The following is a 116683-nucleotide window of genomic DNA, read 5'->3' as shown; positions in this document are numbered from 1 at the left end:
TTTTAATGACTATTTTAAAACTTTTAACGCGAACGAACATGATTTAGATAGCGAACTAGACTATTCTTCCCTCAATGATCGATGCGACGATACATTTTGTAACTCATTGATCAATGACCCAGTTACATGTACAGCGGCCGAAATTCTCGAGGTTGTTAAAACTATTATAAATAACAAATTGCCGGGACCAGATACTGTTGTTAATTAATATATTAAGTCATCCATCAATATCATGATACCATTATATGTAAAACTGTTTCATTTAGTGTTTGATACTGGTATTATTCCGGAAGCCTGGCTGGTCGGGAACATAGAACCAATATATAAGAAAAAGGGTAGTTATGTTGACCCACAAAATTATCGTCCGATTACTCTTTTAAGCTGTCTTGGAAAGGGTTTTACTTCTGTATTGTGTAGAAGGTTCACTACTTTTGCTGATAATATTAATCTTATCAGGGAAAATCAGTGTGATTTTAGGGATAATTATTCTACAATTTACAATGTGTTTGTTCTTTACTCCCTGGTTGAACTGGCTTTACTTAAGAAAAAGAAACTCTTCTGTGCCTATTGATTTTAAAGCTGCATTTGATAAAGTGTGGAGAATAGGATTATGGGGAAAAAACCTTATCGAATTTCAAATTAAAGGGAAATGTTTTAGGGTTGTTGTCAATATCTATAATGGTTGTAGATCAAGAATATTTTATAAAGTTTTTTTCCGAATATAGCGAAGTACATAGAAGCGTTTAACAGGTCGGGTACACTACCTTATATGGATAGCATTATTTAACACGTGAGAGTATTTTCGTCAAACAGATTCTCCAATCCAATGAATGAGTTGCAATGCACGGCGGTTTACAACGTGTTGACAATTCAACAGACGCACGTGGTTTTTGTCTGTTTTAATCACAATATCTAATTGCTTGCCGGAATGTTTGTACATCTTGATTTTTACTTTAGAAGGTAAAAAAGGAAAGATTACGTACTCTTTACTTTGTTCCATGCTCACATTAAAAGATACTGTTGTTTTAGTTGATCAATTGTTGCTTCAAAAATGATCAGTATCAAATGACTGACAAACAGATTTTGATTAGAAAAAACTGCACAGTTGTGTATTGGTGACTTTATCATTTTGCACCAAAAATGAATACAGCTAACTGTACATTTTTAACACACGAGAAAAGCCACGGTAGTAGAAATGCACAAATACACAAACGCAGAGGCGCAAGCTATGCAGCATATAGTATTTTGTCCGTTAAGCATTCTGATGAATGTCCCTGAAGAAAATAGCAACGTGCATTCTACTAATGTTGTCCCAAATATAGGGTATCACGTGAAAAAACGATACTCACTGCTTCTAATTCAATAGGACGTTCCTCTCTTTTGAACATTGACAATGGGGTATTTAAATAGGTTGATATAAGTCCTCATATGCAACATTTTTAAATGTGAGCATAGAAATTGAAGTTCAGATATAATTTTCCATATTAATTTCATAAATTCTGAAATATCATTCAAAATGAGTTTCCAGAGGACAATTCAAAATGGTATATATATTCAATACGTTTTGTATACACTGAAACTTGTAGTAGCCCACAATGCCTTGCAACCCATTCACTTGATTGGTTTGTCGAGTAAACAGATGGCTAATTTAGTATGCAAATTTATGCCGACGTTACAAAATATAGTGGTCTCAACCTGTTTAATAGGGGTTAACGCCAGCAAAGTTTCTACGTTATGTTTTGACTGACCTTTGTCCTATCAGATCGTAGCTGGGCGGAGTTAAAAGACATTGCCGCTCGTGACTTGAATGAGAGAGAGAGAGAGAGAGAGAGAGAGAGAGAGAGAGAGAGTTTTGAGTAAATTATAAATGATGACGATGAAAAAATAATCATTAGTTATAAACTTGCAAACAAATTAATCAGGGTCTGTATATAAAAATTACATATATATCCTATATTGGTATAACTTTAAAGCGTTTTAAAGAACGATTGTGAAAATTTATTTGGCCGCGCGCCGTCGACAACATGTACATGTATTAGAATGACGTAGCTAACCAACTAAATTTCCTAGCATGGAGTCAGAGAATACGGGCATTAAATATTTTGAAATGCGAACAAACGATCACTTATGAATTTAGATGTAGTGAAAAGGAAAGGCAACACAGGCAGATGCTTAGTGGAAAAATAAAACAATGGCGGACAAATTCGTCCTAAGATAAAGAATGTTTCACACTGAGTAACCATGAAGAAAGTTTTATACAAAGTAAATTTACAACCTATGTTTAATTCCAGGAATATTCGGCAAACTTAGATTAGAATACTAACGGTAACACTTGTAATAAATACAGTTGCGTACAGTCTTCGATGTTTGGCATTACCTCATTCCATTATCTATTTATTGACATCGTTGAATTTCAAAACACTTCAAAGTTTTATAAATTTATAAGATATACTAGACCTTGATTTTTACTTTATAACTTTTGTTGATAGATATTTCGCTCATCTGTGTCATCTATAATTTACTCTATTAATCGGTTAACTCTCTGTCTCTTTTTCCCTCTTTCATATTAAGTCATGAGCGGCAAATGTCTCAACTCCGCCTTCTACGATCTGATTGGACAAAGGTCAGTCAGAACATTACGTAACAATGCTTCAATGTCCCTTGTCAGAATGGTGTTCGTCAGGGAGAAAACTGATCACCGTTTCCTTTTGCATCTTAACGATCTTGAAGATTTTTTATCACATGAAAATGGCACAGGACTTAAAAGCCTGTCTGAAGAAATTAAACAAAATTTAAATTGTTATCTACGCGGACGGCACTGTGCTGATGTCCGAAACTGAAGATGATCTACAATATCAGCTTCGTTGTTTTCAAATGTACTGTGAAAGATGGAAATTACAAGTGAATGTTGAGAAAACTAAAATTATTATTTTTGATAAAGTTAGACAAACTTCATATGTATCATTTCCATACAATGATAACGAAATAGAAATTGTCAAGGAATTTGAATATTTAGGAGTTATATTTTCAAGAACAGGCTCTTTCTACAGTACTAGGAAATATGTAGTAACGAGAACTACCAGAGCTATGTACACAATGATTAAAAAGTCATGAGAACTAAATCTATCGATTGTCAACTTGATATGGGAAAACGTAACTGATTAGACGGATGATTGTATCTTGACTCTTAACCTCTAACTATTGAACTCTGACTCCGACTCTCTTAGACTCTGACTCTAACAGATAATAATATTTCACAAGCGTGACCTGTTAAATAATTGACATGTATAAATCATCCAATCAGAGAATATTTTCGTTATTCCTAAACTGACCATCATCAAGGTAAACGCCCCTTTATTTACCTGCGTTAATCCGCTAATTGTTATGTAATTGCATTAACCCTATTGGTGTCAAACACACACATATGAGCTGAAACCACTGTCCTTTTATCTTGCCTTTCTATAATAGTAAGTATATGTCCTAAGACTACATTTGATTACTTTGATGTTTGATTTCTTTGTTACAGTTACGGCGTTTGTTAAACAATAATTAACATTCTATGACATCTCAGTCAGAAGGAATTTAACAATGATTAAGACAACCCAAAGTAACATCATAAATATAAATAAAATATTACAGTTCCATTGTTCTGTTTCTTCTTACAAAAATAAAAACAAGCCACGTTTTAAAACAAATATACGTTTCATCATACTATCAATTTAATTACTAAGACGTAAAATATTACTGTACTGTTTTACGTATTTGTTTACATTTGGTAGGGGGGCGGGTTCGTGTCACTGGACGAAAGCAATCATTTGTGTTTTGCCTCTTTTGATAAAACATTATTACTAGTATAAACTCTCAAAGAGGAAAAGTATTTTACAAAAGGTACATCATCATTCAAATGTTGTGATGAGTCAAAATCATTAATAAGCAGTTCTGATCTCAGACTTTGCAAGTATTTAAACTCGACATTTAGGAGAGAGAGAGAGAGAGAGAGAGAGAGAGAGAGAGAGAGAGAGAGAGAGAGAGAGCTTATGGGTCGCTAGTTTGTATCATACTAACTGTCATTTATTCAACAATTATATCTGGTTTGATTCTTGCCGAGAGCTTAAGCTTCAGATTGAAAATGCGGACATATTACAAGTGATATGACAACTTGAAAGCATACATGTTTCATTCTTACATTTTTTGACGATAGCATTAATATATTTTTACTTATTAGGTTTGTTATTGACTGTTTACAGAAACACAATGTCTTCATCTCATCAGAGGAATTTTAAAATAAATATAAACATTTGTGCATATGAAGAACTGAGGGCATTACCAGGTGTTTGTCAGGTGTTAGCTGACGGATTTGGAATTTCCGAAAAGAGAGCCATGTTTCTTTAAGAGACCTAGCCAATATTCCAAAGCTGAGAATTACCCCCATTTGTTAGATTGTTTTGAATACAACTCAACAGATCACTCTGACGATGAAGATGCTAAACAACTCCCTAGTGATGATAAGGATGACTATCTAGCCAAATATATGGGTGGTAGTTTACTAGACAACAGCTATGATGACTTGAATGAGAAGATTCCCAAGTCTATCCATAAAGAGACAGGGCACACATCTTTGGTTGAATGTTTCCCCAATACAGCTCAACCCCTGTCTGAGCCAAGGCGGCATCAAATTTTACTTTCCAAACACAATGATACAAATAATCAGATCAACCAAGAATATAAATATGAACCTGACCATACAGAACCTACATGTGAAAGTCATGGGCAACCAACAACAGGCTACAGATATACTCGTAGGCGAACCTTACCTTCACCTTGACTTTCGCCAACCTTCGAGCGACGTCAAAGACAAGTCATCGAAAACCAAGAGCGACATGTACTTGCCTTAGGGTTTGCAGTCTGATAAACCCACTAACTGGGAATCTCCCCTTGTGGAATTCAACAGATATGCGTCTCGATGGGCGACTACAGAGCGTAAAGACTAGTTATGTTGGTGTCTCCAGGAAAAGGAAAGTGAATTCTAACCACCATTATGAGCAGAGACTATGACATAGACTATTTTAAATTAATCCGCAAGTTGGAGAAAAGGTTCAACTTTGTTGACCTAGCAGAAACATTGCAATTCCAGTTTATGGGAGCTCATCAGAACACGACAGAAAAACTTGGAGAATGGGCTGATAGACTATTGTCACTAGGAGAATGGGCTGATAGACTATTGTCACTAGCCATGAAATATTACAGCATAAATGCCGAGATGTGTGTACTCCAAGCAGACAATGCCGATATTTTGTAAAGTAAATGCTAGTGATGGATATTAATATTATACCATTCAAAAAGGAACTGTTGTTGGAGAGGCAGTTGAAGCTATTCCAGTAGAATTTTTCAGTTAAGAAAAAACCTGTTACAAAATTGTCAAAGATCCCAGACTATCTATATTCTTTGTTACAGAAGTCAGTCACATGTGAAAATCAACAAAATCAGTTTAAAAATCTTGCGGCAGAATACCGGGTACCAAGATGTGTTTGCTGAAAACGATTTTGATCTCGGAAACATTATAGAGATTGAACATACAATGGATACCGCAGTCAGGTTAAGGCCTCCTATATATTTCAGTTCCTGAATATCACGTGACCTTTCATGACGTTAGCTCCGCCCATGTCATGTTTTCATCTTTTTTTTAATTTTGATTTAGTAAAGCGATCACTGTTGAAATTTATCGATTGATTGCTTTGAATAATCATTTTAAGTTTTATTTTAAACAATATTGAATCGAAAATCTATGATAAAATGCGTTTATTTCTTAAAACTGCATTGTCGTTTGCTTACCCTCCGCGTCAACATAGCGCTTTTACTCGCCTTGTTTTGGTTGCGAACAGCTGACAGCGGTGTGTCAACATTTTCATAAGATGCATGGCCTGCAAGACGTGGAAGATGCAGCTCAACTATCATTTAAGAGATTATAAAGGTATGTTTCAATACAGGATATGTCGTGTTGACCTGTTCTTTTCAAAACATTTACTCTTTTCAGGCCAGTGTTATGATTGTATCTACACGTGTTTGTTTTGTACATCACCGCACTTTTGAATTCTTAATTACTTCTCACTAGGCTATACATGTATTTCATTTTGTGTATTAAACTACACACCAGACACTGTAAACAGTGGGTTTGAAAGAGGTGGGGTTCACAGGGTACACAATTATAGAATGCTTTAATCAAAGTGCATGCATGTTTGCATGATGATTACACGTGAAACATATTATGTTTTGCTTATCAGTGAATTGTTGGAGCCAAGATCATTCATTCATTTTGCCGGTAATGTGCTTACAGTAGATAACTAAAACACTGTTTTGAATTTCGTTTTGTTATTTTCTATACATGTACATGTATGTCTTATTATGTTTTGAACTTTTTTATACACACCATTATTGCATAAACTGTAAACATTGCATTTCAAAGGTGTGGGGTCCCATGGTACACAAGTGTAGAATGATGTAATTAAAGTGCATATTTGCATCATGATTTCTTTGCCTTATTTTCATAAAACAATTTTGTTCAATATTGCCTTTCACAGCTTTATTTTTAAATTTAAGAATTCAGAAAGATTTGTACATTTTTGTAATATATTTGATGTGTTAAATATTATGCTGCTAGGCTTTATAATAATAAACATCAACCAGTAAAATGTAACATATGTGGTGGTCAGACTCAGTCGCTTGAGACCAGATAGCATAGTGGCGAGATAATATTCTGGGGCACAAGCTTGAAACTGACCTGGTTTGTTATTGTTATTCACTTCCTGATCCACATGTACATGCATACAATATCACATACATTTTCTCAATAGCAGATTATTTTTTCTCTCTGTGTGATGTGTGTTTCTACTTAAGATACTATGACCTGATATGCAAATTTGGTTTTTGTACTGCCATCTTGTTATACTTATTACACTGCATGGGCAGTGTATTTTTTTCAACAAATATTCATGTATTTGCTATGCGTATGTTCACACAGCTAATTGATTTTTTTAATCTTTAATTTGAGCCCAACATGGACTTCTGCTACCACCAGGCGACATGGGTTTTGCGGGTCGATTCTTGTGGTTTCAAGTCTTGAGGTTACCCTGTCACCCCTACCCACATATTCTTTGTGTTTCACACACTATGTAATGAAATATTAATTTGATAATGCATAAAAATGATGGATAAAAAATCATCATGCATTCGTATATTTTGAATGTGTGAAGACATTATTAAAACAAAATTAAAGCTGTTTAAATAAATTAACAATTGTGAATTATGTGAATTATGAAATTTTGTTTTTCAATAAAAATATTTTTTGTTTCCTTTATTTTGTGTTCATTTTAAATCATATGCACTAAAATGACAATTTTATTCAGTCATATATAAAAATCTAGACAAATATGAGATTCAGTGTATCTTTAAAAGATATACTGAAGAATTGTGTATCTTGATACCATCGTGCAGTTTTCGACAGAGTTACATGTATACCCCTTGGACTCCAATTATTTGCAGTTTTCAATCATTTTCTTCGCATAGGATGCACAAATTGAAATGAAATTTGATATACAGGTTTATCTTAATATCTAGATCAAGTTTAATTTTGGGTACAGTCAAGCAATTTTTGACAGAGTTATGTGCCTTGGACTTAAAGAAATTTCAGCTATTGTAGTTTCTGTTCATTTTCTTCGCAAATGAAACGACGGTAAAATACCTATTTGAAAACATTGTTGAATCTTCCAACACCTATTGTATATGTCAAACATCGGATGATAGAAGTCTCATGATACAATACGATTCTTGTGATACTTGGTATCAGGGAGCCTATGTCGCGATAACTCAAGAGGTAGCAAATACTTTAAAAACCTATATATGCCCACGGTGTCAAGTAGCGTAAATTCTTATTGCTTTTTGTAATATATGTTCTGTTTTTAATGTTTTATTCAGATAAGATGGATCGAGATACAGACAACTCGTCCGAACAGTTGGACAGAAAAAACGAATCGTCTGACTTAGAAATAGACACAACCTTTGATGATAATGACTGGTGACCTGTTACAAAACGTAAACGGTGATCTGATTCGGTACCTGAAACTACCTTTGAGTGTGCAAAATCCCAGTAATCTTCGGAACATACTGGTGATCTGGACACTTGTCCAAAACCTCAATCTTCAGGGTAAAGAATATCGACATGTCGACTTGAGGGTTGTGAAGGGAAGTCTAAACATCTCAAGCATCATGCTTGGGAGTACAATATTCCCCGCATATTTTGGGATCACCCATGGAAAGGTCTCAACAACTCGCCGGATTACCACAGGTTGAGAGCATCGTGTTTGGAGACCCTAGCCAAGTATATTTTTGGTACAGGAACTGCCGAGGATCTGGTTAACTATGTTAACGACAAAGTCCAAATCCCTTGCAAGTATCCTATTATCCCAAGGACGCAACAGTAGATGGGTCTTCTGACCCGTACTATGTGGTATCCGAGAGTTGACGTTATGAAATGATACCAGTAAATTCACCGGCTGTCCTCATACACTGGAGGATTCTTTTGGCACTTGTTGAAACCATGACCGCTAAGAATAGGATCGACTTCAAGTCATTGGACAGGGAGAAATATTACAGCTCGAGGACCAGTTAAGGGTACACTATGTACCAGTTCCTGTAGTCATTGAACATGAGTGAACATGTACAGTGATAGATGAGTTGGGGGGGGGGGGAGGAAAACTATGAAGTCATCATCATTCATGAAGGTCATTCTGTCCCACACCAAGGCAAGGTTAAGATGGGAAGCAGTATTACTCTCATTAAGGGCCCGCTGAACATCATAGTGGATACAGTTAACCCTACAGGCCGAGCCCACATTATCGAGGCGCTCGAGATGAATAATGTCTCAGTGCACGATATCGAGTGCTGCATTACCATCAATAGTCATATTGATCATATGAGAAATCTTACCCTGTTTCCCAATGTCTATCATATCGCAGCTTTTGGCATGTGAATAGACAACTTGCATCATATTCACAACTTACAACAAATCTAGTCAACCACCATTGAGCATAATTTCTTTTGTTAAACACTGTTGTTTATGTACATTGTCTTAGATATGTAAGGTATTAATGTACAGAAGTATCCTCTTTTTTTCAAAGGGGAGGGGAGTGTAGTGTGGCTGAATGTTAACACGAACAAGTTAGCTTGATATCGGGTGAGTGTGCGCATGCGTGAGTAGTTGGTTGTGTACATGGCGTATGGTAAGCTGCGATGTGTGTGTGCTAGGTTTCAATTTCTCTGTGAGTGCAGAGCAATTACTTGTCGTATATCTCATATGTAAGTTTTATGTGCGGACTAATTAAGGAAGGAGTCTTCTTGTTATCAAACATTCTTCTTATAATAAGAAATTTCATGATATTTTGACATAGTATAACAGAACATATGACCAAATGATTCTATCTGTTTAATCACATTTGACCTTCTCGTTTTCGCATAAAGGTTAGGTCAAGGGCACTATCTTTTTAGCTCACCTAAGCTGAAAGCTCTAGTGAGCTTTTCAGATCAAAATTTGTCCGTTGTCTGTCGTCGCCGTTGGCTTTGGCGGCGTTGTCGTTGTAATCTTTTCACATTTTCTTCTTTTTCTCCAGAACCATAGGGCAGATTTCAACCAAATTTGTCACAAAGAATCACTAGTTAATGGGGACTCAAGTTTGTTCAAATAAAGGGTCACTCCCTCTTTAAAGGGGAGATAATTGAGAATTATTGAAAATTTGTTGGTATTTTTCAAAAATCTTCTTCTCAAAAACTATTCGGTCAGAAACCTTAACTTGTGTGGAGGCATCCTCAGGTAGTGTAAATTCAAGTTTGTTCAAATCATGGTCCCCGGGGGAAGGGTGGGGCCACAATAGGGGTATCAAGTTTTACAACGAATATATAGAGAAAATCTTCAAAAATCTTCTTCTTAAAAACTATCAGGCCAGAAAAGCTCCAATTAAAATGGAAGCATCCTCAGGTAGTGTAGATTCAATTTTTTTTTTTAAATCATGGTCCCCGGGGGTATGGTAAGGCCACAATAGGGGGATCAAGTTTTTGCCTAGGAATATATAGAGAAAATCTTTAAAAATCTTCTTCCCTAAAACTAACGGGCAGGAAAGCGAAAACGCGTCATAACACGAGATTTAACGAGAATTCAGACGTTGGAGATAAACAAATACACGTGGTTTTGTAAATGGCATTTTCGATTCTATATTGGCTGAACTATGTGTCCGGCACAAAAAAATTTCCACAAAAATCAGAGGTGGCGGTCAAAGCAGATCATGTTTTGAAGTTTTGTTTTGACCCCGAACTAAATCACGTCCAGGGAAGAGTCCAGGCGAGTATGAGAGATCGGAGTTACCATGTAAATGTAAGTTTACGACTATCTGAATCAATCCTACTCAAATAAAATCAGTAGTAATATTGTAGTAAGATGTTGACTGAAAGTATTTAAAATTAATCAATGTAGATCACGCTGGGAGAAAATGTGTGAACGGCCAAGATAAGTGCCTACACAAGGTGTCTATTCTTTTATATGGGTATAGTGTTTAAATTTGTTAAAGAAAATATAAATGGACATCTTGTCTAGTTCATCTTTTCAGTTGAATAATATATGTAATAATCTTGATTATATTTTACTTAGATATAAAAATGTTAGCAAAACAGACGTGAGAGCTTCTTGGATTCAGCATCCAAAGCGAGCTCCACCAAAACAGACGACTACAATGGAAGAACTATTTCCACCCCCACCAAATATAGCCAATTACAGGTATGTATCAAGTTATGTTAAATTTAATATAAATGAATTAGCAGGAATAATTTGTTTACACAAAATTTATTTCACATGGCATTACAGTTGTATACTGTGTACAGAACATGAAGCCATTGATAAATCTGGTTATTGTATCCTCAAATCCTCAAATGTCCAGCGGTAAATAATATCTTTATTACAGATAATAACTAGTCATAAAAATTAATTTTTCTTATCTTATCCTTGATTAAACTTTGTGTTCAGGAGATATATTATTCTAACTAATCTTATTCTGCTAGGGCAACAACAAGACCTGTAGATGAGATAGATGTACCTTTCCTGTGCAATAAGTTTAATGCTCTTGGTCGATATTCAGGTTAAATGTTATGCTAAAAATTGAGGGTTTTTTTTAAATTTTTGAGTGATTTTCTTCAAATTTTATTAATGTTTGTGCTAGTAAAATATTTGAATATTTGTGCACGACGCACGCAGTGCATGATTTTCAGCTCCAAGACTGTGACACTAGTGTTCAGATGAATTTTTATGTGCTGCTTAAAACTCATGAAACTTTTGGCTTTTAGTGCAGCTTTGGGTACATTTTCTTATTGTTGTTATTTTAAGGAAAAAAACCGTTTTACTTAAAAGTTTCTTTGTTCTGAAGTTAGTTTTCTTTTTAGATTTTCATGCACTAATACATATATAGAAACAAAATTAGATATATGAAAACATACTACATGCAGTAACGTACATGTACATCTGGCATGTTTTGGAAATATCTTTCCTAGCATAGTAAAGTGTAGTAATGTTGTATCTAATTATTATAATTTATTTGATTTTACACATTTTAGCTATGCTATGGATTGTATCTTAAGAGCCTCCATCTCCAAGACTGGATGTTCCAACTGTAGAAGATTTGCTACTTGGGGAAGGCTCCACAGGAGCAACGGACGAGATTGAGTGGCTTAAGACGAATCTTGCAATATCCAAAGAAAAAATAGAGCAGGGTGATTTTACTTTGTTTATGACATAGCGTGAGGTTTTGAAGTTGATTTGATCAAAATTAATACATATAATGTGTATATTAATATCTTATTAAGTGGAAAAGTTCATAAAATTATGATCAATTTTAGGTTGCACAAATGACCGCAGGACAGAAGAATAACCACCTTTAGGCATTGGTTAGAAAAAACCGTTTAACTGCATCCAACTTTGGAAAAGTGCTAGCTGCCATCAGACGAAACAGGTTAAAAATTATGTATTAAATGTTTTTTTTTCTCTCAGCATACTCAAATGTTTAATGTTGATCATCCTGTGTATTGATGTGTATGTAATACATATGACTTTACTTTAGTAAATTTTGTACATGTAATGAATCATTCTTACAGGTTTCCACCCTCATTGTTTAAACAAATTCTTGCCTCGTATGACCTATCTACAAAAGATGCTATTGTATGGGGAGTAAGCAATGAGTCAGTGGCCAAAGCAAAGTATTGCTCTTATGGAGATGCAGTTGTTGAAGAAACAGGTAATATGCTACACCGGTATCATTTTCATATGATGATTTTGTTTCGGTAATTTTTATACAAGTACTGCATAAATCACTAAATACACTAGCTGTTGGTATACATGTACTTTCAATAAAATAAAGCACTGTGTTTAACTCTTTTACACTTAGGTGTATGGTTGCATGAGAATGGTGTTTTAGGCGCAAGTCCTGATGGCCTCATTCGGCGGGCAGCAACCCACAACTATAACCACCAAGAAGCAGAGATGACTGATGTGCTAGAGGCAATGCAAGTGAGGCCTGAAATTTTGGAAGTGAAGTGCACCTTCACTGATAGAAATATGACAATCCCTGAAGCCATTAACTCCATCAAAGAGTTTTGTTTAGGTATTTTTATTTTTATATTACCTGCATTTGATTTCATTTTACAAAAAAAAAAACAATGTAAAAATGTTGAAATTTTGATTAGATATATATTTTTTGAATTGCTAGAGTACTAAGTTCATGATGGCAGACGGATGTACAAGCTTAAAGAAGATCATATCTACTACGACCAAGTACAGGGGCAGCTATACATCCTAAACAAATCAGCCTGTGATTTCGTTGTGTGGACGACTCGAGACATTGCCATTGTTAGGGTTCTCCAGGACGGCTTGTGGGGCCAGAACATTGAGAAACTTACCAGCTTCTATTTTGCTCATTTGATCTCTGTTATTCAAAAATGACTGTAACAATAACTGAGTTCCTTTCTTAAAACTGATAAATAAGCTTGTATCAGTTCAGCCAACTTTTTTCTTAAAATAAACATACCTGGTACTCCTGACTTGACCCAATCAGTGTGTTGTTTTCAATGATAGTGTTATTTATCATAGAAGATAAAAAAGCAAAGGTTTGTATTGTAAAGTTAAATCAACAAATGACAAAGAGAAAAAAAGTGCTGTTACATTTCTTAATTTAATAAATTTTAAAATAACATTACAAAAAACGTAAAAAAAAAAAAAAACCCAATATATTATGGTTTGAATCAGACTTGTTAAATAAAGAAAATTCATTAAGATTGATGGGGGTATTTATAAACATTTAATAACATATAAATTCACTGATCAAAACTGTAATTATTTGCAATTTCTACAATCATGGGATTTTGAAAGTTTACAAGCATAGCACATACTTAAAAAAACTTAGTACTAATGTGGCGGAATTACTGAGGAATGTGTGACAGAATTTCAAAGATTTTTATCCGCTCATTCACTCTCTCAATATGGATTCTTGACCGAGCTATCTTCCTGCAGACTTGGACTTCTGCTGGGATGTACTGGCCTTTATCTTTAAGGAAGGGAGGGATGTTCAGATGAATACCCTGAGGGAGAAGAGAATGGATCGTAAACCCTTTGTCTGCCAAAATCATGTCTCCTGGGGATAACTTGGCAAGCATGTTGCTATGCTTTACTATAGCAACATCTGAGGTGCTACCTCAGATTTAGTTTGTTTACGTACACAACGGCTCCATTAGGAGCAACACCAGTAACAGACTTCACAGTATGTCTATTTTTGTATGAACTGTAGGTCTGTGACTGGGCTGTCGTGTCCTGACCGGGAACATCCTGCGTTACCTCAGTGGCGTCAATCACAAGACGACACAGTTAAAATCTCCAAAGCTTGCTGGCATTGAAGCCTTGCACTTAAGAAGAGAAGGAATGTTATTTTTCATCATACCTTAAAAACAACTTCATGCAGAGCAAAGACATGGGTAATGATAATATTATGAATAGTTGCTCTGCTGGTACAAAAGTGTTCTGCAAGGTCAAGGAAGGGACAGTTCAGCTTAAGTTTCATTAATATCATGAAAAGTTGGTCCGTCCTTGAAAATGCACTTGGAGTAACTATCCACGTATACCAAAGGAAATCGCTGTAAGGTTGAGTCGATGATCCTAAATATCTGCGGTTTCAATGAGGTGTGCATCAACATCTACAAATTTATAATAGGTCAGTTTGATAATTGAAGCTGTTAAATGTTCTTGTAGAGAGTAAATTTAACTCTAGATTTAAAATCTATAATGTATTTTGGTACAAATATCAGAGAAATTTTAAACTCGCAAGAATTTTATTATCAAATCAGTCATTTCCTTCGGATTAGACACTCAGTTTTAATTTAGTAAAAAAAAAAAAAGAAGGTTGAATTTTGCTTGACCAATGATTGACATGTTCCAATTGCAATAGGTCACCCGAAGTAAATCAAGTAATCTAAATATTTTCTTTAAAATATGTAATTTATTTGATGTCTAATACCTTCTGCTCATTGTCGATGACATTTGCAACTGTTAAAGGGTGCTTCTGTGACTGAAGATTTGCTATTTCTGTCTGCAAATATGCTATCTGCTTCTCCAGTTCCTACAATACAAACCATAATTGATGATTAAAATGATGACTACATGCTTAATTTTTTTTTTACATTTTTTTATACAATGTACCATTCATTATTTTGCTAGCACTGAATTTAAAATCCAATCTGTTTCTAAAGAATTTGTAATCGATGTACATATGCCAATCCAACATCAATCAATATTAATTAATATAAATGTATATTGTTAGATACATGAAGAAAAAAATCCTTCTGATACATTTGATTTTTATCCCCTTGATTTCTAATACTAGGGATGAATAAGACTGCATGTAATCATTCTCCTCATCAGCAACCTCATTTGCAACCACAGGCTCTGTGTCTGTAAGTATACTTTCATTTCTCTCGGGTTCTGCAGATTCACCAATCTCAGCTTGCCTGCACTGTCTAGAATACATAAAAATAGGATTAAACTTTAACAGTTAACAATTTCTTAAAGACAATATCGTCTAATCTACACAATAGTTTTGTCATTTAGTATTTTTTCTATCAGTTTTGAATGCACATTACATGAAAAAGTATTGAAGAATACATTTTCACATTTTGACAAACAGCATTTATTTTTGTACTTGCAAATAAATGTATACCCTTGCATATATGTATGACAACTTGGTATGTGTAAAATCAAATGTACCAGCTCCCATATTGTAACTTACTATGCTTAATTAACAGTAAAATATTTATATATATTCATCCATAATTTGTTATAATCATAATGTTTTATTGTTTTAATGCATATGACCCCCGAGGGCCATTGATTGGTGAATAACTAAACACAATATAAATAAAAAAAAAAGTATATCAAAAGAGTAACTGTTTTTGTTTAACTCTTCAAACATTTAGCAGTATAATGAACAGTAAGCACTGTGGAAATGTTCCATATTTCACATAAATACATTAGTTACCGTGAAATTTAACTGGATTTGGAAAGTCAAAATAAGTGCCCTTGATCTAAGGAAACAATGTAGGGCCGTTTTCCTTCTTGCCGTTACAAAGTGACACCTACAAATTCTGTGTGAAGAGTTGACTCTTCTGTCTTTCCTTCTATGCATAAAATGGTTATTAGAATTGAACAATCAGTACAATTTTACTAACATGCAATTGCATATACTTCAAATCAATGATTACATCATTTATCAAATCTGTTAATCAGGTTTACATGCACAAATGTTATAGATACTGTCATACAACTAAGTAAATAACAACCTTTGGGATTTACAAACATGATAAGCTTTATGTATTTTATGTATGTTTTTTTTACTATGATCTATTGATAAAACTGTGTGTATTGTTAACTCCTGATCAACTGAATACAACAAAGTAGTTATAACATTACAAAATTAATACATTACAAAAATTTCACAAAATTTGCATATAAATACTAACGAGGATAGAATATTATTTTCATAATATTTGTATATAATGATAAAATATGACAAGTCAAGTTTTTATGCAAGTGCTATGTATATGTGTATGGATTGCATGAGAGAAAATTCGAGCTGTAAGCGTTTTACGTTTACCTTAAACATGTCAAAGGAATTTTACCAAATCAGCTGTATTACTTTTCTTTTAGACTGGTTTACTGTGTAATGCTATTGTACATAATATTATGTTAAACCCCACTGTAACAAACTAAAATTCGTTGTTTAAAATTATAATTCTCCTTTGTTCACCCTTCCGGTTTATCCTTTGGAGAGTCCCTTGTTTTCATACTTCGACCCTTGGTTACCGTGGTAACATATCAATCCTGTGGGGAGCCCCTCGTTGATACCTTGAATAGTTGGTAAAAGTATGCACGGGTTGTACTCAGGAACATCAGCCGATAGACGTGGTCGTCATCCCGTCTAGTGCTCAGGCAGGCACGTAGCATCGTTTTTGAAAGTGGGGGGGCCAGACTCATCCAAAAAATCTTGACAAGCCAAAAAAAAAAAAAAAAAAAAAAAAAGGAAAAATTTAAGTTTTTCAAAATCCTAATCCGGGGGGGGGGGGGGGGCTGGCGTACTTTATAGCTTCAATTTCACTACACATTTCCTTATTCTCAAATCAATTTTTTACATACTCCAAAAAAGTGGGGGACAAACTCAATGATAATTCCATTTTTCATATGTAAATTTTAACAAATTTGTTGCTGCGAGAAAAAGTGGGGGGGGGGGGGGGGCAGGCCCCCCCTGGCCCCCCCTGATGCTACGTGCCTGTCAGGGGCCTGTTTTAGAAAAACATCAGGGTCTTTTTTTTGCCTTGTTTTGCTGTAAAATTCCCCGTCCCTACAGAACGTCAATACCTGTCAGGGAAGGAGGTTTCTTGGGTGCTGAAATATTTCCGGCTACTGTATTTATGAGTAGCCGTTTCCATTTTCATGGGATAATTTATAGAGACCGCTGTTCTATAGTGAGTGAGTGAACTACGGCGGCCCTTTCGACACATCTCTAAAACTACTTATGAATTTATACCTGAGGGTGATCCTCGAAGTTTTACCCATTTATTATCGTCAATGCAGATACGTGCTTTAACTTAACATTGTGAAAGTTTGATATTTATATAATTTGTGTCATTTGAAAACTTATATTCTGCATATTGAGTTTATTGAAAGAAACCTCCAATCAGCGTGGACGAGGCCATGGGTCATTTACATTACCAAAGAAAACGTTCGTCTAATGCAGCCTCGATAGACCCGCATGTGAACTTTCTACTTCAACTTAGTTCTGGTGGGTGCCGATATACCTATACCTGAATGTTCCGCTGAGAATCTTCAATACCGCGTGCGCCGGAACCGGGCTGACCAAATAGACTTTTTTCTTCATTTCATTATTTAATTTGTATATTTCTGTTTGTTTTGGTTTTTTTTCCTGTTGAATTTTCTGTTTAACTTTTATTTTGTTATTAAATATAGAATGATAAAAATGTCATACTTGTTCACTTGTTCTGTTGATTTCTGTAAGTTCATCAGGATGCATCAACACACATCCTCACAAATGGTGGCAGCGGTGGGATGCATCTGAGCTTGCATAAATCAAAAGATTTTCTTGTGCTTGCATGTTAGAAATTTTGACTTTGATATTTCTTATTTTTGTATGCTTCAGTGAATAAATTTTCACAATGTCACATATGCCGAAATGGATGACCGAGCTTATCGCGAAAGGGTCAAGCGTCAAGGACTGTTTAGAGGTGTGGCGTCAGGAGCAGAAGGCAATGAGAGCCGAGAGAGAGTTTCCTAGGGCTGAAAGAGAGGCAGTGAGGGCAGAGAAAGAAGCTGAGCGAGAACTTGAGAAAGTAAGGTTAGCTCATGAAAGAGAGGAGTGTCAAGCTAAGAGAGACAGAGATGAGTTGGAGGCTGAGAAAGAGATTAAGCTCAGAGTGTCCAAACTCCTAGTGCCCACATTTGAAGTCCAGACCCTGATGCTTCTCTAAATTCATTTGAGAAAATAGGCTTACAAAAGTGGGATAAATCTCAATGAGAGGTTCGTTTAGTCCCCATGCTATCGGGTAAAGCCCTTGAAGCCTATTCTAGATTGTCAGATGAGGAGAGTGATAATTACGATGCAATTAAAACTGCTATTCTGAAAAGGTATGAATTGACTACAGAGGCTTATCGGGATAAATTTAGGAAATGCAGACAGTTCAGTGATGAGTCATTTAAAGATTTTGTTGTTTGTGCAGAAAGATTCTTTAACCATTGGTGTGATAGGGAGGATATTGGGTCAGACTATGAATTGTTGTATGATTTGATTTTGAGAGAACAGGTGATAGGAAGATGTTCAAATGATTTGCAATTGTGGGTTCGTGAGCATACTCCAAAGTCTATCAAAGATGTTTCACTTTGTTGGAGTCATTTCAGGTTGCACATAAAGGCAGTAATGCAGGTGGTGGACGAGGTAACGTAGGGGAAATGCCGGGTCCTAGACCAAAAAGGTTTGGTTCAGGTCAGTCCCGAAGGGGTAAGCATGTCTCGCCATGTTCCACTGTGTTTGTTAATAGTAAGTTGGTTTCAGATGATGAAAAAACGGGGAGAACAAAATTAATTACTTTGGCCGATGGTACAAGGAGAATTTGCAGTGAGGCGATAGTAAGTGTGAAAACGCCATACATTTCTGGAAAGGTGCACGCGCTATGTCTTGACTCACCTTTTGATGATGTAATTATTGGCAACAATGTAAGCATTGTAGAACCGAAAGAGGCAGCACCTTTGTCCATGATTGAGACTGCAGAAACAGTGGATGAAGAAGAATGTGGAGTTGTTAAAACTAGATCAGAGACAAGGAAACAGGAGGATGCAAAGAAACCAAAGCTGGATGATTCGAAAGAGGTGGACACAGAACATGAAGGTATGTGGTGTAATAGAGAGAAATTGATCGAGCATCAGAAAACTGACGACAGCTTGAAATCAGTGTTAGAGATGGCCCAAAATGATCCACATTAAGGAAAGTCTTATTTCATCCTGAAAAATGATTTACTGTATAGAGTTTGTAACTCAGACTCTGGCGAAAAGGTATTCCAGATTATTCCTCCCAAGAAACTGTGCACTAGTATTATGTCATTAGCTCACGACACGCCACTGTCTGGACATCTTGGAAACCAGAAAACAAGAGAATGAATTAAGAGAAACTTCTTTTGGCAAGGTATGTATATAGATATGTCTCGGTATTGTAAGTCATGCTCTATTTGTCAAAAGGGGACGCAAAAAGGGAGAACGCCAAAAGCGAAACTGGTGCCAATTCCAAAGATCGACGTTCCATTTTCCAGAGTAGCGGTTGATTTTGTGGGCCCATTACCGATGACAGAAAAGAAAAACAGGTATATTCTGGTATGTATGGATTAAGCCACTCGATTTCCAGAGGCTTTTCCGATGAAAAATCAAGACGCAGAAAGTGTGGCAAATGCGCTGATAGAAATGTTCTCATGGGTAGGTTTTCCTAAAGAAATTTTATCAGATCAGGGGACAAATTTTGTGTCATCTCTCATATCAGAACTGTGCAAAATGCTCAAGGTCCGTAAGCTGTCAACTTCCCCTTATCATCCCCAAGCAAACGGGCTAGTAGAACGATTTAATGGGACTCTTAAACAGATGTTGAAAGCAAATGCAGTTGTAGAGCCATTAAAATGGGATGTTCATTTACCATATGTACTTTTTGCCTATAGAAAGGTCCCGAACGAAACAACAGGTTTTACTCCATTTGAACTTCTTTTTGCCAGACATGTCAGAGGCCCCCTGGACATCTTAAAGGAGCGGTGGGAAGAACCAACCGAGGAACAAACGTCAGTTTTAAGTTAATTGATGGAAACTCGAGAACGGATGGAGACAGTACGTAAAATGGTTACAGATATGGAATCTCTAGCAAAGAAGAATCAGAAAATATACTATGATAAAAACACCAGAAACAGAAATTTTGAAGTAGGTCAAAGAGTCTTAGTTTTGTTGCCTACAAGTACTTCGAAACTATTGGCGCAGTGGAAAGGTCCGTATGAGGTGACACAAAAAGTAAGTCCTGTTGATTTCAAAGTGAGGTTGTCCAAAAGCAAAGAGACTGTTTACCATGTGAATTTGCTGTAGGAATGGTTCGAGAGAGAGCCGGAGGAAAACAGTAAGTCTGAAATTATGGTATGTTTGAATGTTTTTTCTAGTTTAGCCAATGACGACGTTCAGATAGCAGACGACGTGGTGTCAGATAGAGTTCCGACCCTACAACAGACAAAATCAGCAACTGACGTACAGTATTCAACAAACCTGACTGAACAAATGGATCAGATTCAGAGGTTAGTTGAAGAAATTGGTGATATTTTTACAGATGTCCCCAAGAGAATGCATTTGATGAAACATTCATTGAAAACTTCTACAGAGGTGCCAATTCAGATGAAACCATATCCGATTCCCTATGCATTACAAGACAAAGTGAAGCGTGAGTTACAGCAAATGATGGACCTTGGTATCATTGAGGAAATGGACAGTCTGTATTCAGCACCAGTCGTCCTCATAAAGAAGAAAGACAACTCGCTGAGATTCTGCGTTAACTTCCGGGATTTGAATAAGATTACGGTATTTGATCCTAGACCAATGCCTAGAATAGGCAAAAGCTATTTTGAATAAGATCAGCAAAGCTAAATTCATCAGCAAATTAGACCTGACAAAAGGATTTTGGCAAGTACCATTAGACGATGACGCTAAGCGTAAAAGTGCATTTGTAACTCCATTTGGACATTTCAGTTTTACAGTTATGCCATTCGGGATGGTGAACGCACCGGCTACTTTTGTTAGACTAGTAAGCAAAGTTCTTACAGGGCTGGAGGATTTCACGGAGGCATTCATTGATGATATTGGTATCTATAGCAACACGTGGGAAGAACATCTTGAACATCTGAGATCAGTGTTTGAAGCCTTGAGAAAAGCAAACTTAGCAGCTCGACTGGAAAATATGTGAGTTTGGCTTTAATGAACTTTGTTTTCTTGGTCATACCATAGGGAGTGGGAAAATAAAACCGAGGATGTCGAAAGTAAAAGCCATTCAAAACTGTCCGATTCCAACTACAAAGAAAAAAGTAAAGTCTTTTCTAGGTATGATTGGGTTCTACTGGAAATTTATTCCAAACTTTGCCACAGTAGCAATTCCGCTTACAGACCTGACGAGAAAGAGAACACCCAACAAGATCAAATGGACAGACGACCTTGATCACTCCTTCAAAGAGTTGAAAGGTAAGTTACTATCAGAACCAGTTCTTCGAAGTCCAGACTTTAGCAGATCATTTATTTTGCGCACAGACGCAAGCCCACCCGGTGCAGGCGCAGTACTAGAGCAAGAGTTTGAGGATGGTAAGCATCCACTTTGTTTTTTTTTAAGCAAAACGTTCAGTCCTGCTGAGAGAAATTATGCTGTGGTAAAAAAAAGAGTGCCTAGCTATTGTGTGTGTGGTTCAGAGTCTCAGGGTGTATTTAGAGGGTAATTTATTTGAAATTGAGACTGATCATGCACCATTGCAGTGGTTACAGAGGTCAAAGCTATCTAATCAAAGATTGTTACGATGGAGTCTTCTTTTGCAGGAGTTTGTGTTCTCGATTAGGTATATTCGTGGTACACAGAATTCAGTTGCAGACTCTTTGTCAAGAATGTGTTCGGATGATGCGATTGACTAATTATATGCTATAGCTTTGTGTCTGAATAATTATGAATTTATATAATGCATTTGTATATAGTTTGCGTTTGTTTATTTTCAATTTTAGTTTTTAGGTTTGGGTGGACAAAATGTTGTTTAGTCTTATAAGAGGGAGGTATGTAACAAACTAAAATTCGTTGTTTAAAATTATAATTCCCCTTGGTTCACCCTTCCGGTTTATCCTTTGGAGAGCCCCTTGTTTTTATACTTTGACCCTTGGTTACCGTGGTAACATATCAATCCTGTGGGGAGCCCCTAAGTACCCGGGAACATCAGCCGATAGACGTGGTTGTCATCCCGTCTAGTGCTCAGGGGCCTGTTTTAGAAAAACATCACGGTCTTTTTTTGCCTTGTTTTGCTTTAAATGTCCCCGTCCCTACAGAACGTCAATACCTGTCAGGGAAGGAGGTTTCTTGGGTGCTGAAATATTTCCGGCTCCTGTATTTATGAGTAGCCGTTTCCATTTTCATGGAATAATTTATAGAGACCGCTGTTCTACAGTGAGTGAGTGAACTACGGCGGCCCTTTCAACACATCTCTAAAACTACTTATGAATTTATACCTGAGGGTGATCCTCGCAGTTTCACCCATTTATTATCGTCAATGCAGATACGTGCTTTAACTTAACATTGTGAAAGTTTGATATTTATATAATTTGTGTCATTTGAAAACTTATATTCTGCATATTGAGTTTATTGAAAGAAACCTCCAATCAGCGTGGACGAGGCCATGGGTCATTTACATTACCAAAGAAAACTTTCGTCTAATGCAGCCTCGATATACACGTGCAGCATGTAAACTTTCTACTTCAACTTAGTTCTGGTGGGTGCCGATATACCTATACCTGACTGTAACCACGTGTTCCCCTGAGGGTTCTTCAATACTGCGTGCGCCGGAACCGGGCTGACCAAATAGACTTTTTTCTTCATTTCATTATTTAATTTGTATATTTCTGTTTGTTTGGTTTTTTTCTTATTGAATTTTCTGTTTAACTTTTATTTTATTTTGTTATTAAATATATTATGATAAAAAATTATTAAACATTGGTCCTAGGGGTATGGTGGGACCACAATAGGGGAATATATTTTTTACATAGGAATATATAAAATCTTCTTCTCAAAAACTATTAGTATAACACTACCACGCGTATCTTTCGTAAGTAGTGCACACGTTAAGTAAAAGTCTTAAGTGATCGTATAGTGGTTTTATTCGGCAAAAAGCAAACTAGATACACAGTCCCAATTCGGGGAAGTCAGAGAGAGATGTTAAGAGTTCGAAAGAGCGTCGGAATTAACCTAACTTGCGAGAAGTTGGTAGTTTTATACTATTTGGGGAAAACAACTATCAAAGTAATACAAGTGTTCATTGGGTGTTGAAAAGCCCATTAAGAGGGCGCCACCACCTTGTTACTATGATGCTCCAAGATGGCATCAAGCTGGTCAGTCAAGAACCCGCCCCTAATCAGTGTACTCAGGGTCAACCAAGGTCGCGACAGATATTTACTAGGGGGTGGGTCACTGTATCGTGACCAATTACTGTCATCTACATGAACCGATCAAACGACTAATTGACTTCAATTAGCAGATTGATGTATGTAATTGTTTGGTTTACATCAAACTTTACCCCCTCAGGATATTTGTGTACTAATCGGGAACATAATGTCCAAATTGGAGACATACTGACCAGCAAGGATTTAATTACGGTCATTAAAGGATCCTCACCTCAAAACAATATACCCCATAAATATGTAAACATGGTAGCTATTGGCTCTCTCTCTGACCTTCCTTTAAAGCAATATAGTCTTTGATGGACACATACTATTCGTGATTCAATTAACATGGAATATACATTAAATAAAGGTATTTACTTAACGAAAGCATTCTATACTGATTCTGAAATTAAATGATAAAGTCAAATCAAAATAGTTCAACTAATAGTATGTAACGTCCAATCAGTATAGTCAAAGTTATAGGATACGTAAAATATAAAGTCCAATCACCAGTGTTCGATTATAAAATAATAGGTAAATATAAAGTCCAATCACCAGTGTTCGATTATATAATTACATGTAACAAGGGCTATTTTGTTACACACCTCCACCACATCGGGAAAAAGTTGCTCAATACACTGCAACTTTTTAAGCACAGTCTCGATACACAAAAGAGTCTCTTTACACAAAAAAGTCTCTATACACAAAAGAGTCTCTTTACACAAAACAGTCTCTTTACACAGAAAAGTCTGTATATAGTTCAGCGTCCGGTATTATCGGAGAATTCATCGAATAGCGTATGACACTTCCGGAATCATCGGAAACGAAACACAGGTCTGGTGTAGGTTCGTCGTAGTCGGTGTCATCGGTAACATCGTCGAAGTGATACTAGAAAGTGGATACTTCTAGAATCATCGGTATTTCCTCGGCTCTGGTTGTGATTATACACAATATACACAAAAAGTAGAAGGTAATTCATCCTTCCGTCATCATCGGAATGTTTAACATATTCCATTGCCCTCATCTGCTTCACTATACATGATTGTAGTTTGCTGTAACAAGTATTTAAAAGTTATTGGTTATGGGTAAGGTAGCACATACCCACGGAAAGTTCTTTAGTAAAATCCAAGTCGTTGATACAAGTCCAGATCAGGTCAAATAAAAATAAGGCCGTTGATTTACATGAAACGTGCCCAATACATCCCATGTCCGGTAAACCGGAGATGTCCTAATTTGCCTTAGTCAGTAATAGATGTCGGAGCTGACCCAATTAAAGATGAGGCCCGGCTTGTAATCAGTTCAAATCTTGGTAGGTTTGGATAGATAGGCCCATGTTCAGCAGTCATCCTGAGCGTCTCTGGAGATTGTTGAAGTAGCAAGGTCGCAGTAGGTTCAGTCTCTGCAGGCGGTGCAGTGGATAGTGTATGAATGTCACCACCTTGGGTCTTGACCGCTGCATACGTCGGCAGTACAGACATCTTATATTCCCTACTATCCCCCTTTGCATTCCAGAGCCCAATTATTCTACTCTTGATTCGTTTACGACATTTAATACCAATTAACATACGACAATGAGTAAGATACCCAAAATCCCTATGAAAGGAAAAGACCAATGGGGTAAGTAAAACTATTCTTCAGGTGGAAAATACATGTACTTTAGCTCATTTTGCAAATCATCCATTTCAATGTGTTTAATTTTGTTTAATTTAAAAGGATAAGTAGAATAGGTAAAGTTGGGTAAGGTTCGGTGAAATTTCTCCCAAATATTTTTGGTGTTGAGGGTGTGTACAATTGTAATATTAAGGTGGTTTTCAGGGAATTTGACAGTCGTTTCTCGGCGAAAATATGGGGATAAGGTTATTTGACCGTGTACAGCTCGACATGACATCGGTAAACGCAACACGCCAACCGGAGGCTTTACAGAACGAATCGTGGTCTCTGTACCGCGTTCACTTGTCGGGCAGACTTGAGAAAATTTCAACTCTTGGACTGTCGACACAGCCCACTGACCATCGCTAATATACTGCGCCAGCGGCAAATTACTCAAATGAACTACTTTTACACAAAACGTTTTTATTGCATTCGCCTTTTCCATAAAGAGGGCTACTAAGCAGGTTTTACTCAAATGCACAGGATAAAGGGGACTCTTAATAGTACAAAAATCTTTAACAACATTGGTGCACTTATCTAATTCGTGTGAAGTTAATAGGACGTACTGGGTTCGGTCTGAATTGATTGCTAGCATTTCATTTTCAAGCGCGTATCTCGCAACAAAATTCTTATCATTGGAGTTAGGAGAAAGCGGTTGTTCCGCAGCGGGAACGGAAGAAGTGGTCACTATAGGAACAGTTTGAACTTAGAATACCCGTCTAAAAGAGGAGTGTGAATAATAAGAAATAACTGCTGGGCTTAAACGTTTTAAATTTAGAAAAAAAAAACAACAGCAAAAACAAAAACAAATATACTTTACTAACAATGCTTCAATCATGTATCTAGCTATTCCCACGCTTAAGTCAGTCATTATGACCCAAAGACGTAAATATCGTCCGGATTTTAAAAACCACGTGGTGATGGTATATACGAGTTTACCAAAATTGATACAGTGCTTTCAAGAGACCCTTAGCCTTTATGCTCCTTGATTTGGGTCTCTTGACCTTGACCTCCCCAATTGACATGTCTTCGTCCGAATTTGACCTTATATCATCCCTCCTGAGTTGCTCGTCTGTGAGTGGTTCAACGTCATTATGCATAGTCTCATCGGTCTCAATGTCGTCGGGGTCAAGTGTCAACTGATCACTAAGTTCGTTTGGCCTATCAGCTAAACGTTCTTCCCTATGTCTTATTCGTCTCTGTAGTTCGGCCAGTGGTATGTCATCCTCATCAGAGGAGTCCGTCTTTTCGTCTCGAAACTTGTCATTGAGAGCTTCTGGCCCTTCGTCTTCGATTGTGGAGTCCATATGATCCTTAGGACGAAAATAAGGACGAAAATTAGAAGAATCAAGGACTCCGATCTCGTACGTCTTGTCGCTTACATCCGGTCCCGTCTCTGTGCAAATATCAGAGTTATCAGTCAGTAGTGAGTGATCTATCCGAGAGAGGAGGTCAGCACAAGAGTTTTCTGTACCCGCAATAAATTCTACGGTACAGTCATACCCAGCCATACACATTGCCCACAGCTGGATTTTCTTGTTCTGCATGGGGGATTCCAAGACATACTTCAATGGTTTTATTTTAACTTTACCCGTGGTTCGTAGCAGGGGAGATATGCACAAATCATCATCCAATGGTACGATAGAATCATTAATTTTCAGTGAGGCCAGTCTGCAATTCGTACCTTTTTCTGCAGATGAGATATGCACATCCTCCTCCAGGGGCACATACGCATTCTTAATTCTTAAAGATTTTAGGTCAAAATACAACCTAACACCGTTACTAAGCAACCAATCAAGGCCAAGGATTACATTTCTGGTCATTGAGCGCGTTACATAAAAATCTTGTACAACACTATTTCCGCCAATAATAAAAGAAATTCTAGCCACTCCATCTATGTCTAGTGGGGAACCATCCACACCCATTAAATTTAACCGTTTTCTTTGTAATACTGGTTTGTATTTTAGTGAATCGTAAATTTTCCGTTTGATAAGACTCACCTCTGCTCCTGTATCCACTAAAGCCCTAAGTTTCTGGTTCTGAACTTTAATTAAACAAGAATTTGGACTACCAGCAAAATTAATGAAAGCTGATTTTAACTTCTTGGCAGGTGATTGATTACTTAGTTCTCCTACTCTTACCTTTCCTCCTCCTCCGCCGCCGGCCTCATTGCGACGGAGGGTGTCTAGTTTAAACGGTTTTTCGGGGTGGGACGTTTTCGAGCTTGGGGCTGTCTTGTTCTTTCGGGGCAATTTCGAGCTATGTGACCTTCCCTTTTACAATTAAAGCATGCATTCTCAAATTGTTCAGTTCTGGGCCTTCTTCTATACCGCATGTGACCTATTTCCATAGGCACAATAGTGCGAGGGGCAGGGAGGGGGTTTTGAGGAATTAAAGTAGGGGTAGGGTAAGGCGGATCAGGCGCGACAGGTCTGAGCCTGGGAAATACCACCTCTTCCGGATCTCGCGTCGGGACAAACTCTTTCCCTAACCGCATTTTAACCTCGGTATGAAAGTTCTGTATTGAAAGCGCGCTATCCGCGGCAGCCGTCAGCGTAGTCGGCTTTTGATGCATGATTTTGATTTTCATGTGATCGTCGGACATACCGTCAATGAATAATTGTACCAACTGGCGCTGTACCTCAGGAGGGTCAAGGCTGTCAAATGCATCGAGGGCCAGTCGAGAGAGTCGAGTGCTGTACACTTGGACATTTTCTTCAGGTTTTTGTTTAATTTTGAACAGGGATGCATATCGTGATGTTTGTCATTACATTCCCCAAATCTTAAAATTAATTGGTTTTTCAGGTGCCCCCATCCCCTTTCTACAGTTTGGTCATGAACGCGCTGTTCAATGAACAGGCCGATATAGTCACTTACATCCCCCCTACTATGTCTTAGAGCAAGACGGACTTTTTCATCATCTGTCAAATGGGGATTTAAGACCAAAGCTTTGTTTGTGGATTTATCCAAGCCCGGAATTCCGACGGCTTCCCCGAAAAGGGAGGTGTGTCAATTATGATTTCTTGCTTTTTAATGGCAATTTTAATTTGTTTGAGTTTCTCATTCACTGTCGTACTAAGTTCAGTAAACCCTTGCTGTATCGTACCAGCAACAATATTTGTGGCTTGTTCTAAACCTTCAGTCATGTTTACCAGACAATAAATACCCAAAAGAATAATAGAATAAATAAGAATAAATCAAGAGTAGATGAGACTCGGACTTACAAAACAGGACAGTAAAGAATAATAAAATTGTCTTACCGTGACTGGTTAGATAAATCCAAAAATCCAAAGTCTTTTAAAGAAGGTACAAATCCTGGTCGCTGGCGCCAATCAGCCCGTATAACACTACCACGCGTATCTTTCGTAAGTAGTGCACACGTTAAGTAAAAGTCTTAAGTGATCGTATAGTGGTTTTATTCGGCAAAAAGCAAACTAGATACACAGTCCCAATTCGGGGAAGTCAGAGAGAGATGTTAAGAGTTCGAAAGAGCGTCGGAATTAACCTAACTTGCGAGAAGTTGGTAGTTTTATACTATTTGGGGAAAACAACTATCAAAGTAATACAAGTGTTCATTGGGTGTTGAAAAGCCCATTAAGAGGGCGCCACCACCTTGTTACTATGATGCTCCAAGATGGCGTCAAGCTGGTCAGTCAAGAACCCGCCCCTAATCAGTGTACTCAGGGTCAACCAAGGTCGCGACAGATATTTACTAGGGGGTGGGTCACTGTATCGTGACCAATTACTGTCATCTACATGAACCGATCAAACGACTAATTGACTTCAATTAGCAGATTGATGTATGTAATTGTTTGGTTTACATCAAACTTTACCCCCTCAGGATATTTGTGTACTAATCGGGAACATAATGTCCAAATTGGAGACATACTGACCAGCAAGGATTTAATTACGGTCATTAAAGGATCCTCACCTCAAAACAATATACCCCATAAATATGTAAACATGGTAGCTATTGGCTCTCTCTCTGACCTTCCTTTAAAGCAATATAGTCTTTGATGGACACATACTATTCGTGATTCAATTAACATGGAATATACATTAAATAAAGGTGTTTACTTAACGAAAGCATTCTATACTGATTCTGAAATTAAATGATAAAGTCAAATCAAAATAGTTCAACTAATAGTATGTAACGTCCAATCAGTATAGTCAAAGTTATAGGATACGTAAAATATAAAGTCCAATCACCAGTGTTCGATTATAAAATAATAGGTAAATATAAAGTCCAATCACCAGTGTTCGATTATATAATTACATGTAACAAGGGCTATTTTGTTACATTAGGCCAGAAAAGCTCAAATTTGAGTGGAAGCATCCTCAGATTGTGTAGATTCAAGTTTGTTACAATCATGGTCCCTGGGGGTAGGGTGGGGCCACAATTAAGGGATAGATTTTTATACAGGAAAATATATAGAGAAAATCTTTTAAAAAATTCTTTTGAAAACTATTAGGCCAAGAAAGCTCAAATTGGCGTGTAACCATACTCAGATAATGTAGATTCAATTTTGTTCAAACCATGGTACCTGGGGGTAGGGCGGGGCCACAATGGGTGATAAAATGTTTTATGTAGAGAAAATCTTTGAAAATCTTCTTCTCAAAAACTATTATGCCAGGAAAGCCCAAACTTGAGTGGATGCATCCCTAGATCGTATAGATTCAAGTTTGTTTAAATAATAGTCCAGGGGTAGGGTGAAGCCACAATGGGGGATGGGTTTTACATAGGAATATATAGAGAAACTCTTTAAAATATTCTTTTTAAAGACTGTTTGGCCAGAAAAGTAGAGGCATCCTCAATTAGGTAAATTAATGTTTGCAAAATCACAGTCCCTAGCGGTAGGGCTGGGCCGCGATGGCAGTTTGGATTTTTACATAGGAATATATAGAGAAAAATATTCTGGAAAGGTTTAAGGTCCAAAACTCAGTACTTAGTGTAAAAGCACAGGTTATGCAGATTTAAGTTTGATGAAATCATGATACCCTAGAGAAAAGTGGGGCCACGAAATGGGGGGGGGGGTATAAAGGAATAAAGAAAAATCTTCTTACAGGTACAACAACAAAAGGGGCTTGGTATTTAGCAAGATCTACTGTACTTAGTTGTTTAGATATTTTGATACTGTAATGCTTATTTGATCAGATTTAAGGCAATTGTTGCTCAGGTTAGCGATGTGGCCCCTGGGCCTCTTGTTCCTCAGCTGAGAGGATGACAAGAATACATGTAGTTCTTTGCAGTTATAAAGACGTCTCTTTAAGATATGAAGATTCTATTCTTCGATGCAATAATGATTAATTAGAATTTATATCTGCTTTTAGTACTAAATTGGAAGAAATGTTGAAACTAAAATTAATATTTGTTAGCCCACATTTCCTCTAATTTTCTTAAATTTTGAAGATCTTTTGATTATTTTTTATGCTTCCAATATTATAATATTTCTGATTTTTACGTATTATAAAGATTTGATATAAAGGCATTTATTTACAGAAAAGCTAATATATTGACCATCTAATAAGAGAAAAATCTGATTTTAGTGATTTTTTCACACAAATTCATGTATAGAACGGGCGCTTAAAAAAGCTTATAAAAAGTAATTTGATACGCAAATTTTAGTTAAAAAACAAATTCTGAAAACCAAGTATCATATCATTAGTTTACATTAGTTAAAGATTCCAACAATAATGTTACTGTTTTGAAAATGCTAAAACAGACTCACTAATCTACAGCAATTCCGAATTGCGAACCATGTGATATTTTCCTACGCCAATATTCCGCCAAAAATATAGTCCTTATTAGATTCAAAAAACATTGATTACTATTTCTATGCCAAGTTGTATGATTGATAATAAATAAGAAAATATACTATTTTAATTTTCTTTTATCTTCATTTAATGTACAATTAATCAAATTTACGTTTGACAAGTCGAAAACCAGAAAAGATTCCTTCCTTAAACATCACAGTGATAATTACAACCGTTGTCAGTTGTGCATATGAGCATATAATACTTCAACGTCGAGACATTCCAGTCCGAGGCAAAACAAGGTAAGTATCAATGTTCAAAATTACATATTTACCACAAAGAGACGCTTTGTCGTTTCCAGCCCAAAGACATAAGCTGGCAACCAACCAAAAACTATGATGAGGTGTTTTCACCAATATATCTATGGTCTGTTATAGGTGTGTATCGAAATCATACTCCTGAGATTGCAATTGGTGATCTAATGAATTTATGTGGATTTATAAGTATTGACTATTCATTGCTATATCTTAAAATGCACTGAACATGGAAGGGTGCAGACGTTTACTGTTTTTCGCATGTATGTGTTTATTTATTTTTAAGCGGGAAACAAACGCCACCGGAGGGGATGAATGTTTTGACGACACGGACTGTGGGGAAAATGCAGTATGTGAAATTTCTCCTTCGACCAATAATGTATGTGTTTGTAAACCCGGTTTTTTTGACAACCCTCCCATCATTACCGCCTTATCGGACGGGTGCCCTGGTAGGTATTACTAACCAAACAGATGATTATATATTTCCCTAGTTTTCTGACGGTAATTAACACTGTTAACAGATGGTCCAAAATATTTCCATAGTTTTGGTTTTTTTGAAACACTACAGAATGATTGTTAGATTAAAATACATAATAGCTACTGGTTAATAAATCAGAAATATTAGGACAACTTTCAGCTGCATAAAACTTTCAAGAATAATCATTTGTAGGTAACAAAGTGTTCATAATATTTTCATATTATTCTGATCATATAATACCTGTGAAAACTCCATGTTTGGGAAACTGTTTACTAATTCGATGTACGTGTATTTTGTATGGCAACACGCTTTAAAAAAACGAAGCACTTTGAAAAACATTTCAGAATGCGTTAATTATTTGAACAAATCGATGCTTTTTTTATTTTTTAGCAAATTTTTGACATATAATTTTGACGTATAATTTTTTTTTCAGGCTGCATTAATATTTGACCATCTAAAGCACTTTAAAAAAAATATTAAAGGACATAAATTTGCTATAAAATTTAATGGACTTTAAAAAAAAAAGTTGTACAGTGTTCAGTTGAATTCTTGAAAACCTTCAAAAATATTATTTTTTAGTATTTTCTTTAAAAGTGCGTTGTAACCACGCTGCCACTTCTGTGTCCCATTCTGTGTACATATTTAAGACTTTTATAATGAAGCATGCGAAAAGATAATACATTAATTTTATTAGTTTCCTTTAAAAATACTGAGTACTTCCTGTTTAATTTATAAATGAAAAGTTGACCATAGGAGTTTCAATATTAAACTGAATTCAAGCGTGTCACGTTTTTCCTAACTATTTTCAAGGTAAAATTTCCATTTTAAGGCTAATATTAATAATCAAGGACTTAACACACAGACCAACAAGGATCTGGGAATATACTAATAATTCAAAAAGATAAAGTGATCTGGAGCGGTCAAAGCAAATAACAGTCCTTTAGCTGTTATTTTTTATTTTAATCAGATTTCTAAAATCTTTTCGGTTTATTAGTATAGTTCATAATAAAAATAAAGTTTAAAAATGATGGTCCGAAGCCTCACGTTTTGACCTCTTGTAGGGGTGGAAAGGGTTGTAATATGCTAACCTTTTTAGGTGAATGCAATGAGTTTGGAGAGACCAATCAGTGCGAGGGAAAGACACAGTGTACCGAAACACTGGAAGGATTTGGAGAATGTACTTGTCCAGAGAATACCTATGGACCACCAGAATGTCTAGGTAACAATTTCTGGCTATTTTATCTTGTTAATATGTAAGTGGTCAAATTCATGTTCACTCTTTTACAATAAGCTTATTTCTGATCCGTTGTAATATATTGTGACATTTAACAGGGGAATGCGATGAGTTTGGAGAGACCGATCAGTGCGAGGGAAACACCCTATGTACTCAAACACAGCAAGGATATGGAGTATGTACTTGTCCAGAGAATACCTACGGACCACCAGAATGTCTTGGTAATAATTTCTGGCTATTTTATCTTTTTAATATGTAAGTGGTCAAATTCATGCTCACTATTTTACAATAAACTCATTTCTAATCCGTTGTAAATATATTGTGACATTTAAAAGGGGAATGCGATGAGTTTGGAGAGACCGATCAGTGCGAGGGGAACACCCTTTGTACGCAAACCCCGCAAGGACACGGAGAATGTACTTGTCCAGAGAATACCTACGGACCACCAGAATGTCTAGGTAACATTTTCTGGCCATTTATCTTGTTAATATGTAAGTGGTCAAATTCATGTTCACTATTTTACAAAAAATCATTTCTAATCCGTTGTAAATATATTGTGACATTTAACAGGGGAATGCGATGAGTTTGGAGAGACCGATCAGTGCGAGGGAAACACCCTGTGTACGCAAACACAGCAAGGATACGGAGAATGTACTTGTCCAGAGAATACCTACGGACCACCAGAATGTCTAGGTAACAATTTCTGGCTATTTTATCTTGTTAATATGTAAGTGGTCAAATTCATGTTCACTCTTTTACAATAAGCTTATTTCTGATCCGTTGTAATATATTGTGACATTTAACAGGGGAATGCGATGAGTTTGGAGAGACCGATCAGTGCGAGGGAAACACCCTATGTACTCAAACACAGCAAGGATATGGAGTATGTACTTGTCCAGAGAATACCTACGGACCACCAGAATGTCTTGGTAATAATTTCTGGCTATTTTATCTTTTTAATATGTAAGTGGTCAAATTCATGCCCACTATTTTACAATAAACTCATTTCTAATCCGTTGTAAATATATTGTGACATTTAAAAGGGGAATGCGATGAGTTTGGAGAGACCGATCAGTGCGAGGGAAACACCCTTTGTACGCAAACCCCGCAAGGACACGGAGAATGTACTTGTCCAGAGAATACCTACGGACCACCAGAATGTCTAGGTAACATTTTCTGGCCATTTATCTTGTTAATATGTAAGTGGTCAAATTCATGTTCACTATTTTACAAAAAACTCATTTCTAATCCGTTGTAAATACATTGTGACATTTAACAGGGGAATGCGATGAGTTTGGAGAGACCGATCAGTGCGAGGGAAGCACCCTGTGTACGCAAACACAGCAAGGATACGGAGAATGTACTTGTCCAGAGAATACCTACGGACCACCAGAATGTCTAGGTAACATTTTCTGGCCATTTATCTTGTTAATATGTAAGTGGTCAAATTCATGTTCACTATTTTACAAAAAACTCATTTCTAATCCGTTGTAAATATATTGTGACATTTAACAGGGGAATGCGATGAGTTTGGAGAGACCGATCAATGCGAGGGAAACACCCTTTGTACGCAAACCCCGCAAGGATATGGAGAATGTACTTGTCCAGAGAATACCTACGGGCCACCTGAATGTCTAGGTAACAAATAATGTATGGCTATTTCATCTTGTGAATATGTAAGTTATCAAATTCGTGTTTACTGTTAACAATAAGCATGATCCATTATAATATATTGTGACATTTAACAGGGGAATGCGATGAGTTTGGAGAGACCAATCAGTGCGAGGGAAACACCCTGTGTACTCAAACACAGCAAGGATATGGAGTATGTAATTGTCCAGAGAATACTTACGGACCACCAAAATGTCTTGGTAACAATTTCTGGCTATTTAATCTTGTTAATATGTAAGTGGTCCAATTCATGTTCACTTTTTTATAAAAAGCTCATTTCTGATCCGTTGTAATATATTGTGACATTAAACAGGGGAATGCGATGAGTTTGGAGAAACCGATCAGTGTGAGGGAAACACCCTATGTACTCAAACACAGCAAGGATATGGAGTATGTAATTGTCCAGAGAATACCTACGGACCACCAGAATGTCTTGGTAACAATTTCTGGCCATTTATCTTGTTAATATGTAAGTGGTCAAATTCATGTTCACTATTTTACAATAAGCTCATTTCTGATCCGTTGTAAATATATTGTGACATTTAACAGGGGAATGCGATGAGTTTGGAGAGACCGATCAATGCGAGGGAAACACCCTTTGTACGCAAACCCCGCAAGGATATGGAGTATGTACTTGTCCAGAGAATACCTACCGACCACCAGAATGTCTTGGTAACAATTTCTGACTATTCAATCTTGTTAATATGTAAGTGGTCAAATTCATGTTCACTATTTTACAATAAGCTCATTTCTAATCCGTTGTAAAATTTTTTTACATTTAACAGGGGAATGCGATGAGTTTGGAGAGACCGATCAGTGCGAGGGAAACACCCTATGTACTCAAACACAGCAAGGATATGGAGTATGTACTTGTCCAGAGAATACCTACGAACCACCAGAATGTCTTGGTACACATCACAATCAGTTTTGGGCTTTATTGGGTTTTTTTTATCAGCCACTATCATACAATGCAATATTTGACGGGTAATTGTGATGAGTTTGCAGATATATATATATATATATCATGTACTTGATTGTAAATGTTTGCAAATGTAATGTTTAACTGTTTCCATGGGTATTGTGCAATTGGGAAACATGCGAGCCTTTTTGAATTTTTAAGATCAAAAAAAGTCAACAACTGAGTGCTTAAATTGAATGTATGAAATGTACAATTTACATTGAGCAAGCTGAGGCATGTTTTATTTTGTAAATTTACTAAACTACTATTAAATACTTATATCCATAGTTGAAGGTTCCACCACAACAGAGAAATCCCGTAGAAACCTGATTCTGGTTTATGGAGCCCTGACCATTCCTCTGCTTTTTCTTGTCCCTGCTGCTCTTGCCAGCGGTCTGAGTCTAGGCTGATTATGTTAACTACTATGTCAAAACAGGGAATTAAATAAATGAATGAGCGTGTCTAACGGAAGTTGGGTGGTCAAACATTTAATCGTCAGGTGTATTTTTAAAATTTATATATATATATATATATATATATATATATATATATATATATATATATATATATATATATATATATATATATATATATGTAAAGCCTTGGTACAGCAAAACATACTTAAATAAATAAAACAGGATGCGACAAATTGTTTACTGAATAAAATCAACAACACTAGACATCTTTAAAATGTCGGATCTAATATATAGATTCCAAGCCAGTAAACTGAATATATAAAGCACTAAAATGGCTAATAACACGAACAATAAATATTGTCAAATTTCGGGACAACCAGTACCTTCTTCAGGACCAAAAAATATAATTACTCATGTAATTTTTTTTGCTCCTGAAGAAAGGACCGGTTGTCCCGAAAATTTTGATTATATGTCAATCCTTTATTTTTGCATGATTGTTCTAAATCATATTAAAGTGCACAATTGCACATGGCGATTCATGTAAAATCTGGATAGGATATTTTATGAAACATTATTTTGGTAACAATTTTGATGATATCAAGTCAAAACGTCAAGCGATATAGTATAGTATAAATATTAAATGTTATTAGTTTAAAGGTTATAAAACTCCTTTTTCGGGTATTTTGATAATTTGGCATAATGTATATCATGGATTGGCCATTTTATAATTTGTGAACTGTTTATGAATTGTTTGTTTTATGTAATTATTTGTAAGACGGCTTGTTTTCTTTTTAAAGCCTCTTACCCTCATGACAGAGGAGGCCAACAAACTTCTTTAACAAAGAATTGTTGAAGCTTGTTTGTGCACAGTAAGAGGTCTGGATAAATCAACACAGCATAGCTGATTGCGAAAACACAGAACAGAGACTTTTGAGACCAAAAGAGTAAGAACGCTTACCGCTCCTACACAGGAAAAATACGAAAGAAGAGTGATTAAATTCACGACAGATCTTGGGAGCATCAAGAACGACTTAGATTCTGGTGCCGCTCACGTAGATGAAGTAAAGAATGATCCGGATTCCTTGAAATCAGTCAGGGAGCTTATTCAGAGTTGCGAGACCGCATATAGAGAACTTTCTGGAAAGTTTGTAGATTTCTTAAGAGCCACCAGGAATATGACAGTGAAAATGAAGAGGCGTCACATAATGTTATATTCAGAACTGTTCTTTGTAAAGTTGATCTGAATATGCGAAGAATTGATACGTTTATTGAATCCGCCCAAAGCATTAAATGGCCATCACTCTGCAAGACACTCGGTAAAGTCTAACGCAAGTTACCTAGAGATGAAAGAAGCAGAATTACGAGCCACTGTCGTGAAAAAGAAGTTCGTAGAACAAGTAGCTAAGATCATCCACCAACGGGCAGAACTTGAAATAAAGCTGAAGGCAATCAAGATGGAAGAAGAGATAGAGACGAAACAGGCAGAAGTAAGTGCATTAAGAGAGAAAGATCTAGACCTGAACCTCCCAGCCGAGGATATCGTCTCACGGACACAGTTATACATCGAGAGCTTGCCAAGGGGACAACCGACACAACATCATGGGTCATATCTCGCTCCCTTTCCACAAACTATACAAGAACTTCATCAAGGCTCCCCACCAATGCAGGTACAACCTACCAGACTGTTTCATGAACCACCACAGCAACCAAATGCCCATATTTCAGACTCTCTACCAGATCTACCTGAATTCTCCTCATCGCCGTTACTTGTGATGTTACCAGAAACTAATCAACACGTTGGGAACAATGACCCATAGCCTCGTACTCCCATGGAGACACAAATGATAAACTCTCCTATGAATCAAGCTAATGCAGTTACATGTATGGACATGACAAAGTTTCTTCTGAAAAAGGATCTTATCGTATCCAGGATTACCAAATATGATGATAATCCCAGTTTGTTTCTTACTTGGAAACTCACCTTCAAGAACATAATGCAGGAGATGAGTGCGACACCTTCAGAGGAACTGGACGTTCTTGTAAGTCATCTCGGCATTGACTCGTCAGGACAGGCAGCGACCATTAGAAAATACAATGCTGACAACCTAAAATTGGTGTGGGAGAGACTTGAAGAGCGATATGGGGCACCAGAGCTTAATGAAAGCTCTCTAAGACGTCAGATATCTTCCTTCACAAAGATAGGTAACCACGATTTAAAGAGACTGTACAATCTAGTAGATTTAGTGGAAGAAATAGCCTCTGTGAAATGTCAATCTCAGTATGCATCACTGTTTTGGCACTTTGATTCACCAACTGGGATAAACCCTATCGTTGCAAAATTGCCTACGTTTCTACAAGATAAATGGACCGTAGAGGCTACGAAGTACAAGAATCGGGAATCGGCTGTATTTCAACCAATTACATTCTTTATTGACTCTTTAAAAGGACATTACTAGGATGAAGAATGATCCCAGTTTTAAACACTCGTACTCTGATGGTGAAAATCCCTTTGTAAACCACCCAAGGAATGTCCGTTACACTGTAGTTGCTGCTAGGAAAACAGAAACGCTGAGCTCACCTAAGAATATCTCCATTGAAAACACTGAAGTACATGTCCTCTTCACAACTCTAATCATTCGTTGAATGAATGTAAAGCTTTTCGGTCAAAACCAATGCCCGAGAGGAAGACGTTTATCATGAGTCACGGTCTAAGTATCCGATGTTGTGGCCCTAAGAAACACCGAACAAAGGAGTGTACGAACAATGTAAGATGTGATGTTTGCAATGGATCTCATCCTGCCGCTCTTCTTGAAGACAATCGTCGCCATGAGGGGGAGAAAGGCAAACGTACTACTATACATGAAAATGAGGCACGTGTGGAGATGGTATTGTCTATTGTTTGTGGAGCAATTCAAGGAACAAGTAAATCCTGTGAAAAAAATCCTGCTAGGATCTATCATGACAGTTTGAAACAGCACTCAAGAACTGTATATGTGTTCATTGATGACCAGAGCAGTCATTCACTGGCCTCACCCTCATGTTTCGATGCATTTAACCAGGACTACCCCAACCATCAGTACACGCTCATATCGTGCTCTGGATCCTTTACAGCATCTGGACGAAGAGGTACAGGTTTCGTCATAGAGTCTCTGGATGGCAAGTGTTCCTTCAAGCTTCCTATGCTCATTGAATGTGCAGAACTGCCGAACAATCGAGAAGAGATACCACACCCCCGTGTTGCTAAAGGCTATTCTCTCCTTGAGGACATTTCAGACAAGATACCTGACCTGTTGGAAAATGTGGAAATCGAACTTCTTATTGGAAGGGACCTCATCGACGCCCATATAGTGCAGGATCAAAGAAAGGGATCGCGTGGAATGCCATTCGCCCAAAAACTTCCCCTTAACTAGGTGATTATCGGTCCTGTGTGTCTTGATTCCCTTCATATTCCAGAGAAGATAAATGTCAACAAGACTCATATATTACAAAATGGTAGGCTTTCACTACTTCACTCACGTGAAAATAGAATACAGATAAAGGACCACATTTTCATTAAGACTGAACATGACGAAAAGATGAGAAGTTTGTGGAACTGATGGACAAGGGTTTCAAAAAGAATGCGGATGGACAATGGGAGGCACCGCTTCCATTCCGAACTCAAAGACCGCCCTCGCCCAACAATAAACTACAAGCCATAAATCGAGCGTCAGCACTTGTCCGTAGTCTAAGGCGTAACCCAACAAAGAAAGAGCATGTGTCTACGTTCATGGACAAGATATTTGAGAAAGCACATGCAGAGGAAGCTCCACCTTTACCTGACAACACGGAACGATGGTAAATTCTTATGGTTGGTGTATTCCACCCACAGAAAAAAGACTCAATTAGAACGGTGTTCGACTCCTCTGCAAAGTTCAACAACGTCTCGCTCAATGATGTTCTACTTAAAGGACCTGATATCACTAACAACCTGGTATCTTGTTACGTTTTCGTCGCGAGGACATTGCAGTTATTGGAGATGTAGAACAGATGTTTCACAACTTTAAGGTGAAAATTGATCATCGAAACTACCTGCGCTTCCTTTGGCATCCAGAGAACGACTTAGATCTGCCTTTAAAGCAGTACAGAATGACCGTTCATGTTTTTGGAAACCGTCCGTCCCCAGCTGTTGCTACATACGGAATACGTCGCTGCGTCGCCCACTCGGACCCTGATGTGATCGACTTTGTATCCAACAGAATCTATGTTAATGATGGACTCCTCAGCTGCCCCAGTGAGGAAGTCGCTGCCGACCTGATGAAGAGAACTCAGCAGGCTTTGAAAGAAGGGGGACGACTAAAACTTTACAAGATTTCTTCGAATTCGAAATCGGTGCTAAAGAAGTTTCCAGCTGATGATCTCTCCAAAGACCTTAAAGATTTAGACATTGGGAAGGATGACTTACCTGTTCAGAGAAGTCCCGGTTTATCATGGGATATCAACGCTGATGTCTTCACCTTCAAAATATCTTCAGATCAGAAGCAATTTACTCAGAGAGGAGTTTTGTCGACAATAAACAGCTTGTTTGATCCCCTTGGATTTGCATCGCCAGTGACTGTGCAAGGGAAGATGTTATTCCGCCAGATGCTATCAACTTCCAGTGAAGCTGACTGGGACAATCCCCTTGATGACTCCTTCCGATTGAAATGGTCAGCTTGGGTCAACTCTGTCCATCATCTTGAGGATGTCAGGATTCCAAGAATGTGTTGCAAATATTCTGTTTGTGAATTGCAACACAAGGAATTGCTTATTTTTACTGACGCCTCCAAGGATGCAATAGCTGCAGTAGCATTTCTGAAAGTATGGAAGGACGAGGAGAACAGTGACATTGGTTTCCTAATAAGCAAGGCCAAAGTGGCCCCAACACATGGCCACACAATTCCAAGGCTGGAATTGTGTGCAGCAGTTCTTGGGATAGAGATATCAGAAATCATCAGAGAACAGATGGATTTAGAGAAGAAGAATTTCAAGTTTTACAGTGACAGTCAGATTGCTCTTGGTTATATAACCAATGACGCCAGGCGATTTTACGTCTATGTTGCGAATAGAGTGAGTAGGATTAGATCGTTCAGTGAACCTGATCAATGGCAGCATGTTACTACTGACCAAAATCCGGCAGATTTGGGTACTCGATCGTTCGATGCTCAAGAACTCCCTCAAAGTATGTGGCTACGAGGACCAGCAATCCTTAGGGAAGACAACTTGTCCACTACCTTTGTGGGAGCACACGAGAACTTTGCTCTCATATTAGATGATGATAAGGACGTTAGACCTATTGTTGCAGTCAACAGAACGACTGTGAAGGAAGAAACATGTAACTCTTTCAAGACCCGCATAGAACGATACTCCAACTGCATCAGACTAGTTTGTAGTATAGCTATATTGAGGCATGTTCTGCTCACGAAGGACTCCTGTGAACATTCGCCCAGACGATGTCAATATTGTCCACAGTCCTTGAATTCAGGCACCCTGAAATCAGCTGAGATTCATATTTTGAAAGAGATACAAAGATCTGAATTCAGTGAAGAGGTGGAATGTCTCATCAAGAAGCTAGAAGCATCATTTCCTTGGCACCATTTCTGGACTCATCTTAAACTGTGCAATTACTCAGAAGGTAGGACACCTACCAGAATCATTACCAACCATTGAACCCAAAGAATTGTACAAGTCTCAGTGGCGGTACGTTCAAACTCTTGAGGATGAATTTTGGCGAAAATGGGAACGTGAGTGTTTATCCACCCTCCAAGTTCGACGAAAGTGGATGTCAGACGAACCCAGTTTAAAGGAAGGAGATGTTGTTTTGTTAGACGAGTTGGATAGCTCAAGGAATCATTGGCCAATTGCACGCGTAACTAGAACCTTTCCTTCTGCTGATGGACACGTACGTGAAGTTGAAGTTCGTGTAGTTAGGGGTGACACTGTATCTCATTATGTTAGACCGATTCACAGACTTGTGCCACTAGTCTTATCTTGATTGTAGTATATGAGTTTTGTTTTATACACTTCATCATTTTGTTAGGCTCATTTTCATAAGAGGCATGTATTTGATACCGTATATCAGGTTTTTTTCCGCGTGTATCCAATTTCCGCTTTGTTCGCGACGATTTCCGAATCGCGGAAAATAAATCAGCGTAAATTTGATACATAGTTTTGTTTTTGTAATAGAGTTCTCTCTTTCCTGATAAAGTAAACAGGTAAGTAAAAGAACGGTGAACTTTGTTCAATTGGTTTAGTTTGAGGTACAAATTGCGGGATCGGAGGACAAGCGCCAGATAATAGATTTGTAGGCCTCGTTGTTTATTAAATAATCAATTGACAAGCTAATTAAAACGGTCGCTTTCCTTGCGCAAACCGATGTCTAATTTTACCTGAGCTACTGATATATGTAACGGTACATGATCTATTTATCTATGACTGTTTGCTTCTCTGAAAATAATTATCGGTAATCATTTCACATAAAGGAAATCGTGTATATGGTTTCATTGTCCGAAAGAGCGACACATTTAGATACTTTTCCCCTCTTACCTCACAGGTTTAAACAATCGTAAATTATATTTTCGATGTGAATCTGAAATAGTGAAAATTTGATTCGCGTAAATTTTATATACCTTTCTATGCTCTGATTCGCTGAAAAAAACATGACGCGGAAAAACCTGATATACGGTAATTGTATTTCTTAATTAGTGATTTCTAATCAAAAATCAGAGGGGGAGTGTAATGATACGGAATTTTTCCGTCCGGGTTTTGCATTTTACGTTGTCCTTGTTCTGTTTGCTGTGTACATCCGGAAAGACCCCCGCTTTTGTTTATAGGCATAATTGCCATCTCTGTACTGTATACAGGCCCAAAGAGTAAGTTTTTTTTTCTTATGCAAAATGTCCATTGCTGTCTAAATATTGAATATGCAAAGTGTCATTCTTTGTCAATCCTTTATTTTTGCATTATTGTTCTTAATCAAATAAAAGTGCACAATCGCATATGCCGTTGACATCATGTAAAATCTGGATAGGATATTTTATGAAACATTATTTTGGTAACAATTTTAATTATATCAAGTCAAAACGTCAAGCGATATAATACGGTATGAATATTAAATGTAATTTGTTTAAAGGGCATAAAACTCCTTTTTCGTGTATTTTCATAATTTGGCATAATATATATCATGGATTGGCATTTTATAATTTGTGAACTGTTTATGAATTGTCTGTTTTATGTTAATATCTGTAGGACGGCTTATTTTCTTTTTGTAGCCTCTTACCCTCATGACAGAGGAGACAAAGAATTGTTGAAGCTTGTTTTTGAACATCTATTGTTCGTGTCATTAGCCATTTTTAGTGCTTCAGAAAACAATTTTCACATATTTTCTTTTTGGAGAATATACATGTATAAAGCTGACATGTTTTTGGATATTTCTTCAGAAGGTAAACAATTTCAAAAAGAAAAAAAAGTCATGATGTTTGGGGGGTTAAGAACATTATTCATAATGTACAGCAATTAAATTTTGCCATTATTTCTTGAAATAATACATTTCAAAGGTTTGTAGCCATGGTAACAGAGAATCATTCATCGAAAGAAAACAACAAGTGTATTTGTGAAAATTCGAAAATAAGAAAATGTTTACACAAATAAAACATTCTGAATATTTGTACAAAGTCTAGTATTTTCATAAGAAATATGCAAGTGTTTATTCTGAGAAAGTTGTAAATTTACAATCCAAATAGAAAAAAAAAAGATGATAAATGAATTTTTCACACATTGTTGACAACAACTTCAAAACAAATTTAACAACTGATATTTTATGGAAATCTTAGAGCATGGTATGTTTTAAATTAGTCGATGATCATTAAGGTCTTCCGTTTCAAACGGAAGACATTATTGTTATTCTTCGGATTCTTTTTTATACCCGCACTTTCTAATGAAGTTCGGGTATATTGTTGTTACCCTGTTCCGTCCGTCCGTCCGTCCGTCTGTCACGTTTTACTTTCTCACACTGCTCTTACATCTTATAAACCAGCAAACTCAACTCTTGGAGTTTGATTAGGGGTATCATGTTGTTTTGTAAAAAGGTTTAAAAAATTCTGTGTTAGTCCTTGGGGTCAAATAATTGGTAAAATATGACGTTTTATCACAAAAAACCTTCCTCCTCGAACTCCTCCTACATTTTCAACAGTAGACAAATCATCTCTTGGAATATGTTTTAGGGTATCCTATAGATGCGCAGTAAGGTTTCGTAATTTTCAATTTTGTCCTGGGGGCCATTTAATGGCTGAAAAATGGCGGTTTTTTTTTTTTTTTTTTACAAAAAAATGGTTTCAAAAACGTCATTTGTTTTGGCAGTAGCCAAATGATCTGCCAGAATATGATTGGGGGTTTCATATTGAAGTGTGATCAGGTTCCAGAATTTTTTTTTATTTAGGGGATCAGTGGGCAACAAAAAATGACGGTTTTTTTTTGCAAAAAAAAGTATGGTTCCCAGAACTCCTCTTACAAGTTTTGGAGTAGCTACGTCATCTCTTAGGATATAATTGGGGCTATCCTATAGATGTGCAATAAGGTTTTAAAAAGTTAAATTTCATCCAGGTAGTCAAATAGTAGCAGAAAATTGACGTTTATCACTAAAAAAAAATTGATCCAAGAGCTCCTCTTATGATTTAATGGATAGACACATCATATCTTGGAATATGATAGGGAATGTTCTATAGATGTGCAGTAAGGTTTTAAAAATTTTAATTTCATCCAGGGAGTCAAAAAGTAGCAGAAAATTGACGTTTATCACTTCAAAAAAACATAGATCCTAGAACTCATTTTAATGGATAGACACATCATATCTTGGGATATGATAGGAACTGTTCCATAGATGTGCATTACAGTTTTGAAAAATTAAATTTAACCCTGAGGCCCATTACCTACATACCTTTTGATGCCCTTTAAGGATCAAGAATATATATGGTTAAGGGGTGGGGATCTCAACCGTTTTCGAGATATTCGTGCACTTCCTGTTTGAGGGGGGTCATGACCACCCCCGGGGCCCATGACCTACATACCGTTTGATGCCCCTTGACACAAGAAACAAGAATATATATGGTTTAAGGGTGGGGATCTCAACTGTTTTGAAGATATTAAGGGACTTGCTGTTTGAGGAGGTCAGGACCAGCCACAGGGCCCATGACATACATGACATTTGATGCCCATTGACATCAGAAAAAAATGAATATATATGGTTTACGGGCCATGATTATAACAGATTCTTAGATATATGGTAATTTCAAATTCCTGGGGGGGGTGGGGATGACCCCAGGGGTCAGATCTAATAAACCCTATACATTGCCAGTAACAGTCAATATATGACTATGAAAACCCTATATTATTATCTTTGTCCGTTTTCAAGTTACCATTTACAATAGAGTCTACGATTCTTCCAACAAGGTTCAATGTTAGACCTAACAGCCTTTTGACCCCCCCCCCCCCCAAAAAAAAGTGGTTGTCTAACCCAAAATGAGAAAAATCAAACCAGGATGCAAAACTAGATATGCAGGCCTATCATATCCTAGAGTTTTGTACCATTCTGTTTAGCCATCTCTGAAAAACAACTTTAGAGCGGGAAAGAAGACGAAGAATAATAATACATGTATTAAGAACCGTACAAAAACAATAAGTCTCCAAATTTCATTCAGGAGACTTAATGATAAAGATTAAATAGAGATAGGATCATCAAACATCAATAATTTAAAGATAATTGACAATTTCTGATTCTAAGGGGGTCAGGATGAACCTTTAGGGTCATGACTTATAAATGCCATAATGATCTGATGCGACATGACCTAAGGAGGAATAATATCTTTGGATCAAGGTGGGGATCTCAATGGTTTTTATGATATTTGTTAATTTCAGGAAGAGCACTTAAGGTCAGACGACACGTTCCTCAATTTTAGATAACTTTTTCCAGGAATTTGTTAATGGTTTACTACTACTTTGACAAGCTTTCTTGCAAAAAATTAGGGTACCTTACCAGGCATTTCTGCAAAATCCTCGAGTATGCAATTTCCTATATAATCTTCTTGAAAATACACTTGAATTGCTGATATAAAAAATACATCTACAGCACAGCGAAATTCTTTATATTATAACTATATCTCCGCCGGAGCGGGGCTTTGAACTCACGACTTCTAGAATTTATACGCTTCTGACAGTGAGCGGCCACGGTTCTAACCACTCGACCATCTAGACGTACAACCAAATCCAAGTAAATTTTGATCATTTTTAAAGTAATTATAAATTTAATATTTTTTATTGGAACTCTTTATTACGAGGAGATACAAAAACGATTCTCGAGGAACGTGTCGTCTGACCTTAATTTTAATTGGAATCATGACCTATACATACCAACTGAAATGTCTTGAAAAAAGAAACAATAATATGTAATATGTACATTATATATGAATCAATTTAAGAACCCAGATATAGATCAATCATCTATGTTTTGTAATACTGTATTTGTTCTTCCTATGTATATATACATGTATTAGTTTGTGTTTTGTTCTATACTATTCATGTGCATGACTGTAGTATGGCTTAGTCTTATTTTAAATTACATTAAAAAATTGTTAAATATATGACTTGGAACCCCCACCCCCGAACAAACTCAAATATAAACTGTCCCCCCCCCCCCTTAATTGTCGAATAATCTTTTAAAATCAAAATATAATTTGGGTGTCTAAAAACTTTTATAAACTGGCAAAAATGTTATTCTTAAAAAGAAATACATTACACCTTGCATAATTGACAAATGATCTATTAAGTTATGAGCAGAGGTCATATTTCTACCTTGGGATCAATAACTAGTATTCATTGACAAGTTAAAATTAATAACAATAAATGATTCAAATTATAAATGTGTATACTCCACATTCACCCCCCCCCCCCCCAATCTAACCTGGTTCTAAAGATTCAGTCTTCTTTATATATTCTTACATGTGTACAGTAGCAAGTTTTAAATCATTTCTTGATTGCTTTTTCTCTCCTGATGCACATTAACATTTTGGAAATTGCTTAATTCAATTTTCAAAATTTATAAACAAAATGTTATATGCATGTGTATTCGCCTATTTGGGGCAATTGTTAAGTCTCCTAAACAAAGCCGTGTTGACCCATATGGATCAAACACTACATATGAATAAAATAAAATACTTTATTATTTCTAGTTCTAGAATGTCAGGGTGTCTCCAAGGGGGCATAATCTATATACAATTTTACGCGCAATGACACAAAGAGCAAGAATAAATTACATGGTTTCGGGATGAGGATCTCAGATCTCAGAAGTTAATAACAAAATATACAGTATAATCATCATTTCCTATTTCATAAAAGCGGGGGGGGGGGGATGTTTAAGACAACACCTGGGTGGAGGTCATTAATGTACTTTACACCATATGATGATGATCATAATGACCTTAGAACATATTTTGTATTTTCCTGTTTCGTGGGGTCAGAACAGTCCCATAAGGTCATGACCTACATTGTATTTGATGCATTATAATACATTAAGAAAGAAATACTCCTTCCTTCCTATTATAACTCATATAAAAATGATAAGTGTCTACACTTACTTACATGTAATACACAAATTAAATACGAAACTACTTATACAGGGTAAATATGGGGTCAACTCAGTAGTCCTAGTCTGACAAATGAAAAAAAAAACTTTTGCAATTAAAATGACAGAAACTTTACAAATGCGATACGATAGGTAACGATGATAAGCTTATTTGAATATTAAAAGATGATGATACTGTATGCTGTCAAAGGGAGATCACATTTAGAAAGTGAAAGTAGAACTTATGTATGCTGGCATCTCATTATATTGTGCTACTGCTACTACATGTATTATGCTTACCTATATTGGTCAACATCATAATGATAATCCAATTAAAACACAATAATGAATTCCTTTAGCTGATCTTAACTAATCCTTTTCTGCATATGGAAAACACATACATGTATGTATACACGTAAACCCATCTAATCGAAGAGCTGGGTAAAAGTAGTACCCGCAAATGAGACATGCAGACCTGTGTTGTGTACGTAACTTCAGACAAAGATCATTCATTTGTAACATGCATTTATTTTTATGACCTATTTTTCAAATCCACTTGCACTATTTTATTAGGTAAATAACAGCTTTAAGGTGGTGCAAGACACTTGCATATTGTGATGTATACTTCCTATTCAGATAGACAGTAAAGTATATTAAATATTAATTAAATATTTACACCCAAATAATGTTACCTAACATTGAAGCACAATGGGTTAGAGTGTTTACATGTCTGTAAGAGCATTGTGGTCCAAGGTGTATTTTAAGTAATTTTACTAATTGATGTAAATGAATTTTCATGGGGGGGGGGGGGGTTGGACCTCTCACTCCCACCCCTTCTCTAAATCTGTGCACACGATGATGTACATGTACGCACACAGAAGCAAATCTAAAACCGGCAACCGCCACGGAGAGGGGGCATAATTTAATTTTTAATTTTGTTTGTAATAATGATATAGACTATTATACTTTCTATGACATGAAATGTTAAGATTATTGATTAACTGAAAATTCACTGCAAACAGTTTAATCCCAAATTGCACATAAAGTGCTGCTCATATTATCATATGGAAAGGGATCTCATCCTTCAGTTAAGAAAATTATAATTTTTAAATGTATTACCGGAGCTTGCATGTGGCCTTCATTTTTAATTAAACTGGTACAAAACAGTGTTATTTAGGGGCAAACACTTGGTGCGGGTATTACTGTCTAATGGCAGCATCTATTCTTCTTCTTCTTTTTTTTTCTTAACACTTTTTGTGCACGGGATATCTCAGAAATGGCTCGACCGATTTGCACGAAATTTTCAGATCTTACTACCTATGTTCTGAACCTTATCGGAAATTGTTTTGGTTGATGACGTCATTTCTGTTCTTGAGATATTGGCATTTTAAGGATTTTTAGGGGGTTGGTTTGTCCAAGAGTGTTCTCATAAAGTACAAACGATATCGATTTCAAAATTTCAGGGATGATAGACAAAAGGTTGTTTGTATGCACAAAAGCAGTCATGTTTGCCTAGCACAAGAAATGCCGGTGCTCGATAGGGCTCGAAAATTGAGATAAAAAAAAGTGTTGCAATTTTGCTTGGTTTTCTAAGTTTGTCTCTTTTCTCGCAAATATTTTGTTCAGACATGTAAAAGAAAAAATATTTTAAGTTACAAGATCTTTTGTTTGACATCAAGAAAAAGGGGCATGCCCCTCAAATTAGGGACCTAGAACCCTTCGAAGTTTTCACTTTATAACTCAAAAGCGGTTAAGATTTCGATATGGCTGTCGCTGCAAAGGTTGTTCATTATGATCTTATCAATGTCGTAACAATAATATTTTGTTCGGGTATTGCGTAATATGAGTGTAAAAAGCTAGTCATGTTACTATACATTGTGTTTTATTTGGCAAATAAACAGGGTATTTGTACGTATAACTGACATAAAGTGTTTAAACATTTAGTTATTTTCTATTGAAACACATTATGGACAAAAGAACTGCTTCAATGCAATGCATTTGAGTCGCATTTAAAATCTAGCTGGATTCCGAGCTGTGTAAGTAAACAATTACGTATCCCATCCCTTTCCCGCGGCCGCATGACAATTTAAAAGAACAAAACTAGAGCAGTGTACATTTGTTCATAAATAGTTTTTAAGTTTACATATTTTATTTGTTATAATAGATCATATGAAAAGGACAGATGTCAAAGTTGTAATACACCCATACTAGCTACGACGTAAGCGTCAGTTTAAACACGAGGCGAAATAATTTTGTAAATATCTTGTCTAATCCGGTAATTCTAAAAACATTAGCCGGATTAGGCAACATCCGGTTTAGAGGACAATGTTGCAAGTTAATTGTAGTATTTAATGCAATAGATCTTGATCGTGTATTCTTGCAAAATTTTCAATTTTCTGATATATATTAGATGTAATCGATCTTATTTACAGGACCAATTTTCATTTTCGTTTTTGTTTTTTGGAAAACAATAAATTCATAATGGATCTTTTATAAATAGTTCTTTACTGAGAGATATTTTGTGAAAGGTCATAAAAGCACAAATGTTAATGATTTTATTATGTATTACGTTATAAACTAGAGGATTTTAAAGGTCAAATGTCCAACATTTTAATCACACATAGATCAGAAATAAAATATCTTTGGAAATGAAGTATAGAAGAAAAGATGCTCAAAATGATGTACTTAAAAATATTAAACCTTCAAAATGTCATTAAACGGCCCCTATAAGGAGATAAGGAATCGGCCCCTAAAACTTTCTTTCCCATATATTTTAGGAACGGTAATGAATTTCTAAACACTTGTTAACAAAATGTGTTTAAAATTAAAAGACCTTTCATTTGATATTAAGAAAAAAGGGGCTGACCCCTCAACTTGAGGGATCGGAGGGCTCTAAATACTTTTTTCTAGTCCTTTACAGAGAGACATTTTGTGAAATGTCATTAAAGCAGATACGTTATGTTACAGTTATGTATCCAAGCAATATAATGATTTTATCGTGCGTACCTATTTAGGTGTTCTAAGAGGTCATATGTCTGTAAAATTAATCACCTATATATCAGAAAGTAAAAATCTTTTGTAATGGATCAGCCCCTATAACATTTTTTCACATATATTTCATGAACAGTAAGGAATTTCCAAAGACTTTTTGAACAAAATATGTTTAAAATTTAAAGACCTTTAATTTGATATCAAGAAAAAGGGAGTGACTCCTCAAATTAGGGATAAAGATGATCCTTAAGTTTTTTATCTATATAGTCGTTTACCGAGAGATGTTTTGTAATAGGATATAAAAGCAAAATTAAGTATAATACGTTTATATATCCTGATTTTCTTATCCGTTACCTAACTATGGTTTTTAGAGGCCAGAGGTAAAAAAGTTTAATTTTTTCTATCTTAATTGGAAGAAATGGAAGTATTTAAAAAAGCAACGTAAGAGAACTTATAAAACGCATTACAGGAAAGCATTAGTACTCAACTCTTATTTCCAGATCATGTTCTGTTGTCGAAAGTTAAAGTCGATGACGTCATATCACCTTCTGAAAATCGGACGGAAGACCTCTGTGGTGTTCCCAATCCGGAAATTTACCCGTTCCGGGTTTTGATAATATGTGTTTTGTTTATATTTCCGCCCAAGCAGAACTACATGTGCTATTAGTTATCTCTTGTGTTTAACCCCCCCCCCCCCCCCAAAGGAGTAAGTAATTATCATTATATTTAGAATTTGATTGTATATTAAGTAAATAAGTACTTTAAACTGTTTTATACATTAGATAAAGCTAAAATTACATGTTTAAACATTCTGTTGCAAAATTATCGGTCTGCTCAGTTGAAGCTATTCCTGTCAGTGTCCATTACTATACTGTGTGTTTGGAAAGTCAGTGTAATGTGTCTTTTTGTTTTGTTGTAGTTTTTTTTTACCCTCTTCACGAAGAAGAATGTTTCGTTTCAATAAATCTTGAAAACATCACAGTAAAAAATCATGGCTACACGATCGTTTATGGCGCAAGGGCTCAGGAAACAGAGAATCATGACCAGTGCGGGTAAGAAACTCTTTGATAAATCCGTGTCTCGTCACACAACAGAAATAACTGCATTAAAGAGAATTATTGACTGTTTTGCATCGCAATGCATGGAACAAGGTGTAAATATCTCTGCAATCGAGAAAACAGAAGAACAGATAAGTGAACTTTTTAAAAGATTCGATAAGGATGTACAAACATACAGACAGTTTTTAGAAGAGCACAGAACTGCAGAGAGTGAGACTGAAATAAATTCATTATAAGAAATTTCATCATCTGTGGCAAAATCCGTAGCAGTGTTTACCTCGCACTTGAACTTGAATGTCGAAGAAAGTGTTTTCGGTGAATATGAAAGTCAACATGAAAATCAAGATCACCCAGATTTTACAGAGTGTTATGTGATGGAGGATGTGAAAATAGGCATCCCTCCAACTGATCCAGTGGTTAATGAATACATACCATCTGCAGCAATGGAAAACACACACAACAACCCTGAGTCTGAACCCCCTTGGAATTCATTGGACCCAGTTGTTCCTCCGGTTGTACAACAGACAGATATTAATCAGAACAATACCTTTGATCTCGCTAAAGCAGTTGTAAAAAACCAAATGATTCCACAAAGACTTCGGAAATTCAGTGGTGAACCTGGACGGTATATTACCTAGAAACACAGTTTTCTAAATGTAATGAATGACATCAATTCTACCACTTTGGAGCAACTTGATCTACTACTGAATAACCTTGGACAAGTGTGTAAAGTGCAGTGCGAAAATATCAGATCTACATATGCTCGCAATCCGGAAAGAGCCCTAACTCAAATTTTGGAGAGACTGGACCTGGAGTATGGAAGCCCAGAAGCTGTTGAACACTCCATGAAACAGCGGATAGCTAGTTTTACCTCACTAACTGAGAATGACAGAAAACGCTATTTTGATTTGTTTGACCTTGCAGCAGAAGTGGAATCACTGAAAGGCGACGATTCCCTTGGATCAGCCTTTGCATATTTTGACTCCTCTACTGGAATAAATGACTTTCACAGGGCGAAAAACCATCTTTAAGCAAGTCCTTAAAGGTGGCTTAAAGGTGACTTAAAGGAGCTTAAAGGCTATACAACCTTTAAGCCGCCTTTAAGTCACCTTTAAGCAAGTGCTTATAGGTCCTTAATGTCCAAACTTCTTTAAGCCACCTTTAAGCATCTTTAAGTGGCATTTACGCTCTCTTTACACTGCCTTTACACTGTCTTTAAGTGGCCTTTAAATCAATATTGATCAAGCTGAACAATAAAACATAATAATATATTAAATGCAAAAGCTCTTTTATAGGGATGGGAGGGGGTCATCCGAGTGATAATATAATTTCCAAGGAAGGGGGGGGGGGGGTGTTCCAAGCGGTTTTAATCGACACTCCATTAAACACAGATCGCTATCATCAGCACCGCTCCGATGGACACAGATTGCTGTCATAAAATTCTTTATAATTTGTTGGGGGTTTCAAAATTATTGTAGGGATGAGCGCAGTCTCTGTATCTTAATATGTGCATAAAACTAATTAAAGTATGTTTGTTTCCTATTATAAATTAACCGGTGAAAAATCTCTCTCTCTCTCTCTCTCTCTCTCTCTCTCTCTCTCTCTCTCAGTTCATCCGGTTATTAAACAAAATAAAGATAATGAACCAAAAATGCATGATTTAATTTGATAATCGGTTTAAAGTTTGTATTTTTTTTTCAATTTTCATTATTTCTAACTCTAGATCTGCTAGATACATGTTAAAGATGAAAAGACTCTCAACTGCCTTTGTTATATCGGGCAGGATAGTACTGCTTTGTTTGTCTAGACATAGTTTTGTTCGTTTGTGTATATCTAATTAGAGTCTATTGTTTGTGCAACTTAAGAAAGCCCCTGGAAATAACACAGAATATACAAGATATACACAACAGTTGTGTCGTGTGCCTTGGTGCATGTTTGTGTATATCTAATTAAAGTCTATTGTTTGTCCAACTTAAGAAAACCTCTGGAACTAACACAGAATAAACAAGATATACACAACAGGTGTGTCGTGTGCCCAGGTGCCCGTCAGGGTTTCTAAAGGCGTTGAATCTTAGTATGTACCAGAGGCGGATCCAGCAATTTGGAAAAGGGGGGGTTCCAATTAATGATAATCAATACGTGCAAAATTCATTATTTTTCAACAAACAAGGCCTTTTGAACGTTTTCCATGCGTAAATTTAATTAACAGTTATCTCGTCAATATCTACATGTATTTCATACCTATCTTAATATCAGAGTGCACTGCATTTATTAAGCGTTTTGGGTTAGGTAAGGACGATTTGCACAATTTCTAGCCTTAGAAAAAAAAACAAGTCTCCAGCAATGAGAACGTACGTTTATGCTTAATAGAAAGAAACACTAAAAACAAAAAAAAAATTGATTCAGACTTATTACGACAAGCTATTATAAATATAAATTTTTTGGTAATTTTTTTATGTCTTTGATGTTTAAATTCTAAACTATTTATCGATTTTGATTTCTATTGATTGCCTTCTTAAATAAAGGTCTAAATGATAGGATATGACAAAAAATGGGGATACTTAATGTGCTGAATAGATTGTACATGTGTAATACAATGGTACAAGCAATAGTCGTCCCAGGGAACTTGATGTGACCTCTGTAATGGGTGCGCAACATCACCCGGCACTAGTACAGATGCGATCATATTCAAGAAAGTTGTGAAAAGTTGTGCATTTACATAATGGTTTACATATAAACCCCTTACACGGTATTTTTGTAACGTAATTTCCGATTCATGGGGGGTTGGGGGGGTTGGGAAGGCTTCGTTTGTGATTCAGGTATTAAGGCAGCTAGCATTCCAGAAAAATAGCATAACCCGCATAAGAAATTCTTTAGATGAGCAATTTTAAAAGCATTTATTTGAAATAATTAAAGTATTTATGGTATAAATGGGAAAAATTGCCTTTAAATAGGCATTACAAGTTTTCAAAAAAAACATATGTCTCAGAGAAAGGGGGGGTTCCGACCCCCGGAACCCCCCCTCTGGATCCGCCAATGTGTACGAGTATACGATAAGTCTAGTGAATAAAAGTTAATTTACATTTGTAATTCATTTTCAAAGTATTATTTCCTAGTTCTGGGTTTCAAAGATGTTACGTCTACAAATTAACGATACATGTATGTAAGAGTAAAATCTTGAGGCTAATTAATTAATGTACCGGTGATCATAAATAGGGGTTGATTATTTAAATATATGTATAAGGGTAAATATGTCAAATATACCCGGCCTGGCACATCATACAATTGTATGTACAAGTCATTTGCAATTGCCACATGCAGTAAATACGTCACCGGTAATTGGTAATTTTGTTTGTTATAGAATTGATAGTTTAAAAATCATGTACATACAATTACATGTAAATATTTAAACATATTGGAACGGCGCCGCGATCATGAAAACCGGGAAATTGCGGGAAATTGAACAAATACCCTAGTAGTATCAATGCATTTAATAAAAGAAATGATTTCATTTTCTTTCTAACATTTTTATAGCTATAAATTAGATGAACGTATATCTACTCGGTTTAAATTTATTAACTAAGAAAGCCTACTATAGTGAACCTAACGGTTTCCATTTAGGTATAATATATTTTTGTTCACTGAAGACCAAGTTCCGTATTTCATTCTAAATACATGCATGCATGTAATTTATAAATTAGATATAATTGATTGTTACAAACTGAATGGTTTGTCAAAATCTTTTCAAGTAAACACATTCAATACAGTGATTCAATATCCACTGATATAAAAACGCTCAAAGATATGTAAGTTGCCGTGGCGCAGAGGAAGTGTGGTGATGCAAGTAAACTAAGGGTCCTGGGTTCAATTCTCGCCGTAGTCGGGTTTTTTGGTGTTTTTTTTTTCATTTTTCTTTCTAGAACAAAAACCGTTTAAATACCTTTTCTTTCATAAAGTTAATACATTTGTTGGAAATTAAGCACACTATTGAATTAAAATTTTTTTAATGGCTTAAAGGTGGCTTAAAGGTAGCTTAAAGGTGGCTTAAAGGACAGGTGACACAAAATCATTTTCTTCTAAAAACATTTTCTTTGATAAATATAAATCAGTTTATAACAATTTTTCCATTTGACTAGCATCAGATAAGAATACACAGCTTATTAAGTGTGCTAAAATCCCAGCTGCAGCAGATCTCCGAGTTTTGCCGATCTTTAATGAGATAAGAAACCCATGTGCGTTATTCGTCAAAGATGACATAGTCAGCTATCGGCTACATAGTAAACAGAGCAATGGACGATGATTTTTTTACACGTACAGGATAGTGTATTTGTGTTGCAAATGATGATTTTGAAATAAAGCACTATCAGATTAAAGTGAATTTATTAAAAGCATATTTTGTTGAAAAGTTTAGTGTATGAACCCTCTCCTGAAAACAAAGTAGTAAGATTATAGAATGTACAAGATTACATGTTGTATTATTGGTTAATGGAGTTTTTGAGAAATGTTGTGTACATAAATGGTGGTGATAGGAATTGAAAAAAAGTAATTAAATGAGAATGAATCTGAAGATTCTGTGATATTGCAGATTATCATCCTGTCAGCCAGACAGGCCACCACTTGTTCAGATTGTCAGTATTCAGTAAAGTTTGAAATATATTGTTTGAATATGCATATTAATCCAATCTTGCAGATCCAAAACATTTATTTGAATAGGTTGATATTAATCTAAATATTTTTTTCTTTAAAAAAACTGAACTCCTGGGAGCACGATGAGTTAGATTTTTATTATATCACATATAAATCCTTTTTGTGTACTATTTGTAACAATTGGTGTTGCTGTAAAAATAATAATTCATTGTCCATCTGAATCTAATGTCAGTATATAAGAAGTAATCAGTGTGCATAACAGCTCGTTTTTGGGCATTTTTTTTTAGGTTTGATCAATAGAGAATATATTATACACAACTCAGAAGAACTACCAAAAAATGATCTTCATAATCTATTAAAAGAAAAATCAAATTACATTTGGATAAAATTCAAGGAGTCTGAGATTAATACGTTTTTAAAACCTGAATACTATGTTAAAAAACTACTGTTTCAGTCTTTACTGATTATGAAAATTGGTATAAATATAGTTCTTTTAATTAAATTTCAATAAACAAACATGATCAAATACCATACTAAAAAATGAAATTAAAAGATGTTTCGGTTATTAGTATTGAGATTAAGGTAGACCCCTGATTTTGTGGAACTAAAGAAATTTACAAACATATTTGCTTACAGGTACCAGGATTTCTGGTAATACTTCTTAAATAAAAAAAATCCTTTATTAAGTCCAATTAACTTAATTAGGGTTTATTTAGGGTTTAAGATCCAGTGAAATTCCTGGTAACGAAAAGTCTCTATACATCATCACTTACTATGTGTTGACTAAACAAAATCGTTTCTTGGTTTTGATGATTTTAATCTTTTACAAATCCAACATCTGACATATTTTTTCCAGCATGAAGTATATAGATCAATGAAAAGTTAACAGTACAGGTCATAATTTTTACTCCTATTCATAATTGCTGAGGAAACAGAAACGGGGTTTCTAAGCTTAGAATAACTCTGTTTATGTACTGGGTTCTCAAACTTTTAATAGCAATGAGCAAAAGTTAATGTCTTCAGATTTTAGATAAGAGCAATTCAGAAATCCCTATGGTTGAAAGATACAGCGAATGGGCAGTGTGTCGGCTATTACGTCGCACCGAAGGTTTCCGATCTCAGAGGCTTCAGATATGCATATTGAGGTCACGCGTCTTATCAGCTCAGTAATTCAGCAATAGCTGTGAACCAGAGGGGAGTAGTAAGGAAAATTTTGCAGAAATTGTATCCCACTCACAATTCAACTGTTGGTCAATGTTTTTGTGATTGTGTCACCTGTCCTTTAAAGAAGTTTGGACATTAAGGACCTATAAGTTGTCCTTAAAGGTGGCTTAAAGGTGGCTTAAAGATAGTCTTTAAGCTGCCTTTAAGCCATCTTTACGCTTTCTTTAAGCCACCTTTAAGCAACACATATAGCTTAAAGGTGGCTTAAAGATCGTCTTTAAGCTACCTTTAAACACCTTTAAGCTATCTTTAAGGAGGACTTAAAGATGGTCATTCATCCTGTGTTTGGTAGAAAACTACCAAAGCGGTTTCGAGAGAAATGGGCAACAACATGTGACAAGTACAAAAACAACAACAAGGTGTCTCATGTGAATTTCTCAGTATTTGTGAATTTCTTGAAAGATCTCGCTCGACTTAGAAATGACCCAAGCTTGATAATGGACAACCTCCCTCAGAATCCTACAGCTCACCATCCACCACGAAGAAAGCCAGTTCAAAGGTCAGACATATCTGTTCACAAAACAACCCTTGCCCCGGATCAACGTGGATTTGAAGCTGACAGTAACATATCTTATATTCGTTGTCCCATTCATGGTGGAAATTCAAACCATGCTCTCCGAGATTGTCAAAAACTTCGGAAAAAACCTTACAGAGAGAGAACAGATTTTCTTTTCAAGAAAGGATATCGTCTGAAATGTTGTGGTCAGGGACGCCATTTGAAAAAGATCTGTCATGAGTCTGTAAAATGTGTAGTGTGTGACTCTACTGAACATGTAACCGTTCTCCATCCAGACTTCACACCTAGGAAAGTCCATGAGGGGGAGCAATCGGATGTGAATTCGTACTGCACAGATGTAACATGCCTCAGAACACTAGCAAATCATATTCAAAAATTGTGTTAGTGAATGTGTTTCCAGAGGGAGAACATTATCGAGAGCGAAAAGTTTACTGTCTGATAGACGACCAAAGCAACAGATCTTTGGCATCGTCCTCATTTTGGATGCTTTCAATACACATGGCCCAGAGATGGAATACGTGTTGTCAACATGTACCGGGAGATCTGTAGCGTCTGGACGGAGAGCATCAGGGTTTGTAGTACGCTCATTAGATGGATCATGCACGCTCACACTACCAAGTCAAAACAGCCTACTGAGTACGGTAGAACCAAACGGCGAAGGATCAGAACGACTCCTTGTCCTTCGCCTAAATACCACCACAGGTCCAATCACCCTTGTAAGTGTTTATGCACGAACACTGACGTCACCTCCAGAAACAAAAGACCTGTTCTACGAGAAGCTGTCATCAGTCATAAGGAACATCCCTGACAAAGAGCAGCTCATTCTTTTGGGCGACTTCAACGCCAGAGTCGGCGCAGACAATGACTCGTGGCCATCATGCCTTGGTAAGTTCGGTGTAGGCAAAATGAATGAAAACGGTCAACGCTTGCTTGAAGTATGCACTTACTACAACCTGTGCATAACTAACTCGTTCTTTATGACCAAATCTCAGCACAAAGTGTCTTGGAGACACCCCCGATCAAAACACTGGCACCAACTAGATCTCATCATAGTCCGACGCTCTTCTATAAAGTGTGTTCTACACATGCGTTCCTATCATAGCGCTGATTGCGATACTGACCACTCTTTAGTGTGCTGTAAAATCAGGATGCAACCAAAGAAATTCCACTGTTCACAGAAACAGGACATTCTGCGCATCAACGTCAGCAACATGTCGCAACCCAAGCTCACTCAGAAGTTTGCAGAAACCTTTGAGCAGGAACTGGAGTTCGTACAAAAAGGGACTTCAACCGAGGAAAGGTGGGGAACCTTGAGGGACATCATGCATAGCACTGCCCTGGAAGCCTTTGGTAAAAGAACAACAAAGACAACAGACTGGTTCGAGGCAAAGTCCTCTGTGATGATTCCTGCCATAGAATCCAAACGTATAGCTTTGGCGGATTACAAAAGAACACCAAGTCAGAAGAACCTTCTGACTCTAAGAGCTGTCAGAGCAAAAGTCCAGCGGATGTCTAGACTCTGCGCAAATGAATCCTGGCAAGAACTCAGTGAGACCATCCAGACAGCCGCTATATCTGGTAACGCAAGAGGCATGTACGATGGTATTAAGAGAGCCATAGGACCAACTCAGAGCAAAACAGCCCCCCTCAAGTCATCATCTGGCGTAGTACTCTCAGACAAAAACCAACAAATGGAGAGATGGGTTGAACACTACACAGACCTGTACTCTACTCAGAACACTGTGACTGTCTCAGCCCTGGACGCCATTGAGAGCCTGCCAACCATGGATGAACTTGATGTAGAACCAACATTAGAAGAACTAAGTAAGGCTATTGACAACCTGGCCTCAGGAGAAGCTCCGGGTAACGATGGAATCCCTCCAGACTTGCTTAAACAGTGCAAAAGCTCCCTGTTGTCACCCCATAAGGTTCTATGTGAGTGCTGGGAAGATGGAAGCGTGCCACAAGACATGAGGGATGCAAAGATCGTCACCCTCTACAAAAACAAGGGAGAAAGAAGTGACTGCAACAACTATAGAGGCATCTCCCTCTTAAGCAAAGTCGGCAAAGTGTTTGCTAGAGTGACTTTGATAAGATTGCAGAAGCTGGCTGATCGTGTATACCCAGAGTCACAGTGCGGCTTTCGCTCAAAGAGGTCTACGATCGACATGATCTTCTCTCTTAGGCAGCTTCAAGAAAAATGCAGAGAACAACAGATGCCGCTATACATCTCCTTCATTGACCTGACCAATACGTTCGACCTAGTCAGTAGAGATGGACTCTTCAAGATCCTCCCAAAAATTGGATGCCCTCCAAAACTACTGAGCCTAGTGACATCATTCCACGTGGATATGAAGGGGACAGTACAGTTCAACGGTAGTTCCTCGGAGCCATTCAGCATCAATAGCGGTGTCAAACAAGGCTGTGTCCTTGCCCCCACGCTGTTTTGTATCTTTTTTGCCATGCTCCTCAAACATGCATTTGGTGCATCGACTGAAGGAATCTACCTACGTACCAGGTCAGATGGTAATCTGTTCAACCTCTCTCGCTTTAAAGCAAAAACTAAAGTCCGCGACAGAGTCATTCGGGACATGTTATTTGCCGACGATGCAGCAATTGTCACCCACACCCAGGAAGTACTGCAAACGTTGATGAACCGCTTTTCAATGGCCTGTAAGGATTTTGGCTTGACTGTTAGCCTAAAGAAAACAAACGTTCTAAGCCAGGATACTTCCACAGCCCCAGCTATAGCAATCGACGACTACCAACTGGATGTCGTCCACCAGTTCACGTACCTGGGATCTACCATTTCTGACAACCTTTCCTTGGATGTTGAGCTAGATAAGAGGATCGGAAAGGCTACATCCACTCTCGCTCGACTTTCAAAAAGAGTTTGGACAAACTCCACACTGAAAACTTGTACCAAAATTGCAGTATACAACGCCTACATAATCAGCACCTTGCTATACGGTAGCGAGTCGTGGACAACGTGTTCCAGGCAGGAAAAAAGGATCAACACCTTTCATCTGCGATGTCTGCGCCGCATCCTGGGCATTTCGTGGCAGGACAAGGTGCCTAACACCGAAGTCCTGTCTCGGGCGAACCTTCCAAGCATGTTCACTATGCTTCGACAACGCAGGTTACGCTGGCTCGGGCATGTGCGTCGAATGGATGACGGACGTATTCCTAAGGACATCTTGTATGGAGAATTGAGATCTGGGAAACGAAGCATTGGGCGCCCACAACTTCGATTCAAGGATGTCGTAAAAAGAGACATGCAGGCCCTTGATATCGACGTGCGATCTTGGGAAGACCTAGCAGCAGATCGACCCAGATGGAGGTCCACGCTACTCAGACAGATCAAGTCAGGGGAAGAAAAGCTTGTGCACGCAGCAGAAAACAAACGCGCACAACGAAAGCAGCGCCGAAACCCCGAAGGATCAGAAACCATTCACAGATGTGACTTTTGCGGAAAAGAATGTCTCTCCCGTATAGGACTTTTCAGCCACAAACGTTGCTGTCATAGAAAGACAAAATAGGATACAATATCCCATGGTCGTCTGCGACCGATGGAGGCCTACTACTATATGGCACCAGAATAACAACTTTCATGAGCCCTTTGTAGATTATCAAATGCCTAGGCACGTCTTTGGTAATACGGTATCACCGGCAGTGGCAAACTATGGGTTCAGAAAAGTGGTGCAAACCGCTGACAAGGATGTAAAGAATCTCATCAGAGATAATTTTTATGTTGACGATGGGTTACTCTCTTGCAAAACCGTCGAGAAGACGATGTTCCATTGTCAGTGTAAACCAAGCATGCAATACGTACATTATTCTGACATTTTACAACGTCTCCGACATCTTTACAATATTGATTGAATGCGTCCCTTTGCCCAATTTGGTAGCCAAAACAATGACACAGTTAATTTTCGAGGAAGTGTTTTTTCCATAATGCATACCATTTACAGTACACTTCGATCAAGGACTTCAGAAGAATAGTACGCTCTTTGAAGAGATGTATAAGGCACTTAATATAAGAAAAACCCCAAACACAGATAACGCCCTATCCTATAAGTGATGGTATGGTGGAGCAATTCAGCTAGACGTTGGTAACAATGTTTAGCGCATATGTGGATAACCATCTTTTAGATTGGGTTTACATTTGCCATATGTAATGATGGCTTACGAACATCATTACAGGACACAACATGCTTCATTTCTAATCAACTAATTCTTGATAGAAAATTAAAAAAAAAATTACCCAATTTGCATTGTGTCTAGCATATCAATAGAAGCTCTTGTTATGTATAATAGTTTTTTGCCATACTGCAACATTGCACCACGTCCTATAGCTAACGGTGTATTTTAGCGACAGATTGAAAATGCGGACATATGTTTACAAGTGATATGACAACTTGAAAGCATACATGTTTCATTCTTACATTTTTTGACGATATCATTAATATGATATTTTTACTTATTAGGTTTGTTATTGACTGTTTACAGAAACACAATGTCTTCATCTCATCAGAAGAAATTTAAAATAAATATCTGAAGGCATTACTGGGTGTTGGTCAGTTGTTAGATGACGGATTTGGAATTTCCGAAAACAGGGTCATATCTCTTTAGGAGACCTAGCCAGTATTCCAAAGCTGAGAACTACCCCCAGTTGTTAGATTGTCTCGAATACAACTCAACAGATCACTCTGACGATGAAGATGCTAAACAACTCCCTAGTGATGGTATGGATGACTATCTAGCCAAATATATGGGTGGTAGTTTACTAGACTACAGCTATGATGACTTGAATGAGAAGATTCCTAAGTCTATCCATAAAGAGACAGGACACACACCTTTGGTTGAATGTTTCCCCAATACAGCTCAACCCCTGTCTGAGCCAAGGCGGCATCAAATGTTACCCTCCAAACACAATAATACAAATAATCAGATCAACCAAGAATATAAATATGAACCTGACCATACAGAACCTACATGTGAAAGTCATGGGCAACCAACAACAGGCTACAGATGTATGCAATTCGAGCAGACAATGCCGATACTTTGTTTAGTTAATGCTAGTGATAGATATTATGCCATTCAAAAAGGAACTTTTGTTGGAAAAGCAGTTGAAGCTGTTCCAGTAGAATTTTTCAGTTAAGAAAAAACCTGTTACAAAATTGTCAAAGATCTTTGTTACAGAAGTAAGTCACAAATTTGAGTGAAAGTCAACAAAATCAGCTTTTAAACCTTGCGCAGAATACCGGGTACCAAGATTTGTTTGCTGAAAACGATTTTGATCTCGGAAACATTATAGACATTGAACATACAGTTGATACCGCAGTTAGGTTAAGGCCTCCTATAGATTTCAGTTCCTGAATATCACGTGACCTTTCATGAGGTTAGCTCCGCCCATGTCATGTTTTCATATTTTTCCTTAATTTCGATTTAGTAAAGCGATCACTGTTGAAATTTATCGATTGATTGCTTTAAATAATCATTTTAAGTTTTATTTTAAACAATCTTGAATCGAAAATCTGTGATGAAAGGCGTTTATTTCTTAAAATTGCATTGTCGTTTGCTTACCATCCGCGTCAACATAGCGCTTTCACTCGCCTTGTTTTGGTTGCGAACAGCTTACAGCGGTGTGTCAACATTTTCATAAGATGCATGGCCTGCAAGACGTCCAGAGTGGAAGATGCAACTCAACTATCGTTTAAGAGATTATAAAGGTATGTTTCAATACAGGATATGTCGTGTTGACCTTTTCTTTTCAAAACATTTATCTTTTCAGTCAAGTGTTATGAGTGTATCTACACGTGTTTGTTTTGTACATCACCGCACTTTTGAATTCTTGATTACTTCTCACTAGGCTTTACATGTATTTCTTTTTGTGTATTGAACTACACACCAGACACTGTAAACAGTGCATTTGAAAGAGGTGGGGTTCACAGGGTACACAATTATAAAATGCTTTAATCAAAGTGCATGCATGTTTGCATGATGATTACACGTGAAACATATTATGTTTTGCTCATCAGTAAATTGTTGGAGCCAAGATGATTAATTCATTTTGCTGGCTCTGTGCTTACAGTAGATATCTAAAACACTGTTTTGAATTTCTTTTTGTTATTTTGCTATATATGTACTTGTATGTCTTATTATGTATTGAACTATTTTATACACACCATAATTGCATAAACTGTAAACATTGCATTTCAAAGGTGTGGGGTCCCATGGTACACAAGTGTAGAATGATGTAATTATCGTGCATGTTTGCATCATGATTTCTTTGCCTTTTTTTCATAAAACAATTTTGTATCATATTGCCTTTCACAGCTTTATTTTTAAATTTAAAAATTCATGAAGATTTGTACATGTTTGTAAAGAATTTGATGTGTTAAATATTGTGCAGCTAGGCTTTATAATAATAAACATCAACCAGTAAAATATAACATATGTGGTGGTCAGACTCAGTCGCTTGAGACCAGATAGCATGGTGGCTAGATAATATTCTGGGGCACAAGCTTGAAACTGACCTGGTTTGTTATTATTATTCACTACCTGATCCACGTGTACATGCATACAATAACATATACATTTATCAATAGCAGATTATTTTTTTCTCTCTCTGTGATGTGTGTTTCTACTTAAGATACTGTGACCTGATATGCAAATTTGGTTTTTGTACTGCCATCTTGTTATACTTATTACACTGCATGGGCAGTGTATTTTTTTCAACAAATATTCATGTATTTGCTATGCATATGTTCACACAGCTAATTGATTTTTTAATTTTTAATTAGAGCCCAACATGTACTTCTGCTACCACCTGGCGACATGGGTTTTGCGGGTCGATTCTTTTGGTTTCAAGTCTTGAGGTTACCCTGTCACCCCTTCCCACATATTCTCTGTGTTCTACAGACTATTAAACTAAAAATTAATTTGATAATGCATAAAAATGATGGATAAGAAAGTGCCCATCATCATGCATTCGTATATTTTGAATGTGTGAAGACATTATTAAAAACAAAATTAAAGCTGTTTAAATAAATTTACAATTGTGAATAATGAAATTTTGTTTTTCAATAAAAATATTTTTGTTTCCTGTATTTTGTGTTTATTTTAAACCATATGCACTTTATTAAATGACAATTTTATTCATTCATATATGAAAATCTAGACAAATATGAGGTTCAGTGTATCTTTAAAAGATTAACTGAAGAAATGTGTATTTTGATACCATCGTGCAATTTTCGACAGAGTTATGCCCCTTGGACTCCAATTATTTGCAGTTTCCATTCATTTTCTTCGCATAGGATGCACATATTGAAATGAAACTTGATATGCAGGTTAATCATAATACTATCTAGATCAAGTTTAATTTTGTGTACGGTCAAGCAATTTTTGACAGATTTATGTGCCTTGGACTTAGAAAAAATTCAATTATCAGTAAATTTATCTGAAGTTATATGGGAAAGACATTAAATTAATCGATTCTTGTGATAATTGGTATCAGGGAGCCTGTGTCGCGATAACTCAAGAGGTAGCAAATACTTTAAAAACCTATATTTGCCCAAGGTGTCAAGTAGCGCAAATTCTTATTGCTTTTTGTAATATGTGTTGTTTTTAATGGTTCATTCAAATAAGATGGATTGAGATACAGACAGCTCGTCCGAACAGTTGGACAGAAACAACGAATCAATAGACACAACCTTTGATGATAATGACTGCTGACCTGTTACAAAACGTAAACGGTGATCTGATTCGGTACCTGAAACTACCTTTGAGTGTGCAAAATCTCAATCATCCTCGGAACATACTGGTGATCCGGAAACTTGTCCAAAACCTCAATCTACTGGGGAAAGAAGATCGACATGTCGAATTGAGGGTTGTGGAGGGAAGTCTTAACATCTCAAGCATCATGCTTGGGAGTACAATATTCCCCGCATATTTGGGATCACCCATGGAAAGGTCTCAACAACTCGCCGGACTACCGCAGGTTGAGAGCATCGTGTTTGGAGACCCTAGCCAAGTACATTTTTGGTACAGGAACGGTCGAGGATCTGGTTAACTATGTTAACGACAAAGTCCAAACCCCTTGCAAGTATCCTATTATCCCAAGGACGCAACAGTAGATGGGTCTCCTGACCCGTACTATGTGGTATCCGAGAGTTGACGCCTATAAAATGATACCAGTAAATTCACCGGCTGTCCCCATACACTGGAGGATTCTTTTGGCACTTGTTGATACCATGACCCTAAGAATAGGATTGACTTCAAGTCATTGGACAGAGAGAAATTATTACAGCTCGAGGACCATGTAAGGGTACACTGTGTACCAGTTCCTGTAGTTATTGAAGATGAGTGGACAGTGATAGATGAGTTGGGGGGGAAGAGGAAAACTATGAAGTCATCTTCATTCAGGAAGGTTATTCTGTCCCACACCAAGGCAAGGCTAAGATGGGAAGCAGTATTACTCTAATTAAGGGCCCGCTGAACATCATAGTGGATACAGTTAACCCTACAGGCCGAGCCCACATCATCGAGGCGCTCGAGATTAATAATGTCTCGGTTCACGATATCAAGTGCTGCATTACCATCAATAGTCATATTGATCATATGAGAAATCTTACCCGTTTCCCAATGTCAAAATGGCTTTTGGCATATGTATAGACAACTTGCATCATATTCACAACTTACAACAAGTCTAGTCAACCACCATTGAGCATAATTACTTTTGTTAAACACTCTTGTTTATGTACATTGTCTTAGGTATGTTAGGTATTACGGTACAGGAGTATGCTCTTTTTTTCAAAGAAGAGGGGAGTGTAGTGTGGCTGAATGTTAATAGGAACGAGTGAGCTTGATATCGGGTGAGTGTTGTGTCTGGCTGTTGTGTACATGGCGTATGGTAAGCTGCGGTGTGTGTGCCAGGTTTTAATTTTTTGTGAGTGCAGAGCAATTACTTGCCGTATATCTCATATGTAAGTGTTATATACAGACTAATTGAGGAAGGAGTCTTCTCGTTATCAAACATTCTTCTTATAATAAGAAATTCATGATATTTTGACATAGTAAAACAGAACTTATAACCAAATGATTCTATGTTTAATCACATTTGACCTTCTCGTTTTCGCATAAAGGTTAGGAAAAGGTCATTCCCTTTTTAGCTCATCTGAGTTGAAAGCTCAAGTGAGCTTTTCAGATCAAAATTTGTCCGTTGTCTGTCGTCGTCGTTGGCGTTGGCGGCGTTGTCGTTGTAAACTTTTCACATTTTCTTCTTCTCCAGAACCACAGGGCAGATTTCAACCAAATTTGGCACAAAGCATCACTAGATGAAGGGGATCCAAATTTGTTCAAATGAAGGGCCACACCTCTTTAAAGGTGAGATAATTGAGAATTATTGAAAATTTGTTGGCATTTTTCAAAAATCTTCTTCTCAAAAACTATTCGGCCAGAAAAGCTTAAACTTGTGTGGAGGCATCCTCGGGTAGTGTAAATTCAAGTTTATTCAAATCATGGTCCCCGGGGGTAGGGTGGGGCCACAACAGGGGTATCAAGTTTTACAAGGAATATATAGAGAAAATCTTCCTCTCAAAAACTATCAGGTCAGAAAAGCTCAAATTAAAATGGAAGCATCCTCAGGTAGTGTAGATTCAAGTTTGTTCAAATCGTGGTCCCCGGGGGTAGGGTAAGACTACAATAGGGGGATCAAGTTTCTGCATAGGAATATATAGAGAAAATCTTAAAAAATCTTCTTCTCATTAACTTTTAGGCCAGAAAAGTTCAAATTAAAATGGAAGCATCCCTAGGTGGTGTGGATTCAATTTTATTCAAAACATAGTCCCTAGGGTATGATTGGGCCGCAATGGGGGAATAGATTTTTATATAGGAATATATGGCGAAAATCTTCTTCTCAAAAACTATAAGCCAGAAAAGCTCAAATTTGAGTGGAAGCATCCTCAGATAGTGAAGATTCAAGTTTGTTACAATCATGGTCCCCGGGGGTAGGGTGGGGCCACAATTGGGGGATAAATTTTTATACAGGAATATATAGAAAAAATCTTTAAAAAAATTCTTTTAAAAACTATTAGGCCAAGAAAGCTCAAATTAAATAGAGAAAATCCTCTTACAGGTACAATAACAAAAGGGGCTTAGTATTGACCACAAAAAAGGATGTGGATAAAAATTTCCAGATTTTCATTTTTTTTTAGCAAGATCTACTGTACTTAGTTGTCAAGTTATTTTGATACTGTAATGCTAATTTGATCAGAGATAAGGCAATAGTTGCTCAGGTTAGCGATGTGGCCCCTGGGCCTCTTGATCCTCAACTGAGAGGATGACAAGAATAAATGTAGTTCTTTGCAGTTATGTAGACGTCTGTTTAAGATATGAAGATTCTATTTTCCAATGCAATAATAATTAATTAGAATTTCTATCTGCCTATTCTACTAAATTGAAATAAATGATGAAACTAAAATTAATATTTGTTAGCCCACTGTTCCTTTAAATTTGTTAAATTTTGAAGATCTTTTGATTATTTTTTAATGCCTCCAATATTAAAATATTTCTGATTTTTACGTATTATAAAGATTTGATATAAAGTCATATATTTACAGAAAAACTAATATATTAACCATCTAATAAGTGAAAAAACTGATTTTAGTGATTTTTTCACACAAATTCATGTATAGAACGGGCGCTTAAAAAGCTGATAAAAAGTAAGTTGATACGCAAATATTATTTAAAAAACAAATTCTGAAAACTAATCATATCATTAGTTTACATTAGTTAAAGATTCCAACAAAGTTCTTATTGTTTTGAAAATGCTAAAATAGACTCACTAATCTACAGCAATTCTGAATTGCGAAACGTGATATTTCCCTACGCCAATATTCCGTCAAAAATATAGTCCTTATTAGATTCTTAACATTGATTACTATTTTTATGCCAAGTTGTATGATAATAAATAAGAAAATATACTATTTTAATTTTCTTTCATCTTCATTTATTGTACAATTAATCAATTAATTTACGTTTGACATGTCGAAAACCAGAAAAGACTCCTTCCTTAAACATCACAGTGATAATTACAACTGTTGTCAGTTGTGCATACGAGCATATAGTACTTCAACGTCGAGACATTCCAGTCCGAGGCAAAACAAGGAAGGTATCAATGTACTAAAATTACATATTTACCACAAAGAGACGCTTTGTCGTTTCCAGCCCAAAGACATAAGCTAGCAAACAACCAAAAACTATGATGAGATGTTTTCACCGATTATATCTATGGTCTGTTATAGGTGTGTATCGAAATCATACTCCTAAAATTGCAATTGGTGATCTTATGAATTTATGTGGATTTATTAGTATTGACTATTCATTGCTATATCTTAAAATGCACTGAACATGGAAGGGTGCAGACGTTTACTGTTTTTCGCATGTATGTGTTTATTTATTTTTAAGCGTGAAACCAACGCTAGCCCAAAGTCTGAATGTAATGCCAGTACGGATTGTGGGGAAAATGCAGTATGTGATACTTCTGATACCGATAATGTATGTGTTTGTAAACCCGGTTTTTTTGACAACCCTCCCATCATTACCGCCTTATCGGACGGGTGCCCTGGTAGGTATCACTAACCAAACAGATGATTATATATTTCCCTAGTTTTCTCACGGTAATTAACACTGTTAACATATGGTCCAAAATATTTCGATAGGTTTGGTTATTTTGAAACACTACTAGAATGATTGTTAGATTAAAATACATAATAGGTACTGGTTAATAAATCAGAAATACTCGGACAACTTTAAGCTGCATAAAACTTACAAGAATAATCATCTGTAGGTAACAAAGTGTTTATAATATTTTCATATTATTCTGATCGTAAAACATCCTGTGAAAACTCCATGTTTGGGAAACTGTTTACTAATTTCTGATCCGTTGTAATATATTGTGACATTTAACAGGGGAATGCGGTGAGTTTGGAGAGACCGATCAGTGCAAGGGAAACACCCTGTGTACCCAAACACCGCAAGGATATGGAGTATGTACTTGTCCAGCGAATACCTACGGACCACCAGAATGTCTTGGTACACATGACAATCAGTTTTGGGCTTTATTGTTTTTTTGTTCCACTATAATACAATGCAACATTTGACGGGTGAATGTGATGAGTTAGCAGATATATAGTTCATGTACTTGATAGTAAATGTTTGCAAATGTAATGTTTAACTGTTTCCATGGTTATTGTGGAGAAAAAAGTCAACAACTGAGTGCATAAATTGAATGTATGAAATGTACAATTTACATTGAGCAAGCTGAGGCTTGTTTTATTTTGTTAATTTACTAAACTACTATTAAATACTTATATCCAAAGCTGAAAGTTCCACCACAACAGAGAAATCCCGTAGAAACCTGATCCTGGTTTATGGAGCCCTGACCATTCCTCTGCTTTTCCTTGTCCCTGCTGCTCTTGCCAGCGGTCTGAGTCTAGGCTGATTATGTTAACTACTATGTCAAAACAGGGAATTAAATAAATGAATGAGCATGTGTAACGGAAGTTGGGTGGTCAAACATTTAACCGTCAGATGTGTATATAATATATATATATATATATATATATATATATATATATATATATATATATATATATATATATAAAGCACTGAATAAAGTCTACAACACCAGGCATCTTTAAAGTGTCGGATAATATATAGATACTAAGCCAGTAAACTGAATATAAAAAGCACTAAAAATGGCTAACGACACGAACAATAGATACTGTCAAATTTTCGGGACAACCAGTTCCTTAAATCCAAGAAAAACCTCAGTGGTCGGTGAAATATATATAAAACTTAAATAAATGAAAACACAAAGATCGAGTAAAACATAAGCGCTTTCATTTTCTTCAGAGGCGTGTTCAACAGAGCGAACACTCGTGATCGGATATGAATGCGAACGGAATTGGTTAACTGAAAGCACTGCAAGCGCTCGCTAAAATCCAAAATGGCTGACAATGCATAGGTTTTTGTTTTTGACATTTACAATTTTCGTTTTATAACACAGGTATATGATAATCCGGAATATTCGATCGTTTAGGGTTTCATTATATATGTATTGTGTACATTTACGACAACAGGGAAAGCTACATACGAAGTAGTAATGAAATTGTGGGAGAAAAACAGACTTTCGACAATCTGACCATTGTTTGTCTCTGCATTAACTGTGATTCAAAAAGTTATTCAGTGCTACAAACAAGGGGTTTCCTTGTCGTAAGTCACTATCGTCTGCTACCGCATCATGAATAAGATGGATAAGTATTGTAATGAAACTTTATATCAATGTGCTGTTTGTGAAGGTCTTTTCTTTACACTTTCTGACTGCAAGAATCACAGCTGCACTAGGCCTAGTTCTCAACATAAACATGCAATAAACATTATAGAAGAGTCCAGGTTTATAAGTTTTTTGTTTTTTAAAAAATGATTCTTAATTATAAACAATGATTGACATTCTACAATTATAATAGCATAGTAAATATGATAAAGTTTTTGTTGTTTTTGCAAATATGTAAGGGTTGAAAAATAATGAAATGACAATAAACCTACCTAACTCATTTCATATTTATTGTTAATTATCACAAACCATTGAAAAAAAATGACCAAAGAATATTTTTTATTTTAATAAAGCAAAGGCAGACATTCTGTCTGTTTTTTCAACAAGGTTACATTACTATATAATTATACAACGAATTATTCTATTTCACTTTGATTTTTTTTTCAAAGGTATGTTAAATTTTAATACTGTGTTGATATGTTTCATATACCCGTATAGAGATACATGTCCCAGTGAGTCAACTAAAACTTGTGAAGATCAAGGTAATGCTGAAACTATTAATGAATGCTAGGTAAAACATAACTGGTCTGGTAACTGAAAATGAAAAACAAAACAATGATTCCCCCTCTTTTTTTAAAGATACTTGCCAGTGAATACATTTATTTTAATGAAATAACTCTTATTTATCATCTTTTATTTATACTAGCTAATATGTTACTGTCATATTTTTTTTTATTATTAAGACATGTTACAGTCATTTGCTTTAAAGAGGCATACATGGTCATAATTTGAGCTACAAATTTTCTTAATTATTTTATGATTATAAACAAGTTTAAAATGCTTTGCAGAAAAATTCTGCATTGTATATCGCTTGTAGCTGAAAAAAATTTTTGTAGCCCATTGTCATTTTTTTAAGCTAAAAATGTGATCATCTCCCTTTGAAATATCAGATCATTTTTCAGAATCCTCTGTAAATGACCACAACCAAGATGAAGTGTTAGCTGAAAAGCAAGGAGGTATTTTTAAAAGAAAAAGTTAACTGCAAACAAATTTATGAATGTTAATTGGATTAAACGGGACTGTGATAGATTAGATAGTGGAAAATGATTGATATAAAGTAAACTTAAAATTTTGTTGTTATTAAAGATGTACATATTATACATGTATTTTTAGAAAGTTTTGATAATTATGATAATTATTTGAGGGTGATCCCTTTTTTAAAGTTGAATTATATTTTGTGTACCAGGTACATGTATTAAATGCATACCTGCATAACCAGCAATTCATTATATAATTATGTAATTGTCAAGTAATAATTGCATGGGGAGTGTGAGTAGCTCACTTTTTTTCATTTTCTTTAAACCAAATACACTATGACTAATGAGAATGAATTATAAACACTCTTTTCAACAGCACAGCCACCAGAAGGATCTGAGAATCCTGGAGGTTGTTCACTTTTTGTTCTATAATGCTTTCTTTTAAATAATAAAAATCTTTTGACTTTGATTTGTATTTAATTTTCTCTTTGTTTGAGTTGCAGTGATTGAAAAATATTAATATTTACATAAGTATTCTTTTGGATATTAGTCAATAAATAAATTTGTCGTTTAATTTTCACAAGTTATTATGTTTGGGAAAAAAATATTGAAAGATGATGGTATTTGTCAATAAATGAATGATAATAATATTGATTTAAGTATTAAGAATTATTTTAATCGAGTTTGAAAAGCAATATAATAAATTATTCCGAAAGATAAACAAGCTTACTTTTGAATTAATTGCAGACAATTCCTTTTTTAGATCCAAAATGGAGCCATGAGGCAGTGCATTTATTAATAAGTTTAAAGACCGAGTTTTCGGGTATGTTTTCGTCAAACATTATAACACAAAAACAAGCATGGAAGAGGATTTCGGAGGAAATTTGCAACAAAGGATATCATTTCAGTGGAGATGAATGCGACCGGAAATTCAGATCATTGAAAATGAGGTTTACAGTTGAATATATTGCAATGCACCTTGAAAAAAGTTTTAAGGCAGGGGAGCATATGATCATTGCTTTGTCCAGGCCATATCCTGTCCTTATGCTATCTAATCATTTAGGGTCTTGTTTCATTAAGTGTTAATTAGATTTATTTTTATAAATCATACATACAAAGACTCAAAGCCTATCATGGCTTTATGTCAAAAGTAAAAGCCAAGATCATTATTTATGGCTCAAATATTAGTCTGATATTTTCCCCATGAGCTATATAGGTGGTTTTACCCTACCTGTCAGTCTTAATTATGACATGCTGAATCCCAACATTTACAATTTACACACACACACACACATATACCGGTATATAATAAGTTACATGGATTGAAGTTGACCTAATATGGTTTATACATGGTAGGTTAATTTCATATGGAGCTTACTAGCTTCATTCTCACCCCATATGGAATTTATTGACCATGTACATGTATATATCATATTAAATTAACTACAAACCATGTAATGATTATATCTTCCTGACTACCTTACACAGTATATAAATGTTAGGTATAAATATATATTATTTTTAGGTATAAAATTATAAAAGAAAGAAATAATAAAACTGGAAACAGTCGCCAATCCTGGCAGTATTTTGACGAGATGGATAAAATGCTGCACGGCGATCCTGCTGTCCAACCGGTAACGGTACCATCGAGCTTGACTATGGCAGCTTCTACCTCCAGCACAACACCAATGCCCCAAAAACCAACTCCTAAGAAACGAAAAAATGACAAAGAGCCAGCCTGGATGGAAAATTACAGAGGTGAGTTGAAGAAAATGCACCAGGAGAGGATAGAGCTGGACAAAGAGAGATTAAATCTTGAGGAGAGAAGGATGCAAGCTCTAGAACGTCTTGCTGATGCATTTAATAAATAGGTAAAATAATAGGCACTCAATTGTACTTTAATTAACAAAAGATATTGTGTATATTCAAAGTCAGAATGATTACGAAATACCACTGTCTATTTGCTTTCATTAAGTTAATTATTTCATTACTTAATTCTCTCTCTCTCTATAAAGTTATAATTTATATCACTTACATAACAATAGGTACAATTAAAATGAATCAAGGAAATTCATTATGGTATTAAACTGTCCTACCTTTGTATTTTAGAATACAGTTGAAAATTCCCAGTATAAATTGTGCTTCCAAGATATGAACTATAATTAAACTGCATCTATAGTCTATTTTAAAATTCAGTTTCTCATATGTTAATTGTGATTTGACAGTTTGTTTCGATCATCATTCATTTTCTTTTATTTTAAGTACCTGAAATATTCAACTTGTACATTAAGAGCCTGTTTTACTTAATTCATTTATATTGTACAGAAAACTATATTTCTTATTTGTTTCATTGTAAAAGATGCAAAGTGTAATTGTATGTGAAAGATGATAGAAAGAGACTGAAAATTTGAACGCCGTTTATAAATCTGATGTATTTGATTCATATTCAATGTTTTAAATATCTTATATAATGTTAAATAAATATACTGTAATGCATACAGTTAAGAAATATATCAAGCAATTGACATATTAATAATCAGGATGCCTGTATGTACTGAAGTTAAACTATGATGATATTGATAGTCAATTTGTTTTAGATAAAATAATTAATTTATAATAAACAATCATAAAACTTGTTTGTATTTCACATATGATTAATAATACTGACAGACATACTTATCCAAATAATCGTCATGAACAAGTTGAAATATGCTAGATACTACATGTACATACCAGTAATTCTTGATGTAGTTCTTGTTATTACGGTAACAGTCAGTAACACATATATATAATTGCCACAGTCAATAAAAATATATACAATTAATTAATATCTTGGTTTTGATATTGTAAAACAGATGTTAAATTTAATCAATTTAATTACAGGAACACTGTTCAACAAAAAACAAATCACATATAATACATACACCACAAATTTGTATCTATCCCTCTCTCTTTCTCTCTCATTATGGATATAAAGTATTTTAAAAGTCTCTCTCTCCTCTCATTCTCTCTCTTTCTCTCTCTCAATAAAAAGTATACTTTAAAAAGACTTTAAAACATCTTCAACATAACCATGAAATTCCATATGTTGATGTTCGAGATACTCGGTAGATTTAGGGTTAGTTATAAAAGCCACTACAGCTTTTTTAAAGATATGAGGCATAACTGAGAGACAGACAAACAAAAAAAGAGATGCGTTTCTCTGCAGGTGACACTATATAAATAGTGCCTGTTTGGGAGGGTAACAGTTGAAATTTATACCCTGCGGAGGTTGACAATAGTTTTCTCGGGCTGCAATTTCAACTCTTATCCTCCTAAAAAGGCACTATTTATTTTATTATACTGAATGTCTTAATTTTCTGTATGACATGATTTCTATATGGCGAACCGTACGTGCATGTAACAATTTGTTGTGTTACACGTTGCCAAATGTGTTGCTAACGCTGAGGGTAATAGAACGGATTATCAACTGCGTCTTAACCAATCAGATTTCAGTATTTAACATGAAAGTATAATAAAATGGAATACGTACTATTTTTTAGGAATTATTTTTTGAGTACGGTATTATAATGAAGATCAAATATGGTTGGGGGTCAAATACAATAAATAAAGGTTTTTTACTTACTGGTAATACTGTGTATGCATTCATTGAAATTTTACCGGTAGGTACATGTACCGGTACAATTTAAAAGAACTGTATGTAACTACAGTTAAACAAACGGAAGCTTGAATGTATGAGCATCTAGCTCTTGTTATTGTGCAAACACTGGTTGTACAGTAATTTCTATTAGATACAATTATAACACATAAATAAACTCAAACTGGTCTTTCAAGCTAGCAAGTGCATGATCTCCTGTCGTTTACATTGACCAGACACACTTTCTGTTTCAGCAAGATCGTACTCAAAGGTGTCACCTACCTGATCTATTTCAACTTCTACATCTGTGTCATCAATGTTCTCGTGCATAATGATGAAATTATGTAATGCACAACATGCAACAATTAAGTTGGGAATTTCCTCAACCTTATGCATGTCTAAAAATTTCAGTTTTCTAAATTTGCCTTTCAATAACCCAAAACATCTTTCTATATCTACACGTGTAGAGCTGTGGGCATTGTTGTAATGTTTTTCCTCTAAAGAGAGATGGCCATTGTCTCTAAATGGTGTCAAGACAGATGCTGACAATGGGTATGCCGAGTCTCCAAGTAGATGAAATTTTGGAGGGAGTTCCTGAAGAGCATCATACAGGGGGCTATTTTTGAAGACCCGAGCATCATGGACAGAGCCAGGATAGGCAGAGAAGACAGATCACTGCCACAAACTGCTTGAAGATGCATGGCTGGATATCCTTTCCTGCATATGTATGAATCGCGGTAGCTTGATGGTCCACTTATTGGAATATATGTTCCATCTAGAGCTCCCACAACGAATGGAAATCCTGCTCTTCCAAGAAAACCCTCTGCTATGCTGTTGTATTGTTGCTCGTTTCTTGGCCAAGAAATGAGTTGTTGGAGGATAAGATGGTCTCTAAACACTGCATTGAAATTGCAACATAATAGTGTAGAGTCCTTTTACTAACGCCAAATCTGTCTGCAACACTTCTGAAAGTTTCAGTATTTCCGACATACCAGATGCAGGCCAAAGTGCGTCTTACCATGGATATGTTCCTGATCTTTTGCATATAAGGCCCTATGAGTACTAAAAGTTCCTTAAATAATATATATATATATATATATATATATATATATATATATATATATATATATATATATATATATATATATATAATGTGTAGAGTTATATCAAACATTTGACATATTAGAACTTCATAAAATTATGATTAGAATATATGTCATTTAGGTTTTCAAAATCAAACAAAGTTTAAGATGGTATGGGACACCGGCATATTGTGGCGTACTTCTAATCAAAATAAACAATAAGATCAAATATAATTTTATAAAAGTTTTTATTCCCGATATTGTTAACTAAAAGCATAGCACTATAGTTTAGAGCGTTCACTACAAATCTGTAAATATTGAAAATTTTAAAACGATCAGAGTATTTTGAAAATAATGTACTTTTATCCACAATAATATCATCAGGCCCGGGTCCCATACCACCTTAAGAGTAAGCAAATGTGATTTATTTGAAACAAAATTAAGACTTGAAAGGTAATGGTTAGGATGGCAATGGAGACCTCCCATATGAAATACACTACTGTTGAACAAGTAAGCAGTGGAGGGATTTGAACCCACGGGTCCCCATATCAGACTGTTAGCAACATGTATAGGTTTATGGTACATGTAAAGATAAAAGCTATTACTTAGCAAAGAAAACATGTTCTTGCATGTATACATAAATATGATAGAGTCAGAAAGTAAAAACCACCACCAAATCTGAACAATTAATAACTTATCTTCATAGCAGGCCTCACTTGGATTTTACAAGTTATATATTTCTCTTGTACATACATGTCATTTGATCACCCCAAATCAAACCTAAAAAAAGAAATTCTTCTCTCTCTCCAACTATTAATCTCTCTGTATAAAACCACATGTAAAAAAATGTAAATTATCTGTTAGGCATCACTGATTCCCTTTTGAAGAAGAGCTCTATATAAATATAGGAAAATCCCCAAATAAAAAAAAAAGGTATGGATTATTTTTTTTCTTCGAAATAATATTTTATTACTCATATATCATATCTTAATTTTAGGTAGATTTGATGGTTAATTTGTTGACCATCCAGCCCTCCTAAGTGTTTTGACAATGCCTACAAACAAAAGGAAACAACAATCAATTATATTTGGATACCTCAAAAGAAGTACGACTCATTCTGAAATGTGCCTTAAACATAGGGTCACTGTACGTTGGGACGGTTTCCTCCACATAATTCTGCACACGTCCTGTGCCAAGAGTATCAGTTGTTGTTGACATTCCGGTGTACTGTAGTGGCAGAACTTCAATTGCATTTTGCAAATAATCAGATGACAAAGTACTGGAGGATTCGGTTTCACGTCCCAGTTCATCCATCAATATTTGAAATATTGTAGATTGTTTACTGGAAAATCTGAAAGACAGTCTCAGAACTGATGATCTCACATAAAATTTCATGTGACAAAGACTATATGGTAACAGTATATGTTATAGTATATAAATAGTGCCTGTTTGGGAGGGAAACAGTTGAAATTGACACCCCGAGAAAACCATTGTCAACCGACGCGAAGCGGAGGTTGACAATGGTTTTCGAGGGGTGTCAATTTCAACTGTTATCCTCCCAAACAGGCACTATTTATTTTGTTATACTGAATGTCTTAATTTTTAAGAAAATTTTACTGCTTTTATATAGGAATAACGTGAATTTTACAGCGAACCGTACGCGCATAATTTTCGAGCATGTAACAATTTTTAATGTTACCCGTTGCTAAGTGTGTTGCTAAAGTTGAGGGTAATAGAACGGATTGTGAACTGCGTCTTAACCAATCAGATTTCAGTATTTAACATGAAAGTATAACAATGTATATTATATGTAGTAATATTCATTCAGAAACTCATAATCATTCATACTTTAAAATGATACATTTGTAACGATTATAATTTAAGTAGGCCTAGTAAACATGTGTTTAAAACACTGATCATCAACTTGGGAGAATTCTATTCTGCTTAGATTCTGAACAAGAATTTAATATATTCTATAAACACAAAAATGCTGAAGTAAAAAGGTTGATGAATCTGCACTATATTTACTGCAATGAAATGAAAGAGAATAATTATATTGAGTAAAAACATGTACACCTACATTATGTATAGTTATACCGAGCGCAGCGAGAGGCGGGCGAAGCCCGCCTCGCGAAGCGAGGATTAATGGTAACACGTATATATAAGAAAATCAGTGCAAAATGAAAGTTGAATCAGGGGTACTAAGGCCAAAATAAAATTCTTCCAGCCCTTGGCGCCGCCATATTGGCAGCCATTTTGTTTTTAAAAAGTTAGTTCGATCATTGATTGACTGGTACTTATCGATGTTTATTGCCCCTGAACTCGATTAAATAAGTTCCAGTGTTTCAATAGAAGGTAATTTGAATTAAAAGAAATTAAAAAGGAAACCAGATAAGTTTCAGTAGTGCTTCAAGCAAGAAACACGACTTGTTCTATGTATGTCTTATCAAATTATCAGATGGAAAATAAAAACATTAACGTCAAGAAACTGATCTTTTAGATACTTAACAAAATATTTAATTTTTAATATTTAATTTACAGCGGCATTCATATGAATTTAATTGATGAACAATGAAAGAAGAAATAAAAAAAATCGGAATCACGTAACTCTCTTCGGCTATTTCCGAAGACAAAACTTGAACGTTTTACGTCTGAAATATGACGTCATAATGTAGACTGAGCACGCGACGTTTAGTTTAACTTTGACGAATGATTTGAGTAGGCAACCATGCAGGCGGATCCTTCTGTGTGCGTTTTAAATAGATTTTATTATACAAAAATCAAACTGCACTGTGTTAAATCTGCGCTCGGTCCAACGGTCACACCGTTTACATATTAGTAATTCTTAGGAGTACTGTAGTGATTGTCAGCTTGATAGAGGTTACCATAATATTATTCTTTAACATATACCCTGTAACCCTTACTATACTTGTTTATATGTGTAACGTTAATATTTTACAATGTAGTATGACACGAGTTGACATATATGGCAAGGAGTGAGGAAATATGTAATAAGCAACATCTATAAAAAGACTTAATTTTTATAACTGAGCATTTCTTCAGTGTAAAAAAGAGATATTACAGCAGGATGGATAGTAAACAATGGACCTACTTGGAACTTTTGGAGTTTTCTTCCGACGCCATCTGTAACAATTGCCACTTTACCTGGAAAGAAGAGAGTGAAGATAGAAATAAATTCGTTTATTTGGTTGGGTACCAGATACTGACTTCTAATGTAAACAGTACTTACATAAGAGTAACTACGGTAATTCACAAATCAACATTTAAGTATCCTGTGGCTTATAAGGGTAAATACGGTAATCTCCCAAAAATCATTTCTACAGCATTTTAGGTATGTAACAATCTCATGAACATGAATGAATATATAAAGAATGTTATTCTCTATTTGACAGATAAGTAATAAGTCTAAATTCCAGTTGAAAATGATAAAAAACACCAAAAAATACCAATGGCGGGAACATGCACCGCACATGTGCTTGGCCAAACCCAGTAACACCCCAATTAAACAATATTATTGTGTGATACCACAAAAGATGAATATAAACATTATACGCTGGATCTTAGATATACTTCTGCAACATTACAAATACATTACAAGTCTCAAAATATGTAATAATTACCTGGAAAGAAGAGAGTGAAGATAGAAATAAATTCGTTTATTTGGTTGGGTACCAGATACTGACTTCTAATGTAAAAGAGTTCCAATAACAGAGGACCAGTCAAAGCGTTACCATAAATTGGAGTTACCTCTCTTTGCTTGTACATAAAAAATGGTACCCCCCTTATCCTATGCTAACACTCTCCCCCTGAACGACAAATGTCGACCCGACATTTTACAAAAAAAAAAAAAATACAACTTGACTAGATAAGAAAAAGCAGGATGTCAATCCCAATGTATGACATCAAAGTAAGTATACATGATTAAACCTATTGGTTTCGAACAACATTGATAACCACTTGACCGTACTCGACTATATGTTTGTCTATACTATAAGTATAGTTATGATCCAAAAACCTACATATATTTCAAAATGAAGTAACAATTTTCACACACAGCTGGCCAAGTATTAGTGTTCCTTAACAAAATGTTAAGTAGTAGATACTAGGATTTTCATACAGTGGTTCCAACGTTTAAAAAAAATGACTAGCATTTGACTACAGTCATACCACACATTTATCCAACTTGTCAAACAACAATACATTTACATATAACTACTGGTGCACATGATACCTTACTGTAACCATGACTGAACTTAGTGGCATAACTGGCTATATATATACATGTGTTGTAACTTTACATGTGTAAGAACATGAACACCATCACAAGTGTCTGTAAGGAGAGTACATTGGCAACACATGTATTATAAACATCAATTCATTCTAAAGAAAAGTCCTTAGTCACAATTTACACAAACACTGGGTCAAACGACACTAGGCGTAGATATGCATTGACACTGTTCTGTACTGCACGGAATGTTGGTTGACCTGGCTTGTCGTAGGTTAGCAGTCTTGGAGGCCGGATGGTACGAGTAGGGCGAGCTGTAGGGGTGTCCTCATCATCTTCTGAATCATCATCTTCTGAAATGGAGACGAACTCTTCACTGGAAGGTCCTTGTGAATTTCCAGTCAATACGGACGTCTGTGAGGAATCCTCTGTAACATCTGCGGGTGCCTCCTGCTGTGTGTTTGGTACAAACTCTTTGGCTCTAGGATCAAGCCTTGGGTCACTGCTTGTGGTTTCAGATTGATACCCCCAGCACACTTCTTCTGTATCTGAGGAGGCACTGCACAACTCTTTCTTTAACTGTTGTGTTGCCCTCCGTCTAGATTTAGACTTTGGTTTTGGTTGCTGTTTTGCAAGTACAGGTAGGTCATTACACGGTAGTAGCAGGTTACGGTGAAGTCGACGTAGCCGCCCTCCGTTTCCCTCCGTTTTGACTTCATAGACTGGTGAATCTCCTAGTCGTCGCACAACTATGTGAACTTCAGGTTCCCAATACGATCTCAGCTTCCCTGGACCACCACGTTCCAGCAGATTCCTCACGAGGACACGGTCCCCCTTAACTAAGGCAGCACTTTGGAGCTTCCGGTCATATCGGTCCTTTGCACGATGTCCAGCCTTTCCTGCTGATTTAGCTGCTATTCGATAAGCTTCCTCTAAACCCTTTTTCCACTCAGTAACATAGTCGCACTTCTTTCCTGACATCTGATCGTCAAGTCCGAAGATAAGGTCTATTGGTAATCTTGGATGACGACCGAAGATGAGGTAGAAAGGTGAGTATCCTGTGCTAGTGTTTCTTGTACAGTTATAAGCATGAGTCATCTTGCTGAGATGTTTCTTCCAATTCCGCTTGTGATCTTTGGGTAGGGTTCTCAACATCCCAAGAAGTGTACGGTTCATCCTCTCCGTTTGGCCATTCCCCTGTGGATGGTATGGGGTGGTTCGAGAATGTTTAACACCTGTTAGTGCCTGCAGTCTCGAGAAGAAGCTATTCTCGAATTCCCGTCCTTGATCATGATGCAATTTATCAGGAAATCCGAACCACATAAAGAAATCGTTGAACATTTTCTCTGCGGCAGTGCGCCCAGATTTATTTTTGGTGGGGTAGGCAGCGGCAAACCGTGTGAAATGGTCAACCACGACCAGGATATACTCGTAACCACCACTGCACGGTTCTAAATGCAAAAAGTCAATCGACACCATCTCAAAAGGGTAAGTTGTTACTATGGGGTAAAGGGGTGCAACAGGCTTAATGTTTGGCCGTCTATCCTTGATACATGGACACTTCTTCTGAATAAATTCCCCGATGTCCCATGCCATCCTCGGCCAATAAAATCTCTCTTGAGCCAGCGCCAGAACTCGGTCAGACCCTAAATGTCCCATCTTGGCATGCAGTTCATTATAAACATAATCTCTGAGTTCAGGTGGGAGAACAATTTGATATCTGGTCTCACCGGTCGACAGCATCACAAGGCGTTTAAGTATCCCCTGCTCGTCTACCAAGAGCTTTTTCCAGCTACGTAAAAGTTGTCTAACTTGCAGAGGGTAAAGTTTCTTTTCCTTGGCACTGGGTTGGTTCCCCTTCTTCACCAGCTTGATTACCAATGATATAGTTTCATCCTCCTCCTGCGCTGTCCGCAGAGCTTCACGGCTGACCTTGTCCCCCTCCGGTACATTCGTAACACTTTCAACAGAATCTGGTGTGGGACAAACTGGTGAAACAAATCCTTGCAGTTTATTACTGGTGCGAGCCTCCACCATTCTGACGGTAGCCTCTACCTCGTCCTTCGTTGATTCCATAGTGCACTCTGTCTGGAGAGTCGCAAAATCTAATGACATACGGCTCAGACCATCAGCATCTCTATTCTTAGGCCCTGGCTTATACTTCACAGAACAATTGAAGTCTGCCAATTCACTTATCCACCGAAGTCGAGTGGCATCTAGTCTAGGCGTAGTAAGGACATAACATAAAGGGTTGTTGTCGCTGTATACCGTAAAGTGTGGTGCATAATACAAGTAGTCTCGGAAACGATCGGCTATCGCCCACTTCATGGCTAGAAACTCCAACTTCCCTGAGTGCATGTGGTAGTTCTTCTCTGCCGGTGAAAGCGTTCTGGACGCATATGCAACCACTCTTGGTACCCCTAAATCATCCCTCTGGTAAAGTATGGCTCCCAGTCCTTCCCCGGATGCATCCACATGCAGATCAAATGGTTTATCAAAAAGTGGATAAGCCATGACTGGTGGATTCGTGAGGGCATCTACAAGGTCACTTAACACATCCTGGTGGGCCTTAGTCCAATGTATCCTTACTTGAGAAGATATTTGCCCATTCTTCTTAACTTTAGCCTGTGTCTTGTTCTTTGGATGCTTCACCAAGTCATACAAAATTCGTGCACGGCGTGCAAAATCTGGGATATACTTTCTGTAGAACCCTAAGAATCCAAGCAGTTTTCTTATTTCTCCAATTGAGGCAGGTCTCCTCTCCTTTAGTTCCAAGACTGCTCTTTTGTCTTCAGGATCCATCGTATACCCCTTGCCCGTGGCCAAATGTCCCAAGTATCTCACTTCCTGTTTAAACAGGTGACATTTCGACGGCTTCAGTTTAACCCCCTTCTCCCGGAAACGTTGGAAAACCTGTTGTAAATGGGACAAATGATCCGTGACAGTTGCCGAGTAAACCAAGGTGTCATCCAGATAAGGCAAGCAGAACCGATCCCTTATACCTTCCAAACAGTCGTTCATAAAGGTTTGAAAAGCTGCTGGAGCTCCCGACAGACCGAACAGAATTCGCTCCCATTCATACAGCCCCCAAGGAGTTATGAAAGCTGTAAACTTCTTGCTGTCTTCCGACATGACCCCCTGATGGTAAGCCTTCCCTTGGTCAAGTAGAGAGAACCATTTGCTGCCCCCAAGGCTGTCAAGTGCATCCTGGATTATTGGGAGGGGCCGACTATCAGCTACTGACTTTTGGTTTATCTTCCTGTAGTCCACACAGAGACGTAGACTACCGTCCTTCTTCCTCACACATACCAACGGACTGGCAAAGGCGGACTTCGACTTCCGGATGAACCCTTTTGACAATAGATTATGAATATAGTCTTTCACCTCACTATACAAAGCATTCGGAATAGATCGGTAGGTTTGTCGCACTGGGGTAGGGTCTTGCATACTTATGTCCATCCTCAAATCTGGTGCAAATACGATGTCAGCCTCATCACGTGAAAATATATCGGAATACTCAAAAAGCAGCTGCTTCACTTTTTGCTGATCTTCAGTATTTAACTTGTCTGTGGGTAAAAGTACAGGTGGATCCCACTTCCCATTGTTTGTACTTTGTGTGTCCATGGTCTCCGCACTCAACATATTGACAGAATTTACGTTCACAGATGAAGACACTGCTTCTAGAGTGCCCAAGTAAGTATTTTTCTTTAAAATCACAACAGAGTTCGTCTGGTTCTTTACTGGGACGCTAACAAAAATCATTGACCGATTATGATTGCCACTCACAGTAAGTAATGTTTCACTCATCACCAATCCACTGTCCTCTGAACTAAAAGGGGTGAACAATCCCTTCCACTGACCTCCATGGTTCCTCTTGATTCTCACATAGGCACGTATAATCCAGGAACTTTTTGGCGGTATTTCCTGTGCTGATGACTTGCTGTATACATCATGTTCTGTCTTCGTCTCTCGTAGCATCTGTGTTATTAGGTTGACTGTCCTAGGACTCACCTCCAGCAGTGCCTCCGTCAGGGCCTTGTTTACACCTTCATTTGAACTGACGTAATGACAGATAACATTATAGCCAATGATTGGTCGGACTAAAGCTGTAGAGCTGGACACAAGGAATGGAACTCTTAGGGAAGTAGAACTATGACCTAACTGGAACTCCAGGTCCGTCCATCCTTCAAAGGGAATCTCATTGTTGCTAGCCGAGGTGAGTATCAAGTCACTGGACACTAAATCACTAACAGGGCGCACATCGGAGTCTGGACACCGAGTCCGGAGGAATTGACTAAACACAATGGAAACTTGTGCCCCGGTGTCCCACAAGGCTTGTACAGGTACTTTGTCTAAGTAACAAGTCACAATACATTTACTACCGATCAGATTAATTAGTTTTGATTTCACATGAGGATAAATAGTTTCTATTGCACTTTCTGGTCTCGCAAAGTCAGAGTGAGAAATACTCGAAACACACTGGGAGCTTTCAAACTTCGGAGTCACTGTCTGCTCCCTCAGCGTGACCCCCTCCCGTTTCCCGACCTCCTCCTTTGCTTGCAGCCTGCTTTGTAGTGGTCTTCACTCCCACAGACCCAGCAATGGGTGCAGGAGAACCCAGTGTTGGACTGACGACATGCCTCACAACCCATCTGAAATCTGTCATCTGTTTCTGAGGAACTCTTGGATGCTCTCGGACTCTGCCTCTTGATCTCTGCAATCTCCGCACGTAGCTCCTGAAGTTCTGCCCAAAGAATGCCCTCTTTCACATCTGACTTCTGCTTTGATTCTTTCTTGGGTGAATTTGGGACTGCCTCTGTAACTGCGTTCACCTTGGCTTTAACTAATCGCCCCTTCCTCTCTTTCTCCCTGGCCACAATGGTACTGAACTGTTGGATTAATTCGTCGTCTTCAACCTTGGAGTCCAGGATGGGTTTTACTTCCCGCCGAAGTGTTTCGTCATGCAGCCCCAAATACAAGGTATGCTGGAACACAGGTACCACTAATTTTTCATCATACTGCGCATCTGCACCCTCCTCCTTAGAAATGAACAGTACTTTCTGCTTCAGGCTTAACAACTTCAGTAGGAAGTCTTGCGGTTCATCCCTGCCCTGTGTTGAGTTAGTCAACTGCGTATAAAGTTCTGTGGCGGACTTCTCCTCATAGTGGGACCTAAGGATCTTTCTTAATGATGAAAGCGACAGGTTCTCACGCCCTTCGAGGTAGCTTTTTAAAGGTAAACTTGGAGATATTGCTCTGGTGACCCCATCAATAATGTCTGCTTCACTGTAGGACTTGCGGAGCCCTGCTTCGATCTGTCTCACTAAACTTACAAACGAAAGTCTGGTTGGCCTGTCTGATATTTCACCACTAATCTTAAAGTCCTTGGTACATATTGTTGGGTGCTTGTGTTTGGGCTCTACTGTTGGTGTGGCTCCTGATTTTGTATCGGCAGTCTGTGTCTTTTCTGGAATATTCTCTGCCTTGATCTTCCTAGGTGTCAAAGAGTCATTTAACAACAGCAACACGGTGAAATTTCCATCGGTGGTCTGTTCGGCCTCATCTAACCACGCCAGTATGGCCTTGACTGCCCCCATTTTGTCTAGCTTCTCTGGTTCGCGAACAACTTTGTTGTCTTTCAGAATTCCCTGCAGGGTTTCTGTAGATGCCTGGTACAACTTGGCCAGGACCTCAAACTCCATCTCCTGCTTCTCTCCCATGGCTATGGATATATTATCCCGGACGAGCCCCCAAATGTAACAATTGCCACTTTACCTGGAAAGAAGAGAGTGAAGATAGAAATAAATTCGTTTATTTGGTTGGGTACCAGATACTGACTTCTAATGTAAACAGTACTTACATAAGAGTAACTACGGTAATTCACAAATCAACATTTAAGTATCCTGTGGCTTATAAGGGTAAATACGGTAATCTCTCAAAAATCATTTCTGCAGCATTTTAGGTATGTAACAATCTCATGAACATGAATGAATATATAAAGAATGTTATTCTCTATTTGACAGATAAGTAATAAGTCTAAATTCCAGTTGAAAATGATAAAAAAACACCAAAAATACCAATGGCGGGAACATGCACCGCACATGTGCTTGGCCAAACCCAGTAACACCCCAATTAAACAATATTAATCATTTAATGCTTATATTTACATTGCTTTACTGATGATATCAATTATTTCCTTAAATAAATCAATACAAATCAGATCACGGAGGGAGTAAATTAGTAACAGCAAGAACAACTGTTTTATAAAAACGGTTTAAACTGGTTTTCACAAAGACTGTTAAGTTTAGATCGATGGGCATGAAAATCCATAAAAAATAACTCTTGAAATTTTGCTTATAACAATAAAATCAACTTTTTTGTTGAAAAATTGTAAAACATGGTGTTTTAACAACATGTATGAAATTTATTTTTTTTAATCGATAACATAAAAATCAATGTTTGGGAACTACTTACGTAAATTGAATGTAAATTTATACGCAGTGATAAGTTGTTGCATTTAGAGGCATTTAAAGATCACAGAATTTAATGAAAAAACACAGTAGAATGTAAATATAATCGGTTGGGTCAGTTACACATTCCTTTGTAGCTTCAAACTTAAAATCAGCCCTAACTTTTTCTGGTTTTAATCCAACCCTTTACAAAGGCCACAGCTTTAGAATTGGTGCTGCTACTGAAGCTGCACGCTTAGGTTTTGTAGAAACTTATACAACTAGGTTGTTGGCATTCTAATGATATTCAAAGTTACATTCAAATTCATTCATTTGCTTTATAAAAAACGTTTTGAAATATTTCAATTTCTGAATTCAACTTGTTTATCTTCCTAATATTTCTGAAGAAATTTAGCACAAGCATTTGTTCTTCCTTTAATAATGTGAAAAAATTAATGTTGCTGCTTTTGTAATTATCCCGCCTCCAAAGTTTATGGTACCTCTTATATCTAAGTTTGTTAATCCAGCATTTGACTGCTTCATTTAAGGAATGAATTCATTGTTTATTTGTTTTATACGATATAAAATGGTTTGGAGTGGTTTATAAAAAGGCGTAAACTGTTACAAACCATTTTATATCGTATAAAACTAATAAATATTAAATTCATTGCTTATAATTAAATTTTTTTACTTTTCATTGTAGATAAAAACGGTCATTTGACCTTAATTTAAAATGACGTAAAATTGTACAAAATTCAAACGTAACGTTAAGCGTATTGATACATTTTTGACATTAGTCTTACAATGACGTAGGCAACATTCTTTATACGATATAAAATAATTTTTAAGCCAATCAGAAAGCGCGTTACATCCAGAATTAAATTATATACATTGTAATTGTCGTTGAATTATGAGGTATCAAAATGTGTATTGATGCAATGGACACTCGTTAATACTTTTTACAAGGTTTGTCTTCATGTACCTTTTACTGGCAGCAACTGAACATTATTATTTTTGTGCAGGACTTATACTTTATAAGATCAGGACAGAATTCGACTGCTGTTCTTATATTGTATGCTTCGATTTCTTTTGTATTTTATCTTGTCCTCGAACCACCACAAGTACGTTATGTGCAATGTACATATGTCTTATAATTATCCTTGTTATGCATTTGCAACCATCTAAACATATATAAGCTAACGTTTCATTCAAGCTTATATTAGTTGTGTTTTTCACATGTTTAATCTTTATTATTATTTTATTTGGATAATTCTGGCTATTTTGGGATGGCGCAGCAATGTACATGTCAAATGTAACATTTTAGTTCAACATGTTTCACAGCTGTATGCCCTTTTGATGCACCTTCTGCTGTATTTAAATATTTATTAATTTTTATATTTTAAAGATTATACTTGGCTGGGCTACTTGGTGTCAAGTGACCTTTGGAATCAACTAGTCAATGTGTACTTTTGGTTTAAATTAAATTTTAGCTCAACCAATTTATTTCGAGGTATTATTTTATTATGTATATAAGTTGATGTTTCTAGTCATTTATATGTTAATAAATGACCGTTATATACACTGATTATTTGTGTCATTATTCTATGTGTTAGTTAGCAAAAACACTAGCTGCAAATAGCTAGAATTAGGTTTCTCTATTAAGAAAAAATATGGATATAAATATTAATATATCATAATCTGTCCAGTCTTGAATTATAGGAAAGCATATTTACCATCAATGTATTTTAGACGACCAAATGCTTTCAAATTTTTGAATAATTTTCATGCAAATTTTTTTAGCTGTTATTCATAACTGTTGTAGATTTATCAATATAATAAATAAGAAAGCTATCCAGGTTGATATGTACAGTATACACTCTTGCTTTTCGTATATATTGTCTGTAATGTTTATTTTCTCTATGTTGTTTTAAACAATATGAGAATTAATGATCTGAAATTGAGAACTTATTGCATATAACTTTATTGGCCATTTGATTTGCTTCACTGTAATTTCTACAGTGTAAACAAAGAGGAATGACTCGTCACAGCTCAGTAATTAGCTCTCAATGTTATATTTTGACTTATCGCTCATTACACATTACTATGTAACGTATGTAAGATAGTTTTAGTGATCAAGTTATCTCAGTTCTAGAAGTGCGCCTTATCTTGAAATATTTTTTTATAGAGCAAACATTGCCAGGGTGTTTGTACTTATCGCTTGCATTAGATCTAGATCTAGAGCATCTGAATTGAATGAAATTCATTATATCATAAACACCGGATATGTACCGTATGTGGTATTTTCCGAACCGGCGATTTCTTGGGTATTAGCTCAACACTCGCTGTATTTTCCACATTTTTTCCATTTATACATGTAAATGACTTAGGGACATAATGTCATCGAGCTATTGATTTGTTAAGGTCAGACGCCACGTTCCTCGAGCATTTTTTGTATCTCCCGCAATAAAGAGTTCCAATAAAAATAATTCAGATTTTCACCGAAATTTGTTTTTTTTAAATTATATTTGATTATGCCCTTTTCTGTGCTCTCTGCAATTGGAGATAAATTTGTAATTTGTTAATGTGATGGCGACACATGGAAAATCTCGTAGTAAAAGTGGAAACATTTTTTCAAGTAAAATTCTAAAGAAAGTTCATGCTTTAGAAGAAAACAAACAAAGAAATAAAGAAGTGGACAAATGTAATAACTCTTTTTTATGTTGGGATATATATATATATATATATATATATATATATATATATATATATATATATATATATATATATATATATATATATCAATCGTATTTTGCTGATTCTTTGCAGAACAAACTGTTTCAAAAAGACATCAGGTAGTTCACTCCTGATATACGTATTTATTTGGAGAAATACATGCAAATATTTGATTTTATAAATTGAAAAAATGTCGGACATAATTTCTTACTATATATGTATATTTTTTAAACAGACGATTTTAATGTGTTCCACTCACAACAAGAGCTCTCTGAAGCAAATGAGGTGGACAGGGTTGTAGGATTACATGTACCACACTATCTGCATGAGCATGATTATGCACAGAGAGAAGATGAAGTAGACAATGGTATTCTCCTGAAGGATGATGACAGAAATATAAGTGATAAAGAGATAGAATGGTTCACAGAACTAGGATATGTTGTGAACAAACTAATTGAGGGATGTACATTTTGTGGGCATCCGTTAATTGAAGTTATCTGATATTTGTGGTGAAGTGAGATATGGACTTGGTTCATTATTGCGAATAAACTGTAAAAAGTGCAACAAAATTACACTCGTGCTTGGATGATCATGCAAGCAGAGCATTTATTGTAAACACAAAGCTTGCTTTAGCTGTGTATGAAAACTCTTTTATAGGTATAATTTTTATCATGTGATAAAAAAAAAATAAAAGAAAACATATAATTTAATGTCATATAACTAGTATTGGTTTTCGTAGGATTGCTACATGCAGGCAAAGGGGAAAAAAAGGTGTCTAGCTCTTGAGTGTATTGAATATTCCACCTCTCTCTCTCTCTCTCACATAACTTTAAATTGAGGGAAAACGTAACTGATTAGACGGATGATTGTATCTTGACTCTTAACCTCTAACTATTGAACTCTGACTCCGACTCTCTTAGACTCTGACTCTAACAGATAATAATATTTCACAAGCGTGACCTTTTAAATAATTGACATGTATAAATCATCCAATCAGAGAATATTTTCGTTATTCCTAAACTGACCATCATCAAGGTAAACGCCCCTTTATTTACCTGCGTTAATCCGCTAATTGGTATGTAATTGCATTAACCTTATTGGTGTCAAACACACACATATGAGCTAAAACCACTGTCCTTTCATCTTGCCTTTCTAGTAAGTATATTTCCTAAGACTACACTTGATTACTTTGATGTTTGATGTTTGATTTTTTCAAGGCGTTTGTTAAACAATAATTAACATTCTATGACATCACAGTCAGAAGGAATTTAACAATGATTAAGAAGAGTAAATGTCGTTAATTTACAAACAACCTAAAGTAACATCATAAATATAAATAAAATATTACAGTTCCATTGTTCTGTTTCTTCTTACAAAAATAAAAACAAGCCACGTTTTTAAACAAATTTACGTTTCATCATACTTGTTCTGTCACCGTTACAGAAAGTTTCAACCAGTTTATTCATTTCATGGTTTATTGAATAAAGCAGGTAAAAAGCTACAAAAGAACAAAAATCACATTTAAACAATTGTCTTATAAATTCACACATGTACTGTTGATGACAAGAATGGCGTTCCATACATAAAAAATTTGGAAAATACTTGGACTAGGGAAACTGATAAATCCTACATTTACTTTGAAATATATGTAATTCTTAACATTCTGACAGTGTAATATAGTGAAATATATGAGAACAATACTCAAAACTGCACAAGGAAAGACTATATCCAAATAATATATTGACATCATTGCTGACCGTTAATTTCTTGATAAGTAAAGTTTACAAAGAAAAAACTATCATGTAAGGTATTCATAAGCTTAAACAACTTAGTAGCACATATAAAACAACAAAAACATACACTGTAGTGGCCCACAAGCTTCAAAATGGAAAGCTTCTTATTCAACACGTGGTGCATAACAAAAAAGGGAGATAATACTAGCTCGCATGTATGGAGCGCAATTAATGTAACAAATGAATTCCACTACACTCCCCACCTGATATTGAAAATATCACTATTATCTTATACATTTAAACAGTAATAATACATTAAGCCGTATAGTGACATATTTCTTCTTGAAATATATTATAATATCATATTCAAACAAATGATTACAATGAACACATTTGGCAACTAAGTGGATTGCAGTACAACATGAGAATGTCACTCGTCATGTATTAAGAGAATAATGTCTGATATGGGTCTCGTGTATACAATTGGTTTCCCATCTCTTGATACCTTGACTTGGACTTTGCAGACCCGGCCATCGACACTCTTTATAGCATTGGTAATGATTCCAATCGGCCACTCGATCCGTGCAGTTGTCTGGTCTTTAAGAAGTACAATGTCTCCAACACATAGATCTGGAACCACAGACTGCCATTTGGTCCTCGATTGGAGCGCTTGTAAATATTCCTTCTTCCAACGGTCCCAGAAAATATTTGCCAAGTGCTGAACGCACCGCCATTGTGCTTTGTACAAATCTTTGATATCTTGCTGTACAAAGTTTGTTGAAATTTCTCCCGACTTTTGTGTAAGTAACATGTTTGGGCTGAGGATCACTGGAGATTCAGGGTCAGAACACACAGGTGCAATTGGCCTAGAATTCACGATGGCACATACTTCAGCCATTAGAGTAGTCAATACCTCATGAGTGAGATGTCTTGAATGTAAGTCCATAAGCATAGAGTCGAGTATTCTCCTCGCAATGCCAATCATCCGCTCCCACACTCCACCCATGTGGGAGGAATGTGGGGGGTTGAAAATCCACGTCACCTTCTGGTCGTACAGAAATTCTCGAACAGGATTGTCTTCCACGTTAATGACGTTGACATCAAGGTCTTCAGTTGCTCCCACAAAATTGGATCCCCGGTCAGAGCGGATTTCCTTCACATTGCCCCTGAGAGAGATGAATCTTCGCAAACAGTTGATGAAAGAGGATGATGATAATTCCTCGATCACCTCTATGTGGATAGCTCTAGTGTAAAGGCAAGTAAAGAGAACGGCCCAACGCTTGCTGTTGGAGGCTCCTCCTCTTGTTTTACGAGTCACAATGCTCCATGGTCCTAAGGTATCTAGCCCGATGAAGGTGAAAGGAGGACTTGGCTGTAGTCGGTCTGCAGGTAAGTCGGACATCAGTTGACATTGGTATTTGCCGCGTAGACGCCGACACTTTATGCATTTGTGTAGCAGAGATGATATCAAGCGCTTTCCTCCAATGATCCAATACCCTGCAGATTGCAGGGCTCCGGCCGTGAAATGTCTACCTTGGTGTTTTACTGCTTCATGGAAATGTCGTACAAGCAGTATAGCCACATGATGATTCTTTGGGATGATTAGTGGGTGCCTCTCATTGATACTCAGGTATCCTCTTTTCAAACGACCTCCTACCCGTAGTAAACCTTTTTCATCGATTATTGGATTTAATGCGATGAGACTGCTATTTCTTGGCAATGACTTCCGTGATTGTAAACACATTATCTCCTGTGCGAAAACTTCATGTTGAACCATACGTATGATCAGTTCTTCTGATGTTGGTGAGGCTGGAGTATCCAAAGAGTGATGGAACTTCCTAGATATAGACCTTAAACAGTCTATAGATTTCACAAACACCTTCCACCTGGAGAACCTCTCTGATCTGTGAGTTATACGAAAAGTCGCAGATTGGTCCTTTTTTCCGTCAACTGCTGTTTTCAGGGTTTTAACCTCTTCTTCCTTACGAATCTCAGGGTCATTTTCTGGTTCAAAAAGACAGTGTTCGGATCCTCCTCCAAAGGTTCCTTGAGTTGAGGTGGTCCTCGAATCCATATGTTGTCATTAATGACTTCTGCAGTAAGGTTTCTTGTGCCCGCATCTGCTGGGTTGGATTTTGTTGGGACATAACTCCACTGCTTGGGTGTTGTTGATTTCCTGATTCTTTCCACTCGGTTCTCAACATACTTGAAAAATCTTTTGCCTTTGTTATTGATATAACCCAACACCACCATACTGTCTGTGTAAAACCTAACGGTGTTAAACTTCATGTCCAGTTCTTCACTGATGATGTCATATAACTGGACGGACATCACTGCTGCGCAGAGCTCCAAGCGCGGTACAGAATGACCACTTGTTGGCGCAAGTTTACATTTTCCTGAAATGAATCCCACGTGGATGTTGTTCGAGTCGTCGACTGTGCGCAAGTATGCTACTGAGGCAATGGCAGCCTCCGAAGCATCTGAGAAAATATGGAGCTCTTTGCAGAGGGTTTTTGATAGAGAAAAGGGTGTGTATGTCCTTGGTATATGTACATCTTCAAGGAATCTCAGAGAGTTCTTCCAGTTTGACCACTTGCCCAAGAGATGAACAGGAAGGGGATCATCCCAGTTGTACGAACCTCTCAAAGTCTCTCTCATCAAGATTTTCCCAGAGACTTCTACTGGTGCAACAAATCCAATGGGATAAAAAATGCCATTAATAGTCGACAATAGTCCCCGCTTACTGAAAGGTCTTTCTTCCTTTGACAAACGATATGTGAATGAGTCAGACTCAAGCTCCCAGTTCAACCCTAAGCTTCTCTGCATAGGAAGTTTGTCAACGCTAAGATCGATATCTTTGAAGTCCTTTGATCTATCTTCAAACGGAAAGGCATCCATCACATGCTTGTCGTTAGATGCAACTTTATGCAAACGTAGATTACCACCCTCTCTAAGAGCAGCTTGAGTTCTTTTGAGCAAACTGACCGCTTCGTCAGGAGTCGATAGAGAAATTAATCCGTCGTCCACGTAGAAGTTTCGTCTGACGAAATCTACGACATCACATCCATAGTCGTCTTCCTTGGCACAAGCGGCCTTGCGAAGACAGTATACAGCTACAGCCGGTGAAGGTGAGTTCCCAAAAACGTGTACTCGCATATGGTACTCTATCAACTCATTGTTAATGTCGTTGTCTTTGTACCAGAAGAAGCGGAGGAAGTTCCTGTGCTTCTTATCAACTAGGAAACAGTGAAACATAGATTCTATATCAGCTGTAACAGCTATTGGTTCTTTTCGAAAGCGTAAAAGTACACCTAACAGATTGTTGTTCAGGTCCGGACCAGAAAGAAGAACGTCATTCAAGGAAATACTCTGATATTTGGCAGATGAGTCGAACACAGCTCTAATTTGGGATGGCTTTTTAGGATGGTACACCCCAAATATTGGTAAGTACCAACATTCTTCTTCTTTCATGAGTTGTGGTGCAATTTCCGCATGGTTGCAGTCGAATATCTTTTTCATGAATGTCATAAAATGTTCTCGTTTCGTTTGATCCTTTCGAAGACTATTATCCAGATTGTGCGCTCGCTTCAGTGCATACGATCTGTTATTTGGAAGTCGTTGTCGATTTTCTCTAAACGGCAAAGGAGCTTCCCAATTTCCTTCCGCAGTGAGATGAACGTCTTCATCCATGGTCCTGATGAAATCTTTGTCATCAACTGAGAGACCGATTGTGTCATCATCCTTCTGTTTCATGAATATAGATGTATCCAGATCCTGAGGCAAGAAACTGATATCTTTATTCTGAACTTCTATGTGTATGTCGTTTGGACATGGTTGGAATATTGACGACCTCCCATTTGGTAAAAGGTAAGTTTTGTTTACCACGACAGAGTTAGGACGGTGTACCTTGTTCAGACAGGATTCGCCGACAATCACCCAACCTAAGGTAAGTTTCTGTCCGAATGGTGAGTTCCTCGCACCTGTGCGCTGCTACTCTACGTGATGTGCTTCTGGTGTATCACGACCAATCAAGAGGAGAATCGGAATGTTTTCATCAACTTCAGGTATGTTGTCAGCGATGTCTTGAAGATGAGTGTATGATCTCGCTACATCCGGTGTAGGTATCTCATTTCGGATATCGGGGATCTGGTTACATTCTAAGATATTGGGTATAATGATAGATGTCGATCCGTCCAGCGATGAAACGATAAGGTCTCGAGCTTGTCTGCCAAGCATGTCAGTTACTCCTGAACAGGAAGTTAACTGGTAGTCTGTCATTACACTATCCATATTGAGACGATCAAAAACTTCAGACTTCACCAAGGATCTATTGCTTTGGTCGTCTATAATTGCGTATGCTTTCAGCGACTTGCTTGGATTTCTGGCTTGGTGTAGGTTTACCAAAATCACTTTAGCACATGACTTCCCTGAGAATCCATCTTTACATATCTGGGTACATGCGGATGTTGCGGAATTTTCGCCAGTCTTCTCCCCACCATAACGGCTCACGGGTGTTCCAATATGAAGTGCTGACGGATGCGAACTGCTACCGCCCTGAATAAGTTCTGTGCATTCCCGGGACTTGTGTTGATCAGAATTGCAACATTTAAAGCAAAGTTTGTTCTCTCGCAGAAATCGTTTCCGTTCCTCATATGATTTGTCTTTGAAGCCACGACAATCATTAAGACTATGATTGGCCTTGTGGAGAGGACACATGGAGGTGGACTTCATGTTTTCTGAATTCTGTCTAACTTCGGTTTTCTTTGTTGCTATCCATTGTTTCCCCAGATTGGATCTCGGACCAGCTTTCTCCTTTGTTGTGCTTGAATATGTAGTTTCACTGTTGTACATGAACCCCGGATCATTTTTCATTTTGCTGATGTCTTGCATGAACTCCACAAAGCAAGAGAAGGGAGGGAAGACAGTGTTGTGTTGCTTTTTGTACTTGTAACCAAAGGAAGTCCACTTCTCTTGTATGTTATGTGGAAGCTTACCAAGTATTGGCGCTAAACCTGATGAAGCATTGAAATGGCTCAATAAAGTTGTGTACTTTGGATTTGCCATAAGGGATTCAATTTCTGAGATTAAGTCTAGCAAGTCATATAGTTTCACATTGTCTCTGTTAGTGAGTTTTGGGAAAACTGATAGTTTAGACATCAACATGGACTCCAATAGTTCAGGGCTGCCATATCGTTCATTAAGACGCTCCCAAATTTTTCTTAGGGCTTCAGCTGGATTTGAAACGTTTGACGATCTAATGCTTGCAGCGTACTTTGATGAAGTTGGTCCTAACCACTTTGTAAGAAGGTCGAGTTCCTCAGTGTTTGTCGCCTCGAGTTCCTTCATTATTTCTTCGAACTGTGCTTTCCAGAATATGAATGTCTGTGGTTGATCATCGAATCGAGTGAGACGAGATATTAGCAGGTCTTTCTTCAGAAGAAACTTAGTAAAGTCTTGAACTTGATCGGGTCTGTTTGGCATGACACTTTCAGTGTTTTGAGTATGAGGCTGGCTTATGGAAAAAGTCTGCACATTCGAATTGAAGTTGACATCTGATTTCATTTTTTCAGTTTGGTTATTGTTCGACTGTACATTGATGTGAGGGATTGTTTGCTCCACAGGACTATGAGGCTGTATCAAAGGGAATGTTTGCACATTTGAATTGAAATCAACTTGTGGCTTTTCCTTATCTTTTTGGTTAATAGCCGATTGTTCGTTGATATATTGTGTTGTACGCTCTATAGGATCGATAAGTGCATTCAACCTTTCTATATTCTGCATTGTGGGTTTACCTTCAGCCTCTTCATTCTCTAGTGCTTCTGCTTCAGCCTTGGTTGCTGCTACTTCCTGTTTAGTGTTCAAGAGTTTCAGTTCCGCTTCAAGCTCTTTCTGTTTCCTCATGGCCGCTGCACGAGATATCTCTTCCTGTTCAGCAATAGCTGCCTGTTGTTTCAATAGGGATGTCTCTTGTTGAACATAGTCTAACCGAGCTTTAGCTGCTTCCGCCTTTGCCTTTGAGCGTGCCAGTTGTGAAGAGGAACTGGATATATGTGTGAGTTTTGATTGCGATATCTTTGACCGACGTGAAGCATTTTCAAGAGCTACTCCGCGCACTTCAGATATTTTATCGATCACTGAATTCACAAGTTCTTTGCATTTTTGCATAAATGCTGAATGTTTTTGAAGCTCTTGAATGCTATCTTCTGTTCTTGTCCTTGTAAGAAATGCTGCAAAATCAGCAGATGTTGAACAAAAATCTGCATAAGCTTTTGAAAGGTCACCTTCAAATTTGTCTAAATATTCTAAGTTTGTGATGGTAGAGCTGTATGTTGAAATTAGGTTCTCAACAGCTGCCCATTGAGCGTTTAGGTGAGTATTATAATCCTCGCTACGCTTTGAGAATCCCTCTGCTCCCTTTTCGGTTAGAGTCCTTATTCGTGACTGAGGGTCTTCAAGTTCCGAGCCTTGTTCCATCGTTAGACTTGTATAAGACATCAGATCCAATTATCGATGAACGCCGTTTCGTCGTAGACGCCAAAATGTGAATCTCCTTGTCCAAATCGTTACAATCTTTTTACTATTCTGTCACCGTTACAGAAAGTTTCAACCAGTTTATTCATTTCATGGTTTATTGAATAAAGCAGGTAAAAAGCTACAAAAGAACAAAAATCACATTTAAACAATTGTCTTATAAATTCACACATGTACTGTTGATGACAAGAATGGCGTTCCATACATAAAAAATTTGGAAAATACTTGGACTAGGGAAAGTGATAAATCCTACATTTACTTTGAAATATATGTAATTCTTAACATTCTGACAGTGTAATATAGTGAAATATATGAGAACAATACTCAAAACTGCACAAGGAAAGACTATATCCAAATAATATATTGACATCATTGCTGACCGTTAATTTCTTGATAAGTAAAGTTTACAAAGAAAAAACTATCATGTAAGGTATTCATAAGCTTAAACAACTTAGTAGCACATATAAAACAACAAAAACATACATTGTAGTGGCCCACAAGCTTCAAAATGGAAAGCTTCTTATTCAACACGTGGTGCATAACAAAAAAGGGAGATAATACTAGCTCGCATGTATGGAGCGCAATTAATGTAACAAATGAATTCCACTACAATTTAATTGCTAAGACGTAAAATATTACTGTACTGTTTTACGTATTTGTTTACATTTGGTAGGGGGCGGGTTCGTGTCACTTAACAAGCAATCATTTGTGTTTTGCCTCTTTTGATAAAACAATATTACTAGTATAAACTCTCAAAGTGGAAAAGTATTTTACAAAAGGTACATCATCATTCCTATGTTGTGATGAGTCAAAATCATTAATAAGCAGTTCTGATCTCAGACTTTGCAAGTATTTAAACTCGACATTTTGGAGAGAGAGAGAGAGAGAGAGAGAGAGAGAGAGAGAGAGAGAGAGAGAGAGAGAGCTTGCTTATGGGTCGCTAGTTTGTGTCATACTAACTGTCATTTATTCAACAATTATTTCTGGTTTGATTCTTGCCGAGAGCCGAAGCTTCGCAAACCAGTCGCTGAAATGATATGGGAAGAGAGGATTCGTCAGCATGGATGTGTTCGTGGTCATATACCTGCATATGAACAGGATGTTTACTTATTGACAGCGATAAGTAAACGTCGTGATCACCCGAGGGTATCAGACTATTCCGTGACTTATTTACAATATCCATCCGACTTATGTAACGCCACTAAATATGTTCATAATAGTCGACAATTAACTTGCCTCTATGATAGGTTAATAAAACCGATGTTCCATTGTCAGTGTAAACCAAGCATGCAATACGTGCATTATCCTGACATTTTTCAACGTCTCCGACATCTTTACAATGTTGCCTGAATGCGTCCCTTTGCCCGATTTGGTAACCAAAACAATGACAAAGTACACTTCGATCAAGGACTCCAGTAAAATAGTACGCTCTTTGAAGAGATGTGTTAGGCACTAAATATAAGAAAAACCCCAAACACGGATAACGCTCTATCCTATAAGCGATGGTATGGTGGAGTAATTCAACTAGACGTTGGTAACAATGTTTAACGCATATGTGAATAACCATCTTTTAGATTGAGTTTACATTTGCCATATGTAATGATGGCTTACGAACATTATTACAAGACACAACAGGCTTCATTCCCAATCAACTTATACTTGAAAGAGAATTGTTTTTAAAAAATTACCCAACTTGCATTGTGTCTAGCATATCAGTAGAAGCTCTTGTTATGTATAATAGTTTTTTGCCATACTGCAACATTGCACCACGTCCTATAGCTAACGGTGTATTTTAGCAACAGATTGAAAATGCGGACATATGTTTACAAGTGATATGACAACTTGAAAGCATACATGTTTCATTCTTAGATTTTTTTGACGATAGCATTAGTATGATATTTTTACTTATTAGGTTTGTTATTGACTGTTTACAGAAACACAATGTCTTCATCTCATAAGAGGAAATTTAAAATAAATATCAACATTTGTGCATATAAAGAACTGAGGGCATTACCAGGTGTGTGTCAGGTGTTAGCTGACGGATTTGGAATTTCCGAAAAGAGAGCCATGTTTCTTTAGGAGACCTAGCCAATATTCCAAAGCTGAGAATTACCCCCATTTGTTAGATTGTTTTGAATACAACTCAACAGATCACTCTGACGATGAAGATGCTAAACAACTCCCTAGTGATGATATGGATGACTATCTAGCCAAATATATGGGTGGTAGTTTACTAGACAACAGCTATGATGACTTGAATGAGAAGATTCCCAAGTCTATCCATAAAGAGACAGGACACACATCTTTGGTTGAATGTTTCCCCAATACAGCTCAACCCCTGTCTGAGCCAAGACGGCATCAAATTTTACCCTCCAAACACAATGATACAAATACTCAGTAATCAGATCAACCAAGAATATAAATATGAACCTGACCATACAGAACCTACATGTGAAAGTCATGGGCAACCAACAACAGGCTACAGATATACTCGTAGGCGAACCTTACCTTCACCTTGACTTTCGCCAACCTTCGAGCGACGTCAAACACAAGTCATCGAAAACCAAGAGCGACATGTACTTGCCTTAGGGTTTACAGTCTGATAAAACCTCTAACTGGGAATCTCCCCTTGTGGAATTCAACAGATATGCGTCTCGATGGGCGACTACAGAGCGTAAAGACCAGTTAGTTGGTGTCTCCAGGAAAAAGAAAGTGAATTCTAACCACCATTATGAGCAGAGACTATGACATAAACTATTTTGAGTTAATCCGCAAGTTGGAGAAAAGGTTCAACTTTTTTGACCTTGCCAGAAACATTGCAATTCTAGTTTATGGGAGCTCATCAGAACACGACAGAAAAAACTTGGAGAATAGGCTGATAGACTATTGTCACTAGCCATGTTTCTAAAGGCGTTGAAATCTTAGTATGTACGAGTATACGATAAGTCTAGTGAATAAAAGTTTATTTACATTTGAAATTCATTTTCAAAGTATTATTTCCTAACTCTGGGTTTCAAAAATGTTACGTTTACAAATTAACGATATATGTATGTAAGAGTAAAATCTTGAGACTAATTAATCAATGTACCGGTGATCATAAAAAGGAGTTAATTATTTAAATATATGTGTAACGGTAAATATGTCACATACCCGGCTTTGTACACCATACAATTGTATGTACAAGTATATGTATACATGTACATTATTTGCAATTGCCACATGCAGTAAACACGTCACCGGTAATTGGTAATATTGTTTGTTATAGAATGGATAGTTTAAAAATCATGTATACAATTAAATATTTAAACATACTGGAACGGCGCCGCGATCATGAAAACCGGGAAATTGCGGGAAATTGAACAAATACCCTAATAGTTTCAATGCATTTAATAAAAGAAATGATATCATTTTCTTTCTTGCATTTTTATAGCTATGAATTAGATGAACGTATATCTACTCGGTTTAAATTTATTAACTAAGAAGGCCTACTAATGAGGCTAAAGGTTTCCATTCAGGTATAATATATTTTTTTTTCACTGAAGACCAAGTTCCGTATTTCATTCTAAATACATGCATGCATGTAATTTATAGATTAGATATAACTTATTGTTACAAACTGAATGGTTTGTCAAAATCTTTTCAAGTAAACACATTCAATACATTGATTCAATATCCACTGATATATAGGATATAAAAACATCCATAAATATATAAGTTACCGTGGCGCAGATGAAGTGTGGTGATGCTAGGAAACGAAAGGTAACCGGTTCAATTCTCGCCTTGGGCGTTTTATATTTTTTTCTATTTTTTTTTCTAGAACAAAAACCGTTTTTAATACCTTTTCTGTCATAAAGTTAATACATTTTTTGGTAAATTAAGCACAATATTGAATTATATTTTTTTAATGTCTTAAAGGTGGCTTAAAGGTAGCTTAAAGGTGACTTAAAGAAGTTTGGACATTTAGGACCTATAAGTTGTCCTTAAAGGTGGCTTAAAGATAGTCTTTAAGCTGCCTTTAAGCAACACATATAGCTTAAAGGTGGCTTAAAGATTGTTTTAAGCTACCTTTTAGCACCTTTAAGCTATCTTTAAAGAGAACTTAAAGATGGTCATTCATCATGTCGAAAGTCAACAAAATCAGTTTCAAAACCTTGCGGCAGAATACCGGGTACCAAGATGTGTTTGCTAAAAACGATTTTGATCTCGGAAACATTATAGAGATTGAAAATACAATTGATACCGCAGTTAGATTAAGGCCTCCTATAGATTTCAGTTCCTGAATACCACGTGACCTTTCATGACGTTGGCTCTGCCCATGTCATGTTTTCATCTTTTTCCTAATTTCGATTAAGTAAAGCGATCACTGTTGAAATTTATCGATTGATTACTTTAAATAATCAGTTTAAGTTTTATTTTAAGGTGGATCCCTACTCAGACGCGTCATCAATTTAGCATATACAATAAGCTTTAAAATCTAAAACGATATTTGTTCGGATTTACCGTTTTTTGCCATAATTTTTATTGTTTAATTGATAATTCTGAATTTGATAGAAGCAGTCAAGTGTAAATAATGTCTATAAGTATAGAAATGTTTTTGATCTTTTTGAGTCCAATAGTTGGAAATCGTGAATTTTTGTACTGAGATTTTAGTACGTTTGTGTTTTTATATGCAAAGGAAAGGTACTGTTTATCCAAAAAATTAATTTGTACTCAATACATGTTGTTTTGAAAGAAGAATTTTAGGGTTTATCAAAGCAAAGAAATAAAATGCTGTTTTCTGATGTATTTTTAAATTGTGTTCGTGACACTTTTTTAACTGCATTTGATAAGGGGGTATATGTGTTCTAAAGGTCGTAGAAAAGAAAGAAGCATGTAAAGTCCTATATTTTTTCTGCTTTTTAGTTGCAGTAGACATAAATCTAATATTTTAAAGTTTAAAAAATGGTGTTTAACCATAAAATTTTTAAGATAAGTTAAAAATGTGAATTTATGTAAAAAATTTAAATAACATTTTTGTAACATTTCATTTTAAAATTCAATTTTAATCAATCAAATAATGATAACCACACTTGTTATTACTTTCTTACATTATTAATGATTAATCAAAACATTTGAGTCTTTGTTTTGCTTTGATATTTTTTAAATATGAGCCAAATAATGATTTTGGTTGAATCATGTGATCGAAGAAGGGGGTATGTATCTTCTGGAGACTCAAGTGATAAAAGTAAATAGTTAAGGCATGTCTTTTTGGGGCTTTTTTATTACATAAGGTATTATTCTACTTGATTAATGAAAAAAAACCCTTACTTTAACCACAAAAATCCTGAGTAGGGACCTACCTTAAACAATATTGAATCGAAAATTTGTGATTAAAAGCGTTTATTTCTTAAAATTGCATTGTCGTTTGCTTACCATCCACGTAAACATAGCGCTTTTACTCGCTTTGTTTGGGTTGCGAACAGCTGACAGCGGTGTGTCAACATTTTCATAAGATGCATGGCCTGCGAGACGTCGAGAGTGGAAGATGCAGCTCTACTATCGTTCAATAGATTATAAAGGTATGTTTCAATACAGGATATGTCGTTTTGACCTTTTCTTTTCAGTCCAGTGTAATGAGTGTATCTACACGTGTTTGTTTTGTACATCACCGCACTTTTGAATTCTTTATTACTTCTCACTAGGCTATACATGTATTTCTTTTTGTGTATTGAACTACACACCAGACACTGTACACAGTGCATTTGAAAGAGGTGGGGTTCACAGGGTACACAATTATAGAATGCTTTAATCAAAGTGCATGTATGTTTGCATGATGATTACACGTAAAACATATTATATTTTGCTCATCAGTAAATTGTTGGAGCAAAGATTATTAATTCACTTTGCTGACTCTGTGCTGACAGTAGATATCTAAAACACTGTTATGAATTTCTTTTTGTTATTTTGCTATATATGTACATGTATGTCTTATTATGTATTGAACTTTTTTATACACACCATTATGGCATAAACTGCATTTCAAAGGTGTGGGGTGCCATGGTACAAAAGTGTAGAATGGTGTAATTAAAGTGCATGTTTGCATCATGGTTTCTTTTCCTTATTTTCATAAAACAATTTTGTACAATATTGCCTTTCACAGCTTTATTTTTAAATGTAAGAATTCAGAAAGATTTGTACATGTTTGTAATATATTTGATGTGTTAAATATTATGCTGCTAGGCTTTATAATAATAAACATCAACCAGTAAAATGTAACATATGTGGTGGTCAGACTCAGTCGCTTGAGACCAGATAGCATAGTGGCTAGATACTATTCTGGGGCACAAGCTTGAAACTGACCTGGTTTGTTATTATTATTCACTACCTGATCCACATGTACATGCATACAATAACACATACATTTTCTCAATAGCAGATTCTTTTTTTCTCTCTCTGTGATGTGTTTTTCTACTTAAAGGTCATATGAAACGATATCCTGACCATATTGAGTTATATACGGGAAAGAGTTCATAAGTGCCTATTTAATAAGACTGACATTGTTTTTTGGATATTTTATGCAAAATGTGAGCGCCACAGTCGATCAAAATTACTTAATCGGGAAAAGGAACATTGACTTACGCGGCTTACCTCCCTTTCTTATGACGTCAGTAAGACCCAATCGCCTTATAAAGCTGTGTTGTGAATACAAATATCCATGTCATTTTGCAGCATTTTAAAAGAAAAAAAATACTATTTTATATAAAAACTTGTATAATTATACAATAATCAACCACGTCAGCATGAAATCGTGTGCGTTTTTATTTACATGTAATAGCGTGTACATAATGATATTCAGTTTCGAGACTGCACGGAGAATAAATGATTTTCTTCATAGATCCACATGCAAGTATAATATAATTTTAATATAAGCATATTTATATCTTTTATTTTGATCTTTTTAATGAAATTAACAAATTCAAAAATAAGTCTGATCGTTTTTTCCATTTGCATGTTCATGCAATTCATTAAGATTTTTTTTCAAAACAACTTGTAGGCCTCATTGTGCCCCATTCGCTTTACGATTATATTGTTTGTTTCACTTTCAAATTCACAAATATGTTACCATTTAATTATTTTTAGTCTAAGAGAAATTTCTTCAAATGTTTTGTTTTTGAAACGTGTACTTGAATGTGCGGTGTTTTGATTTTAAAACGTGTATGTTCGGTGTTTACTCACAGATCCCTTTTATCTCACTTTCTTCCGCAATGTTTTCTTTCGGTTTTTTATCATTATTGATGCTTGTTCTTAATAAAATCTGTTGATTATCTTCACATTCGTTCACAACTTTTTTTATATAACAACCGATTTATTTTACCGATCCATTTCTAAATCATTAAATGCCATATTTCCGCGATCTAATTTATTAAAACGTTAATACACGTGTACACAAAGTATTTTCTAAAGATATTGCGACATGTATATATCAATAAGTCAGAAATTTATATTATTTCGAAATAAAATTTAAGAATATTTTTTCGGCATTTTATAGCATCTCTTAAATACAAACTATGTACACAATGTCTCAAACATTTTCATTGGCCTGCCTTATATACTTTTTTATGTGACACAATAAATCAAATCAATTAAAATAGTAATACTTTAATTCCCTTTAAATGTAGCTCAATCATTATACGTACCGAAGAAGAAAATGATGTTTCTATTTCAAAAGGATAAGGATAATTCATTAATCAGCTGTAAATGTTGGAGCATTTCTTTCGTTAAATTTCCACTCCAGGACGGGATCTTCATCATGATATTACTCTAGTGAGAAGCTGATATTAGATTTATTTATTAACGACCAATTAAAATTAAGTCATCTGTAGGCTACTACGAAATCAAATGATCTCATTTGAAAAGAAAGACACGTTCATATATGCAAAAATTACTAAAATTTAATCGATAAACTACTGTAAAATTACACTAGTTTTGATGCATTGTTTACATCGGTGGGTCTTTGTGACGTCATAAATCCACAAAATCAAGAACGATAAGCGGGCAAGAATTTTCTCAGGTGCTCAGTTTACACGGTTATTTCTCAGTAATGCAAAGGCAAAAAAATCTTACATCATGTATTTTAACATTTGTTTATACCAAGCTTTATATTTAATATAACATTTTAATTGTATTTTTATATATCCTCAACAATTGTATTGATTAATTGGTTTTGTTATACCAAGTGCAAGGTCTGCAAGTGATTTCATATCATCGTCATTCTTGATAAGCGATATGCGTCACTGACCTAATTAATAATTGGGAATAGTGTATTCAAATCTGTCAGAAGGAAACGAAGGTCAAAGTATTATTCAATTTTAGTTATAAAATTGATCACGACCAATCACTTGGATAATAAAGTCAAATCATAAAACATGTTGTGTAAATGGTCAGGGTTTAAGTAAAGATAAAGATGCTAAATTTAAGACAAATCGGGATAACAAGAGTGCTTAGTAAATTAAAATTATATAACTGGAATTGCGACATTTCGGCAAGAACTAATTTTGATGAAATTATGAAACCCTGATCACACGATGAAGTTGCATGGGTACCGAAAAAGTCGACAGGTTTTGGAGACGTCATTGAAACCGGTTCTGGGGGTATATAATGGCCAAGCGCGCCCTTACAACCTCAGTTGCGGTTTCTCTTTTAATAAAATCTTTAGACGTCAAAGCTTGTTTTCTTTTAAGGTACGTACATGTATAATAGTTAATCATATATGTTCTATCATCTTTAGTTAGTAATAAACTTTGTAAGTTATTTCAAAAGTAAACGCAACTAAACTGTAAATTATAATTGAAGTAAAATATTGTTGAATAATTTGTTTCTTTTTCAGGGAATTTTGTAAATGTTTTTATTTAAATGAGTTGCGGTTTCTCTTTTAATAAAATCTTTAGACGTCAAAGCTTGTTTTCTTTTAAGGTCAATTGCACAGAGACCGAAAGCAAGTCTTAAGGATCCATCTACCCTCACTACGCCAAGCAACCACAAAAATAAAGAAAATCACTCATAACATATTCATGAAAGAAAATCATAGTGTTAAAAATCGTTTCATATGACCTTTAAGATACTATGACCTGATATGCAAATTTGGTTTTTGTACTGCCATCTTGTTATAGTTATTACACTGCATGGGCAGTGTATTTTTTTCAACAAATATTCATGTATTTGCTATGCATATGTTCACACAGCTAATTGATTTTTTTAATCTTTAATTTGAGCCCAACATGGACTTCTGCTACCACCAGGCGACATGGGTTTTGCGGGTCGATTCTTGTGGTTTCAAGTCTTGAGGTTACCCTGTCACCCCTACCCACATATTCTTTGTGTTTCACACACTATGTAATAAAAGATTAATTTGATAATGCATAAAAATGATGGATAAGAAAGTGCCCATCATCATGCATTGGTATATTTTGAATGTGTGAAGACATTATTAAAAACAAAATTAAAGCTGTTTAAATAAATTTACAATTGTGAATTATGAAATTTTGTTTTTCAATAAAAATACTAGACTTTGACCCGTGCGTGCATATGATATCGGAAATTTACGAAATCGATCATCGACACACCGTATTGTTAACATTTACATAACCAAACTTTTAGCCTACAATAATGCTATTAATTTCACTACACTCTGCTTAGTTAGAATAACTGTGTCTCGGGACAGACCTACACAACAGTTAAAATGCCTCCCATATACCCGTAATGGCTGGAATACTGGAGAAAACGTGCCCAGGAGAAAACGTACCCAATTTACCCGGGTACGTTTTCTCCAATAATATATAATGGTTTTCATAGATATTCTTAAATGAAACAAAATAAAATATACAATGAACATCTGCGCCGGGAGGCAATACATAATATTACATAATAATAACTGCTGAGGTATTTAATTCATTATCACTATAATTAAAATCAGGAGATCTCGCATAGAGAAACTCAAATCGGTAAGGCTACCGATAAATAGTTAATTAGAAGAAGTAGACTGATAACACTTTATGGCAGGTCATTCTTTCGTACTAACATAAAAGTTGCTACAATTATTAAGGTCTTCCGTTTTCAACGGAAGACCTTGTACTGATTCTGTTGGTAATTCTTTTTATTCTTTTTTTTCTTCTAGACGTTTTTTAAAACTCAAATATCTTGCTTGTTTGTTGTCCTATAAAGTATAAATTTGCAGAGCTTATTGGTAGTTACTATTTCTCAATATCTATGGAAAATCGTTGATATCGACACTTCCGGTACCGAGTTATTCCCCTTTTTCCCCAAAATATAAGCATTCTTGTGCACGCAAAGGCTCTGAAACCGCTCACAGCCTGTGTTACAAAGTCACAAATCTTCAAAATAGAGAGTTTGAACGTTGTCCTCCGAGTTTTGTTTTTACAATTTTCCTCCTTTAAAGTTTCAAAAAATTAATTTGAATTTGTGTTTCAAAAAATGCTGATTTTTTGTTGTGTTTTTGTTATGTAGCTCTTTAGTTTAAAATTTTCTCTAAACACATATAGAACAAAATATGTGCAAAATGTCAAGGGCTTTCACTTGACACCATTGAAAAAGGGCTGGCCCCTTAAATTAGGGGTCTAGAGCACTTAAAAGTCTTCGCTTTATAACTCAAAAATGGTTAATATTTCGCTATAGCTGTCGATAGAAAAGTTGTTCATTATTGTGTTATCAATGTCGTTACAAAACTATTTTGTACCGGTAATGCGTATTATGAGTGTAAAAAGCTTGTCTTGTTAACATGTACCTGTATTCATTTGGCAAGTAAGCGAATCGTCTTCGTGCGAATAACGTACATATATTAACAGCTGAAAGTGTTCCAGCATATACGGGATGCTTTGATTCATTTGAAAAAGTGTCTAAAAAGTATACGTGTACATGTTTTTCTTACAGCCTTTTTTTTTGGAGTAACCTCTGTTTAGGTCCTATAGTGGACAACCGTTAAGAAAAACAAAAACGAGAAAATATTAACGTTCTTTTTCTTATCTAGTGAGATACATAAACTAGATTTTAAAAAAAAATAACTTCCATGAAATGGATTTGAGTCATTTTACTGCAAGCATTTCAAATCGACCTAAATTCTTAGTTGTGTGCGTCATTACATAACCCATCTCGCCCGCGGCCGAGAAATTCGATCGCCAAGGTCGCGGCTGGACTACCTAGCGGTCAGCGGTTATCTAATACAGAAGAATCGCGTCTGTCATATGTGATTTTACTTAGCAGCAAACACAAGAATCGTACACAATGACATTAAAGCTTACTCTTCTTAATTTGAATTAAACGATAGAATAAGAAATCGTTCTGTTTAATCATAAACTCGAACTGAAGCAGTATCAGACAGATAGATCAACTGTGGGATTAAAGGGGAAAAAAACTTATATTAATTAGAGTTTATTCATCATACTGCAAACATTGTAAATCTTCCTGGGTTCTGAGCTTTTTATGTGTGTTTTAACTTTACGTAAGTTATCCGATCCCTCTTCCGCGGCCGAGGAAATCGGTCGCGGCTGCACTACCTAGAGGTCAGCGGTTATCTAATAACAAGATATATATACAAGAACTGTTTCAATTTTATGTTCTTTTTGTTCACCTTCAATTTATTGAATGAAACATTAGAATGTGAATTGAGAAGCCCCTCTAAAAATTGATAAAAGCAATATTGTTCCAAATCAGAAACATCATCAGACATAAATCAATAGTGAATTTGTAATTCTAAAATGTTCTAAAAACTATACATGTACTAATAATGTTATAGATAAACAACGAAAAACCACAAAGATTAAACCTTCAAATGATCACCCCTAGAACATAGCCAAGGAGATCCCGCGCGAGTGGACAAGTGATCCGCGGTAGCTCGTGTTCTTCTGCATGTACTTGATCACACGTGCATGTTTATTGATATTTTGTACGATTCCAACTATTTGTGTCGAAATTTTGACCGGTACATGTAAGATTGACTTGTGTTTCAATTTAAGATTTTTTTTATTTACCCACGAATATTTCCGCTAGATACTGCTGAGAGGTTTTATAGATATCGTAGAAAGTAGTTGACGTCTTCATAAGGTTGCACATAAAATGAGAGAGAAGGGGAGAGAGAGAGAGAGCGCGCTCAAAATTGGAAGCATTATTTAGCCGAATTAAGAAAATGAAACAGTCTCCAAGCGTTCAAGGCAGGATAAAAAAAATCAAATATCAAATTAACTCATGCGGTAGAGGCAATTGCAACTTCTCTGGCTTTTCTGGCAAGTTTGGAAAAACACCTCGAATGTATTAACATCACCGGATGTTAGAATATTATACAAAATGGAGTCGCTTCCCATTAAAATAAGTATCGGCAAAAAGTTTTGTATGTCGTTTCTGTGTTATATTTTAGTGTATATTGATACCTTTAATGAAATATAGCTCACATCTCAACAGATCATAAAATGTGTTGTAATTATATCAAGTTTTAAAAAAAGGGGGGTCGTCATGGACGCCTAGGTAATACATTCGAAGTGTTTTTCCGAGCTTGCCAGAAAGGCCCGAGAAGTTGCGATTGGCGGTAGAGGCTGACACGATAGAATTGAGGGATTTAGTGATTATTTTTAGAATGTTCACATGAGTTTTTAAACAAGATTTGTTTAGATTTTATCGGTTTCATGATCACAGTGCAAGGGATTTTTTTTTTCAAAATGTGGCGAAGACCCATTTTTGGCGACTGCTTAACATGTGTACATTTTTCTCCTCAATGTATGTCACCTTCCCACCCGTGTGTTTATTCGGTCAGTCTATGCTAAGTCAAATGAATCCGCTCCACGTGCGACCGAAAATCTCGTGTCGCGTCAGCGCACATAGCCTAGAATATTGCCCCTGGGCTGCAGATCAGCAATTGATAAATAATTGAGTAACATTTGGAAGGATGCTTTCAATGCAGCGGACAATTGTTAAACAATAAGTGTTTAAATATTCGATGTCAATCAACCTCACATTAAAGGTGCGATATCGTAATCTGAGAATGTGGCTAAAAAATTAAACTGTTGAACACGCTAAACTTCTATAGTTATGAACAGAATAAAATATATATTATCAGAGACTTAAATAACTTAATATAAGTTATTTATGTCTCTGGTTTTATAAGTTAACAGTTTTAAGTCAAATATTAAATAAAATTTGTTCTCAGGATTAGAAGTAATGATATACGACTACATTAAGCAATAAAGTCGGTCGATCGTCATTAAATCATCAGAGTACTGCAAGTGTCGACAGTTTCTTATTTCTTTGAAATAATTGTAGTAGTTCAATTGCAATTGACTTGCAGACTATAATATAGCGACTTTTCTGCCTCCCAAAAATGTATGCATTTAATTGCGATAGATATTTGTTCTTGGGGATTTTACTTATTGTTATATGCACATTGATAAAAAAATCATTGAAGTTGTGTAATATGAGGTTGTAATGCAGATTAAAACTCAGCTGAATATTTTATTTTTAATCTAGCTTGTCAAAATTGGAGATTGTTAACTTGTAGCTTGTTAACTCTGAAAAAGTCTAGAACAGAAGAAATAAAGTCTTTATAGCTTTCGCTACATCTTCTTATTTATGTGTACGCGTACATAAAAGCTATTTTAGATTTTTTTTTTACTGTATAAAAAAGTGTTGTTTTTCCTAACCTTAAATTAAAATCTATAGAAATTCAATATCTACATGTAACATCTCAATAGCTTTGATAGCTTATTACCGCTTGGAAATCATTTAGTGATGCAAATTGACAAATGCCCATGAAAAGACATTATTGGACCCCAAGGGTTTCTTATCCTTTCCGACGATGATGAGAAGAACTCAAATGTGCATACAAATCATACATTTACATGTATATTTATATGTGATATGATAGAAATAATTGAAAAATATAGGTCTTTTTTGTGCCGCACAAAACGGGCGAAAAAGATTTTTAAACCCCACGAAAAAAAATTGAGGGGGGGGGGGGGGTTAAATAAAAATCACCTTGTCCGTCCGTACGTCGTGTCCGGTCTATATCTTTCTGATGGAGAAACATTGGAAGTGTTCTTACTTCATACAAATAATACTCATTAACTGACGAAGCTTCATGACCTAAACCCAAGGTCATTTGGACAAAGTAAAGGTCACTGGCAGGAAAAGTGCAAAATTTGTTTCCGGTCCACTTTGGAATTTCTTACTTCACACAAAGATTGCTTATGACCTGAGGGTGTGTAATGATTTGTTCCGAAGTCATTTAAGGAGAAACATTGGGAGTTTCTATTTCATGTAAAGATTCCTGATGACCGATGATGTGTCATGAACTTGACCCAGGGTCAGTTGCGCAAGTTCAAAGTCATATTAAACATGTGTCATATCTTGTATTAATGGAAATGAGTAAAAGCTAGAGTTTGTCATAAAGATTACTTGTGACCTGTAAATATACCCTGCCTTGTCTGACTCACTTATTAAAGAAAACGAACCATCCATTATTCTCTAACAGAGAAATACGTGAGTAATGACTTCTTTCTTAGCGGGGATATCATTTGTGAGCTTGCTAACAGTACCTTTTAGATGGTCCAGTGGGAGCAATGCCCCCTTTCTCTCAACCAAAATTTCCCTTAAGTTAACGCTTAGAAAATTGATTTTTGGGTCATTTCCCCCACCGCCACATCCACACTTTTATTATAATTAAATTAATTATATACATGTACATAAATGATGTACTTTTTAAAGTTATCCTAAACTTGAAGTAAGTTAAACGAAGAACTTGCCTGGTTTGAAAATAATACTTTGAAATTGAGTCTCGTTTTCGATTTCTTGAACTTACTATTATCATATTGATAATCCAGTATAATTAAAAACCATTTCCCTTCTCCTTACACTCGCCAGGTTCTGATAGACCTGTATCAATAACAGACTATACCCACTTGACCTCCACATTTGCATACAAATTAAATAAACACCTACTTAGCAAAGATATGCCTTTATCTGTTTAATGAGTAGTGCAATACTCAATCTAGAGGTTACATAGAAAACAGGTATGAATTAATTTTTTTTGTCTCCATTTGAAGAGTTCCAATCAATTTTCTAAAGCTCTAATTCGTAAGAAGAAATTGTCATGTAAAGATGACCTTTTATCAATACAGGGTCTGTCAGGCTCTGACAAGTGTCAGGAGAAGGAGGTATTTTAATGAGACTGATGGACAATCCTTTCGCGACACGAAGTTGCGACGGAAGACCTACTCGTTGCTTTGCAACGAGCTCGGCTCTAGTTATAAAGATATTATTCATAACATGAATATATTTCTATACATCTATGCAATAAAGTAGCATTTAAAAATCATTTAATATGCCCAACCCCTTCAAAATTATAAAGTATTTAATTCATATATCTATAAAATTCTATATCAAATTTCTATTTTTATCTATTATGCAAAATAGTATAAAAAAGTATTAAAAACTATTAAGTAGTATAATTATGATTTTCATAAAGTTAGAAACGTACCCGGTTACGTTTTCTCCTGGAGAAAACGTACCCTAGAGATTGGTTACGTTTTCTCCTTGGTACGTTTTCTCCTGATACCCCGTAATGTTGCAAAAAATTACAGGATTGCTCTAAAACGATTTTGGATTAAATTAATGAAGCTATATTGAAAATAACAGTTAAATTATTCATAACAAACCATTTTTAGGTTGTAGATACATGTACCTTTCATCAAATCTTTAATTCATATTAATGAAGAATTACAGTGTAAACACTTTTTTCACCAACGTTTTGCTCGCTTCGAATTTACACACCATGCTGACATTCGAACTGGTTTTTCATATTATATGCACTGAGTTAGAGTTATCTCCCGTATTTCCTTTGATAAATTGAATATATGACAAATTTTCAATGATTTACGTGTATTTGTATTATCGTTTCTGAGTTTATCCATGCAAATGTGATATTGTAGAAATAAAAGATTAGCGTGAATGTAATGCGCATGCGCAAGATTGTAAAATCCAAAAAATGCAGATGATTTCCGGATTTTTTAAAGGAATTTTCGTTGATTATTAATTAGCGAAGCTTGATTGAGAAAAAATAAAAACAAATTGGTAATCTTCAAGTATCAATAATGTTTAAAATATATAAAACAAAAGACAGTACTCTTCCGATTTCTCGGTATTAAAGCTAAAAAATTCGAATCTATCATTTTAATATAGTAGTATAGATTTTTTGTTTCCTTTATTTTGTGTTCATTTTAAATCATATGCACTTTATTAGGATAAATGACAATTTTATTCAGTCATATATAAAAATCTAGACAAATATGAGATTCAGTGTATCTTTAAAAGATATACTGAAGAATTGTGTATCTTGATACTATCGTGCAATTTTCGACAGAGTTACATGTATACCCCTTGGACTCCAATTATTTGCAGTTTCCATTCATTTTCTTCGCATAGGATGCACAAATTGAAATGAAATTTGATATACAGGTTTATCTTAATATCTATATCAAGATTAATTTTGGGTACGGTTAAGCAATTTTTGACAGAGTTATGTGCCTTGGACTTAAAACAATTTCAACTATTGTAGTTTCTGTTCATTTTCTTCGCAGATGAAACGACGGTAAATTACCTATTTGGCGTCAGCGCCAGCATCGTCTAAAAATGGAGAAAACATTGTTGAATTTTCCAACACCTATTATATATGTCTAACACCGGATGATAGAAGTCTCATGATACAATGCGATTTTTGTGATACTTGGTATCAGGGAGCCTGTGTCGCGATAACTCTAGAGGTAGCAAATACCTTAAAAACCTATATATGCCCAAGGTGTCAAGTAGCATAAATTCTTATTGCTTTTTGTAATATGTTCTGTTTTTAATGTTACATTCAGATAAGATGGATCGAGATACAGACAGCTCGTCCGAACAGTTGGACAGAAACAACTAATCGTCTGAGTTAGAATTAGACACAACCTTTGATGATAATGACTGCTGACCTGTTACAAAACGTAAACGGTGATCTGATTCGGTACCTGAAACTACCTTTGAGTGTGCAAAATCCCAATCATCCTCGGAACATACTGGTGATCCGGAAACTTGTCCAAAACCTCAATCTACAGGGGAAAGAAGATCGACATGTCGAATTGAGGGTTGTGGAGGGAAGTCTAAACATCTCAAGCATCATGCTTGGGAGTACAATATTCCCCGCATATTTGGGGATCACCCATGGAAAGGTCTCACCAACTCGCCGGACTACCACAGGTTGAGAGCATCGTGTTTGGAGACCCTAGCCAAGTACATTTTTGGAACAGGAACGGTCGAGGATCTGGTTAACTATGTTAACGACAAAGTCAAACTCCCTTGCAAGTATCCTATTATCCCAAGGACGCAACACTAGATGGGTCTTCTGACCCGTACTATGTGGTATCCGAGAGTTGACGCCTATGAAATGATACCAGTAAATTCACCGGCTGTCCTCATATACTTGAGGATTCTTTTGGCACTTGTTGAAACCATGACCGCTAAGAATAGGATTGACTTCAAGTCATTGGACAGGAAGAAATTATTACAGCTCGAGGACCAGTTAAGGGTACACTATGTACCAGTTCCTGTAGTTATTGAAGATGAGTGGACAGTGATAGATGAGTTTGGGGGGAAGAGGAAAACTATGAAGTCATCTTCATTCAGGAAGGTTATTCTGTCCCACACCAAGGCAAGGCCAAGATGGGAAGCGGTATTACTCTCATTAAGGGCCCGCTGAACATCATAGTGGATACCGTTAACCCTACAGGCCGAGCCCACATCATCGAGGCGCTCGAGATTAATAATGTCTCGGTTCACGATATCAAGTTCTGTATTACCATCAATAGTCACATTGATCATATGAGAAATCTTACCCGTTTCCCAATGTCTATCATATCGCAGCCTTTGGCATGTGTATAGACAACTTGCATCATATTCACAACTTACAACACGTCTAGTCAACCATCATTGAGCATAATTACTTTTGT

General features: G+C 36.2%; 7 protein-coding genes across 7 annotated transcripts; 5 read left to right on the top strand and 2 right to left on the bottom strand.

Moving 5' to 3' along the window:
- Positions 1-2573: 2573 nt before the first annotated feature.
- On the top strand, positions 2574-12983 carry LOC128193071 (uncharacterized). Its single transcript, XM_052866303.1, has 5 exons — positions 2574-2623; positions 10694-10819; positions 12187-12326; positions 12477-12692; positions 12798-12983. Exons 1-5 carry the CDS (start codon positions 2574-2576, stop codon positions 12803-12805), a joined length of 540 nt encoding a protein of 179 aa, XP_052722263.1. The 3' UTR covers positions 12806-12983.
- LOC128164330 (delta and Notch-like epidermal growth factor-related receptor) lies at positions 5373-70427 on the top strand. The gene is made up of 5 exons (XM_052828124.1): positions 5373-5971; positions 67172-67266; positions 68940-69508; positions 69853-69975; positions 70263-70427. Exons 3-5 carry the CDS (start codon positions 69292-69294, stop codon positions 70382-70384), a joined length of 462 nt encoding a protein of 153 aa, XP_052684084.1. The 5' UTR covers positions 5373-5971; positions 67172-67266; positions 68940-69291; the 3' UTR covers positions 70385-70427.
- On the top strand, positions 28623-35829 carry LOC128193066 (transmembrane cell adhesion receptor mua-3-like). The gene is given in 16 exon segments (XM_052866290.1): positions 28623-28707; positions 28830-28954; positions 31343-31505; positions 32631-32753; positions 32867-32989; positions 33104-33226; positions 33339-33461; positions 33575-33697; positions 33812-33934; positions 34048-34170; positions 34284-34406; positions 34517-34652; positions 34712-34875; positions 34989-35111; positions 35225-35353; positions 35674-35829. Coding segments are annotated over 16 exon segments (2043 nt in total). The 3' UTR covers positions 35808-35829.
- Positions 39840-41498, top strand: LOC128193063 (uncharacterized). The gene has a single exon (XM_052866275.1). It carries the CDS (start codon positions 39840-39842, stop codon positions 41496-41498), a length of 1659 nt encoding a protein of 552 aa, XP_052722235.1.
- A 758-nt stretch (positions 70428-71185) lies between the features above and the next one.
- Positions 71186-74784, top strand: LOC128164265 (uncharacterized). Its single transcript, XM_052828042.1, has 7 exons — positions 71186-71337; positions 71717-71760; positions 72181-72234; positions 72632-72664; positions 73019-73205; positions 73781-74126; positions 74365-74784. The coding sequence occupies exons 1-6, from the start codon at positions 71186-71188 to the stop codon at positions 74124-74126; spliced, it is 816 nt and encodes a 271-aa protein (XP_052684002.1). The 3' UTR covers positions 74365-74784.
- Positions 74785-92565: 17781 nt separating this feature from the next.
- LOC128193053 (uncharacterized) lies at positions 92566-93912 on the bottom strand. Its single transcript, XM_052866251.1, has one exon. The coding sequence runs from the start codon at positions 93910-93912 to the stop codon at positions 92566-92568; it is 1347 nt and encodes a 448-aa protein (XP_052722211.1).
- Positions 93913-94094: 182 nt separating this feature from the next.
- Positions 94095-95888, bottom strand: LOC128193045 (uncharacterized). Its single transcript, XM_052866237.1, has one exon. It carries the CDS (start codon positions 95886-95888, stop codon positions 94095-94097), a length of 1794 nt encoding a protein of 597 aa, XP_052722197.1.
- Between the last annotated feature and the right edge of the window lie 20795 nt (positions 95889-116683).

The sequence above is a fragment of the Crassostrea angulata genome, chromosome 1 (genome assembly GCF_025612915.1).
Source record: "Crassostrea angulata isolate pt1a10 chromosome 1, ASM2561291v2, whole genome shotgun sequence".
Lineage (NCBI taxonomy): Eukaryota > Metazoa > Mollusca > Bivalvia > Ostreida > Ostreidae > Magallana > Magallana angulata.
The sequence above is the reverse complement of the archived record's forward strand: the minus strand, read 5'-3'. Positions and strand labels throughout refer to the sequence as shown.

Excerpts from the sequence above, each read along its gene's own strand:
- LOC128193071 (XM_052866303.1), top strand. The coding sequence starts at position 2,574 with ATGAGCGGCAAATGTCTCAACTCCGCCTTCTACGATCTGATTGGACAA. Across the intron at positions 2,624-10,693 it reads TACGATCTGATTGGACAAAG|ATATAAAAATGTTAGCAAAA; the intron begins GTCAGTCAGAAC and ends TATTTTACTTAG. Across the intron at positions 12,327-12,476 it reads TGCAGTTGTTGAAGAAACAG|GTGTATGGTTGCATGAGAAT; the intron begins GTAATATGCTAC and ends TTTTACACTTAG.
- LOC128193063 (XM_052866275.1), top strand. The coding sequence starts at position 39,840 with ATGTTTCACAACTTTAAGGTGAAAATTGATCATCGAAACTACCTGCGC.
- LOC128164330 (XM_052828124.1), top strand. The coding sequence starts at position 69,292 with ATGGAAGGGTGCAGACGTTTACTGTTTTTCGCATGTATGTGTTTATTT. Across the intron at positions 69,509-69,852 it reads CTTATCGGACGGGTGCCCTG|GGGAATGCGGTGAGTTTGGA; the intron begins GTAGGTATCACT and ends GACATTTAACAG. Across the intron at positions 69,976-70,262 it reads CGGACCACCAGAATGTCTTG|CTGAAAGTTCCACCACAACA; the intron begins GTACACATGACA and ends TTATATCCAAAG.
- LOC128164265 (XM_052828042.1), top strand. The coding sequence starts at position 71,186 with ATGAATAAGATGGATAAGTATTGTAATGAAACTTTATATCAATGTGCT. Across the intron at positions 72,235-72,631 it reads GTTAGCTGAAAAGCAAGGAG|CACAGCCACCAGAAGGATCT; the intron begins GTATTTTTAAAA and ends TCTTTTCAACAG. Across the intron at positions 73,206-73,780 it reads TTCAGATCATTGAAAATGAG|GTATAAAATTATAAAAGAAA; the intron begins GTTTACAGTTGA and ends TATTATTTTTAG.
- LOC128193053 (XM_052866251.1), bottom strand. The coding sequence starts at position 93,912 with ATGGTTCAACATGAAGTTTTCGCACAGGAGATAATGTGTTTACAATCA.
- LOC128193045 (XM_052866237.1), bottom strand. The coding sequence starts at position 95,888 with ATGAAACAGAAGGATGATGACACAATCGGTCTCTCAGTTGATGACAAA.